Here is a 144179-nt window from a genome sequence, read left to right as displayed (position 1 = left end):
TTTATTATTTAGATGTTACATATATCGTTGTCTGAGTACCCATAACACAAGCCTTCTAGAGCTTACCGTGGGACTTAGTGAGTAGGTTTCGATATCTATTTGCGCCAATAATATTATTTATTGTTGGCGCAACATAAGTACTCCTACTAAGACCGGTTGACGACACATGACGTCACACACATACGTCACGGCTCCCCGCTCCGTGTACCTACACCGTACAGCCGAAGCGGCTACACATATTTTATATATTATCAAAAATACATCAACGATACTGTATACCTATAGTTATTAAGTTAATAAAAAAATACGATAGTACTATCCTGGAGTTCTTCATTCTTCATCAGAAGAGCTTAATTTGAGGAGTATATCGAACATTTATTTATTTAATTTTATAAAGCGTTTTTCAATAATTTTCAATAAAAAGTCACATCAAGATTGTTTACCTTTTTCTAATGGTAAAATAACGAACAATAAAGTGCGGAGGCATAATACTATGACACGGTATAACATTGTCTCAGATAGAACATTGTCTCTTGGGGCAAACTCCGTGGAACTGGGATTGCTTTATGTTATATTCAAACGGTGTGACATTAGATTAGTTTTTAGTAAACAAGTTACTAACACGTGGCTTTATAGTTTAGGAAATGTTTTTTGACCAAAACAGTGATTTTATTCAATTTGTGTAATAATGTCGTATAATATTTATTTATTATTTATTATTCTACTTTACCTAGATTTAAGTCTATTTTAATGTTGTTGTGTATGTGTGTTTAGAATAAATCATCATTCATTCATTCATTCATTCATATGGAAAATTCCTTCTTCACTATCCTCTTAAGGTCTTTTGGGTCTGGTAAGTTATTGATATTTAAATAAATAATTCTTTTTTTTAAATAAAAAAAAATGTTTTTATTTAACCTCACAAAAGATAATTTTACAAAATAAACTTAAGTTTTTATTTTGACCTTTGCGAGGGACTGGAGTCTGAACTAGGTTAGACCTGTATTACAGATCACCAGGCCCTCACCCCGGAAATACAAGTTGCAATTATATAGTTACACTAAAAAAGTGACTGACAATGATAATTTATGAGGTACATAAAAGTAAAAAAGAAAAAATGATGAAAATAGGGTAGTGTGCATGCCTAATTTAGTAATACGTGTGTTATTATTTATTTTATTATTTATATATTATTATCATAAAATGATACATCTCAAACTTATGTGTGTGTGTGTGTGTATGTATGAGCTGAAAGGAGATCCTCAATCTCTTCATATGTCAAAGTGACCAGCCAGTTTGTTACTTTCAATTTGCATTCTCTAAATGTCAATTTATAAATTCCATCATCATTTTATTAAATGAACCACTTAATCATAGGTACGAACGTTAGTGAAACCGAACATAAATTATGCGTGATAATGGTATGGGATTTTTCTTTGTTACACATTTTATAAAGGAAACCCGGGTATGTCCTTAAACTACGTCCACAAGAGAGGTATGGGCATTGTGAATGTCATCTCTCTTTGTGTGGTAGGGCACAGCACAGCGGATGTCATTCCAGATCTAGAGCAGAGCCCAACTGGGGAAGTACCTCCACCTTACAGAAAATTGCAGCCAAATAACACTAGACCCTACTCATAGTGTTGTGTTCCTGCCGGTGAGTAAGGTTGCCAGAGCTCAACGAGGGTGGGAGGGGGTTAGGGTCGGCAACGCGCATGTAACTCCTCTGGAGTTGCAGGCGTACATAGGCTACGGATACTGCTTACCATCAGGCAGGCCGTATGCTTGTTTGCCACCGACGTAGTATAAAAAAAAAACCTTTTTTACCGTCATAAATTAAAATACAGGTTGAGCCATTTGATTAGGGTATTATTAAAAAATATTTAAAACCAAATTTACGTTTTATCCAACACGAAAAAAAAACATGCAGCGAAAATCTATTTCCTATATTCAGGTTATTATCAGATGGTATCAACAAGAGGTTAGTGGGGGTGGGGGACCGCTTGTCCAAAAAAACCTAGTCCCCATTTTCCTCTCTCCATACTGGGATTATGGAAAATATTATATTTATATATATTTTTAGTACAACCCCACACCCAAGACTCAGGAACAAATATCCGTGCTCATCACACAAATATGCCTTTTCCGGGATTCGAACCCAGGACCTTCGGCTTCATAGGCAGGGTCTACTAGGCCAGACTGGTCGTCTAATAAGTAACACATAGTTATTTTCGCATTTATGGTATTAGTAGGTCTCCGGGGCGCTCCATAAATTTTCCACTCTGTTCAACAATATAACAAAGCAGATTTTCTCATCCATTTTTCTTCGTTTTCTTTATTACACCCAATAAAAAGGCTGTATCAAGTAAAAACGCTTTCGCGAACTCGTTTCAGAAAATTGGTAAAGAATTATAACTTTTGGCCCGGAGAGATTTGCCGTATTCGAGGTTTGAAAATCTGATTTTTATTTGATATTCATTACTCTAAGCGCATCTCACTTGCACTGACAAATTGGTACGAGGAAGATACATTCAAAGTAATATCGAATCGAGATCTTGTATTGTATTGTGTTGTATTGAATTGTATTGAATTGTATTGTATTGTATTGCATTGTATTGCGTCAAGGTTTGACTGTCAGTACATGAACCATTGCCATATGATGCATGTACTGACAGGCAAGCCAATATACTGTATGTAGAAATAGTATGTTATGTCATGTGTTTACTAACCTTAGTTGTAGGAAGACTAATTCATGTAAATGTGTAATTTAACATATGTAGTATAATGTAATTACTAACAAACTATATGGGCCTATTTGACCTGAAATAAATGTATTGAATTGAATTGAATTGTATTGTATTGTTCTGTATGATATTGTATTGTAGCGTATACGGGCAGTTTTCCGCAACTCGACAACTGGCGCCTATTTTGCGTGACATATGGGGGTGGGCTAGTACTACCAGCCCAGCTCCTCGAGGAATCCTATCAAACCCTTAATGTTGCGTAGGACCTCGGGGAGGTCTCTCGGGGATCAGAGATGTTTAGCCCTGTATGGGGTCACTCCGCTGCATTCCAGCACCACGTGAGAGGCTGTTTCTTCTGTCTCAATGCATCCTCGGCATAGGGGACTGTCTGTGACACCTGTTATGAAAAGATGTTTGTTAAATAGTCCAAGCGCTGGTGACCTAGCGGTAAGAGCGTGCAACTTGCAATCCGGAGGTCGCGGGTTTAAGCCCCGGCTCGTACCAATGAGTTTTCGGAACTTCTGTATGAAATATCATTTGATATTTACCAGCCGCTTTTCGGTGAAGGAAAACATCGTGAGGAAACCGGAGTAATCCTAACAAGGCCTAGTTTACCCTCTGGGTTGGAAGGTCAGAAGGCAGTCGCTTTTGTAAAAACTAGTGCCTACGCCAAATTTTGGGATTAGTTGTCAAGCGGACCCCAGGCTCCCATGAGCCGTGGCAAAATGCCGGGACAACGCGAGGAAGAAGAAATTAGATTAATCTACGCATATCTCACTTGCACTGACAATTTGCACGATGACGATGCATTCAGAGTAATATCAAAACCAGATCTTATTTTCAAAGCTGGAATACCGCTCTTTCGGTCCGATTCGAACTTTAATATACGTCAAAAATACGATATGGATTGGATATGTAAGTGTAAAAAGTGACGTTTCTTCAAACGAAACGGTCTTTAACACCTTTACCGCTCAGTTACGGTGGTAGCGCTACGTCGTAGCCGATAACATGGATTTTCTGGTATGTAGCCAAAATGCTTTGTAGAGGCAAAACGACAACGTGTCATGATAAGCGCTGAATGGGTAAGTAAAATAAACTTTTTTAAAGCCAATACCGATATAGTGCATTATTTTGTGGTTATTTTATACCAGAACTGTTAAAATAAAAAAATAAATATTATGGGACATTATTACACAAATTGACTAAGTCCCACAGTAAGCTCAATAAGGCTTGTGTTGAGGGTACTTAGACAACGATATATATAATACCTATATAAATATTTATAAATACTTAAATACATAGAAAACACCCATGACTCAGGAACAAAATATCCATGCTCATCACACGAATAAATGCCCTTACCAGGATTTGAACCCGGGACCATCGGCTTCGTAGGCAGGGTCACTACCCTCTAGGCTAAACTGGTCGTGTTAACAATACAGCATTAGCGATGGAAGCGGTCACCGCAGCCTATAGACACATTAAACAAAAAATGTGACAGATTTAACTTTATTTAAAACTATATTGGTGGCAAAAAGCGTACGGTGTGTCATACTGAAAATGATACGTTTCTGCTCTAGTGCATTGTACTTTACAAGTACGTTATTTTGGTTTTTTTACTATATCTATAAGCAAAAGTTAATAAGGGTGTAATAAGTTGATGGAATTCGTTCATAAAGTGGATATGCAGTTTTGCAGCTGTGTACATGGTAAATACCCCATTTTCGATAGTATTTATACAGATTCAATAGGTTTTTCGAGAAATACTTTGGTAAAAGATCGTAGAATAACATCATGTTATTTTGCTGTTCTCTCTAATATAGCCATAGGTAATGCAGTCACGTTTCTTGTTATAACAAAGTTGCATAGCCGTTGGGACAGCTGCTTCACTCAGCGTGAAGGCGAACAAGTCACTTATAAAAAAAATGTAACACACTTTTATTCCTACCAATACTTTTGGGTTTAAAGATTTTTATTACTCATAAAGAACAAAAGTTCACTTACAATGAGCTTAAACTATAAACAATTTCATACGTTCATATGGATATTTATCAAGATTTAAGTCTTTGATTCACAATAACAGTATACATAATGGATATATACAGTGGTGTTTATAACTAGGTTAAATCTAAAATACGCCCTTGAGGCATTGCCCAAGGATGCTGGCGGCATTTACTCGTTGTATCGCAATGCTGATACGTTGTGCGAGGAAGCCGCTAGATCTTCGATCACTAGTTACGTCAACCAGACTTTCGCGATTTCTGCAAAAAACTTGTACACGCCGGGAGTCCATTAGACCTAAAGTTTCAACGGCAAATGGTACAAAATGATTTTACATTAGTCTGTTGGAGGTGGGTCGGTGTCAGTGTGTCTACGCAGGTAGTATCTACTAAATGAGTTAAATTGGTTAGATATCAAATATTGGAAAAGTGCAAGCAGGACCCGCTCACCGAGGGTTCCGTACTTTTTAAATATTTGTTGTTATAGCGGCAACAGAAATACATCATGTGTAAAAATTTCAACTGTCCAGCTATCACGGTTCATGAGATACAGCCTGGTGACTGACGAACAGACAGACAGACGGACGGACAGCGGAGTCTTCGTAATAGGGTCCCGTTTTACCCTCTGAGCACGGAACCCTAAAAAGTGGCACCATCTACTAGAGCATATGCCAAAAGCATGGCGTCATCGCTCGAAAAGATGCCGTAATAACTTTGACCTATGATCTAATAGATGGCGCCACTTTTTGATATTTAACAAATTTAACACAAAGAATGAGAATCAAAGTCAAATAGAGTTTTAAAAGTTTTAATCGTTTGTCGAAATATGGCACTAAATTTACTGTGGCTACAAAATTTACTTTGACAATTCACCTATTTCAAATTCTCTTCGTTAATACAAACCAACATATATATTTCTTATGATTAAACTGTTATTTTTAAACTGTGTTCGTTTCAGCATCGCAGCTTCCTTTAAGCTTCTCTCATTAGAAAGAGCTTTTTAATCTACTTTGGAAAAAGGTTTTCAGCGAACTATGCTGAAAACCAATTTTTCAGCCTCGTGGAGTTAATGGCTGTTTTCAACCTCGCCATTTAAATGGGTGTGATTATTATTATCAAATTGCTGTAGTACAATAGTATTTTTTCTACTCATCGACAGTAATGGTTGATTAAGATTTCGTATACCAAACTATAATTGCATACTTTTCATGTGGCCCAACTCAACTATAAGATTCATTACAATACACTGTAGTCAACAATAACCAAAATTTACCAATCACGTGCCAAGATTAATCGGGCGCGAGGCGCGGGGTGAGAGTTGCGCGTTTATTCTACATTTTTGTCTACTGAGATACCAATTTTCATTATTCATTGTGGTTTCAGTATTCTGTAATGTGGAATTTGTATGTTTGTTGTACAAAATTGTTTTTTGACTTGTACCAGTACGCTACCAATAAAGATTATCTTATCTTATCTTATCTTATCCATTATAAATAATTAATAAAAATTGGTATTCCGTATCAAAGCATATTGATAAGCTGTTAAGTCAATATTGGAAGACGTACGCATAACACGCCGGTTGTCGACAATAGGATGCCAGGATCTAACTCAGAGCAGATCTAGAGCAGAGCCCAACTGGGGAAGTACCTCCACCTTACAGAAAACAGCAGCCAAATAACACTAGACCCTACTCATAGTGTTGTGTTCCTGCCGGTGAGTAAGGTTGCCAGAGCTCAACGAGGGGGGGGGGGCGGGTTTAGGGTCGGCAAGGCGCATGTAACTCCTCTGGGGTTGCAGGCGTACATAGGCTACGGAGACTGCTTACCATCAGGCGGGCCGTATGCTTGTTTGCCACCGACGTAGTATTTAAAAAAAAATTACGAGCACGGATATTTGTTCCTAAGTCTTGGGTGTTTTCTATATATTTAAGTATTTATATATTATATATATCGTTGTCTAAGTACCCTCAACATAAGCCTTATTGAGCTTACTGTGGGACTTAGTCAATTGGTGTAAGACTTACACATATTATAGGATATTATTACTTACACTGTAAGTAATAATATCCTATAATATTTGTTATTTTATTTATTTACTATTATTCCGTGACGGGAATGGCTTATAACTGTAAATGTAAAATCATGATCATATTTTTAAAATTAAAATATTCCTTGGCTTCTACATAATAATATATTTCCTAACTGCCAGCGGCAGGCGCTACGCCGTAGCAGCGTAGCTGTCTACGCCGTAGAGGGGCTACGACTCATTGTCGTAAGCGTTATAAAATGTGGATTTTAAATGTGAAATGTTTTTTAGTTCTACAAATGTTATTCTGAAGATATATTTATGATATTTTTGGGGAATTTTTCTTTTAAATTTTAACCCAGCGAGATTGTAGTAGGTAAATTAACTTAATTATATTTTAACATGTATATTTAATCAAACAAGTATTTTTTATTCGAGTAGGCCTAACTTAAATCCAATTAACAGAGCATTTCATTGATGTAATATAATTATTATTGTTCTTAAAAGTTATTGTATTTTTAGAGGTCAAACATAACAATAAAATCGTCGAACATTAAAAAAAATACTAGTCTAAAAACTTTCTAGAATAAAATATAACGAATTTTTACTATATCTTTTTGTGAATAACTTTGAACAACATGTCCCACCCAGCTCCATTTTAATTTGGTAATGACGTGTCCGAACGGGAATTACCTAAGTGAAACTATGGCAGTCAGCAGAGCGGCATATGGACCCGAACCCATCATACCCCTACCAATATCCTGTATACACAACCAGCTAGACCTACATCTCAGACATCTGCACAATAAATACTGGAATGAAGCAGAGAGACTAAGGATATTTTACCGGAACTGAACTACAAGCTCACCAAGATACTACTAACAACACCTAGACATCAACTACGTAAAATAGTAGGATCAACTACAGGACATAACACACTTAACAAACACCAACACAATATGTTTAAAACGGCCCCATATGCAGAGCGTGCATGGAAGAAGAGGAAACAACAAAACATTTCTCCTAGACTGCAAACAGGTAGAAGTATACAGGAGCAAATACCTAGGGACTCCGTGCACACTAAAGGAGGCATTTCGTAAACTGAAACTTTACTACGCTTCGTGGAGGTGCTGGGGTGGCTAAAGTAGCGCTACCTTGTTTCACGCAAAATGCAATGGTGGTCGATTTGCGGAAAAAGCTCAGAGGCACAAAGTTAATAGCGGCGGCGCGCGCCGGAGCAGAGAGTCCGCTCAGTACAAAGTGCCATTTTCGCCGCACGCACACAGACGTGATATTTACGCACACAGACGTTACATTTACAGGCGTTCTCGGGCACTCTCGGGCAGAGCGTAGTCGGGCTGTGCGCGCGTTGCTCACTTGACGTCCCCGCCGCTACGTAGGTACCTACTGTCATGTACGTCAAAATGCAGTCTCTAAGGAATGTAAGCATGATAAGATGTATGTATAAACGAATCGATGTATGTCTGTAAACTTATATTACCTACTCCTTTTTAAAATTCGAAATTAATACAGAAGCAACCCTAGCGAGTCGGGCAAGTTTAGGTATGTATTTTCAAGAATGGCGGTAACGGACCTTCTGTTTAATTTTTATTTTGTGCCAGAGGCACTAACTATTGGCACTTAAGACCTTTGTGAATACACTATGATACCGATCATCAATGTAAAAAGATTGATCGCGAAGTCCCACAGAACCACTATTTGCGTATCGAGTCTTTTTCGTACCAGGCACTTCACGAATGCAAGTATGGTTATCTGCGTATCAGGTAATTTGTGTTTCTGGCAGTATGCGTCGAATCCGTTTATTTTTATTTAGCATTTGGCGATCTCGCAAATAAATAATCTCTCTCTCTCTCTCTCTCTCTCTCTCTCTCTATCTCTATCTCTCTCTCTCTCTCGATGTTAACGGGCATTGGCTAAGCCCCCTGTTGTCAGATTTGAAGCAATCTTAAGACTACATCTAAGACGTTAATGAAAATTCAGGTGAATAAGTGACTAGTAAACACCTCGCCTCTCTCATAATAAATTTCATTACGTCTGAACTCGCAAACAACATAATTTTGGTGTAATAATTTACACATTTTAGCAGTGAAATAATGCTGAATCCGGTTATTATTAACGGTTATTATGTTGTTAAGTACGCTAAGATTTCAAGTAAAGAGGCTTATAATAAGAATTATTTTGATTTGGGGTGTTTAGTAGGTGATTTTAATAGATTCGGCGCGATATTTTGAATTTAGGAAACAATTTTCAAAGGCTTTCTAGCTTATATTGGTTGCGACCCTGCCTACGAAGTAGGAGGGTTCAAATCCTGGTAAAAATATGTATGTATCTATGTATGTATCTGTGGCCCTAGTGAAAAAGGGTACAAGTCTCTGGCAGCGCAGGTGTAAAGGGGTGTAAGTTCCACGTAACACTTATGCCCTTATACACCCAAACTGCCAGAGACTTGTACCCTTTTTCACTAGGGCCACAGGTATAAACTCTTTATTGTACAAAAGACAAAATATAAATATGGCACAGGATAAGCAGTACAAAGGCGAACTTATCCCTTTAAGGTATTTCATCCAGTTAACCTTTGAATATATTCTATTTGGCTTCATCACAGATTTGTTCCAGAATTATCGATGTTTTATCTATCTTATTATTTATATTTAATGAATTGATTTAATTTATTTATTCATAACGCAAGTTACAAGTCTGTTTAGTTATTTATATTTACATCTTATATCAATGTTATATCTACATCAATTAAGCAAAAATCATTAAATAAATTACAATCATTCAAAATACTTAAAAACTAGGGAATACATTCATTATAAATTAAACTTAACATAAACTAAACCCTAAAAACTATTCGAACAACCCACCCCGCATCGTTCCCGGCGCAAAGGTGCCCATTACGCTTGCCGCGTTTCCGCGTTGAACCGTTGAACTCCCCGAGAAAAGTTTAATTTAATTGATTAAATTAATTACTACTAAAATACATGACAGCAAATAAACTTTACATATACACCGTGTTTTGTTTATTTCCATTAAGTTCAAGGGTGCATTCCTGAGCTTAAATTAAGTAACTTTCTCAAAGACACCGATATTCTAATTAGCTTCATTTCGGAGATAATCATTAATTTATAAGGCCCTTACAAGCGTATACATTTGGCCGGTTTACATATGAAATAATGAATAATGAAATAATTTAAATGCATGTGGAGAATGGGTTACATATTTTAACTAAAATTGCTACTCTAGTAGTCTTAGCAAACTCTACCTTTTCAGGCGTACATACATTTCAGGACTAAACCCACACACACACAATCACATTATATAATATCGATTTGAAATAATTTAATTTAATTCTATAACTAACATAAATAAATAAAATTTAATTAACATGTCATATATTTTGAAATTATTAAACATTTAGTATCATTTAGGAAGTCTTTTATACAAGAGCATAGCATTTTTGTATGAGTAATTGTTTAAATAAATTCTTACATTTAACGGAAGTCAATAAAAACACGGTGTATATAAAACTACTTATAAAAAAATTAAAAATTATTGTCTAGTACCCACAACACAAGTCTTACCGCCCGATTCGAAGAATTATTAAGACACGTTTAAGATCTAAAAGATCGATAACTAAACGACATGTCAAAATTGACGTTTATTCCGATTGCGCTGTGATCCCAATAAGATCTATCTACGATATTTTTAACGTCAAAGTGACATTGGTTGCCCGAATCGAGCTGCTTCTGTCAATTATACGACTTACAAAGTAACGATATCTAAATGAGAACTTATCTAAACCATAACTTATCGTTATAGTATCTCATTCTTCGAATCGGCCCGATTGTTATTTGCAGGCAACCTGTATTCATAATAATAAAAATGATATTAAATATGGTTACATGTTTTTCTGAATATTCAGCGTTTCGGCTGAGAGTCTTGCCGAATTTTCGGTTTACGGCCACAATAAATAAATTCAACTATAAATCTGTATCTTTAGGTATTTAAAAAAAGGTAAACAAAATCTACCCTCAAATGGCTCCTTAAGGCAGCTGAGGGTAGATGAAAACATTACATGATCAAATAGTGTAGGTTTATTTCAGGTCGTTCAGTGACAGATCCAGGCGGTTTTGTATTTGGTTGGTGAACCAATAAATATTAAAACTACCCGAAAATTTACAAATTGTTTGTTTACCTTTTTTTAAATACCTAAAGATACAGACTATAGGGTCGGCAACGCGCATGTAACTCCTCTGGAGTTGCAGGCGTACATAGGCTACGGAGACTGCTTACCATCAGGCGGGCCGTATGCTTTTTTGCCACCGACGTAGTAGAAAAAAAAATCACTAATGGCATCTCTAGTGTAAACATCTGCTATTGATTAATATTAAACTACTTTTCGAACAACCTCGGATATGTTATTAAAACTAACTTTAAGGGTCTCCATCAAGCCCGGTTCTCCATACAAACTTAGTTACGCTCCCATTTTGAAAACGATTACTCTGAAACTTTGTACTTACAAAAGGTTAAGGTATATTTATGCCTGTAATTAGTTTATGTAGACTCCTATAGTTAAAAAAAATCAGCGAAATTAAGATTTTAAGTACCTGGGCGACCGAGCTTTGCTCGGTTATAACTATTTATTGTAATATGGTGGTGTATAGGTGATAATCTTAACTACATTTTTTTACTAAATTAAACTTGTCTAAAACAATAAAAATTAAAAAAATTATATATAATATTGAACATATAAAAAAAAACAAAAGTTATTCTCCGGACGAGATTCGAACCCGTAACACTCGTTTCTAGCCGTCCGCGTCTTAACCCGCTGGACCAGACGGACAGTGGCCGGCAAGACGAAATTAGCGACCATATTCTGCGTCGAAAGAAAAACGCATGAAAACTCGAAAACACGCGTTTTCCGAAACATAAGACTAATCTAGACCGATTGTATACCCCCAAAAACCCCCATATACCAAAATTCAACGAAATCGTTAGAGCCGTTTCCGAGATCACAGAAATATATATATATATATACAAGAATTGCTCGTTTAAAGGTATAAGATACTAGAACTGTTTTTGCTCTATACATATAAACTATTTCAGTCCTAGATATACCTCATGTTATTATTATCATGTTATTTAACGACCCGTCTGGCCTAGTGGGTAGTGACCCTGCCTATGAAGCCAATGGTCCCGGGTTCAAATCCTGGTAAGGGCATTTATTCGTGTTATGAGCATGGATATTTGTTCCTGAGTCATGGGTGTTTTCTATGTATTTAAGTATTTATAAATATTTATATATTATATATATCGTTGTCTAAGTACCCTCAACACAAGCCTTATTGAGCTTACTGTGGGACTTAGTCAATTTGTGTAATAATGTCCTATAATATTTATTTATTTATTTATTATATGTGCAAAGTTTCATTATAATCCAACACGTAGTTTTAAAATGAGAACGAAACTAGGTTTTTATGGGAAAGTGAAAATCGGCCGAGCTTGCTGTGGACTCTTAAAAGAAAATATAGTTTTTTTCTATTCGTCGACCGTAATGGTTGAATTACGATTTCGTATACCAAATTATAACTCAACTATAAAATTCATTTCGATACGCTGTAGTTAACTAAGAGAGGTATGGGCACTGTGAATGTCATCTCGCTTTGTGTCTTAGCGCACAGCTAGTGGATGTCATTCCAGATCTAGAGCAGAGCCCAACTGGGGAAGTACCTCCATCTTACAGAAAACCGCAGCCAAATAACACTATACCCTACTCATAGTGTTGTGTTTCTGCCGGTGAGTCAAGTTGCCAGAGGTCAACGAGGGAGGCGGGTTTAGGGTCGGCAACGCGCATGTAACTCCTCTGGAGTTGCAGGCGTACATAGGTTGCGTAGACTGCTTACCATCAGGCGGGCCGTATGCTTGTTTGCCACCGACGTAGTATAAAAAAAATATTAAAAAAATGACCAATCACGTGTATAGTAAGGTGAAATCCGGCTGAGCTTGCCGGAGACTCTTAAGGCTTGTCTGGGATTATATCTGACGTTCTTTTAAATGACCTGTGGGCGTTAGCTGTACGTTTCAATGGTAGAACTGTTGCAAAAGTGTCCAGCTGTCAGCTATAAATAATAGTTCCAAATCTCTCCAGAGTAGCGCTAGAGTAGCTAAGAACCTAGGCGTTATTGACGGAGTGAAGTGCGCTGTCTATGATTTGATTTTTTTTCAAGTATTCTAGGTATTGTAGCGCCACCTATTTAAGGTTTTTTGATGACACTTTTTGGTACATGGAGATTCTATTCCTTACCTCCACCTTCCATATACCGATTTTTTAAATATCTTAAACGTATCTTAATCACTCTTCGAATCGGGCCGATGGTGTAGGATTCGATTTCGTGTTACGAGTATAAGAATTGTGCATGAAAGGTTACTAGTAAAACTTCATTATAATTAATTAGCTTTATGAAGTTGATCACCCGTCCTACTACTGTACGTGGGCACACATCACAGTACTTATTAAAAGGGATTTGGGTTTAACACCCACACTAATCTTTTTTCGACTGGGGACTATATAAAACACACGTACACAACATACTGCGGTGGCAGCATGGTTTCATTTTTATCACTTGTCACTATGCCCGTCACTTTCACGCTTACATACTTGTTAGAACGTGACAGGCATGGTGACAAATGATAAAGAGCCGACCATCTTAGCCTAACTGTATAGGAGACGGACATTCGAAAGCAAAATGCCCGAGTCAAAGGCTTCGGTCAAATACTAGAGTGGATTATGGAAATAAAATTAGGTGAGTTATCGTCTATCCATTATCAATCAAGGCTGAGTAGCCGATCGATTTGATTAGATAATTATTTCGATGGACGTATAATAGTGAAAGATAATTTGTATTATTCGAAAAGTGGACACTTGGTCATCATTGTGGTGAGCGTTCCGACTGAACGTCTAGCCTTCAATAAGGAGGAGTTTTGGCCGAAGGGCGTCAAGTTCGGGCGGTTCCGCGGTCGGCTCACTGACACTGTGGAATTTCATAATTAAAAAAAAAAATGTATCATTACACCATTACATATTAATGTAAAGACCATCCAGAAATATATGATCATTTTCAAGAGGGCGCTGTTATTATCATGTAGGTTACAGTTCAGTTTAGTGTGAAAAATTTAGTTCCAATGAAATTCCGCAATATGGCGCGTGATCATATATTACTGGTCAGGCTTTATGCTTCTTCTAAGTTATTTATGTATATGCTACTAGTTGCCTGGAATAAAGATATTTAATTTCACTTAAATATCCACTAAGTGCTATCGATATCGATATGAAGCAATCTATAAATCGTAACTTATATAATTCCTCCTCGAACTAAACGTAAAAGCGTCAAATATTTAATTAGCTACTTGCAAACATTTTCCATTTCATTCTTATTGGCCAAAAAAGTCCAACATCTGACATCAATTGATTTAACAAAATTATAAATTACATCAAGTATTCATTCAGATCATATTATAACTGAAGCATTTATTTACATAATAGATATATACAGAGATATAAATAAATAAATATTATAGGACATTATTACACAAATTGACTAAGTCCCACAGTAAGCTCAATAAGGCTTGTGTTGAGGGTACTTAGACAACGATATAATATATATAATATATAAATATTTATAAATACATAGAAAACACCTATGACTCAGGAACAAATATCCATGCTCATCACACGAATAAATGCCACACGTCACGTGTTTTCTTGTGCATAGTAGGTTCTGCCATCTTGTGGGCTACATCGGAACAATAAACACCTCGCGGCAAAAATCTGAGGGCTCCTGTGCTGCCTCCTACAGTTCATGCACGCTCCCTATATTTTTGCTGCATTACTGCTGCTAATGTCAAAATAGAAGTTACTGCCCGAATTATTGACATTTGGGGCAGTAATGTCGCGCTGTAATACTGCGGCAGAGCTGCTGGTGCCGTCTAAAACCGAACGTTACCTTTACGGTATTAAAATATTATCGTCCCCTTACAGACCCATAAATCGGTGGCTGCAATTTATCTCGGTGTGTATTTCAGCATACTAAAATGGTACTCAATATATTAAACTAAAATGAGCCAATAATGTAGCCAGATTACACAAAATAGGAGGCCAATTCGAACACGCATTTTCATATCGAAATGAAATCTATATGATATTACTTTGTTACTATTAGCGCGTGCATTTCACTCGGTCTTGTTCGTACATGTATTGTCGCGAGCGAGACACACGGGTACACACATAACAAAATTACACCGATTAGATACATTCATCATTATGACACAACGTATGAGCATTGCGACACGAGGAAATGCCGCCGGCATCCTTGATACAATGCCTCAAGGGCTTATTTTAGACTTAAGATATTATAAGGTAGAAGTACTAGTGCTCGACGCTGCACTAGTCACCAACATGGGCACTTTATTTCATGGGAATACAGGTTAAATTTGAACAACGAAGATTTTTCTGTGTTCGAACTTAATCCTTGTCACTTTGACATAAAGTGCCCGTGTCGAGTACTAGTGCAGCGTCGAGCACTAGTACTTCTACCTTAGCTATTTATTTAGTTTTAGTATTTGTACAGTTACTGTATTAGCTCTGTATATATATTATATAAATAAATACTCATAAAATGAACTGTCACTATGCCCATCATTTGACGCGAGAGTTATATATACCTTCAAAATATACATTCGAAGTGGCCCTCAGAACGTAGTTTTCACTTTACAAATGTTTTCGTATTTAAAACGAAAGGCTTGTTAACAAACAGATCGAAATTATCTCTCATGCTTATGGGAACCTGGGGTCCGTTTGGCAACTCCCAAGAATTGGCGTAGACACTAGTTTTTACAAAAGCCATATGACCTTCCAACCCAGAGGAAGAAAAAGGAGAAAGAGGAGTATTCCTTATTGGTATTCCGGTTTCCTCAAGATGTTTTCCTTCACCGAAAACCGACTGGTAAATATCAAATGATATTTCGCACATAAGTTTCGCAAAACTCGGAACGTAATTACGTATATTCTTAATTCCGCTTGCACTAAATGGTTTGCAGACCGTACCGGCTTTGTATGCTCGGTACCGTCGGCAAACACAATTACCTTACGTCCAGCTTAGTTGTTCGCTTTGAATGTGGGGCGCTTGCCTGTGGTAAAGCTAGCGTAATGGGCAGATTTAAATTATGCTGTCGATTTCTTTAAAAATGGGACATTATTACACAAATAGGGTTGTTTCCAAATTTTTGAAACGCTTGTATTACGTTCTTTATTAACTAAAAGTTCAACTTTTATACTAAAAACGGTTTTAAATGTGTTAAATTAAAAAATATATTTTGACAGATGCTTTCGCGCCCAAAACGCTCTTTGAAAATTGTGTGACGTCACAGTTTACGGTTTGACACATAACTACATACACACGTAGAAGATACGAGCTGTCAACTGCCATTTGTCATTTGTTGTTTATCGCCTAACTGTCAACAGTGTCAATCCAAGAGTTGTGACGTCATCAGAATCTTCAATGACGTTTCGAGTTTGGTTACGTGACGTGTGCCAAAAGATATTTTAAATTCAATATTTACAAAAATATAGTCATTAGAGGTCCCTTAAAAGTAGTTTAATATGTTCTTATAATCCCAAAAAATTTATTGGGATACAATTCTGCCCTAAGATTTGTAGATGGAAACAACCCTATTGACTAACGGCCCGATTCTAAGTTTAAAGAGACGTCAAATATTAAGCCTAGATCAAAGAGAAGACGGTACAATATGTTCTTTTCTTTTATTCTCCGCTATCTTTCGTCACCCCAGCACTCACTCCTTTCTTTCTCATATCCTCTTTCACACAATCCAACGAGTAAAATTTAAATTTATAATTCTGTCAGAGTTGTTCCGTAGTAAAAATTCATTAGAAAGCTAGCCGTCTGCTTTTTGCGTCGTTTCTTAGTCGTTTTTTGCCGACTTACTTTAATTACAGTTTTTCAACCACTGAAATTAGAGGGGTGTTGGTAAAATTAAAAGGTAGCCTTAAAATCAAAGATAGATTAACTAATTCGCCTTTTAGAAGCCGTAAAAGAATGTATATACTACTATAGTTAGTTTCTTAGGCTTTTACTCCTCGCCAATATTAGCAAGGTGGATTCTGCCAATGTCGAGGTGAGGAATTTTGACTTGTGAGAAGAGAATTCGTATAAATTTTGACTTTTGTGGAAGGATAGGCTGAGAACCCAAAAGAAACAAATAATATGGACGTTACCTTGGAGGATTTAACAACTGGAGACGCCTTGTCTGTAATTTTCTGTAAAAAATAGTCTGTCGATTTTTGCGGGGGAGGGGCACGTCAAATGTACGTAACGTACAAATAGCTAAGCTTTAATATTACACGATGATGTTATAATGTGTCACAGAGGTACTCTTGAATGGAGTAGTAGGCTTTTTTTGATAAAAAGTCGTGCAAAATTTTCTTAAAATGTTTTTGATTATTACAGTTTAATATACATTTTGGGAGTTTATTATATAATTTGGGTGCCATTCCAAATACACTTTTGGAAAGTAAGGCCGTTTTGAATGGTTTTGCGTATATTTCTCCTTGATGTCTAATGCTATTAAGTTTTGTATTCATGATGGCTTGAATGCCTCAGTTATATGTGATGGTGAAAAGTCGGCGCCATTTTGCGTAAACCGTGGAGTCAGACAAGGCTGTGTGCTAGCACCTACCCTGTTTAATATCTTCTTCTCTGCTCTGCTTCTGGCTGCTTTTGAGGGGTGTGACGTCGGAGTACACCTGCATACTAGAAAGGATGCTAAACTTTACAATATTAGTCTTCTCAAGTGGAAAAAGAAGCATCTAGATTAAATTGCAAGATAATTTCTGTATGCGGATGATGCTGCACTAGTTGCAAATTCTGAACTTCAGGACTTGGTGACGCGATTTGGTCGCGCCTGTGGACTGTTCTCAATGAGCATAAACATTAGGAAAACTGTCATCATAGTGCAAGGCGTAAACCAGTCTCCGAAAATCATGCTCGACGGTGCTGTACTCGATTTCGTCGACCATTTCTGCTATCTTGGCTCTACCATCACCCAGTCACTATCTCTCGACAAGGAAACAGATACTCGGATAGGCAGAGCATCAACTATTTTTGGGAGGCTTTTCTCGCGCGTATGGCGAAACCGTATGCTCACTATATATACCAAAGTCCTTGTATATCAAACCTGCGTCCTAAGTATATTGCTGTACGCATTAGAAACATGGACTACATACGCGAAACAAGAACGCAAACTCAACGTTTTCCATATGCGCTGCCTGAGGACTATACTTGGAGTTACTTGGCAAGATAAAGTTAGAAACGAGGAACACATTGCTTCAGCTTAACTGCTATGTTAAAGCAGAGAAGACTTCGCTGGCTGACCCTGAGAGACTACCACGCCAAGTAATGCTGGGTCAGATAGCGGACGTAAAAAGACACATCATAGAAATTTAACATTAAGAGGCTGTCAGTACCTAAAGCGCGCACACTGTCTATTTCTATCGGAGTAAATGAGATAGCTCTGTCGCATGTTACTGGGCCTGGGCAAGGGAATAATAAGAAAAATATTTAAATAAAAAAAGTGGATTATTAGTGTAATATTTTACTCAACCACGGTTTAGATATAAATGTTTTGAAATTGTGATTTTAATTGCAGACCCATAAGTCAAAACAATAAAGACATAAAACCGTTTAATTGTGATTTTAAGACCAATCTTTGCAATTATTTTCTATCGAGCCGATTTCGTTCAATCATGTATCGAGTACAACCACGGTCTTTGAAATATAATTAATATGAACATATATTTTTCTTACTTGACTAAAACAAATAGTCTTTCTTAAAAAATTGGGTGTTGACAGCCTCTTAATGATGACATAGCTACACTTAGCTTGTTCGAACTGTATAATATTAGAGGTTCGAAACGCAAAAGTTTTAAAAGTTTCTGTTATACTAACCCTCTTTCCAGCTTATTTGCCGTCAGTACGCCATCGCCCTAACTATGCTCGTTACGACAATACGAGTCGAGTCAGTCGAGTGCTTTTTGATTCTTTCATGTCTTCGGATAAATGAGAAGGTTCCGGTACTTTCATTGACTTTGACAGTAGCTTTTCAAATGAGGACATAAAAATACAAATAATACAAAATACAGTATTGTTTTGGGCCAATTAGTCTCCTTCCAGGCGCGTCAGGAAAAAGAGGTCGAAAGACGGATTGAAAACGCCTGGGGGAGCTATTGGTCCATGAAACACCTGATGAAAGGTAATCTTCCGATATATCTCAAACGGAAGCTCATGGACATGTGCATACTCCCAGTTCTAACCTACGGGGCACAGATTTGGTCTTTGACTAAAGCTCAGAAGTCCAAACTCGGAGTTTGCCAACGAGCTATGGAGCGTAGCATATTAGGTGTCAAATTGGTGGATCGAGTCCGGAACACCACGCTGCGCTCCAAGACACAAATCATCGATGTAGCTCGGAAAGCGGCCAAGCTAAAATGGGATTGGGCTGGTCACGTCTGCCGAATACCGATTGAGTTGTGGGGCAAAGTCACTACAGAGTGGGAGCCCGAAAACTCGAATCGGGGATCTGGCAGACCTCACCGGCGATGGCGGGATGAACTGGACTCCTTCTTGAAGGAGTGGCCAGACATAGCACTCGACAGAGATCAGTGGAGAGATTGGGGGGAGGCCTTTGCCCAGCAGTGGGACACGACAGGCTCCAAATAATAATAATAATAACAGTATTGTAGGAATAGGTCAGGGGTCACCAATTTGTTTCTTCAGAGGTCTGGTTCTTAAAATAAAATGATCATCGCGGTTTGTTTATATTTGAGTTTAGTAAATAAGCAAAAAAAAACAAGTAATCCAGATCCGAACTGCGGTCCGCCATTTGGTGACCCCTGGCTAGGTTATGCCCGTTGCTTCGGCTGTGTGTCTTTCGATTTTGAATTATGTTTTCCTCATAGGAAACGAAGAACGGCACAACTATAGGCAGGGTCAATTTAAATAAAATAAAGCAAAAGCTCAAGTTCTGATATTTCTAAAACTTTAAGCGTTACCCTCTATGTAGGGGTTTTAATTAATACATCTCGACGTAATTGCTAATTTATTCGCTTCTGGCTTTATGTTTTTTTATACATTTAAGTATAGGTAAAACATACAATTCCTCACATAATATGATCATATTTCCTTATACAAAACACGAATAAAAAAAAAGAATAAAATACAACCTATTTAAAAATTAAATTAAGATTAAATAAAACTATTTAAAAACTAAATAAATTTCAAAGAAGAGAATATATCAGACAAGTCTCTTCTTCTTCTTTTTTTTTTATATACTACGTCGGTGGCAAACAAGCATACGGCCCGCCTGATGGTAAGCAATCTCCGTAGCCTATGTACGCCTGCAACTCCAGAGGAGTTACATGCGCGTTGCCGACCCTAAACCCGCCCCCCCCCCCTCCTTGAGCTCTGGCAACCTTACTTACCGGCAGGAACACAACACTATGAGTAGGGTCTAGTGTTATTTGGCTGCGGTTTTCTGTAAGGTGGAGGTACTTCCCCAGTTGGGCTCTACTCTAGATCTGGAATGACATCCACTGGCTGTGCCCTACCACACAAAGCGAGATGAAATTCACAATGCCCATTCCTCTCTTTTGGACGTAGTTTAAGGACGTACCCGGGTCCAAAGGACGTACCCGGGTCCGGCTTCATCGCGTTGTCCCGGTATTTTGCCACGGCTCATGGGAGCCTGGGGTCCGCTTGACAACTAATCCCAAGATTTGGCGTAGGACTAGTTTTTACGAAATCAACTTCTTGCCGCATCGATCACAGATGTGTCTTGACTCCTGGGGTGGTCCAGCAGCTCTGCGAGTTCGTTTCTGCTTGTATTGGTCCAACCAGAGCTCGCCGTGCTCTGCATTGCAATACCACTCTGTAAATATTGTCAGCGATTAGCGCCATCCCTGTGATCTCCTGAAGCGTCGACCAGCTGTGTCGACGGGGCCCTCAGAAAGGCTATCAAAATTCAATTTTTTAATATAAATTAGCACAAATAATACAACAACGGGAGTTGTGGAGATCACGGGGAAAGGCCTTTGCCCAGCAGTTGGACACTATATCGGATTAACTATATATATATACAGTGTATCCCTAGCCATTGGACAAAGCCGAAATGTACATATGCATTAGGGTATTTAGAGCCAGTGTACAAAGTATCATAACAGCCGGTGTAGCGAAGAAATTAACATATTACCAATTTTTACTTTGGAGCAGCCTGTGTGTGTTAGTAGCTCCTAAGGTAATATCCTCAAAGAATAGTATGGAACCTTCTTTAACCTTTTTGATTATCATTTTTATTTATAACACTAATAAGCTTCTGACTTTTGAAAAATGTCATCATTATCAAATATTTCGAACAAATTGTCAAAAACGTTTTCAGTGTGTTTCTTTTTGTTGTTGATTATTGCAAATAACTTTTGTTCGAAATTTTTTATTTTATCTTTTGTTCTAATTAAAAAAAAGAAAAAAATTACGTCAGAGCATTCCTGAGAAGTAACCCTACGTGGGATTTCAGGGTTTGTCCAATGGCTAAGGTCACCATCTATCAGTGGCGGATCGTTCAAAGAACTCGATTCCCACCGGCTTGTCTCATTTCGGCCCGTTGAGTAGTTTCACGATCGGTTCATGGAGAAAAGGAAAGCAAAATTAGCTCCGGGTTCCCTATGAATATTTGTGACGCGCCGCCACTGCCATGTATATTAATTCAAAGGTCAAGTTCTGATATTTCAAAAACTTTAAGCATTACCCTATAGGTAGGCGTCTTACTTAATATGTCCATTCCACATGATTACTAATTTATTCGTTTCTAGCTGTATGTTATAATGTAGATAATATTAAGTTTTTGACGTGGGTTCATACTGGCTTGTTTGAACAGTAATTATTTCTTAAATATCCACCTACGCGGGTCGTGAAGCCATAAAACTAGCGAATTTACTGAGAAATTTACACTTTGGTGCGTCTGTTTAGGATATCCAAGCCTAGGTAACCCCACCCACAAAACAGGAGGTCCCGGTTTCGATTCCTAGTAACGGTATTTGTTTTCACGTCAGCAGCTCGAACAAGCCTACTTTGTCAGCCTAGGGAGTGAGCCAAAGTAGCTTTTTAATTTAGTGAAGGCCATGATTACAGGAATATTTCTAGAAGATTTCGTCATAATGATGATGCCTTTCATTCATGAATGTAAATAAATGTGGTTAACTTTACTTGATGTTGGATTTTTTTTAACCTTTCTCTCTACTGAGGTGAAAAGTTGTATGTGTCACACGAGAGCAAAGTTATTTTACATCTCATGTTTTTGAGTCCCTCGCTACGCTCAAGATTCTAACTTAGTCTCAAAACCAACTTTCCTTTGCACAAATAACTATTGTTTATGCAATAAATATTATTTGAAGCTATTATGAATAGCTTCATAATTTCAGATTTCATGTGTTTAGGCCATAAAAGCCTCAAACCCAATTTATGAACGTGCTATGGTACAAAAACGCAATATTGAGTACTCACCCTGGTCAGCCGAAATGAAAGCATTTATGAGGGTACTGTCGGCGCGGCTGGTCGACACAACATGGGACCCCAGGACTGGCGCGTGTCTTTCTCAACCTTTCTCTTTTGCGATACAGAGAGGTAACGCCGCCAGTGTCATGGGGTCCATGCCGCAGGCTCGACATGAAAGCATTTATGAGGGTACTGTCGGCGCGGCTGGTCGACACCACAGGGGACCCCAGGACTGGCGCGTGTCTCTCTCAACCTTTCTCTTTTGCGATACAGAGAGGTAACGCTGCCAGTATCATGGGGTCCATGCCGCAGGCTCGACATGAAAGCATTTATGAGGGTACTGTCCGCGCGGCTGGTCGACACCACAGGGGACCCCAGGACTGGCGCGTGTCTCTCTCAACCTTTCTCTTTTGCGATACAGAGAGGTAACGCTGCCAGTATCATGGGGTCCATGCCGCAGGCTCGACATGAAAGCATTTATGAGGGTACTGTCGGCGCGGCTGGTCGACACAACATGGGACCCCAGGACTGGCGCGTGTCTCTCTCAACCTTTCTCTTTTGAGATACAGATTGGTGGGTAGATGGCGCGCGCCATGTAAACATTGAGCTCCGGGCTTATATTTCAAAAAACTGTAATTTTGCCGATATTCTTGGAAACTTCTATTCCTGAGTGTAAAAAACAATGCATGTGACCTGTGGAAGTGTTATATTTAGACAATTTAAACTATAAGTGTTATAAATTAGAATTAAGTTTAGTGCATTAACGAACTTTGACGGTATGACAGTAAAAAAAAAACATATTTGAACAGTGTTATGACTTAGTGCTCTAATGATTGACAAATATTAATTCTTTTGACGACTATAAAATAAATACCAGTGACTGAATAATTTAAATGTGTTGAACTTTGAACTTATAATTTATTACCAATTATCTAGTGATCACTCGTCATCTGGATACGCCATCTATTGTTGACTAACCGAACAACTAAAATAGATCACCTTCTACTTGTGGAAAAGTTTAACCCGCTCTCCAATGCCATCTGTCGTGATATATTAGAACCACAAAGTATACTGTAGCGTACGCCAATTTCGCACTGCAAGTTATCAGTCAGCGTGGTCATGTGGACCTAGAGGGTGACGACTTTAATCGAGTCTAGTGGTCAGGGTTCTAATCCCACGTAAGGTGGACTTTTTGTATTTATATATATAATTATAAATTGAAAACAAATATGTCTTCTACTTCCAAGATAATCTGCGCCAAATGTACTAGGCCAATTAAAACGAAAGATTATTTGAAGTGTCAACTGTGTTCGAGTTATTATGACGTGACCTGTACTACGAACGTCAGTCTCAAGTTCTTTGATCTTATGTCTAAAACGGGTAAAAATACATGGAAATGTCACAAGTGTCGTAATAGCAGCCCAAATTCTGGAAATAGCCAGCTAAAGAATACGGCTAGCTCTAGTGGTATACGCTCGCCAATAAAAACGCGACAAAAAACAAAACTGGTTAAACAAAGCCCCTCTCCAGAAACGTCCCCCGAATCTGAATCAGATTTCGATACACAAGAACACGACGATACTATGCGTAGTCTCCCAAACCTATCATCAACGGAAGATGCGCAAGTACTTGAACTAAAGTCTCAAGTGTCTACGTTATCCATACAGCTAGACAGCGCTCACGTCGAAATTGAACGTCTAAATAGTACCATCTGTGATATGAAGAAAGATCTTGAAGAAAAAAATAAAAAAATTGACGTATACAGGAAGATATTAGGGGAGACAGGCACTCCAAGGAAATCATCAAAGAAAATAAATTCAGCGCAACTCACGACGGATACTCTGTTTAGCAGCATTAATCAAGAGGTTAAAAATGTTACAACCCCTGTTGCCAATACACCAAATGATATGTGCTCTACACCGAAATCTGCGGCGGCGGCGGCGCAAGATCTCTTACACATTTCAGATAAGAATTGCGAGAATAGCTCTATTTCCATAAATGAGAGTTCGAATGATGTATTATCGGGATATGTACATAAGTCAATGCAAACTAGCATACGTGGAGAAGACTTGGTTCCGGCTATCAGTTTCTCTACTAAATCTTCAGGAAGCAGTGAAAAAACTTGTAGTGCTAAACGCACTCCAGTTGAAGAAACGGGTAGCCATCATAACTCACCAAAGAAAATTTATATTCTTGGTAGCAACCAAAGCAAAGGGCTGGCTGCCGCACTGACAAGGTCAAGACTTGGTACATTATTTGAAAATTACAAAATAACATCTACCATTAAGACCAATGCACGCTGTGAGGACATATTAAGTTCATCTGAAACGTTGTATACTTGTGACGGTGATGTAATTATATTAAACATAGGCGAACATGACTGTAATCCAATCACACTGCTTGCGGAGCTTAGTGTCTTTATAAGAATGCGCCCTAAAGCCTTTGTTATTGTTACCGGTGTAAAGAAAAGTGTGCATCTCAACGAAAATATACTCAACGATACTGTAAAAATGTTTTGTAATAGATTTGACAATTGTAAATTTCTAGATTTAGAGGACTTAGATTTCGGTAAAAGAAACTTTATGTACAATCTATGTTCAAAAATAAATTATATTCTCGATTCCCGGCACTACGGCAATAAATACCTTAGTTACAATAAATTAAATCCAAACACATGTAAAAATCCAAGACTTGTGACTAAGCCACATGACTTGAGCAATGTAGAACCGAAGGGCACTATCCCATATTACTTTAAAAAATGCCTACAAAAAATGAGTAACATACATCAAAAAACTTTTAAGCAAAAAACTATCACTGATTTTTTCCAAAGAATCGATGTGGTCAACGCACATAAAGCGGACGATAACTTTTTTCGTCGCTAAAAATAACCTTTTCAAAATATTCCACCAAAACATAGCAGGTTTAGTGAGCAAAAGCGATTTACTCGAAATTACAATTGATGAACTAGCCAAAAACCACAATCGTTTTGACGTTTTATGTTTTACGGAAACATTCATTAAAACAGGTATGGAAGGTAATTTACGTATGACTGGATATCGACTAGCAGCATCGTACTCTAGATCTCATCAAAAGAGAGGCGGTTCATGTATATTCTGTGCAAACCATATTCAAACTCAGAAATTGAGCTTTTTAGATGAAATTTCTGAAGACTATATTTTTGAGTGTTGTGGTATAGAGATAATGTCTATAAAATGTATCATTATTTGTGTTTACAGAACACCGTCAGCTGACGCAACTAATTTCCTGAAAAAACTAGAAAGCTTGATAAGCAAGCTAAAATATAAAACAAAATATAAGATAATAATCGCTGGAGACTTCAACATCGACATACTTAAAATCACAGTAAATTCAAATGAGCTTAGAAGAATTGCTTCAAATAATAATTTTTCATTACATATAAATAACCCCACGCGTAGAGAAGCATGCCTCGACCAAATAATATCAAATATCCCTGAATCTGAAAGTGAAATTCTCAAATTGGGTTTGTCCGACCACGAAACTGCACAAAGTTTAATGTTTCCAATAAGTAAAATAGATAAACCGCTTCTTTGGTATTACCATTTTAAGAGAGACTATAGTGCAGAAAACCTAAAACAATTCTGCGACTGTATCGCTAGGTTATCCTGGTCTGAAGTGTATACTGAAAGTAACGTGTCGGTGGCATTCAAACACTTTCATGATACATTTACCTTTTTTTAGGGTTCCGTAGCCAAATGGCATAAAACGGAACCCTTATAGTTTCGCCATGTCCGTCTGTCTGTCTGTCTGTCTGTCTGTCTGTCTGTCTGTCTGTCTGTCTGTCTGTCTGTCCGAGGCTTTGCTCCGTGGTCATTAGTGCTATAAAGCTGAAATTTGGCATGGATATATAAATCAATAAAGCCGACAAAGTCGTACAATAAAATCTAAAAATTTAATTTTTTTTAGGGTACCTCCCCTACACGTAAAGTGGGGGTGAAATTTTTTTTTCGCTTCAACCCTAGAGTGTGGGGTATCGTTGGAAAGGTCTTTCAAAACTAATAGGGGTTTTCAAGAAACATTTTTTGATAAAGTGAATATATTCGGAGATAATCGCTCCGACAGAAAAAAAAAATGTGTCCCCCCCCCTCTAACTTTTGAACCATAGGTCCAAAAAATATGAAAAAAATCGTGGAAGTAGAGCTTAAGAAAGAAATTAAATGAAAACTATAGCGGACATGATCAGTTTAGCTGTTTTTGAGTTATCGCAAAAAGTTTCCCCTTCATAGTAAAAAGACTTAGGTACTTTAATTAGGTACTGATTATGCAAATTTGCCTATTTGTTTAACTCGGGTGAAAGGTACCGTTTCATCCCTTGGTTAACAATTTACTATACTTTAAGCTCCAATTTAGCTTATTGTGACGGAAGAGTAACTACGGAACCCTACACTGAGCGTGGCCCGACATGCTCTTGGCCGGTTTTATAATTTATGTTTTCCCATCTTAAAAATAAAAAGCACGAATAAGCCTAAATCTTGTGAATGGTTTACAAGGGGAATCAAAAAATCTGTAAAAACAAAGAGACGTTTGCGTTTTAACTATTATCAAAAACCAAAAGGTCACGCTAGCTATCAAAACGCAAAACAGAAGTTTAATAACTATTCAAAAATTCTTAAACGTTGTATACACCAAGCTCAAAAATGTGCAAACGCAAAATATGTTTCTCGATCGAAAAACATATGTAGAGCGACTTGGGATATAATTAAAAACGCTACTAAAACTCAATCACGTGACGCGTACATTGGAAAATTAGTTATTAACAATAATATTATATCTAATCCCACTGATATCGCGAATGCTTTTAATGACTTTTACATAAATTTAACGAATTCAAACCTGGGTAACACGCCTACATCTGCCGACTTACTAGTAAAAGCAAATAACGCAAATATGTTTTTGGTCCCAACTAATAAATACGAAATTAGTAAAATAATTAATATGCTTAAACCTACAAACTCAACTGGTTATGATGAAATCCAGACCAAGGTATTAAAGATATGTAAAGAGAAAATCGCTGAAGTACTTAGTTATCTAGTAAATATGTCTTTTATAAGTGGAGTTTTTCCTATAACCCTAAAGAGAGCTTTAATCAAGCCGCTATTTAAAAAAGGTAGCAAAGAAAGTGTAGAAAACTTTAGACCAATTGCACTTATTCCAGTTTTCTCAAAGATATTTGAGAAAGTGTTTCATGAACGCATCACCTCATTTTTAAACAAATTTAATTTAATCAAAGCTGAACAATTTGGTTTTCAGAAAGGGAAATCGACCTCTTTAGCAGCGTTCACTTTAACAAATGATATATTGAGTTACATGAACCAGAGTTTGCCAGTAACTGCGGTATTTTTTGACATGAGCCGGGCTTTTGATTTTGTCTGCCACGAAACCTTGCTAGCAAAATGTGAACTCTACGGCATACGAGGAGTCGTTAATGATTGGCTTAGAGATTATTTGCATGCCAGGACTCAGTTTGTGGAGGTATTACAAATTGATTCTAACAAAACAGTAACTGCTTATCAATCGTCTACTAAACTTAACAGTGTCGGAGTGCCTCAGGGGAGTATTTTAGGACCCTTACTGTTCCTATTGTACATTAACGATTTACCTAATGTAACGAGGTTCAAATGTACTCTCTTCGCAGATGACCTGTCCATCGTCATCCCTTGTAGTGACCCTAGGACATATAACAATGACATTAATGACACAATCAAAAACATTGTAACCTGGTTAAACCAGAATAATTTGAATGTTAATTTACAAAAGACAACATTCATCCAGTTCGTAAATAGGAATGCTCTCAAACAACCTCTCACAGTTACTTTTTTAAATCAAATTGTAACGGAGTCCCATCAGACTAACTTTTTAGGTATATGCGTGGATGATACTTTATCCTGGAATGAACATATTAATAAAGTATGCAGTAAAGTAAATTCGTTTGCATATGCGTTATGGAGGTTGACAAAAATTAGCAGTAAAGAGACTGCAATACAGGCGTATCACGGCTATGTTTGCTCTGTACTTAGATATGGTATTCTTGTTTGGGGGAATTCAAGTTATGCAAATCAAGCACTGTTAGCACAAAAACAGTGCATTAGAGCTATTTGTAATGTAGACATAATGACCTCATGCAGACCTCTATTTAGAAATATGAAACTTCTGACTGTGCCAAGCATGTATCTATATGAAATTTGTTTGTTTGTTAGAATGCATCCTGAACTTTTTACTACGTTTAAGGACATTTGTCAGTTTAATACAAGATACCCTAATCGTCTCGTCATACCCGCAAAAAAGACAGTATTGTATGGAAAGAGCGCTTACTGTATGGCAATAAAAATTTATAACTGTCTCCAAGATGAACTGAAATCATTACCATTTAGTCTATTTAAGCGTAAACTTAAAAGTTGGTTAATACAACAGTGTTTTTATTCAATTGATGAATTTTTTGACTATTTCCGATATGATTAGACACTGATAATTGCAATTAGATTAAGTATGACATTTGTTTTTTTTTTGTATAATATTAGATTTATTAGCATAGTTAATAGATGTATGCGTGTTTGTGTTTTTGCATGCCAGTTGCTGGTAAAATATGCATGTGCTTCTTTACTAAGTCCATCTTGTATACCATATTTTATGCAAAATAAAGATATTTTGATTTTTGATTTTGATTTTTTTTAGAGAGGTAACGCTGCCAGTGTCATGGGGTCCATGCCGCAGGCTCGACATGAAAGCATTTATGAGGGTACTGTCGGCGCGGCTGGTCGACACCACAGGGGACCCCAGGACTGGCGCGTGTCTCTCTCAACCTTTCTCTTTTGAGATACAGAGAGGTAACGCTGCCAGTGTCATGGGGTCCATGCCGCAGGCTCGACATGAAAGCATTTATGAGGGTACTGTCGGCGCGGCTGGTCGACACCACAGGGGACCCCAGGACTGGCGCGTGTCTCTCTCAACCTTTCTCTTTTGCGATACAGAGAGGTAACGCTGCCAGTGTCATGGGGTCCATGCCGCAGGCTGATTTATTGGACGGGGTGTTCTCTTTGTGATTGGGTTTTTTATTATTTGTAGTTAAGTTATTTTTTTTCTTTGTTATTATCTACTTAGTTTAAAATTTAGCTCTTCAAGTAGCATACGTCATGTTTGAGTTATAGGAATTTTGATTTTATTTCAATTAATTAAATTTGAATTGTAATTGACATAATCGGTCGGGCGTCGACGGCCTACCACTCCAAGGGTTAGTATTATTTATATTTAGGTTTTAAGTTTCACGTAAATAATCTATTGTATTTGTTCCGGTTTAATTTGTTCATATAAATACTCACTCTTCAATTATATATAATGGTCGTTTAGTACTCAAAATACTGAGCATTCTGCGGCACTAGGTCGCTCTATGTCGTATAAATCGTCCCATAGTTTTTTTTTTTTAATCTATTCGTAATTTTTTTATTAGCCCAACAAAAAACAAGTAAATATTAAGTCGAGGTCGATCGGTAGGGTGCCCAGAAGGCTGGCCGCATTGTCCCGCTGGATGGCAATGTTGATCCGCTGGGCAAAATATTGGCCAGCCCTCTGGTCACCAGAAGCCTCTATGGCGCTTTGACAGCTCCGCGTAGGGGCGACGAGCGCTAAATATATTTGTAAATTAACGTATGCAAAATTTCCTTCGCCGGAAAGGAACTGGCAAAATATCATATCAATTAATGTAAGGTGCGTACGAGACTATCTAGAAACGAATTAATACAGTTACTTAATAATACTTTTAAACCTAAAAGTGAACTGTGTAATAAATTTCTTTATTTACAATAACAATATACATAATGCGTATATACAGAGGATCACTATAACTAGCTTATATGTAAAATAGGCCCTTGAGGCATTGTACCAAGGATGCTGGCGGCATTTCCTTGTCCGAGGAAGCCGCCAGCTCTTCGGTCACCAGTTCCGTCAACCAGACGTTTCGCGATTTCTCCAAAAAACTTGTGCGCTCTGGGACCCCATGAACGTAAAGTTTCAATGCCAAATGGTCCAAAATGGAGTTAGTACTCGTATATGTTTTAAATATACATATAAAGTTTCCTTTTTAAGTTTCGAAAGCACAATATATTTTCAAAAATCGCTGATTTAGTGGCTGTATTAACATACACGCAATTTTCGGTATATTGTCGAAAAATCAATATTAATTTATTGTTTAGGAATTTCGCAAAGATATCGAGATATTATATTACTTCGCATCTTATTTTCGTGAGTGGAAGGCCTATTTTGCTTTATTATTATTTACTAAAGCGAGACTAAGGTCATGGCTCTAAGGTCAAGGCTAGAAAACCGGTTAAATTTCCAAACCGGTATCATGTAGTTGGCGCAAAAACCTTTTAATTTCGGTTTGGTTGGTATAACCAGTTATAAACTAGTGTTTAGTAAAACATTTCCATAATGTTCTTGTCGGATAAACCGGTTTCTTCTTCTACTTTTTTTTATACTACGTCGGTGGCAATCAAGCATACGGCCCGCCTCGTAGTAAGCATTCTCCGTAGCCTATGTACGCCTGCAACTCCATAAGCGCGTTGCCGGCCCTAAACCCCCCCCTCGTTAAGCTCTGGCAACCTTACTCACCGGCAGGAACACAACACTATGAGTAGGGTCTAGTGTTATTTGGCTGCGGTTTTCTGTAAGGTGGAGGTACTTCCCCAGTTGGGCTCTGCTCTAGATCTGGAATCACATCCGCTGTGCTGTGCCCTACCACATAAAGTGATGACATTCACTGTGCCAATACCTCTCCTTTGGACGTAGTTTAAGGACGTACCCGGGTCCCGGCTACCTAGCGTTATCCCGGTCTTTGCCGGGGTCCGCTTTCCATCTTGCCTTCCTCCACTTTGCACTATCCTGGGCGTCCTCTCGTGTGAGCCCATTTTCGCTCATATCCGCTTTCACGACATCGAGCCATCGCTTTTTTGGTCTGCCGTGGGCTGGGGTCAGGGGCCGTCAAAGGCTTTTATACTACGTCGGTGGCAAACAAGCATACGGCCTGCCTGATGGTAAGCAGTCTCCGTAGCCTATGTACACCTGCAACTCCAGAGGAGTTACATGCGCGTTGCCGACCCTAACCCCACCCCCCTCGTTGAGCTCTGGCAACCTTACTCACCGGCAGGAACACAACACTATGAGTAGGGTCAAGTGTTATTTGGCTGCGGTTTTCTGTAAGGTGGAGGTACTTCCCCAGTTGGGCTCTGCTCTAGATCTGGAATGACATCTGCTGTGCTGCGCCCTACCACACAAGGCGAGATGACATTCACATTGCCCATACCTCTCTTTTGGAGGCTAGGTGAAGGCATACAATACAATACAATACCAATACTCTTTATTGCACACCTCAATACAGAAACAGTACAAATAATACAACACATAAAGAAGAGGTAAACAACAGGCGGTCTTATCGCTAAAAAGCGATCTCTTCCAGACAAACTTTAGGTAACGGAATTAAAAAAAAAATATGTTATGTCAGTTTATTTATTTAATCGTATGGCATGTTATACAGATACAGAGAAATCATAAGTCGACCTCCAAAGAATTAATCCACTTGATAGCTTCGTCGTTCAGTTTGATCAGGTCTTCCGGGGGGCCTCCAGTATATCGAGTAGATGGACATTCTTGGAAAATATGTCGGATACTCTGCTCCTCGGCACCACAGTGACAGGCGGGAGACTCCACCCACCCGCAACGATATTTATATAGGGCACAGCGACCGTGGCCGGTCCGCAATCTATTAAGGTTACACCATGTCCGCCTCGGCAGCTCGAACCCATCTATTTTCTTACCCGGAATAATCCCCGATCCAAACCTTCCATCCATTGCAGTACTCCAAAGTTGCATCCACTCCCGGTTAGCGTTGTAGTCTCCTTGTGAAAGAGTTGACGCAATACTGTAGGGAGGGTTCCTGGACTTCAGGCGACTATTTACAGGGTGCGTGAATTCACTGTGTATTGGTAGAATTGGGTTACCTCTAATTTTGCAAGTCTCTTTCATAAGCGCATCCTTTCTACGCAAATCAGGTGGCAGGATTCCACAAAGAACTGGGAGCCAGTGGCATGGGGTAGAACGCAGTGTGCCGGATATGAGTCGCATAGTTTTATTTAGCTCCGTATCGACTTTGTTGGTGTGAACGCTGCCCAGCCAGACTGGCGCGCAATACTCAGCTGAGGAATATACCAGCGATAAGGCAGATGTACGCAAAGTGTTAGCATTTGCTCCCCAGGATGTACCAGTTAATTTGTGAATGATGTTGTTGCGTGTTTGTAGTTTACGACCCGTACAAGTGAGATGTTCTTTGAAGGTCAGAGAGCGGTCAAGGGTGACACCGAGGTATTTTGGAGTAGAATTGTGTCTCAGGGTCGAACCGTTGAGAGAAACTTTGAGCTCGCGGTTTGCCAATTTGTTGTGTAGGTGAAAACAGCATGTTTCGGTCTTACTTGTGCTAGGTGTGAGGCGCCATACTTTGAAATACCTTGCTAGTGTAACCATGTCCTGCGTTAATGTCCGCTCTAGGTTGTTAAAGGTCTTATGCTGCGTGACTAGACAAATATCGTCGGCGTATATAAACGTACGAGCCAGGGTAGGAGGTAGGTCGTGGATGTACAGATTGTTATGTCAGTAGTATGAATTGTTTGACATGATGCCAACGGCCACTTTCTATCACCGCACCGCTCGCCGTCGGCAGGGAGTTCACCCTCACACCTTAGAACCTAAATGGTGGTCGAGTACTGTGCGGTTCAAGAGGGATTTCCTCCCGCGGACGCTCCGGCTGTGGAATGAGCTCCCTTCCGAGGTTTTCCCGAGGGTCTACAGTATGAGGTTCTTCAAAAAAGGAGTGTACAGGTTTTTAAAGGGTCGGCAACGTGCATGTAACACCTCTGGAGTTGCAGGCGTCCATAGGCTGCGGTGACTGCTTACCATCAGGCGGGCCGTATGCTTGTTTGCCACCGTCGTGGTATAAAAAAAAAGATGCCATAAAAAAAGTCTAGCACAGAATAAACACAAAACAAAACAATATATCATATACAAATATGAATAAAAAAGATATATAAATACATATACCTACATACATATATTAAAATACATATATATGCATATGTTTCCTACGTAGTCAGTTAGCCTACGACAAACGTGGCCAAACCACCGAAGTCGACATTCTTGGAGCTTCTCCGCTACGTCACAAACTATGAGGCTGCCACGGATGTACTCAATGTAAAAATATTTTCGATAATATCAATATTCAGAGAGGAAAATGGGTACTACTTTGTATGAAGAAGCGGTCATCCCATTTCCTCTTAAGTGACTATGCAAATGGTCGCACGAAAACCATTTGAACTGAAAGGGTTCCGTAGTTGAGGGGGCTGTAAAAAGCTTACAGTCGCCGTGGGACCCTTATGGAACCCCAAATAAGAAAGTCTCATATTTCGCAGCTGGCCTGATGTATAACCTAGTACGTGGCATATAATAATTATTGCTAGTTTGATCCCTGCGATGGTGAGGAATAGTAGATTGTTAACCAAGGAATGAAAGGCACTCATTACTGTCGAGGTATTTATCTCACTGCATTCGAGCGCCAATAGTCCAAGACTGAAACGGTACCTTTCACGTGAGTTGAACACTCTACTTTTCATTTGGAATACGAGGAAAATAAAATACATGCGTATTTAAAAAAACGGTCAAGTGCGAGTCGGGCTTGCCCACCGAGGGTTCCGTACTTTTTAGTATTTGTTGTTATAGCGGCAACAGAAATACATCATCTGTGTAAATTTCAACTGTCTAGCTATCACGGTTCATGAGATACAGCCTGGTGACAGACGGACGGACGGACGGACAGCGGAGTCTTAGTAATAGGATCCCGTTTTACCCCTTGGGTACGGAACCCTAAAAACATGCCTACGTATAAACTTATATATAGTATTTCTTGAGGGTACTTTCAATTAAGAATTTAGGTAACAGTATCGTGATTTATGGAAGGCGGAGTTAAATCTCAAAATGAAAATTGTATAAAAAATCCATTTAAAACCAAATTTCGATTGCTTATAGAAAAAAAAATACAAAACGTACTTAAAAAGTTAAATGCTCTAGTACAAAAACTAGTAGTAAGTAGAAAGTAGTAAGTAGTAGTAGTAAGCAAGTAAGTATGAAAGTTCATTGTTAATTGAATGGAATGAGGAGTTAAATATCAAATTGTAAATTGTATAACAAATCCATTTAAAACCAAAAAATGAAAAAATAAAACCTACACATACCTAAAACAAGTCATACATGGCGACAGAACGGTTACATAAAAACCACAGGATTTTTTTTATATTGCGTCCCATCCCATTCAAAATGTTTTTATTTATTTTTATTGGATAGGTCATTAAAAACGAAAAGTATCTCCAACAATCATTTATTGATAAGATGAATGATTTTCGGAAATAATGTCTCCCAATCTAAATTTGAACCATGGATCCTACAAATATGAAAAAATGTAAAAAAAAAAGTTTAGTAAATACTGTCAATGAAAATTATAACGAACATGATGTCCAGCCGTTTTAGAGTTATTGCAAAAAGTCTTCTCTTCTTAGTAAAAAGACGTAGAAACCGTTACGAAGGTCCCTTATGATTGTAATATACCTTACTTAGCTTACGATAAGTTCTGGTTTAGATAAGTTCTCATTTAGATATTGTTTGTATGACAGAAGCAGCTCGATTCGGGCAACCAATGTCACTTTGACGTTACAAATATCGTAGATAGATCTTATTGGGATCACAGCGGAATCGAAATAAACGTCAATTTTGATATGTCGTTTAGTTATCGATCTTTTAAAGATCTTTTGAAGATCTTAAACGTGTCTTAATCATTCTTTGAATCGGGCCGTTAAGTACAATAAATATTAATAACCCCCGTTTAGCCTATTCTGACAAAATGGTAAGCAATTAAGCATAAATAAAATTCCCTGTACAAAGTTATGAAACAGACGAACCACCCACAGCCCAAGTACTCTAGAGTGCTCAGAGGGACAAGCCGACAGAAATTAAAAAACGGAATACTTGGCCTTTTTTATTTAATAATGAGACTTTTAAGGTTTTCTTCGCTACGGAGATCTGCCTGTTTACTTTGCATAATATTATAATATTTATAAAATTATCTAACTAACTTGGGTACAGTCGCCATCAGATATATCGGAGTGGCCAAGGTGCTCACAAATATCTGAACACGCCTCTATATTGTCAAGGCGTTCGGCCCGGCCACGACATCGCGCGGCGGCGGCAGCGGCGAGCGGCGGCCATAGGTGGGAACGAAAGGTCGGATCGCTGTGTCTCGCTCCAACCTATGGTCGCCGTTCGCCGCTGCAGCCGAGCTTTTTGAGTACCCGGAACGCTACATCTAATTTTTGAAAATATAGGTACGTAAGTTAGAAGTAAGTTTAGTATTTTTTTTCACAATGGGGCATTATTATTAAAACCCTCATAAGTACTATATTTATTTAATCATTTAATGCAAGTATAGACTCATAAATATGTTACTATGCACTTACAGCTATGTTAATATGTACAAATATACCCGAGCAAGCGAAAGTGAAATCCTGAGCGTCGCGAGTGTTTCAAGTCAAACCTTTTTACTAAGTAAAACACAACATTGGACTACTATTATTACTAAGTAAACGCGTGAAAAAGACTTGCTGTAAAGCATTCGAAGAATGAGATACGATAACGATAAGTTCTGGTTTAGATAAGTTCTCATTTAGATACCGTTTGTATGTCGTATAATTGACAGAAGCAGCTCGATTCGGGCAACCAATGTTACTTTGACGTTAGAAATATCGTAGATAGATCTTAATGGGATCACAGCGGAATCGAAATAAACGTCAACTTTGACATGTCTTTTAAGCTATCAAAAGATTTTTCCATGATCTTAAACGTGTCTTAATCATTCTTCGAATCGGGCCGTAAGATTTATTTAATTTTATAATGAGGCACTCATCTCTAGGGAGATTTTCTCCTTTAACTTTGAATATATTTTTGTAGATTTAAATAATCCGATTTACATTTATTTTTGAGCAATCGAGCAGATAAGTCGCCTGATGGTAAACGATTACCGTCGCCCATAGACCCAACACCTAAGGGGTTGCAAGTGCGTTGCCGGCCTTTAAGACGACAATGGAGGACCCGTGCGCAATCGACTTTTCATACAAACGTAGTCCTCGTTTTCCTCTTTGAATATTAACATTATTGAAAATATTTTGACACAATTTGTTGTATATCAATAGCGTTTTATTTTTTTCGAATTTTAGTCCAATTCTTTAAAAAATAAATAAAATAAAAAGCATTTATTTCGGACAAGTTCCATATAAAAAACACAAAACAACAAACAATTAAAATATTTTCATATAAATTAATTAAATTAAATTATATATAAATTGAATCATAAAATACGAATTAAATTAAATTAACATTATTAATTAGATTAAATCAAAATTAACAATTAACACAAATTAAAATTATCAATTAAATTAAATTAAAATTACCAACCATAATCACGGACGGTAATAGACAAAATATAATTCAGCCTATATACATCCCACTGCTGGGCACAGGCCTCCTCTCATGCGCGAAAAGTTTGGGCTATAGTCCCCACGCTAGCCCACTGTGGATTGGGGACTTCACATACACCTTTGAATTTCTTCGCAGATATTATGCAAGTTTCCTCACGATATTTTCCTTCACCGAAAAGCTTATTGTAAATATCAAATGATATTTCTTATACAGGATGATTCAGGAGACGTGAGCAGGATCAAGCCTGCATATTCAGTAAATTATCAGCAACTGTTTCGTACCAGTAATTGTGAGATTATCGTTAATTTAATTGTTACTGTTAAAAAAAAAGAGTTTTATTTTATTTACGATATTTATGGTCACCCTCTTTGTTTTATCCATAATAAGTGACAAATTGAATGTCATCGAAGAGTGTGGTTACTTTTATAAAATCGTATCTCACTCAAGTGTGACATTTTATTTTCTTCATAATCAAGATGCTGTCATAACGGTTAAAGAGGTTTTATCTTTGTTAATTAAGTGTTGTAGGGTGTCCATGATTGTAGATAATCAAATTAGTCCTTAACAAAAAGTTAAATAACAGATAAAAAGCGTGATTGTTTTACTTAAATATGATGGTGAACGATTCATTAACATTTACTGATTGTGTAGCCTGAGACCTGCTCACGTCTCATGAATCACCCTGTATAAGTTCCGAAAGAATAGTCCTAACAAATAACACCCTTGTTAAGAAAACTTATAGGTCACAATTTCGAGTGAATAAGTCAGGTGTACCTCAGGGTAGTAATCTAGGACCATTACTATTCCTGCTGTATATAAACGACCTTCCTAAGGCAACAACGCAAAAATGCGTCTTATTTGCGGACGACACTACATTAATAGTAAAAGATAACAGAAATAGTGACTACGAAACAACGATTAACAATGCATTATCAGACATTTACACATGGACAAATAATAATAATCTTAAAATTAACCTGACTAAGACAAAATGTATGCAATTTCATTCTTATAATTCAAATTTAAGACATATAAATATTAAATACAATGAAATACCTGTGGAAGAGACAAGTTGTACAAAATTTTTAGGATTAAACATAGATTCCCATTTAAACTGGAAAAAACATATAGAATCAATATGTACAAAGTTGGATCGGTTTGTATACGCATTAAGGAGATTGGGAAAAACTGTTTCTACACAAGCTGCTATGACAGCCTACTATGGATATGTGTCGTCAACATTAAACTACGGTCTCTTAATATGGGGAAATTCTGTGCATGTTGATAAGGCCTTTATACTGCAAAAAAAGTGCGTACGTGCAATTACAAATGCGTGGTACACAGATAGTTGCAAACCTATTTTTAAACAACACAATATTCTACCTTTGGCGTGCATGTACATTAAAAAAGTTTGTATCTTTGTAAAGACTCATATGGAGTATTTTAAATTACGCTCAGAGATTTATAAAGGAAACCAAAGAGCTCAATATAGGACCCTTCTGTATCAGCCTCCCTGCCGTGCGGATATATATAAACGGAATGCCTACAATACTTGCATAGAAATTTTTAATAAACTACCTGATAGTATCAAGCTCTTGCACGATATAGAATTCAAGAATGTATTGACTAAGTGGCTTCAAGAAAATTGTTTTTATTCAGTGAAGGAATATATGAATATGTCATATTAGCATATATAGGGATTAGAATAAGTAGATTATAAGTATATTTTAATATTTGCATGCTGTTTCGGCTGAATACTGTGACAATATTTAATGTAACACCTTGTACCTACGTATTCTTGCAAATAAACGCTTCTATTCTATTCTATTCTATAAAAAACTCATTGGTACGAGCCAGGACTTGACTCACAACCTACGAATTGAAAGTCTGACATCATATCCACTCGGCCACCAACTCTTTAGCATTCTCAATAAATATAGATTACGTATTTCGATTCGAAATAATGTATTGATGTATATAAAGATGAAATACTTCGCGTGCTCAATGCGAATCGAGACAGAGCCATACGAAGTGCATTTAGACACGTCATACTGCAATACCACGAACAATTCTACTTGTGACGCTCAAGTACTCGATACTGCGGAAAAATATGTCTAGAATCTAGAATAGGGATGAAGAGTGTAATAATAGTACATTGTGAAACGGGTAAGTGAAATTTTGGATACGAGGGAAGGGAATTAAAGACCCGAGTTTGCAATATTCTTACCCCCGGAGTTACACACAATGTTTTTCATCACACTTGCAAAGAAAGAACTAAATTTTAAGCGAAATAATTCTTAAATACGGTGACATATCAAACATTCGTCCGCCATTTTGTAATTTCTTGAGAGGTTAAGCATCGAAGGCACAGACCTATTCGGCATTCAGCCACAGTTGAAAATTATGTAAAAATATTTTTAACGCCTGTTAAATTAAATAATTTTAAACATAAACAAAAATATTATATTATAAATGTCGGTATTTTAAAAGTAAAACTCATTTATACTACTTGGTTTGTATGAATAAGGTACATAATTTAAAAGAAAAGCGATAACTCCCTAGGGAGTTATAGCTTTTATTTCACCAGTATAAATCTTGAAGTTGAAGTTGAAGTATAAAATAACGCGCCAATCTTTCACTTTTGAATACTTGTCCAAATACAGTTCTCGATTTAAAATATTTAAATATTTGAATAGAAATATTTGGAGGCAATCTTACACAGATCGACTTAGCCCCAAACTAATAAGCAAAGCTTGTACTATCGGTACTAGGCAACGATATACACACGTAATATAGATAAATACATACTAATATAGGTACATACATATATTTTTATTATTTAGAAATAATTATACATCGTTTATGGATGTAAATTGAAATTTATAAAAAGTAATTATATTTTGAAGTAATAAAAAATCGCTCAGGGATAAAAATTGAAATGTATTTTTTTTGTTGTATGTCAATGAAGAATACTGGATGTGAACATAATAAAAGGCTTATTTATTTATTTTATACATAGAAAACACCAATGACTCAGGTAAAAATATCCGTGTTTATCACACAAATAAATGCTCTTACCGGGAAGACCGGGATTCAAACCCGGGACCATTGGCTTCATAGTAATTATATATAAACTATTTTTATAACACTAAAATGCATTTCTTTGTTTGCAGGTAAGCCTCGAAGATTTTCTTCTGTAAGATGGGTATTAGTATTTTTTATTTTATTTATTTATTTTATTTTATTAGTATAGCAATTGACGATAAGCAGGACGAGCTGACGAGCTCAAGACCAGACCACCTGTGGCCATCACATGAAATTACGTGTGATGGGTGCTGACTGGAGACTTTATCTCAGAAACTATTAGGTTCACAGAGACAATTCTAGAAAATTTAGTTTTCTTCTTTCTTGCGTTGTCCCGGCATTTTGCCACGGCTCTTGGGACTCTGGGTTCCACTTGACAATTAATCCCCAGAATTGGCGTAGGCACTAAGATAAAGTAAAGATTTTTTTTATATAACGAGCATACGGCCTGCCTGATGGTAAGCAACCTCCGTAGCCTTTGTACGCCTGCAACCCCAGAGGAGACATGCGCGTTGCTGACCCTAAACCTTCCTCCCCTTTGTTGAGCAACTTGTCTGGCAACCTTACTCACCGGCAGGAACACAACACTATGAGTAGGGTCTAGCAGGGATCGGAAACCGGTATTTTTTGTATGGGAACGAAAACGGTATTTTTTCGTTCTTTGTTAATTATTTCATTTCTAATTGGGCAATCTAATAATACGAAGTCGTTATCTAAAAACACAACCGAGTCCTATATTTGGAGTATAAAATAAACCGAAATATATGTTTATTTCAGAGTTTTTCCAAAAAACCGGTTCCGATCCCTGGGGTCTAGTGTTATTTGGCTGCGGTTTTCTGCAAGAGGTACTTCCCCAGTAATATAATTTATTATTCAAGTAGGCATATTACAATGCGCTTATGAACGTCAAATAAAGCTACACCGGCTCTAACCAACACCTCTGACCCGAGAAGATTTAAATTGAGGGCAATTGAAGGACTAGTTTAAAGCGACTGCCATCTGACCTTCCAACCCAAAGGGTAAACTAGGCCTTATTTGGATTACTCCGTTTCGCGATGTTTTCCTTCACTGAAAAGCGACTGGTAAATGTCAAATGATATTTTGTACATAAGTCCCAAAACTCATTGGTACGAGCCGGGGTTTGAACCCGCGACCTCCGGATTGAAAGTCTTACCGTACTATCAAAAAAGTCTTAGAAGGTACTATCAAAAACTAGTCCTTTAGGGTTATAATCGCCCAAATCTAAAAAAGAAACCAAATTTTTGCGGTTTTCTCGTTTTTTGACAAAATTGCGTTCGGCGCTCGAGGTCTCAAACTTAGATTATTCATTGGGCTTATATCATAAAAAAGTCTGCAAAAAATCGGATTTAGTGGAACTAGCGGATTTGACGCAAACTCTAATGAATCCAGTTACTGGATTAATTCAATTCAATTCAATTCAAAAAAAAAATCAGACTAATGCCCATAAATAATCACAAAAAATAATAACATATTCCAATAAAAATAAAAATCGTGTCGACGACTAAAAATAATAATAAAGAAAAAATACAATACAATAAAATTAAACACTATGCCAAAAGCAAGAAAATTAAACACTATGTCAAAAGCAAGAAAATTAAACACTATGTCAAAAGCAAGAAAATTAAACACTATGTCAAAAGCAAGAAAATTAAACACTATGTCAAAAGCAAGAAAATTAAACACTATGTCAAAAGCAAGAAAATTAAAAAGAAATGCATAACATAATAGATTAAAATTACAATATATAACATTAAAATTACAATTACTATTTATATATTATACGATATTATTACACAAATTGACTAAGTCCCACAGTAAGCTCAATAAGGCTTGTGTTGAGGGTACTTAGACAACGATATATTAATATATAAATATTTATAAATACTTAAATACATAGAAAACACCCATGACTGAGGAACAAATATCCATGCTCATCACACGAATAAATGCCCTTACCAGGATTTGAACCCGGGACCATCAGCTTCGTAGGCAGGGTCACTACCCACTAGGCCAAACCGGTCGTCAAAATTTCTGACTAAACAATTACACATTTTACATAATATTGTACACTGTGGTATACTCGTAGACATTTGATCCTAAAAACAAACCTGATCGATTGATTGATGAAGCTTATTTGACGAACCAAGTCGAGTCTTAAAACAGACGACTTTTTAAAGAATGCTTTTAAAATTCTGCATATACACGGTATAACATAAGAAAACCGAAAGATTTTTGTATTCCTGATCATATTTAGAGACTAAAATGTCATATAAACTTTTCTGGATTTCACCTCGTTTCAGAGTTAATACCAATTAAAAAAACATCTTATTGTAACTTAGTGCAAAAGCCTTTTTGATGGCAATGATGCCATTATGGGGCGTAGTCTAAATATCCTTATTGATAGATGTCAAAAAATTACCTCTGCAAAAACTAGGATTTTCAAAAAAACCTGCCAAGTGCGAGGCGGACTCGCGCACCAAGGGTTCCGTACAAACCTGTAGGTATATAAGTAAAAGTCCCATCACGACAATCGAGATATAACAATTATTAAAAAAAAAATCATTCATTCATTTAATCCATTGTTTTATCATGTTCATCAGTACATAAAGATCTTATTTTTTAGACTTAGTAGGTACATGATACCCTGTTAGGGCATACAATATGGGACATGTTACTGAATCCTAAATTTAATAATTAAATAAAGTAAAAATTACAATAATAAAATTATCATGCAACACTAGGTTTAAACTAAATTTAAACACATTTTTATTTTATGATGTAACTAAAAATTTACGGGTTTCGCAATTTTTCCTTTATCTGTGCCATAAGACGTTGCTTCGTACCAAATTTCAAGATTCTGAGTTTACGGGAAGTACCCTGTAGGTTTTGATTCCCTTGCGAGTGTCGAATATTTGCGAAAATTTGCGGCATAAACGGCTCTATCTTTTGATTGCGTTGGCTTAGAAGTTTGATTTTTTTACAGCTCCAAGGGACATTAGACTTGAGTATTTTATATAAATTTCAGCTTGATACCTTTACGCGTTCCTGAGAAAAAGGGTCTTGACAGTGAGACAGACGGACGGACGGACAAGAAAGTGATCCTATAAGGGTTTCCTTTTGAGGTATGGAACCCCAAAAATCGTTAAAATTCATTTTCAGTGTTTAACCATAACATTAACTTTTTATGTACAAATACATTCAAAACTTTGAAAAAAGAAAACAAAAACCTTTTTTTTTTTTTGGTGGAATTTACTTAAACTCGTAAAACATTTTTTCCTTATTTTGGCTTCAGAAATGGTTGGTTAAAATCTATCGGAATCCTCGTGTATACGATAGGATGGTTAAATTAAAACCAAAATTTAACCCGTTTATAAATTAGAAAGATATATTAAGGATATAATTTAAAACAAAGCGGCTCCGTTGACAGCTGCCACCTTCAGGCGTTTGACTTGAATTATATAACAGGATTGCGTGGGAGTGAAGTACAAAAGCGAACGTATACATATTTTAACATGTGGTTTGTTTAATACGTTATTCAAAACGTGAAGGATGAAGATAAAGTATAAATCAATTAGATTAACATATACACCGTGTTTTTATTCAATTCAAGAAAACTAAATGACGTAGTTAAGGCTTGCCCTAGCAAGCTCTTTCCATACAAACTTTGTGCGCGTTTTTCTTCGTTTGTGTTTGCGCTACAGTTATTATTTTTGGTAACTATGCTTATTTTTCTGTTAGCTAGGGCTTGATGTATTATTTTTTAAATGTATTTTTATTTACTTATCTTAAATAAAGAAAAAAATCTACATCAAGTTCTGCGTATATCCAATATATACAAGCAAACAATGAAATTAAATGCTATAGTGCCAAAACTAACGAATAAAATTTGCGCAAGGTTTGTATGGAGAATGCTTTGCCCTACCCTGCGCCTTAATAAAAATAAATAATAATTTTTATTTTAATAAAAAGTAATTAAATGTTGCATACAGCGGTGCTGTAACACGAGCATTACATTTAACTCAATCAAACAATTGAAAACTGTGACATATCAATGTCATTTCGAACATCGATCGTCCGAGATAGTACTTACGTTTAGTAGCAAATGTATGACTAATCAATCGTAGAGGCCCTCTAAGATAGAAAATTAACTATTGATTATCTCCGAAATGCAATTAATTAGAATCCCGGTGTCTTTGAGAAAGTTAGTTAATTTAAGCTCAGCGGTGCACCCTTGAAATTAACGGAAATAAAAAAAAACACGGTGTATAAGGGATCCTATTTGATAGTAATCATACAATTACGATCATTTGTAAGGTAAAAGTAAAACGAACATAGTTTATTTTGCGCGGAGTAACCTAGAACCTAAATGGTCGCGCACTGTGCGGTTTAAGAAGAACTACGTGACTACGGTGGTTACGGTTACGGTGAGTAAGGTTGCCAGAGCTCAACGAGGTTGGGGGGGGTTTAGGATCGGCAACGCGCATGTAACTCCTCTGGAGTTGCAAGCGTCCATAGGCTTCCGAGACTGCTTACCATTAGGCGGGCCGTATGCTTGTTTGCCACCGTCGTGATATAAAAAAAAAACAGTATGAGGATTCCATACAAGTGTTTTTCTTGTCCAAGTGATGGTCTTTTTTTTCTACGCCTATATTACTATACGCTTACGCATCTCTTACGTTTACGCTACGTGTGCTGAGGGCCTTAATTAATTATAACGTTATATTCAGGTCATGAGTAAGGCTCAGAAACCGGTTATATTTCCAAACCGTTATGATGAACTTGGCGCAAAATCTTTTAATTTCGGTTTCGCTCGAAAAACCGTTATTTTAAACCCGTTTTTTATGCGAATAGTTCCTTTTTTTTTTTTTATAAAAGAGAAATTACATCGGCTATGATCACTTATCTGCCAAACTGCATAGCAGTTTGTTGGCAGAAAACTTATTCTACCCTCCAACATTGTTAAGTAAGTTATTGCTTACTTGATTTATAGCTATATTTATAGTGCGAGTGCGATTTCTTACAAACAATTGTAATAGCTTTAGATAGGCAGACTAGATAAACATTAAGCTAACATAAACATTAGTAGCAATAACAGACTATCTAACTAGGTTTGTTTACCTATTTAGTCAGTCTGTTACTGCATTGTCATGGGAACAGTAGGTATAGGTGCTCGATTTCATTTCAACCAGATACTGGAAAACAACAAACACACGGAGTGAAGCTAAACAAAGTCTGTGGGATAATGAAGCTATCAGGGTGCAGCATCCCACTGCCCCCGAGTGTATTAATATTAGCGCTATACTACCTATACATAATTATACATTTTACGGTAACACGTGCAAGGTATTAACTAACCTGTCAAATTAACCGGTTTCTTCCTATGTGTATCCTTCCGGTGTCTATGTTTACGTGGTACAACACCACTGACCGGCTGTTTCGTCGCAAATAGTGTTGAGTTGCTCACTCGTGAGGCACCTCATTTGTACCACTCATTTAGTTAAATTGTCGCAGAACTTCACACCGCATAAATGTCATACATCACTCCTCAATTAATTTTACTCATTTACTCGCGCGCATCACACACAGCTCTTACCACTCAAACCATTCAAACACTTCAAATTTGAAAAAAAAACTCTCAGCCTTTCAAACTCACTGGCGTTCCTCACAACTCGCAAGAGAGTCGCGAGGCGCTCGGTGCTCGCCGACATTCAAATGAAGAAATGAGTCATTGACGTCATCGCATTCATCGCTCACACTATCAACTGCCCAACTACAAACCTTATTGCAAGGACAAAAGGTCCACCGAGAAATGCGTTGTGTTTATTCACTCGCCTCACTGTGACATCCCTCAAAAATCCTTTCAAAATGAAACAATGAATTAGATTTACCGAAAGAGGGAGTGAGACAGACACGCGCCGTGCTTCAATAACACCTCATCGAAAATACGTTAAAAATGAAACACGAAAGAAAACAAGCGTAAGCGTCCGCAAGCTTACATACATATTACGTCATTTTGATCCTAGCATTGCTAAGTTACTTGTCAAAAGCGAAAAATCTAAGTCATCAAAGAACCTACCGAAGAAAGTTTTTTCTCTCTGTCGCACTTGTAATTTCATACGTAAGTGCGACAGCAAAGCAAAACTTCGTGGTTCGCGGTAGGCCTCCATATTTGTTAGCTATTATTGTACTAACGCGCATACCAGTATAACCTGACCTCAAGACTCATATTGCTGGTGTCATGTATAATCTGAATCAATTAGACTGGACAGTGAAATGGTTACTTGATAAGCGATTGAAATGCCAACCAAGTCTCACTGGGCATTTACGAAGCTAGCTTAGTTAGAAACAGTTATCGTTTAAGAGACCAAAATATTATTTAAATTATTGAAATATAATATAGTGGCGTACACAAAATATGATATTTTACATTAGTTTATTAATAAAAAAGTAAATATAATTTGTATAGGTGAAATAAACATGTACATTTTAACGATTTGAATTTGTAATACTTTTTGTTAACGTGCTTCGTATAGTATTTCGATCATTTATGATTTTGACATATTTATAGTACGAGAAACTCGAAAAAGTTGTTCGTAATCTTTAGTTGTGTTTTATAAATAGTGATCAGTGACCATTCTTATAATTATACCAAAATAACAATATATTAACATTGTTTTCGCGATAAAATATACCTGTGGGTCTTTCTTTGTGTCTTTTGCATACAAAAATCAAGTGTATATTACACGCCGGTGGCATTACCGCGCGAACGTTATTGAGGCTTTCGTTTGTTATCATATTACAATGCTATTATTACTGATAAATTATGAGGTGGTAAGTTAGTAATTTCTATATAATAATGGTACAAAAAATATTGGATTTGTTCTCCTTAGTTTGTTAATTGTTTGTCTGGCAGTTTATGGTTAGTATTTATTTCAATATATGAATGTTAAACTTAAAATGATATCAAGTAGCAAGGATTGATACTGAACAATCTAACAATAAAAATAATAAACTGCTAAATTAGAACAAGTTTCATAAAAGCATCATATTAAGTTGCAATAGGATGTATGTACTTTAACTCCTTAGTTTGATTCTTAAATGTATGTCTTCTGTTGTTAAAAGTTCTGTTTTAAACCTCCAGAATTGCACTCCAAGTAAATATTTAAAAGGAAGTTTAGCAATGCCTAAATATGTATTTACATTAAATATGGTTTGCTGCCGTTGGAGTTGATGGAATAGTCGATGCTGCAAAAGTGCTAGTACCTCTCCTCATTTGAAGTAAGACATTGTAACACCTCATTTTAGAGAATGAGGTACTCATACAAACTCATTTTAAATTGATGTCCTACCCATCACTAGTCGCAAATATAGCCCCTGATATGATTCAAAACAGAGTTTGAGTGTATAATTTGATCTGTTGTAGAACAATGCTATTGTTCTGGAAACCTGAATAGCGGGAAATTTAACCGGTAAACCAATTGGGATTTTACTACGATAATATATTAAAACTTATTAGAAAATACATAGCGAAATGTGGAGCAACTGGGGAAGTACAGTCGCCATCAGATATATCGGAGCGGCCAGGGTGCTCAAAAATATCTGAACATGCACTCTAACACCTTGACAATAGAGGCGTGTTGAGATTTTTGTGAGCATCTTGGCCGCTCAGATATATCTGATGGCGACTGTACCTCCACCCTACAGAAAACCGCAGTCAAAATCAATCGGGACACACACATTTATAAATATAGATTAGGTACCGTAAAACTACCCAACTATAGTCCAATACTGTAACTATGGTCCACAAGTTCAAAAGGAAATTAAGTATCTATACCAATATTCCTTTTGGTTTACTCCTAGTTTTACCTTCCATTTATAAACATACTTTGCCTTAGAACTACAAAAATATAGTAAAATACACACCTGCACGAGAAAAATTGAGTTTATTTGTGGACCATAGTTGGGAGCTTTGGATTATAGTTGGGTGGTTTTACGGTAGGTATATTTCTAATTGGAAAATTGGTACATTTTTGTATTGTGCAATAGAGGTTAAATAAATAAATATCTAAATGAGAACATATCTAAACCAGAAGTTATCGCTACCGTAACTCATTCTTCGAATCGGGCCGTAACGTCGATTGTGTAGCGGCTTTTCAGCGGCGGGTTCATTGACTATTCAATCATTTTGTAATGGTATTTGTTATAACAAAACGTGTAATGATAAACTACGTTTGTTATCTATACGTTATCGTTTGTCGTATCGATCGTATCAAATATTAAAAGGGTCGTAACCCAATTACGGACTAGAAACGACTGTGGCGTGTGTTAGGGTTCCTTACATATAAGTGTTTTATACAATTGTGTTATAATGGAGAGTTTTTGTCGGATACCGTGGTTAGGCCAGAAAACGTACTGAGTGGCCTAACCAAGGTAAGATATTAAACGCCGAATGGAATGCTACATGCAAAGTTTCATGAACTTGTTATCACTAACATAAAAAAAGTAAACCGCTTATTTTGTTCATGCAATCAGCTGACGTTCTTTCCACCACAATACAACCGGCTGACGATCTGAACTATCATCTGACAAAATATCAAAGGGAAGGCCATGACTAAATTTTTTTACGTGTTTCGGTGGCTGCCATTCCTCAACCCACCAACAGAACGGCCGCTGACGTCCACGAGGGCTCATCATACATAGCCGCTTACTAAACGAGTTTTTGCCAGGGAGGCTATTAGTCATGGAAATCTGTTCCCGGCTCGCAGTCTAGATGGCGCGAATATGTCAAGCTATCTTCGATTTAAAAAACTGGTTAGGAGTTTAATAAGAAATAAGAATTGTATATGAAATATTTTACTTTCTACTTACAAACGCAAATACACCCAGAAAATTGCTCTTTTTTATCAGATGATCAAAAACAAACACTGATTAAAATTATCAAACAAAGTTACGTAACATTTATTTCGTCTTTAATTCCATTCCGTCTCCCAAAATATTTCCCTCAATGCTTATTATTTTAACGGCATAATTTTAACCAAAATCGCTGTCGGTTGATTCTTTCTCGTTTCGTATAAATTTAATTGAACAAAAAGGGACTGGAAGTTTCGAACGGTTCATCTCTCTGAGGGTTTTGTTTGTGGTCGCCATTTTGAAATAACATTCATTCGAAATTCCAAGTACTCGTTGCCGGTAAGTCATTTTAAAATGTTTGGGGATGTAAATTGTGGCCGTGAGATGTAAAGAAAAGAAATATTAACAACTTCCTTCATTTAAAAAAAAGACTTGACAAGTAGGTAAATATTTCAATTTAATTTAATTGATAATTGTAATTTAATTGATAGTTCTAATTTTAAGTGAATTGATAACTTTTAATTTAATATAATTGATAATTTTGTTGGTTTAATTTTATTAATCATTTTTATTTTGTTTCTTTAGTTTATATGTGAATATTTTAATTATTTGTTGTTTTTTATATGGATATCTAGTCCGAAATAAAAGCTTTTTCTTTTTATTTATCGTTTATTAAATGTTTTGACAACTGGTTTGGCCTAGTCGGTACTAATCCTGTCTATGAAAGCGATAATCCTGGGGTCGAATCTTGGTAAGGGAATTTATTTGTGTGATGAACACAGGATAGTGACCGTTGTAGGTGAAATAAGGCATTTCGAGCAAAGCGGAACCAGTTTATAAAATACCGGTAAATACCGGTTTATAAAATACCGGTAAATACCGGTTTATAAAATACTGGTAAATACCGGTTTATTTCGGTTGCCCTCCGAACTTTTATAAGAACGCGATCGTTTTAAGAACTTAATTCTACAAAAACCGGCCAAATTCGACGAGTGACGAAACGACCGAACGACGAACGAAAGATGTAGATTATAGGTACCAAATATTATCTAAATCGGTTCAGCGGTTATTGAATGCCCATACAATGTTGCATACCAACTTTTCAAAACTATCCTATCGGCCCGATTCAAAGATTGATTAAGACACGATTAGATCTTTAAAAGATCGATAACCAAACGACATGTCAAAATTGACGTTTATTTCGATTCCGCTGTGATCCCAATAAGATCTATCTACAATATTTCTAACGACAAAGTGAGATTGGTTGCCCGAATCGAGCTGCTTCTGTCAATTATACGACATACAAACGATATCTAAATGATAACTTATCTAAACCAGAACTTATCGTTTTCGTATTTCATTCTTTTAATCGGGGTGTTTGACGGAGTTGAAATCCGAACGTTACCTTTATGGTAAGTGGTAACATTTCTTACATTGTAACTTTTAAAAAAGTTACTAACACTAGGTAGTTACGTAATTAGTGTTGTGAAGATAAAACTCCCTCCGAGTTTCTTGCTTTTATTTAAAGAAGCGCTGGTGGCCTAGCGGTAAGAGCGTGCGACTAGCAATCCGGAGGTCACGGGCTCAAACCCTGGCTCGTACCAATGAGTTTTTCGGAACTTATGTACGAAATATCATTTGATATTTACCAGTCGATTTTCAGTGAAGGAAAAAATCGTGAGGAAACCGGACTAATCTCAACAAGGCCTAGTTTACCCTCTGGGTTGGAAGGTCAGATGGCAGTCGCTTTCGTAAAAATTAGTGCCCACGCCAAACCTTGGGATTAGTTTCCAAGCGGACCCCAGGCTCCCATGAGCCGTGGCAAAATGCCGGGACAACGCGAGGAAGATTTAAAAATGTACACTATACTTCTTAGGGTTTCGTAGTCACCTAAAACCCTTATAAAGCTGCAATTTATCACGAATACATTAATCATGCATGGCGACAGAACGGTAAAAAAAATTTAAAAAAAAATTATGGTACCTCCGATACTCAATTTTTTTTAAAATTGTTTATTTTTGCTTTGTCCCAATAGTGTGGTGCAGTCAACAACCCTATTAGACTTACACCCTATACCATATTTTGCTTGTTTGCTTATGCGTTGCTGTATAGGTATAATTATTTTTTCTATGCGACAAAAAATGACTTTTTTTAGTATATTGTTGGATAGGTCTTTCAAAACGAATTAGGGTCTCCAAATAACTTTTTTTGATAAAGTTAATTTTTCAGAAATAATAGCCTCGAAAAAAAAATGTGTGTCCTCTCTCCTCTAACTTTTGAACAATGGGTCCAAAAATATGAAAAAAAATCGTAAAAAAATAGCTTGTTAAATACTTCCAATAAAAACTATAGCAAATATGATCAGTCCAGCTGTTTTTAGATTATTGTACAAAATCTTCTCTACTTAGAAAAAATACGTACAAAGCGCCGCTTCTGCTTGTAATGTACAGTCAGCGTCAAATACTTTGTAGCAACCAAAGTAGCCAAATAGTTCGGTACACCATATATTTAGTATGGTGTACCGAACTATTTGGCCACTTTGACTGCTACAAAGTATTTGACGCTGACTGTACATACTTAATAATAGCCCCTCTGTTGTTCTGACAGAAATGTAACTACGAAACCCAACACTGAGCATGACCCGACATGCTTTTGGCCGATATTTTTAGATTTTCATATGATATTACTGTTCAGAATCATGAACGCTTTCGATTTTAATAAGAGAAAAAGACTGTATTAAGATTTTTATTTCTACCCCGTTATCATTTTTCATAGACTTTACGATAAAGGTATAAAAGTAATGAAATTTATGGGCATATTGGAACAATTATTCGCCTATTAGGACCAAGAGTTCGTGATAGCCATATGTTGTTTCCCCTGGATAACTAACCATGGCAACAAGTACACATACACAGCAACATATGTTCCTGTGAATAAACTTTCATTCTTTCATTCATCCATTAATTCATTTCATTAATTCATTTCATTCATTCATTTCATTAATTCATTTCATTCATTCATTTCATTAATTCATTTCATTAATTCATTTCATTTCATTCATTCGTTTCATTCATTCGTTTCATTCATTCGTTTCATTCATTCATTCATTCATTTATTTCATTTATTTCATTCATTCATTTCATTTATTCAATTAATTCATTCATTTATTCATTCATTCATTCAATCATTCAAATGACATTAAAGTAGATTGATATTTTTACTGCTCTAAACAATTCCAACCTAAAACCTGAAACTAAATAAATATTATAGGACATTATTACACAAATTGACTAAGTCCCACAGTAAGCTCAATAAGGCTTGTGTTGAGGGTACTTAGACAACGATATATATAATATATAAATATTTATAAATACTTAAATACATAGAAAACACCCATGACTTAGGAACAAATATCCATGCTCATCACACAAATAAATGCCCTTACCAGGATTTGAACCCGGGACCATCAGCTTCGTCGGTCACTACCCACTAGGCCAAACCGGTCGTCAAACTATAACATTAAACTCGAATTCAAACTGTCCTGAGTCATACTCTTTTTCTAATTTAAATAAATCTTAAAACCTGCACATACAACATTTTGATAAAAGGTGGAGACTGAGTGGTTGGATAGGAAACCATTAGTGGTCACTATTAGAACCGGGAACGTTTCAATAGAGACTAGTTCATAATGTAGACTGTGAAGACGTTAATCTGCTATTGATGATACTGATGATGACGGACTCCTGACCGATTTCGGCGACAGCGACTGTGTGTTCTGGAGTGAACATTTTTAATTACTGTTAACAGAGAGTACCTGTTCCACTCTCTGGTGCGCTTTTAGATGGCTCGCGTACCCAACCTTCCTACTAAATTTCCGAGCGCATTTTGAGCACGTCAATACACCACCTACATAATTGTAGGAAATCGAGTTTGGCGGCCGAGCCTTCAGCTTATCTCGCTCGGTCGAGTTCGCTACGACGTTCAGCTTCAAAGTCGCCAACTCGATCATGCACGAGGCGCCGCCATATCGGCCGCTGCGCTGCCTTCCGATGCGATGTTAGAAACAGAATAAAGAAAGAACAGAAATGGACTCGAAAAATAAGAAGGGGTTTGAACAGTATTTTGTCAGTGAGATAAAGTTGCTTGGGTTCCCCTCGTGGAGCGAGCCCACTGTAACTTCTAGGTTCTTCTTGTCTTCTTTCTCGCGAATTAAAGTCAGTCACTGTCCACTCACAACAAAATAAAATGATTAGTATTTTAACTTTAAAGGAAATTTAAGTGCAGGCACGTTGTGTCGGCCATGATTGGTTCTTGTCATGTAGTACTTTTTCAATCTAAAAAATAACTGAATGTAGCTTCCCGGTACAATGAAAGAACGTGAATTTGACGTATTCTTAGATGAAATAATGTATTCCGAAACACCTTATTTTAAAATTATAATATCCGTTGTATGGCAATTTTTAAGCATCAAACAAATTTAAATTTTTGCTCCGTAAATCCCTACTAATATTATAAACGTGCAAGTACCCAAATAAATAATAATTATAATACATGCCCTTACCAAGATTCCAACCCAGGACCTGATTCGTAGGCAAATATGATTCAAGATTAAATGTCTATTTCATAAACATGTCTTTGCAAGTACTAAGACTTTTTGTATGCGAGTTCACCGAACTGTCTTGAAGGATGTTTACGTTTGCGAGCTGGCAACGTTGCATGCTTCTACTAGCTTATTCAGCTTGCAATATTTCGTTTGTAGATTTTGGTCTTGCAATTTATTGAAACATAATAGTCATATTCCTTATCCCACTAGCGATTTGCGAGCGAGTTGGAAGCGAAGCGAGCGGATTAAGCAGACATACGGCCCGATTCGAAGAACGAGATACGATAACGATAAGTTCTGGTTTAGATAAGTTCTTATTTAGACATCGTTTATGTGCAAAACGCCTTTTTGATCGCGATGATGCCATTATGGGGCGTAGTCTAAATATCCTTATTGATAGATGTCAAAAAGCGACAATTAACTTTTGCAAGAACTAGTTTTTACAAAAAAAAAACATTCAAAATTTGAAAAAAAATTTAAAAAAATTCGAAATTTACTGAAAGTCATATAACATTTTTTCCTTCTTTTAGCCTCAGAAGTACGTGTTTAAAATCTTTCGGGTTCCTCGTGAGCATCGTGTATATATATATATATATATATATATATATATATATGCAAATTTTTAGCTAAATAGCATATCATGTTACCAAGACTTGGAAACCGGTTTTTCCAAACCGTTATCTTGTACTTAGCGCCAAACCTTTTAATTTCGGTTTCGATCGAAAAACCGTTATTTTTAAACCGGTTTCTATGAGAACAGTTCTTGTCAAATTAACCGGTTTAGAGCAATAAAAACCGGTTACTTCCTATGTCAGTGTCTATGTTTACGTGGCACATCACTAGGCCGGCCGGCTGTTTTGTCACGCGTCGAATAAACCGGTTTTTTAGGTTACAATAAAGTTCTTAAAACGTTCGCGTTCTTATAAAAGTTCGGAGGAAAACCGAAATAAACCGATATTTACCGGTGTTTTATAAACCAGTTCCAAGCCTTGCATGTTACTCATCTGGAGTTGCAGGTGTCCATAGGCCACGATGACTGCTTACCATCAGGCGGGCTGTATGCTTGTTTACCACCGTCGTGGTATAAAAAATATCAAGAATTGGTTGAAAAATGCTTTGCAAGATTTGAAAAAAAAAAGTAACATATGAATATGTCAAGTTCAATAAAAGCTTGTAAAAAAGGCAAAACGCCACGGAATCGAATGGAAAGATCGATTCACACTTAATTAGTATATTTAAAGGCCAATTTGAACGTACACTGATATCAGAATGATATCTTATTAATTTCATTTAATTATCGTGCATTTCGCTCGTACTTTCCCGTACATGTATTGGTGCGAGCGAGACATACGATAACTAGACATAGAGATTTTTCTAGCACCAACAAGGCAACGCAAGAGACTTCCTTCCGATATTTAATGTATCGATATATTGTATTATCGATATCTTATAACTGCCATAATAATGTCTTAAACAAATGTGGCATGTTTGGAAATAAATGAACAAGAATTACGAAACTATCAATTAATTAAAAAATTACCTCCATATTTATATTTAAAAGAAAATCCATGACACACAAATATACCGAGATTGCCTTCCAAATGGCCATCACACAATAAAACCACCATACAAGTTTTTTTACATGATTCTCGAAGTAATCTATCAATTTTTTACATACTTTCGTACGTCAAACTACTTTGAGTCTTTGAAGAAATCAATTTTATTGACTAAAAAATTTTTCAACTTCCACTGATATAATGGGAGTATACCGGATGCCATACGAATAAATAAATAAGCGGGAAAATGGAAAATGATTAAAGTTGAAGAGTTACTTATCGATAACTGGATTGTCGATGTTTTTATTTTGGCAAGCACTAACAACATGACGTTCGTGCCGGAGAGAGGTCGCTCAGTACAAAGAGCCATTTTCGCCGCACGCATACAGACATGACATTTACGCACACAGACGCTACATTTACAGGCGTTCTCGGGCACTCTCGGGCAGAGCTTAGTCGGGCTGTGCGCGCGTTGCTCACTTGACTTCCCCGCCGCTACGTAGGTACCTACTGTCATGTACGTTAAAATGCAGTCTGTAAGGAATGTAAACATGATAAGATGTATGTATAAACGAATCGATGTATGTATGGTTTAGACGACCAGTTTGGCCTAGTGGGTAGTGACCCCGCCTACGAAGCCGATGGTCCCGGGTTCAAATCCTGGTAAGGGCATTTATTCGTGTGATGAGCATGGATATTTGTTCCTGAGTCATGGGTGTTTTCTATATATTTAAGTATTTATAAATATTTATATATTATATATATCGTTGTCTAAGTACCCTCAATACAAGCCTTATTGAGCTTACTGTGGGAGTTAGTCAATTTGTGTAATAATGTCCTATAATATTTATTTATTTATGTCTGTAAACTTATATTACCTACTCCTTATTAAAATTCGAAATTAATACAGAAGCAACCCTAGTGAGTCGGGCAAGTTTAGGTATGTATTTTCAAGAACGGCGCGAACGGACCTTCTGTTTATTTTTTATTTTGTGGTATAACGATATAATAATATGAATCAAATATCATCCTGATGTCAGTGTCGAATAGGCCTGTTACTCTGTCTCTTGGGAGCGAGGTGTGTTCGTAATACCTACGATGACTAAAACCACTAAACCTATTACGTACATACAATTAAGTAAAGTAATACAATTAAATAAACAAGTTACGCGAATTACTATGTAAAGCCGCCATCTGATATATCGGAGCGGTCGAGGTGCTCACAAATATCTAAACACGCCTCTATTATCAAGTCGCTAGAGTGCGTGTTTAGATATTTTTGAGCACCTTGGCCGCTCCGATATGTCTGATGGCAACTGTTCAATCAGCTGAAGAGATGAGTGACCTGTATAGAAATTTGTTTGCATTTATCTGTGCAGGTGACTACATGAAACATGTCATACATTTTTTTTATAATAATGCGCTACTTAGCTATTTTATCTGAAAGAGATAAAACCTCAATAATAAGCTTTTAATAAAAATCGTCAAATCCTTAGAGAAGCCAATCTTTACTAAAGAATCCTTAGTGAAAGGAAACTAATAAATAAATTTAACATTAAGAACTCTGGGCACGTATTTGATGGAAACTCGTTAGAGCATCACTTAAATCTTATGTTTTTTTTATATTTTGAATGCTAAAACGACAGCCATTTTTAGGGTTCCGTACCCAAAGAGTAAAACGGGACCCTATTACTAAGACTCTGCTCTCCGTCCGTCTGTCTGTCTTTTTAGGGTTCCGTATTCAACTAGGAACCCTTATAGTTTCGTCATGTCCGTCTGTCTGTCCGAGGCTTTGCTCCGTGGTCGTTAGTCCTAGAAAGCTGAAATTTGGCATGGATATATAAATAAATAAATTCGATAAAGTTGCATAATAAAATCTAAAAATTTAATTTTTTTAGGGTACCTCCCCTACACGTAAAGGGGTGGGGGGGTGATTTTTTTTTTTGCTTCAACCCTACAGTGTGGGGTATTGTTCAAAAGTAATAGGGGTCTTCAACAAAAAAATTTTGATAACGTGAATATATTAGGAGATAATCGCTCCGAAAGAAAAAAAAATGTGTCTCCCCCCTCTAACTTTTGAACCGTAGGTCCAAAACATATGAAAAAAATCGTGGAAGTAGAGCTTAAGAAAGACATTAAATGAAAATTATAGCGGACATGATCAGTTACGCTGTTTTTGAGTTATCGCAATATGTTTCCCCTTCATAGTAAAAAGACGTACATCCACAGTTCCTCCCTTGGTTAACAATCTACTATACTTTAAGCTTCAGTTTAGCTTATTGTGACGGAAGAGTAACTACGGAACCCTACTCTGAGCATGGCCCGACATGCTCTTGGTTTATTTTTATGTTAGTATAGTCAGAAAACGTGCAGACGAGCCGCCTGATGGGAAGCGGTCATCGTCGCCCATGTACATAAGCAACACCATAGGAGCCACTTTAGCGTTGCCGGCCCTGGAGAACCCTAAAATACCCGCTTCTTGAAGAATCCCATGTCGTAGCGCAAAGGAAATACCTTAAGTAAATAAATATTCTTTATTGCACCACAAAGAAAACAAATTTAAAAACATATTTACAATGTAAAGAAATGTAACAACAGGCGGTCTTATCGCTGTAAGCGATCTCTTCCAGACAACCTTAGGGTAGCAGGATATAAAGAACAGTAAGTTTTTAGAACAGGTAGTGCACGAATGAATTACACATACATTAAGCAGACAGTACATACAGTACATTTACAATTTAAATAAACATATAAATATAACAATACATACCTAGATTAGATTAGATTAGATTAGATGATTTATTTCATGAAAGACAATTACATAATAAATTTGCATTGATGTCAAAAATATAAGAATTTCTATCATGATCGTCAAAATAAAATAATAAAAATAATAAAAATGAAAATAATAACAATACTAATGAAATAAAATTATAGCTCCAATAAGGATTGTCAATACAATTAGAATAAATAAGAGAAACAGTAAGTAGGTAAATACTTACAAAAATCCAAAATATAAATGTACAATGTCAAAACTTACGAAAATACGAGAACAGTAAAAATAAAAACGATAAATTAATAAAAGAACACAAATAATATCTCCCAATAAGAATCGTCAACACACAACAATATAAAAACAATGAAATAATATCTCCTATATTAAAATAAATAAATATTAGATACATATCAATATATATATATACATACATACATACATAATATAATTAATATAACACAGCGACACATTAAGAAAGAGACAAGTAATGATTTTTCAGTAGGGTTTTAAAGCTTTGAAGAGTTTTCGCACAACTAATATCTAAGGGCAGGCTGTTCCACAACCGAACAGCTCGAAAAGTGAAAGAGTCAGTATAATATTTTGTAGAGGATGGAGGGGGAACAAGTAGATATTTCCGTGAAGGCCTGACGGAGGAGAGATAGGTAAAACGCTCTTTAAGATATGGGGGAGTAGAGGGGTTGAAAAGAACGCTATAAAGAAGATTGAGAATATGAGAATTACGACGAAGACGTATAGGGAGCCGCTTGAGCTGGGCACGGAAGTTGGAAATATGGTCAAATTTGCGAAGTCCAAATATAAATCTAAGAGATTTTGCAAGCGCTCAAGTTTATTGAGCTGGTCCTCATTAAGATCCAGATAACTGATGTTAGCATAGTCTAGTATAGGCATAAGAAGGGATTGTGCAAGCGCAATTTTGGTGGCTAATGGCAAGAAGTTACGTAGTCGGCGAAGTGAACCCATTGAAGCAAACGTCTTTCTGCTTACCTCGACAATCTGGGGTATCCAAGATAAGCTTCTTTCTGTTATTTAACTTTTTGGTAAGGAAAAATTTTAGTATTTACCATCATGGACACCCAACAACACAAAGATACAACACAACACAATTAACAAAGATTTAACCGTTATGACAGCACTTTGATTATGAAGAAAATAAAATGTCACCCTTGAATGAGATACGATTTTTTCAAAAGTAACCAGGCTTCGATGACATTAAATTTTCACGTCACCATGATGTCACGTGTCCGTCTTACGAATTTTCATTCTGACCGTCACGTGACACCTGACGCCCTGACGCGAGTTTAACATTTTTTCCCCATCACAAAAAGTGCACCGTGCCGCTAAAGAAGTTTTCACTTAAAAAAATCTTATACTTAGTCTCTTGTATTACGTTTACTATTAGCCTTTTAAATTGTCCTTTCACCGTTTTTGGGCCCATCTTTACGAAGTAATATATTAGTAAATGACAGCAGCATCCTTTGCATCTACTCCACTAGGTACACTTGACCTAAAAACCCGAGCTGACCTAGTATTCGACAACTTTAGCGTTCTCCCACACGTCTCTCGTACTACACCCGAGAGGCATTGTCCCCTTCCATTAGGAAAACGGAAATGGAAACAGACACGTCGGTAGGAATACGTTTTTTGAGGCACTAGCTAAAACTGACAACTGGGAAAAGGTATTTCTTATATATATCGTTGTCTGAGTACCCTCAACACAAGCCTCATTGAGCTTACTGTGGGACTTAGTCAATTTGTGTAATAATGTCCTATATTATTTATTTATTTATTTATGTATAGTTAGCAATACTATTTAGCTTAGCATTTTAAATGCATGGTATATATTGTATGTATTTATGTAAAAACGTTTCTAGCACATAAGACACATTACAAAATACAATAACACAATTTATACAACGCACAAAGGCGAACTTATCCCTGTAAGGGATCTCTTCCAGTCAACCTTTGAGCAGTTGAGAGTAAAAAAAATACAGATTGACAATAAATATGCGCGAAACAATTCTTCAAAAAGTAATGCTATATCACAGAGGTCTCCAAACTCCGGCCCGCGGATCAAATCTGGCCCGCAAGGCGTTTCAATCCGGCCCGCGGACACCTCACGCGACAGCCTGCACAACTAGAACTCCCCCCTCCCCCGGCCGAAAAACCGATAGTGGCCCGTGCGAAAGTTTTTGAGTTGCTACATGGCCCTCAGATAAAAAAGTTAGGAGACCCCTGCTATATCACATCACTTTTTCAAAAACATAATATTATACTGAGATATCACATCATGATTCGGATAGATATCACATCATGACTCGGATAGATATCACATCATGACTCGGATAGATATCACATCAAGACTCGGATAGACATAATCATAATCATAATCATTCTTTATTGCAACCATGGTACAGTATAGATGTTATACATGATATACAATGTCTCACATGGACCCTGCAAGGGCACAGCATATAATATCTTATTCGTAACTCATAACATATTATCATATTATTAGCAAAATTATCAACTTATTTAAGAAAGTCATGAAGCAATTCTTATATTACACATGAGATCACTAATAAATGTCAAACAAATAAATTAATTAATTTACAATATTCATAATAAATTTAGGTAAGTTTGTAAATAAATGCCATTGTTTTCATTAAGCATAGTTAATTATATATATATATATATATATATATATATATATTTTTTTTTTTATATTATACGACATTATTACACAAATTGACTAAGTCCCACAGTAAGCTCAATAAGGCTTGTGTTGAGGGTACTTAGACAACGATATATATAATATATAAATATTTATAAATACTTAAATACATAGAAAACACCCATGACTCTGGAACAAATATCCATGCTCATCACACGAATAAATGCCCTTACCAGGATTTGAACCCGGGACCATCAGCTTCGTAGGCAGGGTCACTACCCACTAGGCCAAACCGGTCGTCAAATTGCTTTGAAGGTGTCTGTAACATCATCATCAAAAAAGTCCTGTAAGTTGTAGTAACATTTATTTATCAGAAAGTCTTTCAGCATCACATCATGACTCGGATAGATATCACATCATGACTCGGATAGATATCACATCGTGACTCGGATAGATATCACATCATGACTCGGATAGATATCACATCGTGACTCGGTACATCGACGGAATGGTCGGTCGTATTTACCACCAGAGAAACCAGAGAAAAACCAAAGAAAAATCAAAAAACCATGCGATAGTAATGACTCTTTTGTGGACGGTGATGATACTGCATGTATGGTAATGACGATTTGTGAACTAATCTATATGGTTAACGACCGGGCTGTGGGGCTTAGTCAATTTGTGTAATAATGTCCTATAATATTTATTTATTTATTATTTATATAGCTTAATTTCATAACAAATTACAGCAAAATAACCAGAAAAGTTTTTAAGAACCGTCATCACCGTCTCATGAAATCATTACCGCTCGTCATTTTTTCCCGGTAATGACGATGATGATGATGAAGACAATTTGACAGTTTACTGTCTTTATTTCTAGAATACGAATAAAAGTAGTTAATGTCTATGTCACATAATAAACTTCATGTAGTATTCCATTAATTTCAATAATTATTTATAATATATCATTCGTAACTTTTTTAAACCAAAGCATTACGGTGATGACGCTCTGCTGTGACAAACTACGTTTCACAAACTTGTTCGTTATTTTTGTCACGATTTGGGTGCCATTGTAGGTGAATTTGAAGTGAAATTACTTGTTGCATTTTATATTAAAATGGAAAATAGGGCAGGGATTTTTAACGGTATTTTATTATCCATACACGGAGATAAGCTCACATTGACATTACCATGACGGTGTTGACGAATGCCCGTGGTTTGGCAATCCAAGGAAAAAACTTATCTCCTAAGGCTCCCAAATTTTATGCACACCTTCAGCACGGATAGAGCACACTAGTATTACACGCATTTAGGACCAAATGTATCGTTCTCAAAAGGTAGGTAGGTATTGTCGCTTGCCATAAGGACGCTCTGACAGGTTAGTGGTATAAAGGATACGAGAAAATTTCGTCCTTATGGTAAGCGACAATGTCGTACTTTTTGCTTGAGAACTTCACAAATGAAGGTGTTAAAACGATTTCCAGTTTACTGGGAATAAATTCTACGAAAAAATCTAATTTGATTGGCCTATTAGTATTGGAGAGTCGTTAATAAATAGCTTAAACCCTGACCGCCATAAGGTACCTTCACCCGAGGACATATTATCACAAATTGTTTTAGCATATACATGGTGTTCCAGCTTTCATCGCGATTGGATTAACTACAAGACCGTAACAATTGAATTGCGAAGCATGTACAATACATTGATGCTATTAACTGTATTAATTACTACGTTATTGGATATCCGTGGATCAATGCCAGAGATACTGCACAGTCAAATGCAATTACAATGGATCCTCGATATCACGACCGATATGACCAAACCATCATGAAAAGAGCGTATTTATACCTTAGAGCGTCGATTAGCGTAGGCGGATGCCAAGGTTACCAAAATATCAAGGTCATCTAAAACCGAATCAGAGCACCCCACTATCCACGTGGTCTTGTCTGTCCTACCCCTAGAGAGCATTAGAGCAATTGCGAAAACGGAGGCGCGGAGAGAGGGCAGCCCTCGCCCGCTGTGACGGAGCGCGGGAACGAGTGAGGCGAGCGGCTGAGGCTGGAAGCTGCGGAGCCAAGCGTAGTTATAGTGACCGTGACGGGTGCACATAGCGCGCGCACGCACGCGGGTCTCGGGTTCCATTTGTAGGTAAATTCCGCCGCCCGCGTCCTGCGTCAGTTATCTTTGCTTATACAATTTTCCGTGTTTCTTCAAACAGAAACGTCACTTTTGACCATGACGTATCTAGACCTAACTGACGTATAAGACCGTATTTGACGTATCTCAAAGTTCGAATCGGGCCGTAAGAGTCACATAAAGCACGTTCAACGTATTTATATTTTTTTCTTATATTCTTGAACTATCCAAAACAACTTTTAATTGGATGCCTATCATCATAATTGCCCTCAAATTACAGTAAAAGTTTGTCTCCTAATTTGAAAATAAATGACGACTTCCAAATGAACGTAGAATTGTACCTAATATTAAAAATGAAGAATGGGTTCAAATAGCCTCGTGCCGCTTAATGTATATTACGTTACGAATCGTACATTAAAACATTACAAAGTAGCATTTTTTTTCTCTCACAATATTTGGGAACAAATTAATTTTAACCCAATTAAACTATGTGACAGTCCAAACAATGGTGGAGGGTAGAATAAGTTTTCTGCCAACAAACTGCTATGCAGTTTAGCAGATAAGTAACCATGACTGGTCGGACTCGCGCACGAAGAGTTCCGTACCATTATTTATAGAAACGGCAAAAAAAATATGTTTGTTGTATAGGAGCCCCTTAAATATTCATTTTATTCTGTTTTTAGTATTTGTTGTTATAGCGGCAACAGAAATACATCATTTGTGAAAATTTCAACTGTGACACAGATACAGCCTGGTGACAGACGGCCGGACGTACGGACGGACGGACGGACAGCGAAGTCTCAGTAATAGGGTCCCGTTTGACCCTTTGGGTACGGAACCCTAAAAAAGGGACCTTATGGCGGTTGGCGCTTACGTCGCGTAGCACCGCATTTAGTATCCCTTTTGATTTGAACTGTCACATATAACTAGATTCAAACTTCCCTAGCAGTGACCGGGACAGTACAGTCACCATCAGATATATCGAAGCGGCCGAAGTGCTCAAAAATATCGGTACACGCACTCTAACGTCTTGATAATAGAGGCGTGCTCAGATATTTGTGAGTACCTCGGCCACTCCGATAAATCTGATGGCGACTACCTAACCTACGGAATATCTCACAAAACGAAGCATGGAACAACTTATCTGAACTTATCAGATCTAATATTTTGTGCACTATTTGGTTGAACATATCATTTTATTGTTGCTAAAATTATACTAGCTGACTGAAATGATCCTTTCGCATTTTTTTGCCAAACAACTAAAACTTTCACTGTGTAATTTAGGCTTATTACAGTGTACAATATGCGCACTTAACACAAATTATAATTATGAACTGACTGGGTCATTATGTGGAGAAAAATCTTGATAGCGCGATTCAGGATTTTAGACACACGGAACAGCGCAATCTGACGTGAAATTCGTACACTTATAAAAACTGTACCGCCGAGAGTCATTATCAGACGAAAAATTTTAACAGAGCGATTCAGGTTTTTCACTACAAAATACAGCGCCATTTAGTGTTTTATTTCTTAACAGGAATTATTCAGGAATTTTGCTACACGTTTCAGCGCGGCCTAGCATTTCATCTGTATACCTAACAATAATTCTAATTATAAGAGCTAAAGGTGATATCTTTGAGAAAAATCTTAACACCGCGATGCAGGATTTTCGTTACGTAGTACACCTCCATCTAGCATGAAATTCGTGCACTAAACATTTGAGCGGTGCTCCAACTACGTTAAGGCATGTGATATTGTGTGCGTTTGTGTATGTGTGTGTGTGAATTTATAACTACACGGGTGTTGAGACACTATTAGTGTCGAGATATCCGCGGGGACTGCTTGGCAAGTTGTCTAACTAGTTTGTATTAATAACTACAAAGATGACCTCCAGACCGTTCTAGCCTCACAGGCCAATTCGAATATGCACCTGTCCTGGCAGCAAAACGATCACTGAAGGATATCCTGGTGTGTAACCAACAAGCCACAGAATAAATAATAGTACAACTCTACAGAAAGGTAACTTCCTACAAAACCGAAGTTTGACAGCGATTCAGGGCCGAATCATCATCTTTCTAATGTATGGAACTATCCCTTTCGGCTATTTAGGGTTGTCAAAATTCATGTAATTATCTTATCCATAGTTGTGCACGCAAAGGAACGTCAGTTTTTGTGCAATGCTGAGCCGAACGGAGCCGAGAACGCCCGAACGCTCTAGTTTCCTCCCCCTGGAAATATGCTATTCGATAATAGGGCAACCAAAATTAGGGCATGCGAGTGTTAGGCCAAGCACGTTAAGGCCTAAAACTAAATTAGGCATGATAAGAATTATGCTCAATAAAATTAGGTTATATACTCAATATGGAAAGTGCCATTAGGGAAAAACATATCAAGGACAAAAAAAATCGGCCATTCGATAATAGGGAAACCAAAATTAGGGTAAACGAGTGTTAGGACAGCTGATGATTATGACAAACAATATTATGGAATGTAAAGGTAGGAGAAAAAACTTAAGGTATTCAGATATAGAGCCTTCCAGGAGATGTCGCTTTATTAGCATCTCATTTTTGTGAGTTACTGAGCAACCCTTGCCAAGTTCTATCTATAACCATAACTGCTTAAAGGCTAAAAGGCTTAAGTCCAGGAAGCCACCCGCACTGGATATGTCTGGCAAGCAGGACTATTGGAGCCTTGAAGAGGCATGGCAGGAGGAATGGGTATCACTACAAGTTTCTTCCAAACATTTCACATTCACACCTCAGAAACCTCCTGCTGGATTCAAATAACCACGCTGACTCTGGACTGCCCTAAACCGATTTAGAACGGGAGTAGGAAACTGTGCCTACCAATGGCATAAATGGGGCTGGATCATATCTCCTGCTTACGATTGCGGTCACACCAAGCATACGATTGACCACGTGGTATTGGAGTGCCCCCTCCCTAAATACCCAGGACACGCAGAAGACTTCATGACCATCTCCTATGCAGCAGCTGCTCACCTGAAGCGGCCAAAAATTTAAAACACTAACTGATCTGTATTTATAATTTTTATTAATGTTGACTATTTATTGATCTAGTGATGTAGAATATGCCATACGATAAATAATAAAACTGCTGAGCGGAATCTCACTGTGAGCTGTAGAATGCACCGTGTGATACAGATAGAAAATGGCGGGAAAATATACGAAATTATTCGTGCTCAGCCTTTTTATACCTAAATACCTATAGATAAGTCGAAACCCGAACTTCGTAAAATCCCCAAGTTAGTAACTTGTTACTGAAATTGACTTGAGAACAACTTTTCAGACCTGTTTTTGTGTAGTTATACCTGTACAGGAATGTTGGGTAATGAGAAGTTTATTGCTGGCCTCTCTTCTCGCTTCGCTGAAATCTAATTTAGAGTGGATACGAATTTTATTGAAACTATTGGTTTTCCGCGCTTTTGAGACAAACACTATATTTCTGGGGTGACCAATAGGACGGTGGCGTCCAGGTGGGGTCTCTATTGGTTCCCATAAATTTTTAGTTCCGATTTTCTCAGTCCATAACGTTTTCTACCATAATTTTTATTAGTCATATTGTTAATAGTCATAAAATTTAACGACATACATTGTAGATCCGATTTTTGCAGGTCATCATTATTGTTAGTCATAATATTTGTCGGTCATAATATTCAAAGCTCAGATTCTATATCATTACATAATGTAGAAGGTAATAAACTTGTTTATAATAATTGTCGTAAGGTCTATTTTCGCAAGGTATAATGATCGATATTCACTTGATATCCTATATTTCATGTAACTTATTAATCCATTTCGTGCCGCCAACGAGTCGACGGAGCCCCGCTTCGCGGGACTCCTATTTTCGCTCTGAGGGACACAAGGTAACTAACGAACCTACCTGGGAAAACATGATTTTTTGTTTGGCTTACTGACTTTACCTCTGTTTCCTATATTTCATGTAACTTATTAATACATTTCGTGCCGCCAACGAGTCGACGGAGCCCCGCTTCGCGGGACTCCTATTTTCGCTCTGAGGGACACAAGGTAACTAACGAACCTACCTGGGGAAACATGATTTTTTGTTCATGTTTTGTGTAATTCACTTTAGTAATTAAAACTATATGAATAATAACCATTAGTCCGTTAAAATGTATGCCTTAAAATATTTCTGAATAATAATGCATAGGCCTTAGAATGTTATACTAATCAATTTTATAACTTTTGCGATTATAGTATTTAATATTATAGAATGATAATGTTCGAACTATTAAACGTTATGCTTAGCAAAAATTATGACTATTGATCTTTATGTTCTTTAATTATATGGATATCAATTTCTGACTATCGAAATTCGGAACAATAAGAATATGGGAAAGAAAGGGATCCCGTCCAGGTGGTCGACTCAAGTATGCTCTTTTGACTGCTCGATTTTAGCCCATCTTTTTGCATTCTTTCTTTTTCATCACATTAGCTCGAAAAAGATCTTATTTTATGCAGCGGTGGCATCATGGTTCCATTTATATCACTTGTCACTATGCCCGTCACTTTCGCACTTACATACTTGTTAGAACGTGACAGGCATGGTGACAAATGATAAAGACCCGACCATCATAGCCCTACTGGTGTACTGAAGGACATAGGCCTATTTTGAACCCGCGGGAGTTATAGCTTTTTTATGTTATTATGTCACTTATTCAGTTTCACTTATCCCCTTCGTTGCACAATGTACTATTTTCCTAAATATCGCTGGGCGGTGATAGTGGAGGTAGGCCTCCATGAGCTCGGCGTTTGCGAAAGCTGGCGTGAATTCGCTCAGGATCGGGCAAGATGGCGGACTGTTGTGTTGGAGGCCCGGATTCATTTTGGGTCAACGCGCTAGCCAAGTAAGTATATTTCTAGTATTATTTTAAATGGGGTCGTTTTACTTAAATCTTTTACTTGAAGTTTTTGAAATGTGGTGCTGGCGGCGTATGGAGAAAATAAGCTGGACAAAAAAAGTAACCAACGAGGAGGTCTTAAATAGAGTTCGAGAAAAGCGGTGCCTATTGAGAACCATCGAAAGTAGAAGAGGAAACATGTTGGGACACCTGTTACGACACGACGAATTCATCAAGACCATCATAGGGGAAGTAGAAGGAAGGAGAAATAGAGGAAAGCCAAGAAGGGCATACATGGATCAAGTGAAGGAGAAAGTGAACGTCGTGTCGTATCAGGCCGTCAAGGAAGAGGCCAATGAAAGGTATGCCTGGAGATTGCTTCACCGACAAGAGCGCAGCTCTTAAATTTATGATGATGATGATGATTACATCTAGCAATGTGCAAATTGAAGAAATTAACGAACGTTCTCAAAACTTTCATGAGTATTTTCTCACGCAAATTTCCACTTCGAAAGTTCTCGTTCACAAAGCCTCGGTTTTAAAAACAGCAGTAAATACCGGTTTATTTTGGTTTTCCTCCAAACTTTCATAAGAACGCGAACATTTTAAGAACTTCATTGTAACCTAAATAAACCGTTTTTTTCGAGTGACGAGACGGCAGGCCGGCCTGGTGGTGTGCTGCGTAAACAAAGACACCGACATAGAAAGAAACCGGTTTTTATGGTTCTAAACCGGTTAATCTGATAACAACTTTATGGAAATTTTCTCCTAAAAATCGGTTAAAAATAACGGTTTTACGAACGAAACCGAAATCAAAAACTTTTGCGCCAAGTACAGGCTATAATGACAACGCTTGAGAAATTTAACCGGTTTCCGATGTTCACTTACTACTCACTTACTCCGTTGGCTTAGGGACCCAAAATGAGACTTGGCCTCCGACACAATACAGCGCCACTTTTCTCGGTTCTGTGCGACTATTCTCGTCAATTCTTGAATCGAAGTTCGCGCAGATTTGCCTCCACCATGTCGCTCCAACAATACTTGTGACGTCCGATAGGTTCCCGTTCAGATTAAGGATTAGGATGTCCTTAACTGCTGATGACTGTTTCAATTAACTTTTACGTGACTCATTGTGATCACCGATTCAATTTCATCGTGTATACATACAAATCCATAACTCAGGAACAAACCGTGATAAACGCACAAAAAAACTGCCCTTACCTGATTCGAACCCGGGACCTACAGGCAGGGTCACTACCTAGGCTAGGATAGGAGTTAAAATATTTGACAGACAATCTTGACATTCTAGATCTGTGCATGTACAGGACTTTACATTAGACATTTCATACCGCTAGTATTGACTACCAAATTAGCTTGAACCGTAGATGGCTCAGCAATTAAAGTCCGTGACTGTACGAAGGATGACAAAGTAATATAAACTGGAGTCTATCGAAATATCGACGAAATGACAGGTCGGGATAGTTAACGTTGTTTAAGCTAGGGTTGTCACAGAGATAACAGCGTCGGAATATAATTATACTAGCGACCCAGCTTTGCACGGGTTAACAAACACACCTAAATCTCATTCAATAAATAAATACATAAATTAACATGAATTATAAACAACAACTTTATATTTTTAAAGAGCGTACTCCCATCTTAAAGGCCGGCAACGCACTTGCAACGCCTCTGGTGTTGCAGGTGTCCATGGGCGGCGGTAATCGCTTACCATCAGGTGATCCGTCTGCTCGTTTGCTTCCTTTATCATAAAAATTTTTTGCAATTCTTAAATTTTTCAATTCTTGTACAGCACAAGTCACAAGTCTACCCACAGATGATATATATTTTACTTTGAATAAATTCCAGGGAGTTCTATTATTGGCTATGCTTATATTATTTATTGTAAACGTTGTAGAACTCATATAAATATCTAATAAGAAGACTACGATAACTGAGTCGTCCTTATTATTAGCGGGGAACAGATAGTAAAAACTTATATAACACCTCAAACTAATACATATTACCAAATATAACTTACAGACAATCGGCCGCCCGTTCTCCTAGCGAGGACCGGTTGCCATCGCCTAATACCAGTGTGACAAAACAAACCTTCCCCAAGAATAATTCTATTGACATAATATTCTCGAAATGAGTCCATACTTCTTCTTCCTCGCGTTGTCCCGGCATTTTGCCACGGCTCATGGGAGCCTGGAGTCCGCTTGACAACTAATCCCAAGATTTGGCGTAGGCACTAGTTTTTACGAAAGCGACTGCCATCTGACCTTCCAACCCAGAGGGGTAAACTAGGCCTTGTTAGGATTAGTCCGGTTTCCTCACGATGTTTTCCTTCACCGAAAAGCGACTGGTAAATATCAAATGATATTTCGTACGTAAGTTCCGAAAAACTCATTGGTACGAGCCAGGGTTTGAACCCGCGACCTCCGGATTGCAAGTCGCACGCTCTTACCGCTAGGCCACCAGCGCTTTTTTCTCGAAATGAGTCCATACAGCGGCAATAATGGATGCACACGAAGCATTGTTAAGATTACAATTTTTTTCGTTCAAGTTTAGTTGATTATTCAAGATCAAGTGCGGGTAGTTCGCAAAACCCGCGCAGCAAGATGTTGATACAATTCCTCGCCAGTCTGCCTGTGACCATGAGCGTAATGTCACGTTGGAAACGTCAGGCCATATAATAAACGTAAGTTTACGCGATAAAGTCCCGTATTCGTTTTGAAACTAGGAATGAAAATCGTGTTGGTTTAAATCAATATACAATTTTTTTAATAGTCCTATAATATAATAGTAGATTGTCAACCAAGGAATGAAAGGCACTCATTTCAGTCGATGTGCCTTTCACCCGAATTAATAACTCTACTTTGAATTTGGAATACAAGGAAAGGAATAATAAATAAATATTATAGGACATTATTACACAAATAGAGTTGTTTACAATTTTTTGAAACGCTTGTATTACGTTCTATATTAACTAAAAGTTGCCCTAAAATTCAACTTTTATACTAAAAACGGCTTTAAATATGTTAAATTAACAAAATATATTTTAACGGATGCTTTCGCGCCCAAAACGCTCTTTGAAAATTATGTGTAAAAATAATAGAACTGAGCTAGCAGCCCTAAGGTAACCTACATCGAAAGCTTTCACGAAGGTTTACAGGGTAATTCAACTAGCTCCAGGATGCGATAAACTGTTCCGAGAGAGCAGTTTATGATGTTATAAATAACTGCATAGAGCTATTGGGGGCAAAAGATCACCACTGTGAAAATCCTTTTAATATAACATGTGTTTAACCCGTTGCTAAAACTGACTAACTGGTTGACTGGTAGAGAATACCATTTGGCATTATAGAATAGAATAGAATACAAGTGCAGCCCTTCATAAAGTGTTGGTGTCCAGGCTTCTCAGTAAGAATACAAAACTAAGAATCTATAAAACCGTCATTCGGCCTATTCTCATGTACGGCTGTGAGGCCTGGACACTAACTCAAAAAGAGGAAAGTCAGCTCCTGATAGCGGAAAGAAAAGTGCCCAGGAAGATCCTGGGACCTGTCCGAAGTGACGATGGCTCCTGGAGGATCCGGAAAAATGCCGAGATCGAAGAGTTGGTGGCTGAGCCCAATATCATCGGCGTAACTAAATCCCACAGACTTCGCTGGCTCGGTCACCTACTCAGAATGGGGGAGGATCGCGTAGTCAAGGAAGCGTACTTGAGGCGACCAACCGGCCGTCGACCGATCGGGCGCCTCAGGTACCGCTGGTGTGATGTCGTGGAGGCGGACCTGCGTCGGCTGAATGCCAATTTATGGCAGGAAACCGCGCTGGATCGGGACAGGTGGCGTTCTCTCGTTTCGGAGTCCAAGATTCTTTTTGGATCGCTGAGCCAAAGCAGTTAGTTCATAAACACACAAACAGTAATAGACATACATAAAAGAGAACATAGTGAGAGTAAAGTGTCACGAAATGGCCTCATCTCAGCATGTTGCTGGCGACTTCCAGCGCTGAATATATCCTCCATTGGTACATTGTTGTAAGTACATTTTGTGGTGCTTCCTCGCATTGTCCAGGGTCATGGAAGCCTGGGGTCCTCTTGGAAACTAATCCCAAGAATTAATCACTCATATTGGTGATTGATTGGTAATAGGCAGCTATGTTATATTTGCCCGGTTCTTATCGTATTATTCTTATTGATAATTGGCTACTTGACTGTTTTTTGTAAATAATGTCAAACGATCTTGATTTTCCTGAGGTGAAATGTCTATATAGGACTCATGGCATTTAAGCAACACAAAGATTAGAAATGAGAGTTAAAGTCTGACGCTCGCACTCGACGATTGAAACGCCTCTAACTAAATGATAAGGTGATGTGACGTCACATCATATAAGTCTGTCCTAAATGTATGGAAGATCAAGGAAATTGCCATTTTGACCCTGAAATATTTCGTTTATGTGTATAGTTGTCATACAATTTATTTTTCAATAAAATGTAAGGAATCGAATGGTACCATTTTCTTTTCTATTTTGAAAGACAAAAAAAAATAATTAAGATTTCGGAGCCTTGTATTTTTTTATTATCTCAATATATTTTTTTAAATTCCATTTTTTTATAATGGATGGCTCATTTTCTATCCATTTAACTAAATTTTGTTATAATATTCAACATGTGTCAAGTACCCAATTGTTTATATTGTAATTACAATATTTATATTCATACCTACTAATAAAATAATGTAATAAATATCGTTTGTTTCAGATAAAAGGATTATGTTAAGTGGTACGTAAATTAATTACCTACTTTTATATCATTTTTTTAATACAACGTCAGTGACAAACAAGCATACAGCCCGCCTGATAGTAAGCAGTCTCCGTAGCCTATGTACGCCTGCAACGCCAAAGGAGTTAATTGCGCGTTGCCGATCCTAATACTCCGCTCCCTCGTTTAGCTCTGGCAACCTTACTCACCGGCAGGAACACAACACTATGAGTAGGGTCTAGTGTTATTTGGCTGCGGTTTTCTGTAAGGTGGAGGTACTTCCCCAGTTGGGCTCTGCTCTAGATCTGGAATGACATCCACTGGCTGTGCCCTACCACACAAAGCGAGATGACATTCACAATGCCAATACCTCTCTTTTGGACGTAGACGTATATAAACATTGCGAGACAAATAAAAGCTTTCAATAAATACCCATTTATTTTCCGAGTCAGTAGTCGTTTTATAAAGAACAAATTAATTAACCTACTTATTAACCTTTGAATGAAATGAGCTGGTATTAAACAGAAAGCAATCAGTCGCACAATGGGCATTCATCGGCGATTGGATAGTAGGCTTTCGATGGATTGCTGTGAAAAGAACAATCCCAGTGAGCTTTATCAACCACATACGGCGATTTGAAGAATGATTAAGACACGTTTAATCTATATCTTAATTTATATCTTGGGTATCTTGGAAAGATCTTTAAAAGATCGATAACTAAACGACATGTTAAAATTGACGTTTATTTCGATTCCGCTGTGATCCCAGTAAGATCTACGATATTTCTAACGTCTAAGTGACATTGGTTGCCCGAATCGAGCTGCTTCTGTCTATTATGCTACATACAAACAATATCTAAATTAGAACTTATCTAAACCAGTACCCCTAGTGTAAATGTTTTCGACAGCGAAACGTGACGTACGCGTTTGCGTTAACTGTCATTTTGTATGAGATTTTTGACTTTCCAAAACGTCCCGCTTGGCGCGCTGTTCAAAAACCCATACAAAATGAAACTTAACGCAAACGCGTACGTCACGTTTCGCTATCGACTAAATTTACACTAGGGGTACTGATCTTATCGGTATATTTTGTTTTTTAAGTATTTTGACAAATAAAATAATTATGATTCTGATACTGATTCTGATACTGATTCTTCGAATGGCGCCGGAAATAAATGCCAATGAGTGACGTAACTGCTACATGAGTCAGTCGTCAACAGTTACGAACAATGAGTTATAACAAACTTTCTGAGTGGAAACTTACATAAGAATTACAAACGATATCTAAATGAGAACTTGTCTAAACCAGAACTTATCAGTATCTTATCTCATTCTTCGAATCGGGCCGATACAGTATCTTATACCTTTAAACGAGCAATTCTTGTATATATATATATTTCCGGGATCTCGGAAACGGCTCAAACGATTTTGCTGAAATTTGGTATATGGGGGTTTTTGGGGGTAAACAATCGATCTAGATTAGTCTTATGTTTGGGAAAACGCGTGTTTTCGAGTTTTCATGCGTTTTTCTTTCGACGCAGAATATGGTCGCTAATTTCGTATTGCCGGCCACTGTCCGTCTGGTCCAGCGGGATAAGACGCGGAAGGCTAGAAACGAGTGTTACGGGTTCGAATCTCGCCCGGTGATAAACTTTTTTTTTTATATATGTTCTAGTTTATATATTTTTTTTTAAATTTTTATTGTTTTAGACAAGTTTAATTTAGTAAAAAAATGTAGTTAAGATTATCACCTATACACCACCATATTACAATAAATAGTTATAACCGAGCAAAGCTCGGTCGCCCAGGTACTAAACTTTATAATTAACTTATGTCAAGGGACCAAGCATTTTTCATCGTTAAATAGAGTTATCGTTATATGGAGTGAAGAAAAAAAACAAATAAATAAATTCACAAAAAATACGTATTTAATTGTATAGTTTCAAAGTTGGTTTATTATTATATATTTATTCAAATTCAATATAATCAAATTAGCGACGACCGGCTTGGCCTAGTGGCTAGTGACCCTGCCTACGAAGCTGATGGTCCCGGGTTCAAATCCTGGTAAGGGCATTTATTCGTGTGATGAGCATGGATATTTGTTCCTGAGTCATGGGTGTTTGCTATGTATTTAAGTATTTATTAATATTTATATATTATATATATCGTTGTCTAAGTACCCTCAACACAAGCCTTATTGAGCTTACTGTGGGACTTAGTCAATTTGTGTAATAATGTCTTATAATATTTATTTATTATTTATATTTATAAATTGAAATTAACCTCAAACATTCACTATATCTCAATCTGTCATATTCGTCAAAACGGTTCCAAATATCTTAATACAATTGCGCTCTCATAAAAAGCAGATTAATGGCTGCGGCTTACATCCGGTCCCCGGCTTCCGGCGGAAACGACCTAACGACTGCCGAACATTGCACATATGAGCCAAAGCAGTACCTCAACTCTTCGTATTTTGCTAGGTCAGGGGTCGGCAGTCCGCGGCTCACAAGCCGCATGCGGCGGAGGTACGATTGCGTCTCTTCAAGGGACCAAAAAAGGTTTACTGACACTGAAAACAACATTTACGGCTTTTTTAGATACCTAACACTGGTGATTTCAACTGTGATTGGCTCTTCTTAAAAGTTTGCCGACCCCTGCGCTAGGTGAACGAGGGGTTCTTTTGTGGGCTAACTTTTAAATATATGAGTAACGATAACGAGTTAAATGGATATCCTTCGATACCTCCCTGGCAGCCGGAAGGCGGACACGGCCACTCATACCTCCCATGAGTGGCCTTGTCCGCCTTCCGGCTGCGACGGCTGTTGTGGGTTGCTCCCCACCGATGTGGGGAGGTCAATCTTCGTCGTTTTGAGGACAATATTGCTGCTGGTGTTGGCCAGCTATTTACTACCGATCGTTACTCAACCCCACGACCCCTAGCCTGATGATAACCGCCAGGTTTCGGGGCCGCGGTGAACGTGACCAGTCGTTCCCGATCCCTGCGATCGGAAACCGGTATTTTTTGTATGGGAACGAAAACGGTATTTTTTCGTTCTTTGTTAATTACTTCATTTCTAATTAGGCAATCTAATAATACGTAGTTTAGAGTAAAAAATAAACCGAAATATATGGTTATTTCGATGTTTTTGCAAAAAACCGGTTCCGATCCCTGACCAGTAGCTTAGCTGACGTGTGCGGCGTGACGTTAGGCTAATGGCGAGTTAGATTACTGCTCAGCTATTTTATATGCCAGCTAACGACTGGTGGCTAATTGTTATTTTATACTTCTGAGCTTTTAAAATAATCGTCCGAAAAACTTTTCTAATATCGTGCCCGTTTAAAAACCAACGTTTTTGCGGAGTTCGAATCGCGAGAAGTATTTTGTAACTTTTGCAGAGTTTCTGTATAAATTGCTTTTATGAGTGTTCGTATTGTTTTTATGGACGTACGTTTAAGAAAATGTAACATCGTAATTTTTATTTAATATTTTGTTTCGTATAAAAAAGCTGATTCTATTTAACAACATTAGCAATACATTGCGTGTTAGTATATTTTTATAGTATAATAGAAATAAAAACATAATTTATTTTAAAAAGTGCAACGTTACGGCGTTGTATCGCGGGGCCAACACACATACCCACGATACGACGTCGTCTCACGTTGCGGCGTCGTGCAACGTTACGGCGTTATATCGCGGGGCCAATACACATACCCACGATACGACGTCGTCTCACGTTGCGGCGTCGTGCAACGTTACGGCGTTATATCGCGGGGCCAACACACATACTCACGATACGACGTCGTCTCACGTTGCGGCGTCGTGCAACGTTCCAGCGTTGTATCGCGGGGCCAACACACATACCCACGATACGACGTCGTCTCACGTTGCGGCGTCGTGCAACGTTACAGCGTTGTATCGCGGGGCCAACACACATACCCACGATACGACGTCGTCTCACGTTGCGGCGTCGTGCAACGTTACGGCGTTGTATCGTGGGGCCAACACACATACCCACGATACGACGTCGTCTCACGTTGCGGCGTCGTGCAACGATACGGCGTTGTATCGCAGGGCCAACACACATACCCACGATACGATGTCGTCTCACGTTGCGGCGTCGTGCAACGTTAGGATGTCGTATCGTGGGTATGTGTGTTAGCCATACTCGTGAACGGGTGCTGTTTGAGGAGACCGGTCTGTACCCCTAATGTAAATTTATTCGATGGCGAGGACGTACGCGTTTGCGTTGTCTCATTTTGTATGGGCTTTTGAGTTTCCAAAACGTGCGGAACAATTTGGAAATCTGTTTCTAAATCCCATACAAAATGAGACTTAATGCAAAGTACGTCACGTCACGATATCGAATAAATTTACACTAGGGGCTCTGTTTAAGACATCACGGGCTAAATGTTATATTATTATGTAACTTTACTTTTGAGTGGCGCTTACGTGAGATACTTCATTCGGTTCTTGTCTGTTTGTCTGAATTATTATTTTATGTCTTTTAATTATTTATATAATAATACAAGTGTTTGAGACCCTTTACATCTCCTTTACAAGGATAATTTTAATAATCGTTTTTTAATTATATTTTACCTCTGACACTTAGAGACTGTTACATCTCTAAAAAAATTGAGTATTTGTTGGTTGTATTTTTTATCATAGTTTATTTGTGTAATTAGACATTTAGAGACTGTATACATCTCTAATAAAGTATCTAGTATTTCATTGATTCCATGTATGCAATTATATTTTGTAATTTTTGGTAATTTATTATAAATAAATAATAAATATTATAGAACATTATCACACAAATTGACTAAGTCCCATAGTAAGCTCAATAAGGCTTGTGTTGTGGGTACTTAGACAACGATATATATAATATATAAATATTTATAAATACTTAAATACATAGAATACACCCATGACTCAGGAACAAATATCCATGCTTATCACACGAATAAATGCCCTTACCATGATTTGAACCCGGACCCATCGGCTTCATAGGCAGGGTCACTAGGTCCCCACTAGGCCAGACCAGTCGTCATATTGCTTGTAAAAAGACATGTAAAATTGCTCCCGGGGCCTATTTGCTGAATAAATGTTTCATGTTTGACTTCCAGAGTTCAACGACCTCTTCATATAATAAACTCCAATATTAAATTGTACTTAATATAACTTCAGTTATAAACCTAAAAATAAACTCCAATGAAACCTGCGATTTCCGGTCTAATGTTAAAATTTGTAATTTTCTCGGATTCGCTGCAAACAGCACCGACAGCCGGAAGTGCGTGCCGGAAGTTGTTGAACTTTGGTGCCGTTCATTTATTACGTGAGACGATTTTTGCCAGTTTTGACCCCCTCTGTAGTGTGTGTAACTATCTAAGAAAAAATAAGTACAGTACTGATTTTCTATACAAATCATCATCATATTATCACCATATCAGCCTTTTACCCACTGCTGAGCCTCTTCTTCAGGCCGCCACTTATCCCGGTCCTGAGCCAATCTCATCGAGGAGTGACCCGCAATCTTCCGAATGTCGTCCACCCAACAAGCCAACGGACGCCAGGCACTCCTTTCGCCTGAAAGCGGCCACCATTCCGTTAACATTTTGGCCCACCTGCCATCACTCTGCTCTGTCCCGCCCAGCTCCATTCTAATTTGGTAAAATGATCCAGACATTCCTCACTCGGTCTTGAAGTTTGATGCCGAGCATGGCGCGCTCCATGGTTCTCTGTGCCACTCGAATTTTATGCACAGTCTCCTTAGTGAGCGTCCATGTCTCGGCACCGTACGTCATGGCGGGCAGGACACATTGGTTAAAGAGGCGAGTTTTCAGGCATTGTGGAATGTTAACGGGTTTAAGAATGTCCCTCAGTTTATTGAATGCCGTCCAATCCAGCTGGATCTTCCTGGAGATCCCCTTCTATTGGTTTTTTTTTGTATATTATAGAATATGTCCAAGATACACGTATTGCTCGACCACCTCTAGTACTTTGTTCTCAACCATAATAGACTATCATTATTATCATCATCACAGGTCTTTGCGTCTATTGCAGACGATTAAGCATTGCTGTTTAGACAACGGGTTTGGTGACTGTGGGGGCCGATGCGTGAGCGGCACGACCTCCCACATTTTTGGCAGAGAAAGCTCATGCCACCTGAGGTTCCAGTCCCGGTTTGCTTTTGCGACACCTTCAGCTATCTAATGCATTAAACCAGGCTTGCTCGCTGCAGTTACGCGTTTCTGAGAAAAACCAAATTATAACTAACGAAAATGCGGACAAACAATACACTATGACTTAATACTTTATGGCAAACAATGGAGACCCGTTGAATATGCACTGGTCCTTCAAATGTTCGATGAAAATCTTATAGGTACCTGTGTAAGGACCGTTACATTTAGTTGCCATGCGCTTTGAAAAACTCCTTACCCCCGTACCCTGGAGGAGACATGGACCACATAATGGAACGCCCTCAGAGGCCAAATAAACCCCATCTCAGCTCCATCCTTGCGAATACCCCCAGCAGGTTTCAAGGAATCCCGCATCCCATCGGGTGTGGTCCACTCTTAATCGTCTAAGAACAGAAGTTGGCACCTGCGGCTACCACTGGTACAATAGGATTGTTTCCAATTTTTTGAAAAGCTTGTATTACGTTCTATATTAACTAAAAGTTGCCCTAAAATTCAACTTGTATACTAAAAAAGGCTTTAAATATGTTAAATTAACAATATATATTTTGACAGATGCTTTCGCGCCCAAAACGCTCTTTGAAAATTGTGTGACGTCACAGTTTACGGTTTGACACATAACTACATACACACGTAGAAGATACGAACTGTCAACTGACATTTGTCACTTGTTGTGTATCGCCTAACTGTCAACAGTGTCAATCAGAGAGTTGTGACGCCATCAGAATCTTCAAAGACGTTTCAAGTTTGGTCACGTGAGATGTGCCAAAAGATATTTTAAATTCAATATTTACAAAAATATGGTCATTACAGGTCCCCTAAAAGTAGTTTAACATGTTCTTATAATCCAAAAGAATTTATTGGGATACAATTCTGACCTAAGATTTGTAGATGGAAACAACCCTATTGGGACTGAAGCTCCTGCCAGTAACTGCGGGAACCCAGACCAGACCGTCAACCACATCATTATGGAGTGTCCCCTTACTAGATACACAGGCTATGTATCCTATTAGAAGAAGCAGTCTCGTACCTGGGAAGGACAAATTCTAAATATAAGTTTTTCTTTTGTATTGTATTTAATCCAGTGACATGCCATACGATAAATAAAAATAAGTTCTCCCAAATAATACTCGGTAAAAGCCCGAAGTGAACAAATATTATTTAACATTTTGGGGTCACCTATCGGCATCGGAAAAAAACAAGTTTTTACCGGTAAAAAAGCGAAAAAAAGCGATCTAATCAAAATATTGCAACCACTCATAGTCTTATATACGTAAGGGCTATTGTTGTCCAACAACCAGCAGTAGGTATATGTATAATAAATTAATAATATATAATGAAAAGTTCATCACACAAGCACACACACACACACACACACACACACACACGCATACACACACACACACACACACACAAACACACAACACACTTCTAGGTAATTATCCTAATAGTAAATATATATAAACATATATAATAGGGGTAGTTGAAAATGTTGTCACAAACAATAGCTGATATTGTATACGTATATACTTAATTAAGCAAAATGATTACCCAATTTTTAGATTTGTGTACCAAGGGTGGTTCCCTGATCCCTATAAGACAGGTTTACCTAGTTTAGGGCTCAGGACACTATTCCTAGGCTTTCCAACAATAGAATGCTTCTAAAAATGTAATACTTTTCTACTGTGTAATAAGCTGCAATTTTGATACCTAAATAAATCAATACTAGGTTCTACCGTACTTCGGGCTTTTACAGTAACAATGTCTATCATAAAGATGATAATACCCAGTAAGCCTATCTATGAAGCCGATGGTCCTGGGTTCAAATCCCGGTAAAGGCATTTATTTGTGTGAAGAGCACAGATAATTTCTTGAATCATGGATGTTTTCCATGCATTTTCGTATTTATATATTGTATACAGGTTGTTTATTTATTCGCGTGCAATCATTTATGGGCTGAATATATAGGTCATTCGCAAAATAAAATTACTCTCCCATAGAAAATGTATGGGAATAAACAGCCAATATTTTTCGCGATTTCGGGGCTGGTGCATAGAAGTTGCTCATAAACCAATTCTATAGCGTAAATATTTACCTTAAATATAAATCTAGTTTACCCAAACTGCACAACTCTTCTTAAGCTTACTGTGGGCCTGTGGAGATATTAGTCAATTTGTGTATTTCTAATAAGTATTTACTCCGCCGCTTTCCCGAATGAAGGTTGAGGGAGGCGATGGCTGAGATACGCGTCATACTCGTGAACAGGGACCGGACCCGCTTACCCTAACCCGTTCAAAAACCCGGGTTATTGTAAAGCTGTGTTCCAAAAACCGCTTCATTTCGGTAAGCTTTTGATTGGCTTACCGGTTAAGAAACTAATCCTTTTATTTGAATTAATTCAGGTTAGCGCTTACCGATATTAAAAACCCGGGAAAGGGTTACCGCTTCAAGCGCTGATTAAATACGAACAAGCTGTTTTAACTTTTACGTGAACTGCATATGGTCTATTAACGTAGCGCCCGACGCGAAACACGGCGGTTCCATTCCCTACGTGCACGTGCGAGTGCGCGGCGCGGCGCGGCGGCAGTCGGTATTTGTCAAAGGCTTTGTAATTTGCCGACCTAATATTGCTAATTCAAACAAAAGTGTACGTTAAGTCAAGTAACGCACAACGTAGATTTCAAAACACATGCTAAGGTTTAAGGCAAATTACCTAATATGGTAAGGCGTTGCATTGATTTTGGTATATTTTTGTTTAGTACCTATTACTCCTATTATAGTCACTTTCTTTATCGTTAGCTGTCTGTGCACATCTCCTGTGTCAGTGGAACTCATCAATGGCTTCTAATAATTTTATCGAGTTCGGGCTCATTTTAAAGGTCTTGACGAGTTCTTTACGATACACATGGTGGAGAGGGTCTGATGGTGGAATCGGAAGGTGTCGATGGAACTCATCGATAACTACTAATAATGCTATCGAGTTAGGGCTCATTTTAAAGGTCTTGACGAGTTCTTTACGATACACATGGGGGAGAGGGTCTGATGGTGGAATCGGAAGGTGTAGATGGAACTCATCGATAACTACTAGTAATGCTATCGAGTTTGGGCTCATTTTAAATATCTTGACGAGTTCTTTACGATACACATGGTGGCGAGGGTCTGATGGTGGAATCGGAAGGTGTCAGTGGAACTCATCGATAACTACTAGTAATGCTATCGAGTTTGGGCTCATTTTAAAGGTCTTGACGAGTTCTTTACGATACACATGGCGGCGAGGGTCTGATGGTGGAATCGGAAGGTGTTGATGGAACTCATCGATAACTACAAGTAATGCTATCGAGTTTGGGCTCATTTTAAAGGTCTTCACGAGTTCTTTACGATACACATGGTGGCGAGGGTCTGATGGTGGAATCGGAAGGTGTTGATGGAACTCATCGATAACTACTAGTAATGCTATTGAGTTTGGGCTCATTTAAAATGTCTTGAAGAGTTCTTTACGATACACATGGTGACGAAGGTCTGATAGTGAAATCGGAAGTTGTCAATGGAACTTATCGATGACTTCCCATAATGCTATCGAGTTTAAGCTCATTTTAAATGTCATGACGAGTTCTTTACGATACACATGGTTGAGGTTCATCATTTTTGAAAACCACATTCCCTAAAACCTATAAAACGACATCCATGACAACTTTTATGACAAGTTGCATGGCCGCCATCTTGGATTCCAAAATAGTCATGACTTTCGAAATCCGCACTCCCTAAAACCTATAAAACGACATCCATGACGACTTTTATGACAAATTGTATGGTCGCCATCTTGGATTCCAAAATAGTCATGATTTTCGAAATCCGCACTCCGTAAAACCTATACAACGACATCCATGACTATTTTTCTGACATATTTCATGGTCGGCATCATGAATTCCAAAATGATCATCTTTTTCGAAATCCGCACTCTCTAAAACCTATAAAACGACATCCATGATAACTTTTATTAAATAGTACGTGGCCGTCATCTTGGAATTCCAAAATAGTCATCATTTTTAAAACCCGCACTCCCTAAAACCTATAAAATGATATCCATGACGACTATTATGACAAAAAACAACGCCGCCATCTTGGATTCCAAAATAGTCATGATTTTCGAAATCTGCACCCCTGAAACCTAAAAAATGACTTTCATGATGACTTTTATGACAAAATGTGTGGCCGCCACCTTTGATTTCAAAATGGTCATCATTTTCGAAATCCGCACTCCCTAAAACCTATCAAACGATATCTATGACGACTTTTATGACAAATTGCATGGCCTCCACCTTGGATTCGAAAATAGTCATCATTTTCGAAATCTGCACTCCCTAAAACCTATATAATGACACCCATGACGATTTTTATGACATTGTACATGGTCACCATCTTGGACTAAAAGATGGTAATCTTTTTCGAAATCTGCACTTCCTAAAACGTACAAAACGACATCCATGACAACTTTTATGACAAATTGCATGGCCGCCATCATGGATTCCAAAATAGTCATGATTTTCGAAATCCGCATTCCCTAAAACCTATAAAACAACATCAATAAAGACTTTTATGACAAATAGCATGGCCGCCATCTTGGACTTCGAAATGGTCATCATTTTCGAAATCCGCACTCCCTAAAACGTATAAAACGACATCCATGACGACTTTTATGACAAATTGCATGGCTGCCATCTTGGATTCCAAAATAGTCATGATTTTCGAAATCCGCACTCCCTAAAACCTATAAAACGACATCCATGACGATTTTTATGCCGTAGTACATGGTCACCATCTTAGACTCCATCCATGACGACTTTTATGACAAATTGCATGGCCGCCATCTTGGATTCAAAATTAGTCATGATTTTCAAAATTTGCACTCCCTAAAACTTATATAACGACATCCATGACGATTTTTATGACATAGTACATGGTCACCATCTTGGACTCCAAAATGGTCATCATTTTCGAAATCCGCACTCCCTAAACGTATAAAACGACATCCATGACGACTTTTATGAAAAATTGCATGGCTGCCATCTTGGATTCCAAAATAGTCATGATTATCGAAATCCGCACCCCCTAAAACCTATAAAACGACATCCATGACGACTTTTATGAAAAATTGCATGGCTGCCATCTTGGATTCCAAAATAGTCATGATTATCGAAATCCGCACTCCCTAAAACCTATAAAACGACATCCATGACGATTTTTATGACATAGAACATGGTCACCATCTTGGACTCCATCCATGACGACTTTTATGACAAATTGCATGGCCGCCATCTTGGATTCCAAAATAGTCATCATTTTCGAAATCTGCACTCCCTAAAACCTATATAACGACATCCATGACGATTTTTATGACATAGTACATGGTCACCATCTTGGACTCCAAAATGGTCATCTTTTTCGGAATCTCCACTCCCTAAAACGTATGAAACGACATCCATGACGACTTTTATGACAAATTGCATGGCCACCATCTTGGATTCCAAAATAGTCATGATTTTTGAAATCCGCACCCCCTAAAACCTATAAAATGACATCCATGAAGACTTTTATGACAAATTGCATGGCCGCCATCTTGGACTCCAAAATGGTCATCATTTTCGAAATCCGCACTCCCTAAAACGTATAAAACGACATCCATGACGACTTTTATGAAAAATTGCATGGCTGCCATCTTGGATTCCAAAATAGTCATGATTATCGAAATCCGCACTCCCTAAAACCTATAAAACGACATCCATGACGATTTTTATGACATAGTACATGGTCACCATCTTGGACTCCAAAATGGTCATCTTTTTCTAAATCTGCACTCCCATAAACCTAAAAACCGATTTACATGACGACTTTTATGACTTACTGCATGGCCGCCATCTTGGATTCCAAAATCGTCATAATTTTCGAAATCGGAACTCCCTAAAACCTAAAAATGATGATTTTTATGACAAAGTGTGTGGCCGCCATCTTACTAAAACTGGATACAAATAAGCACCTATATAGTAAGCCAACATTAACGAACAGTACTTTTACGTCGGTAGTTACAATATAACTATCGAATCAATTACGTAATGCCCATCTCTGCCGCGGTGCCGCAGCGGTGGGGGAAAGGCGCGGGAGAGGGGTAAGGCTTACCCTAAACCGAAAGGATACCGGTTAGTACACGCAAAACACAAACCGAATCAGCTCCTGTAAGCGGTAACCACTTGTTACGATTGGGTTAATCTGAATAATACGGGTTAATCATTATTGTTGGGTAACCGGTTGAACGGGTTACCCAAACGATTAGCTTATCATATCAAGGGGTTACCCATTCGAACGGGTAAGTCAAATGAACGGGTTTTCCGGTCCCTGCTCGTGAACGGGTGCTGTTTGTGGAGACTGGTCTGTTTAAGCTAACTTTATTGAGTATATAATTACAGTGAGACACCACATTCGGTTCTCGTATGTTTCTTTTATCCTAATGAATGTTTTAATTATACGGAATTTTGACTCTTAGAGACTCTATACATAATTTGATAAAAGTCATTTAGTTCTGACATTTAGAGATATTTACACCTCTAAATACATTAGTTTTTTTTTGTATGTGTTTGTTTTTTTATTTTTCTTACTTCATAGACAAAAAGAAAAAAAAAAAAACAAACACATACAAAAAAAAAATCTATAATTATTTAGAGGTGTAAATATCTCTAAATGTCATTTAGTTCTGACATTTAGAGATATTTACACCTCTAAATAATTTTAGATTCTTTTTTGTATGTGTTCTTTTATTATTATTATTATTTTAGTTATATTTTGTAATTGTATTTTATACTTAATTGTTGATGTGCTTGTTTTTGTTTGTATGTAAATTCCATGTTGACGTGTAAAAGTGCCCTTGTGGCCTATTTGCTGAATAAATGTTGAAGTTGAAGTTGAATTTATTTACCAGCTTTTAGCCTCCCTACACTACAGCTCGCAGCGCCATTAGTAATTTCGACTAATTATACTTAGGAGAAAATTTCCGTGTTGCCTATTTTATCTGAGGAACCCTAAAAGTACTTACAGCCCAATTAAGAAACTTCCCCTTTTTGATCTTCGAACCTCTAATACAAAGTTTCCCTTTATTTAGCCAGTTAGGGGAGAAATAAACAAAACCCCTTCCTTATTGCATAACCATTTGAAATAACTTTTGTAGCTTTCGCAACTCATTATAAAACCAAATATTTTTAACCGACTTTAAATAAGGAAATTCTTAACTCGTTGGAATATTTTCTGTTGAAAGCGAATCGGGTCAAATATTTTTTCAAGATTTCTTAACTCGCCGTTTTATTGGCAACGCTCAGAACCGGTTTTGAAAATAGCGGTTAATACCGGTTTATTTATCGGTTTTACTCTGAACATTCAAAAGACCGCGAACGTTTTAATAACTTCATTGTCACCCAAATAAACCGATTTACGTATATTCGACGACCGACGCGACGGCCGGCCGGCCTGGTGGTATGCCGCTTAAAGACACAAGTTAAGAAGAAACCGGTTTTAATTGTCCTAAACCGGTTAATCTGACAACAACTTTATGGAAATTTCCTCCTAAAAACCGGTTTAAAAATAAAGTTTTTAAGAACGAAACCGAAATTAAAAGGTTTTACGCCAAGTACATGATAACGGGTTGGTAATTTAACCAGTTTCCGAGCCTTGGTTAGTGATCCTTAAGTGTTTGTTTCCCCCCTGCCGCCACTTTGTGTCCAAAAGCTTAGAATAAGATTAAAATGTGGAAAAATTACTGCCTTGGTTGAGAGACTAGAATCGTTTGCAGACGATTCTGCATGTTAAACATTTAGAAACATCTATTTATTTATTTATTTAAACCTATTGCACAAAATATATACAGCAATGTACGAATCTACGAAAGGCGGACTTAATGCCATATGTCATTAAGCAAATTGCATTAATGGCATATATGTTGGTGCAGAAGAAATTAACATCTAACAAGGACAAATTGAACTTTGGAGTCAAACAATATCATAAATATTCCGCGAGTGACGTCTCGTTATCTCAGTTTCTTGATGTCAGATCCATTTTAGATCAATATCGCATTATATTGTTTGAACTGGCCTGTAAATAACAAATAAACTGGTAATTAGAAAACGTGTTAAAACAAGAAAAGATCTATTTAAATTAACCCGGTTCGAGACTAATAAAGAATAACCCAGATCTTTGCTCCAGATTAGAAAAATCGATAATCTCGTCCTCTCGCCTGTTACTTTTTTATGTAAATAACTTTGTTATTAATTGTTTAATGTCTACTATCAGCATTAATAATTCGTAGACGTCTACCATTGTCAAATAGCTTGTCAATAATATATTCTTTATGAAGGATAGGCAGGCGTTTGACCACGATTTCACCTGATGGTAAGTGATGATGCGGTCTACGGTGGAGCACGCTTACCTATGAGATGCCTATTTATTCTAACCTTGAAGAGACCCAGATTGTATTCATGTGGAAACACAGACTCGGGCAGGGCATTCCACTCCTTGGCAGATCGCATAAGGTATGTTAAGCGAAATGCTTCGTATACGTATTTTGTGGAATACCTACCATGAAGCGATGCCGGAGTGCCGATATGCCTATATTATAGTTCTTTTTTTTAGCATCAAAAACTAGTTCCTTTCTTTCTAATCCATAAATTACGTCACACCAATTTCATGATTTTTCACCCCTCCTCCACACACACCTGGTCATATTTGGCAACCCCCTCCCCCTAGTGTTACGGCACATATTTTACAATTTACACATGTCTTTTAATTTTTTTCAACGAAATCAGCAATTCCAACTAGACCAAGTTCCATATTGGGATACCCTCCAACTTATGAGGTATCTAAATCTTCTCGGATCAGAGGTGTACGATTAGATCCGGCGTATTTAGCTTTATTTGACGTTCATAAGCGCATTGTAATATGCCTACTTGAATATTAAACTATCTTTATTTTTATCTTATCTTAGGTATAACTTTAATAAAAATTATTTTTAATAAAAGAAAGGACTATGCGTCAAAATGGCCCCAATACCAACAGAGTTGAGAGTAAGGTCATTAGATAGGTATTTCTATGTACTTCATTTCGTTCTATGGGCACCAAGCGAAATTCCATTGCAGAACTGAGATATTGGTATTTTAGTCAAAATGTCGTCACCCTTATTACCTAGGCAATATAGTCCACCGCCGGGCCAGCGCGGCAAATCATTCAGTGTGCTCGCCCGGCGGTGCGCGAACATCTACCCTGCAGTAATTAATTTACTTACTTGGACTCTATTGCCTAGGTAATAAGGGTGACGACATTTTGGCTAAAATACCAATATCTCAGTTCTGCAATGGAATTCCGCTTGGTGCCCATAGAATAAAATGAAGTGCATAGAAATACCTATCTAATGACAATACTCTCATTTCTGTTGGCGTTGGGTCCAGGCTCCATACAAAGTTGCCCATGGTCCTTTATGAAATTGTATGTTTAATCGTTTGAATTAGGAAAAAAATACACGAAAAAACTGATTTATCATTGTAAAAACCATTGAACTGTACAGCAAATACAAAAAATAAAACAAAGTTTGGTTACAGGTGAATTTAAAGTGACGTCACGAAGTTTGTGACTCCCCCCTCCCCCTTGTCACGACATGTCACATTTTCTTGGCCCCCTTCCTCTCCCTAAACTTGTGACGTACTAAATGGATGACCCCTAAGCGATCTTGATGTGTGTTTTTATTAAAAAGCACTTACTAAAAATAAGTCACAGCTAATATGTAAAAATTATACATCATATTCGATTATTTACATTTTTTTACTTTTATAAGTTATATAAACTAATTTTTAAAAAGTGTTTTCGATAATTTTTTAAGCAAAACGAAGTACAGATATGTAAACTATGGCATTATTCAAAAACGCACTACGAGCAAAGCTCGAAAACCGGTTAAATGTTTAGACATTTACAAGTATTTGGTACAAAACCTTTTCGTTTCCATTTCGCACGAAAAACCGTTATTTTTAAGCCGATGTTTAAGAGAACAGTTCTTATCGATGGTACATACTTGTTTTACAGCATTTGTCTACACCATTTCATTACTGGTGCCTGTTCTATTATAGGAGTGTTTGCTATAATAAGGTGTTGAAATGTGCCGGCGTCGTTGTTGACTTTTTTAATTCCTTTTCCATGTGGTGTTTACCAGTAATTAGTTATACATTCAGAATGCTATTAATGTTTGTATAGATGTAAGTTTCAATAAAATAACTGTTGGTGAACCTTACAAAAAATATACAGTATGTAAATGTTAATGCAAAACATGAACCAACCACATGTGGGCTTGAATAAAACACCCGTTTTGCTAATGGATGAAAAACAGAGAATACCAATAGGTACGTAGTTTTTGTCGGACGGACGGTTGTGCTCCGGTACCCGCAGCTTTAATAATCCCTTTTGATATAAAAGCTGACTGCAAAATTTCGTACCGATTTGATACCACGATGAAATGTACAATGGTTTCCCATAAAAATGATGCTAATTCCGAATTTGATAGTCTGTCACTTGCGGAAAGTTCATTTCATTTTTTTTTATTTCATTTTATTTCAGCATACATAAACATTACAGTAGTGTACCAAAGCGCTTACATAGTCATTAAAAACATTCAATAAACAATTTAATACACAAAATTTTTGGTTGGCGGAACTTGCCGAAAGTACAAAAAAGGGGGGCTGATTTAACCCATTTGATACCGAAATAATAGTTATGGCAGCAGTTAGAAATTTACTATTAGGCAGAGAAAAGCGAAATCTTTCAGTATTTTTACAAGCTTTTATTTACTTTCACCTGACCGTTGCGTTGCCTGCTTGTAATCAAATCTTGCAAGTTAAATTTGATCCAATTCCCGGTTTCCGATTGAGCTGAAAAATTGCATACATATTATGTAAGTCGGGTGACAATGCAATATTATGGTACCATTGAGCTGATCTGATGATGGAGACAAGAGGTGGACATAGGAACTCTGTGATAAAACAACGCAACCTAATTGTGCTAGGGGTTTTTAGAATTGGCTCGATGAGTATTAGTTGCCTGTGGAAAGAAAAGTACAGTCAGCGATAAAAGCTTGTACCAAAAATTAAATTTTTGCCAAAAACTTATTTTTGGCCAAAAGTGCTTGGCAGACGCTCTCAAAAGTGACCATCGGGACCCCTCAATATACCAATCTGATACTACCATGAAATTAAACCAATTCCAATCGGTAGGTAATAGGTATGAACCCTCATTTTAGGAATATATGTCTGGCAAGGCTTTTCCTATTATTGTTAATATTGTTTGTATGTATTTAATATTATTGTTAATATTGTTTGTATGTATTTCATATTATTATTAATATTGTTTGTATGTATTTAATATTATTGTTAATATTTAAAAATATTTAATTGTAATAATATTAAATATTTTTACACAATTTTCAATAGTGGCTGAATGCCGGGTGGGTCTGTGCTTTGGATACCTAACCTGTCAAAAATGACAATATGGCAAACGAATATTTGAAATGTCATCGTATTTAAGAATTATTTTTCTTAAAATTTAGTTTTTCTTCGCAAGTGTGATAAAAAAACGTGCGTAATTCCGAGGGTAAGAATATTGCAAGCTCGGGTCTTTAATTCCGTCCATCCTGCGGCAATCGGGAATTACCACCCTCGTTTGCAATATTTCACTTACCCCAAACGGTCATGTAAAATTTCATGTTATAATAGAACGTCGTTTTAAAATGAGATCCATATTTCCACAGTTTTATTTAGAGTTATTTATTACCTGACAAAAGTGCATAAACCATTTCACATAATTTTGCCTATTTCAACAAACTGCCAACACTTTAAAGCGCACAAATTTCAATGGAACTCTCGCACTATGAAACGTGTATTATGAACAGTTGGCTACAGAATCTGGAACAAATGGAACGCTTCAAATGGAACTGGAAGTAACATTGTTTGGGGAAATCATTTGGAGAGAACTTTTTCTCATTTTCTAATTATGTTTGTGACAAAAAATGCACACGAGCTGTTAATTATTATATTTAGTCCTTAGGGCCATTAAAAATATTTTAAAGTAACCATGTTACAATAAAAAAATATTCACCCATTCGAGCGTAGCGAGTGGTTTTAAAAATGGGATCTTGAGCGTTGCGTGGGTTACAAGGCACGAGGATTAAACATCGTTTGCTACCGAGTGTTTCATACAACGTTGTTCACCACACCAACGCGAAGGAAATACTAGCTGTAAAACATTACAAATCAAATCCAAATGAACGCTACTAAATATTAAAATTATCACATAAAAGTCAATTCCACCAGCCAAAATGAGGAAACAACTGAAAATGTTTATCATCCTCTGGGTTGGAAGGTCAGATGGCTGTCGCTTTTATACAAACTATTGTTACGCCAATTCTAGGGGCTAGTTGCCAAGCGGACCCCAGGGTCCCATGAGCCGTGGCAAAATGCCGGTAAAACGGGAGGAAGGTCCTCAAAATCGGTCACACGGTACTATGCGGAAAGCCGTCTAGCCGTAGAATTAACGCCGTGTAAACCAGGTCAGTTACTACTTATGGGCATTTTCTGCAAATCGACAACCATTGTGCGGATTATGCCTAATTTGCGAGAAACAAGGTAGCGCTACTCTAACCACTCCATGCAGCTCCTCCACGAAGCCTAGCAAGGCTTTCAGGTTGCTAACTGTCTCCTAGTGTGCACGGAGTCCCTAGGTATTTGCTCCTGTATACTTTTACCTGTCTACTGTCTAGAACAACGTTTTGGTTGTTTCCTCTTCTTCCATGCACGTTTTGTACATGGGGCTGGCTGTTTTACCCATATTGTGTAGGTGTTTGTTTAGTGCGTTATATCCTGTAATGAATCCTACTTTATTACGTAGTTGGTCTCTAGGTGTTTTCAGTAGTATTTTGCTGAGCTTGTAGTTCAGACCCAGTAAAATTTCTTTGGTCTGCCTGCATGTGTCCATTTTATTCCAGTACTTATTGTGCAGTTGTCTGTGATGTAGGTCTAGCCGGTTGTGTATGTAAGATATTGGTAGGGGTATGATGGGCTCGGGTCCATATGCCGGTGTTTCTGAACCTTTTCTAGACAGTTCATCCGCTGCATGAACGTAGCCTAAAGAGAGCCCTTATAAACTGGTGTGGTGAAAATTCATACGCACAGCTCAATCTCGCAGGCCGCAGCGCATCAAATGTTAGGATAATATTTGTACAGTAACATTTGCTTAGGACAAATCTTATTACTCGTAGGCTATGTTTGGTCATGAAATTGACATGAATTTCGGTGTTGGATATTGGCTAGAATACTTAGTATTCCTATAACTAGTCTATTTATAGAGTAGGTAAATAAACGTCAGTTTTTTTTGTTAGCCTACTTTAGTGTCCCGCTGCTGCACCATGGCCTCCCCTCGTTTTCTCCACTCGACCCTGTCATTGGCATTTTGCGTCCACGTCGTCCCGACATCTTTTTTTTTTTTTTAGTTACAATTAATTAAATTTGTAAACACATGAACCCGCCGCAAACAGCTTGCTCATATACAATCGAAATAACGCTCTTATTTTAAAATGACATGCTTAAATTAAGTAGCTTTTTTTTATACTACGTCGGTGGCAAACAAGCACACGGCCTGCCTGATGGTAAGCAGTCTCCGTAGCCTATGTACACCTGCAACTCCAGAGGAGTTACATGCGCATTGCCGACCCTAACCCCACCCCCCTCGTTGAGCTCTGGCAACCTTACTCACCGGCAGGAACACAACACTATGAGTAGGGTCAAGTGTTATTTGGCTGCGGTTTTCTGTAAGGTACTTCCCCAGTTGGGCTCTGCTCTAGATCTGGAATGACATCTGCTGTGCTGTGCCCTACCACACAAGGCGAGATGACATTTACATTGCCCATACCTCTCTTTTGGACGTAGTTTAAGGACATACCCTTTTTTTTTAGTTACAATTAATTAAATTTGTAAACACATGAACCCGCCGCAAACAGCTTGCTCATATACTATCGAAATCACTCTCTTATTTTAAAATGACATGCTTAAATTAGCTAAATGAAACTTGGCATGAATATATGTACACTGTATTAGCACCGCTCGCCGTCGGCAGGGTGTTCATCCTCATACCCTAGAGCCTAAATGGTCGCGCACTGTGCGGTTTAAGAGGAATATTTACCCGCGGACGCTCCGGCTGTGGAATGAGCTCCCTGCCGTTTTCCCGAGCATATACAGTATGGGGTTCTTCAAAAAAGGAGTGTACAGGTTTTTAAAGGGTCGGCAACGCGCATGTAACACCTCGGGAGTTGCAGGCGTCCATAGACTACGGTGACTGCTTAGTGCGTAGTAATTCAAAGTGAAATACGGCTAAAGTGTAAGTGATAAAATGACTTAGCAACAGTTTGTAGTTAGTGAAAAATAAGCAGCTTGTATTTAATTTGGACATGCCCACATGTTCATATACAGTACATATACAGCTTTACTTTATTGAGCATGTTCGTGTGCCTATTTTTTTGTTCGCAAATGACATTCTAGTTTTAATTATAGTTATTTTAAGTAATTACCTGCATGCTCACTCATATTTTATGTGTTATCTTGTATTTTCTCTATTTAAGTGAAATGTTAAATTTATTTTGAGAGAATAAATGTCTTTAACCACAACATCCAGAGAGGAAAATGAGGACTACGTTTCTACGGTCCTCCACTTTCGTCTTAAAGCAATACAAAAGTCGCTAATTATAGTCAAAGTCTGACAATCGCACTTTACTGATGTAACTATGGAAAACAAGGAAATTACGATTTTGTTGGTGAATTTTTTTTATAATATGTAGGAATCTATTGATATTATATTTTTTTTCTTTTTTGGATATATAAAAAAAAAACTTAAATTTTGAAACTTTGAGGTCTGGTTTTTTTTTTCATTTCATTTCATTTATACTAATATTTATTTAGTATTAATTCATCCGCGTGTGACGTAACATTGTATACTAATAGGACAACTTATAAGTCGACATCCAGGGCCCCATTTCTCAAACGGTATTTTCACCAATTGTCAAGTCGTATGGGTTGTCATGGCAACACACTAATAATATTAGACTAATACCGTTTGAGAAATGGGCCCCTGTCAATCCGTATGGGTTACCCATGGTAACCCATACGAATATTCGTATGGGGCAGCACACTAATATTAGACTAATACCGTTCGAGAAATGGGCCCCTGTCGATCCGTATGGGTTACCCATGGTAACCCATACGAATATTCGTATGGGGCACCACACTAATATTAGACTAATACCGTTCGAGAAATGGGCCCCTGTCAATCCGTATGGGTTACCCATGGTAACCCATACGAATATTCGTATGGGGCAGCACACTAATATTAGACTAATACCGTTCGAGAAATGGGCCCCAGGCCATGCAGCCAATAACCCTATTGTACAGTCAGCGTCAAATACTATGTAGCAACCAAAGTAGCCAAATAGTTCGGTACACCATACATTTAGTATGGTTTACCGAACTATTCGGCCACTTTGACTGCTACAAAGTATTTGACGCTGACTGTACAAGAAGTATAAAATCTAAAGGTACCATTCAGATTTTGACTATACCAGAATGACTGAAGCAGTATTGCAGTGCGTCATTATTGCCGACTGTCAAATGTATACTACGTCGGTGGCAAACAAGCTTAAGGCCCACCAGGTGGTAAGCGATTACCGTTGCCTATGAACTGCAACTCCAGAGGAGTTACACGGTGCGGACCTTAACACTCCGCACTGAGCTCTGGCAACCTTACTCATTTGCGACAGTAATGCAGTCGGCAGTAATATCACTTAGATTTTTCGTTCGTCGCGACATCTATTGTTAAGTAGCGGTATTGATAATGCCGCTACTCGATACTAGATGTTGCGACTGCAACTTAATATTATATAAAAAACAATGCAGTAGCTAAACGCAGCCGTCGGGCTCGGCTAGTATTCGGAGGCTTTTTAAAAGCACCAATAGGAGCGCTCCACATAATCTGTATCGCGGCCAATTGGAAGCATTTAAATCTAAACCTTTTGTACTGATCAAGTCAAATATTGCAAATAACTCTTTCATCATCCTCCATACTATCAACACCTACTTTCTACATTGAACCGTTTTGGCAAGATCCCTTGTAAACCAGTACCTTTGGGAAGATTATACTTCACTTCATTATAAATCGAAGTTTTATTTAAGTCGTCGAGATCCTGACCTGCACGGCGGCTACACTAGATGTCGACTATGAAAATAATAAGCGATTTGGTAACAAAACTGATCTATGGAGCGAGTAATCTATGTGCTTTTTTCTCCATGGTCGCGTAAACGGAGAACGCTGGTTTGATTCCAGCCCAAAGCACATTTCATTTCATTTTCTCATTGGCCTCTTAACTCTATAAAGTCTACTAGAAGCAAGAAATCTTTCCTGAAAGGGAAATAAGATTGGAGTCAAGGTTAATTTTATTACTTTAATTAGGGACGGAGTGACGTTTATATTTATTCTTGAAGTTTAAGGCGTAATTAAGGGATCAGATTATGAAAGGTTCGTTTAATTCTAGCCGTACTCTAATTTAAAAAATAGTATATGGGTTTAATATCAAATTTATTGAAACATTAAGAAACAAATACATATTGTATCAAAACTTACTTTCTTTGCATCTCGCTCTTACTCGCATTTTTTTTTTAATACTACGTCGGTGGCAAACAAGCATACGGCCCGCCTGATGGTAAGCAGTCTCCGTAGCCTATGTACGCCTGCAACTCCAGAGGAGTTACATGCGCGTTGCTGACCCTAAACCCCCTCCCCACCTAGATGAGCTCTGGCAACCTTACTCACCGGCAGGAACACAACACTATGAATAGGGTCTAGTGTTATTTGGCTTCGGTTTTCTGTAAGGTGGAGGTACTTCCCCAGTTGGGCTCGGCTCTAGATCTGGAATGACATCCGCTGTACTGTGCCCTACCACACAAAGCGAATGACATTCACAATGTCCAACCTCTCTTTTGGCCGTAGTTTGGGGACGTACCCGGGTCCGACGTAATGGTAATGCAGGCGAGATGTATACAGGATGTTTATTTAGTGCAATAATTTACGGGGTGAATATAGATCATACTGAGCATCTTTTATAATGGGACCAGCCCTGAAATGCGAAAAAGAAGCTGTTTCATATATTTTGCCAGTATAACCATGACATTTTTTATGGGAAAGTAACTTTTTTTTCTCGCGATTTCGGGGTTGGTCCCATACTAAAAGTTGCTCAATAAGACCTATATATTCAGCGCGTAAATTATTGCAGGTGACTAAATAAACAGCATGGAGAAAGTAAGTGATACAGACTTTAGCAAATATGTCATTTAGACACTGCTAATCGCTGTTTTATTATTATTATTATTTGTATCTCCTTGGATTTCACGGGCCTATAAATCCCGGTCTTTTTATAGGCTTGCGAGGCTCCCTTGAAGAGATTTAATGTCATGTAGAACGCCTGCTGGAACCCGTTCACAGGTGCAACAATAGATACCCAAGAACTGGTCGCAGCAGGCATTGGGACTATTGTAGAAAAAGTGAACAGTAAAACGGTTTATGGATTGAAATTTGGGTGGACAATGAGACTGGGTTATTGCAAAGACGTCCGGACACCTGCCATAACAATGTTTTCACTAGTTATCGAGGCAGGCAGTGACTTGCCGCCCACTAGATGGGCCCCTGAAACTGCCGTCGTGAAGACGACCAGGAGCAACACCGGTGTGAGCGGCTCAGGGGTGTCGAGAGGTGTACGCCGCTTTCTGCTCAGTGGCTGATAACAGCCACTGTGCCAACTCGCGTCTTATGCAAATTTTCACTTCGACCCTGCGAGCAAATAGCTCTGACACCCCACTCTGGACGGCCGGTAAAGGCAAGCCAGAGGTGAGAGTCCTGTAGCTCCTGCTCAGTGCTCACTCCAGCCGGCCAATCAAGGCAAGCCGGAGAGAGGGGCCTGACCGACTCTCGGGGGTATGGGACCCAAGGGACGTCACTTTTATTCCATTTATTTACAAGAAACATGGCTCATGAAAGCTTTGAAACATAATGATTAAAATTAAAATACAAACATAAAATTAACATATTACTAAGATATTAACTAACTTACAGGAAACTTTTAATCGAAAACCGCTGCCTATATAATCCGTTTGAGCTATAACAACACAATATATGGTGGGATTGTCTCTCTTTCATATTTTTGACACTCCTCCACTGTTATTTAGCCTTCATCTAATCATATTGTAAAGCATAAACGAGGTAATAAAAGGTTGTTTGTCACTAAGCGGACAGGAAGGGAGCTAGATCGATTTAGAGCACCGGATGTGCCGGCATCATGGCCGACTTCCGATAGAGGATTTATTGTATCCTCCAGGGACATGGCTGAGGTAGTGACGGCACTCTGCAGGAGACAAATAACTTCCTGTACAACATCAAATACACAATTAGTTTAAAGTTTTGCAATAGATAATTTGACGACCGATCTGGCCTAGTGGGTAGTGACCCTGCCTATGAAGCCGATGGTCCCGGGTTCAAATCCTGGTAAGGGCATTTATTCGTGTGATGAGCATGGATATTTGTTCCTGAGTCATGGGCGTTTTCTATTTTCGAATCTGGAGCCAACCTTCGATTTTGTACCAGTAGGCGTTGAGACCAATGGCCCTTGGTGCGCGGATGCTAAAAGATTTATAAGAAACCTGTACACTCCGTTTTTGAAGAACCTCATACTGTAGACCCTCGGGAAAACCTCGGCGGGTGGTTAAAGTGTTATACAAATTTGGCATATAAACATTTTGCCAAGTAATTTCGCCGCCCGTTTAATCTCGTCCGGACGTCCGGACGAACCGGACGCTTATTTTAGATACATTGTTAATGAGCGAGCGAGATACGGCGGGGAATGAGATGAACGTACTGTTATCTCGTATTTACGGGGCATATAAAAATATACCCCTGGGGCCATACGTTTCGCTACTTCAGGACCTTAAAATGTCCATTAGATTTATTTTCTCGAATTTGTGGTTAGCTCTATGGGGATTTTTTTATAACAAACTAGCATACGGCCCGCCTGATGGTGAGCAGTCACCGTAGCCTATGGACGCCTGCAACTGCCATGCGCGTTGCCGACCCTTAAAAACCTGTACACTCCTTTTTTGAAGATCCCCATTCTGGCCTTAACACGCTTTTGACATTGAGAACGACCCCAACATCACCCCAGTAATGAACAAATTAAAAAGTAAAAATGTTAAATCTATTCTGCGGCTTAGGGTTGAAAAAACACTTATGTGTAACCACGAAGTCAATTCTAACGTAAATTTTGATGTCAAAATGATTTGCTTTTTTTATCATGCGCTCAGCATCTCTCTCGCCGAGGTTCGCAACCGATTTTAAAGTGAGCGGTAAATAATGGTTTATTTATTTTGGTTCAACTTTCATAAGAACCTATATAAACCGCATTCGACGAATGACGGGACGGCCGGCCTGGTGGTGGGCCGCGTAAACAAAGACACCGACATAGAAACAAACCGGTTTTTATTGTTCCAAACCGGTTAATCTGACAAGAAATTTGTGGAAATTTTCTCCTACAACCGGTTTAAAAATAATGGTTTTACGAATAAAACAGAAATTAAAAGGTTTTGCGCCAAGTACATGAACGGTTTGGAAATTTAACCGGTTTCTGAGCCTTGTCTCTGGCTAATACGTGACGATTACACACGTGAAAAATACATCATTATGATTTCAAAATATAAGTTCGAATTGGCTTCCAGGGCGAATTCGTGGCAAATGATCCCCGATTTATTTATTCACAACCTGCGTAGGGTACTCTCCAGACGACATGTGTACACGGACTGACGGATGTCACAACGTATTTTATTATTAAAGTGGGGTCCGGTCTGAAATGTGTAAGCTACCACTTTTTTATATGACCTCTACCGCAAAAGGTGAAATGTTTCTTGTAATTATCGCGCCTTAATTTCAGTCCAAAAATACGTTCACAGAAAATAAATATGAATATTTTTCTTAATTACAAATAATTAAAAAAATACCATCAAAAATGGAGACTACAATCATTTCACTCAATCGGGTACTTTCCTACTAGTATAAAGTGATCACTCCATACATCAGTTTTCTTACCATAACGCTTAAGTTTATTCGGCTACTTTTCGACCCTTCCTTCCCCATTGGTGATAAGTATTTAGTGAGGTTCTTGGCTACCCCCCGTCCCCCACATAACCTCACATGTATTTTTTTGATTTTTTTTCCTTTGTTCTAATTTTAAGATAAACAGTATTGTATATAGTAAATCTTGTTTATTTTTCTATTTGCTCAATGAACGTGATGTATATTTATGATATGCGCTCGAAAAATTTCATAAAATAGGCTCGCTACTTTGAAGTCCGAAGTGAAGATTTATGTTTAACGAAATCGAAAAAAGTATCGATTCATGTGTAGTTCAATTCAGGTAGTTTTTCTTAGTTTCACTGTAGAAAAATACACGTGAGGTCTCCTTATACCAGAAAACCTTAAAGTTTCGACATATGCACGGAAAGTGCTCATTCCCGCACGGAAAGTAGCACCATATGTACTGTAAATATACATATACTCATATTATATGACATTCTTAGACAGATTGACTAAATCCCACGGTAAGCCAAGAGGGCTTGTGTTGTGGGTACTCAGACAACGATATATCTAATATAGAAATACATAAATACATAGAAAACACTTAGGACTCAGAAACAAATATCCGTGCTCATCACGCAAACATATGCCCTTACCGGGATTCGAACCCAGGACCATCGGCTTCATAGGCAGGGTCACTACCCACTAGGCCAGACCGGTCGTCAAACATAACAACATAGATACATACATAAATTGCACGTTAAATAAAAACTTGTAAAAGTCAATAAATCTTTCTCCTAATATACTCTTTTATCCCCCTCGGGCCCCTAAAATCTTCAAAGAAGCTTACAGGCAGGGGAAATAAAGTTACGGGCCCGCTGTAGCTTTTAAGCGGATGGAATTATCGCTAAATTGGGTTATTGATACGCTTCAAGTGTTTATTATTGCGTTTATTTTCAACGGAAGCGGAGGTATCATGGCTCCTCTACACGATGGGCCATCATACGGGCCCACTAAGATGGGCCAGCGTGTAGAGGGAGTAGTGTCGGATGGCTTATGACGCGGCGGAATGACGATGGGATGGCCACGGTTGGCGGAGCCATGGTCAGGTGGAGCTGAGTGGACTGTAGGTATATAGAGTTAAAAGATATGCTAGGAAAAATAAAGATTTATTCCAGCAGAACATGGGAGCACGTTACATTTTAAAGGTTTTATAAAGAGTGTTTCTATAGTAACAAAAAACAATAATGTCATGGTTTTTATATACAAAACTTTTAGTTTATTTTTAATGTTGCTAACATTATTGCGCCCCGAAAATAGAATGAAATCCTATTAAATTAAAAGCGTATTAACATGAGCAACATTTAACATAAGTTAACAAGATATGCATGGTAGACTAGAAGATAAGATAAAATTAAAGTTACATTTTAAAGGTTTTATGCAGATTGTTTCTATAGTAACACAAAACAATAATGTCATGGTTTTTAAATAATGAACTTTTAGTTTATTCTTAATGTTGCTAACAACGGTATCGGTATCTCGTCCGTAAATTTAGTGGGCCAGCGATGAAGCGTACGTTACAGGTGGCCCATTCCATAGTGCGTGCTCTCAACCATCGCATGGCCATCACGCTTGTCCAGTGTTGGGCCATCGTGTATAAAGGAGCCATAACCATCGCATGGCCATCTCGCTTGCCAGCCCTGGGCCATTGTGTAGAGGAGCCATTAGGAAGGCCCATCTGTACTTGTAAATTGGTTTATACCTTAGAACGCTACGCGTTTAATGCGCGGTGCGTCATCTTGAACCTTATCGGAATGCATGAAGGTGGATATTGGGCTGAAGCTGCGTACGTAAGTTGACGTATTTGGTGGTATTGGTCCAAGGTTTAGAGCCTGGCGTTAGGTACCGCCGAGGTATCTTGATATAATTCTTTTGGTGTTCTGCCTTTTAGCCGATGTTTTATTGATCGAATTTCACTTGCCAACCATCAACTTTTCTCAGATTTACTTTGGCAACTAACATTCGGCAAATTTTCATTATGACAACATTTAACTTGACTAAAAACATTTGAAATACATTTCTTTTTATCGTATCTCATTCTTCGAATCGGGCCGGCGCTCGCGATGGTGGTGGATGGTTTGGTAGTGTGGAGGGTTGTTGGATAATATTCAACATGTGCCAAATACGCAATTCCAACTCCTCTGGTGTTGCGTGTGTCCATGGGCGACGGTAATCACTTACCATCAAGCGATTCGTCTGCTAGTCTTTCTATTATATCATAATATAAATATCAGTAATAATCCGTATTTTTTCATTACAGGTAAGTCCAGTCAGCCATTTTGTAGGAGTTTGTAAGTACCGTCTCAGGCCGGGGTCGTTTTCACCCGCCGCCCGCGGCCGACAGCGGCCCGCCACCCGCGGCGTCCGAATGGTATGTTCGGGAATGCTCGGGAGTGGTCGTTTTCGCCCGCCGCGTGCGGCGTCCCCCACGCGGCGGGCGAAAACGACCACTCCCGAGCATTCCCGAACATACCATTCAGACGCCGCGGGTGGCGGGCCTCATAGACTTTAAACATAGGTATAGGTACTATTTTGCCTTGCGCCACTATTAGATATTTAAGGAATTTAACACATATCTGTAAAAGAATAAGGATAAAAGTCAAATGGCGTTCTAATAGTATTTTATACAATCGTGATACAATAGAGAGCTTTTCAGTCGAGTACCGTGTTTTGGCAACGAAGCTTGCTGAGTCGCCAAAGTGAGGTACGAGATTGAAAAGCTTGATTATATCACTATTGTATACAATACTTTTTCTACGAGTCAATAAAAATAATACTTTAAACTAATAAAATAATACAGGTAAACAAGCCAAAAGTATACAGCTATTTAAGACTTCATACTCGTACGCGCCCCGGCCGCCGGGGCCTGGCGGGTTGGTCAACGACACCTCGTAACTCATGAGGCCCTGGTACTTGGTCCTTGCTAAATTCAATTTTTAGACAGTTTTTTCTTGATTTTGGCCACCGTAGCCTATGGAGACTAACAAGCAATGGTAAGCGGTTTTCGTAGTCTATGGATGTTGCTATATTAACTACAGTACGGCAGTAAATTTACTGTGGCTTCAAAATTTTATTTGACAATCCACCTCAATTTCAAATTTTCTTTCGTTTGTGTGGAGAACTGAGCTTTCTGGGAAACCTTAACACAATTTATGGTATATTCACCTTCGTTGGACTTATTTTTCAAAACAAATTCCATAAAAAATATTTTCATTACAACAGCTGGTAAAGGCTTTCTTGATACTTCATATACTTTATCTACAAAGTTGCATTTTATCCACAAGAGTAGCAAATAAGATGCAGATTTAGTTGTTTGAAACCTTAGCAACGCTCAAAAATTCAATTTTTGAACCAATCGCTACGCCCGTGGTTCAATTATGGTATCTTTCGCTTGCTCGGGTATAAATTAAGGGGGTTTTCTAATGCTTTTTGTAGCTTATCATATTAACAACAATGGCTGTAAGCAGTGTCACATATTTATTTCAAACTTCACTGTCTTCGAGATATTTGGCATCAAAATTGAACAATTTTAGGCCAAAAAACTGGTTTACTGGCCATTTTTGTGTTAATCAGTTTAAAATTAAAATCTCTGACCAGTTTTTAGAGACGTCAAAGACGAACCCAAATGTGTAGATTTCGTATATGTAAAAACCTTAACAGCAATCGAGTAACGAAAAAAGCGTTTTTTTAGACAATGTTTAAAAAATATATAAAAAAATAAGTGTTCATTCCTTTCAAAATCTGGCAGACCAGAATGGAGATAAAAGATTGAAGAACCGATAGCCGTTTGTCTTATAATTCTATCTGTAGTGCAAATCTAGGAGTAACGACTCAAAACTGGTCAAAAATCTTAACAACACTTAATTATCAATATTTATTTAAAAGCTAGTTCTGTTTCCTAGACATTTCTAGTATTTTCATATTACTTATCAATATTTTAACGCGTACAAAATAGCCAAACCCCCCTTCACGCTGAAAGTGTCCTAATTATTTAAGTTAGGAATAAAGAAGGTCAAGAGTTATGTTCTTTCTGACCTACATTGTGAGGGTTAAGGGCTAAGAATGCCCTTGTAAATGAAAAATGATGTTACTGTCGACGTGACAGGTTAGGGTTAGGACAGGGATTCCCATGAATCACATGAATCGTCGGGTGAAATGTTTGTGCTATACGCCACCGACATTTGCAGGAGCGCAGAAAGAAGCAATTTTTTTTTTCGAAACGTTTTAATATTTAGGAAATATTTAACTCATTTATCATTTAGGCACATATGTTTACTTAACCTTTTCAACGCCAAAGACCACTAAAACGGTCATCGTCTGTCGTGCCGGCGACGCCAATGACCATTAGAAAGGCTATGGCGGACGTTGTCAAAGCGACTTTCCTACTGTCAGTTAAGCTTCATATTCGCTCTTCACCAGTTAACTTTTTGGCGTCCATGGCATTTCTTGACACGTGTGGAAAAGCGTTCAAAAGGTTAAAGTACCGTAGAAATATTTTTAATATAGTGGTAATCATGAAATAAAAGCATTTTTAGGGTTCCGTAGCCAAATGGCAAAAAACGGAACCCTTATGGATTCGTCATGTCTGTCTGTCCGTCCCTATGTCACAGCCGCTTTTTTCCGAAACTATAAGAACTATACTGTTGAAACTTGGTAAGTACTGTATTCTGTGAACTGCATTAAAATTTTCACACAAAAATAGGAAAAAACTTCTATTTCGCCACATTTTACCACTTCCAAAGTTGTAAAATGTGTTCCCCCCCCCCATGTAACTTCTAAAATAAGAAAATGATGAAACTAAAAAAAATTTATGATGTACATTACCATGCAAACTTCCACCAAAAATTGGTTTGAACAAGATCTAGTAAGTAGTTTTTTTAATATGTCATAAATTGTACGGAACCCTTCATGCGCGAGTACGACTCGCACTTGGCCGCTTTTTTGAAAAAGTTTTATATTTAGGAAATATTCAACGTTTTTATCATTTAGGCACATATGTAGAGATTGCTCTGTAGTGATAAGGCCGCCTGTTGTTTACCTATAATATTTATGTGTTTCCACATACTCGCACATTTATTCTATGAAGAGGATTTGTATTGTATTGTATTGTAGGTACATACAAATATTTTGAATATAGTGGTAATTATGAAATAAAAGCATTTTTATTATTGCCTTTTATTATTACTTATTTGTTACCGATTAATTGACGCCAGTTTGGCCTAGTGGGTATAGTGACCCTGCCTATGAAGCCGATGGTCCCGGGTTCAAATTCTGGTAAGGGCATTTATTCGTGTGATGAGCACGGATATTTGTTCCTGAGTCATGGGTATTTTATATGTAGGTATTTAAGTATTTATATATTATAAATATCTTAGTCTAAGTACCCTCAACACAGAGCCTTATTGAGCTTACTGTGGGACTCAGTCAATTTGTGTAATAATGTCCTGTTGTATAATAAGCTATCGATATTCAACTTTAAGCAATATTAATGAGCAAAAAACAAAGGAATTAATCACGAGGCGTGACTATCAAGATAGCGCTCGAACCGAAAGTCGTCTTAAATGTTAAAGTGAAAACCTAATCAGTCGTTATAACAGAGAATCCTCCTGAGCCTAACTAGTATGAATTATGATTCACCACAAACATTAAGGCCCCAAACGCATGAAACTTTTGACCAACATCCAGGATTTGTCCTATTATATCAGGCATTAACTAGAGAAACCGCTTTGAACTGGTTTTAGACATTCCTATCACTTGAATAGCACGGGCGACGCACATTCATGCCTTGGTCACAAAATAATTATTATAAATTAAATAATTTTCATTAGGTATTACTTAATAAAGATTTGTCTCTCTTTCAACAATAAAATATTCATGCTATAAAATTATTTTCACCACACCATCTCGTAAAGGCTCTCTTTATTATTCAAAAACTGGCGAAAATGGTATTATTATATCCTCAACACTCATTGTGCATCTCACGCGCACCAATAAGCGCGAACAAGACGTCTAATGATTTCCAGTGACGGTCCCTCCTTACTGGGGATGTGACCACTTGGTTTAGCAGCTTCTGTGAATTGTCTCCATGGGTCACGATCTCCCGTAGTCCTCACCACTTGATGCTTGATTGAGGTGGCCTTCTTAACTTGGTCGGACCATCTAGTTGATAGGCGGTCTTTCGCCTTCCACTTTTCCGAGCACGACACTTTCTTCAAACTTTCATCACCTCTACGCATAATATGGCCAAAGTAGGATAGCAACCAATGTTGGCATATGATGGACAGGCGTGTTTTGATGCCCTGTTTGTGCATCCAGGGTATCCTAAGCATTCGCCTCCAGCACCACATTTCGAATGCGTCTATCCTCTGTCTCTCTACTGTCCACGTTTCTGCTTCGTACATGAAAATTGGGAAAATCAAGGCTCTTACTAGGCGTCCTTTAGTATGGAAGCTGATGCCACGATTCTTCCAGACGGTTTGGAGGCGGGTCAATGCATCTTCCATCTTTCTTCCTTCCATCACTGCTAATTTGTGAACCCAGATATATAAAGCTGGTCACTATCTATACCTTGAATATCATGAGCATCTTTTAGCTTGCCTGCGCGATCTATCACCATTAGCTAGGTCCTCTGGCTGTTCACTACCAGATCTAGCTTGTTGCTTTCTACCTCTAGTCTACTTAGAATTAGCTTCATGTCATCGATATTTGTGGTGAGTAACACTGTATCATCAGCGTAGTGCAAGTTCGAGAAACATTGGCCGCCGACTTTGAAGCCTTTCCTCCACCCTTCTAAATTCCCAACCAGCATAAGCTATCGTCAAATCAGAATCGGACCTGTGCCTTGGGAGACGTGCCTCGCCCGAGGCATTGCGGGCAGGAGTGCGTTTGCTTAGCCTGAGGCATGCCTACACACACCGAGCTGCTTTGGCTTTGCGCGGCAATTTCCTCGCGAGGCGCTTAGTTCTATGTGGACACGCCTATTAATTGCTTGGAGCTAGTCGTCTGCAGAGCGCTCCCAAACAATGGGGATGGTAACTGACAAAAGTTTATGTATATGTACATAATTATATGTATTAGTCTATCTTTTATACATTATATAAGTAGTAGTATTTAACTATTTATATATTTTTAATATTATTTGACTTCACATTTAATTTTTTCCTTATTATTTGTTATTATTTTTAACTGCACCAACATACACAAATGTCTCTGTTTGACCCAATGGTTGACTGGTAGAGAATGCCTTTTGGCATTAAGTTCGCCATTTGTACATTTTTCTTTATGTGTGCAATAAAGTTTAAATAAATAAAAAATAAATAATGGTTTGTATAGATACAAACATAGGTTACCTGTCTCTAGTTTCGTTTATGTATTTGTTCTACGAGATTTGGCATAACCGTTTGAACGCAACGCCTATCTTGCGAGGCTAGGGATTGCAAACCGGATTGATTTTCAATCCGGCCGGATCCGGCTGGATTTTGGCCATAATCCGGCCGGATCCGGCCGGACCGGATCCGGTTTGGTATAGGGATATCGAAATTAATTAAATGACATATATTTCTAGTTTTTTGCGTAATACGTATTCCTAAATCTATAATTTGAAGTTAATAAATAACTTCTTAACAATAAAATAACCCTTAGTAGTAAAAAGTGTGACCTTGTCAATATCACTTAATAACCCAAATATGAAATCGGTCATTTATTATATATTATATATTCACAAGTGCTCAAATTTTCGTTTACAATTATAAATTTGATTAGTTTCCAAAGCCCGGTAATGGGATGTGGGGTGGGAATTGGAACTCCTTGAAATGACAAGTTTTCGTAACTATTCCTTGATTGAATTCTTTGTAACGTTGACATCCATTCTAGTAAGAAAATAAGATATTTTACTATTAACCAAAATGATATTAAATTTTCCCTCATTTTTTGCCCAAGAAAGTAGTACTTTAGTACTTTTTTTTATTTACAGAAAAGTATATTGGTCTAATTATAGGGAATGGAACACGACTTACACGACACGACGATCTCATGTGAAAAATAATAGAGTGTAGAATTGAAATCCATCGCGGAAAGGGACTCCTTAAGAAAAGTTACATGGATCAAATAAAGAATTGGCTAGACGTAGAGTAGCATGTACCATTAAGGAAATTGCATAAGATTGGATGAAATTGTAAATACAAAAGATTCTCTCTCAAATTTGAATAGAAAATAAACAATATTTTATCATATATATATATATATATATATGTATGAAATGAAATGATAACATTGATAATCTTTAGTTTACTTCGAGTTTATATATATATATATATATATATATATATATATATATATATAAACTCGAAGTAAACTAAAGATTATCAATGTTATCATTTCATTTCATACATTCATTTTCAATACAAACTTACAATCTTACATTCATTCACACATGTAACATATATTGATTAGCCCAGCTCTAGTCGGTTGAGTACCGCCGACTTAATCCTGCTCATTTGTTTACTTTTAATCTCCTATCACAACATTATGTCACTCTTTTCTTCTTTTTAGCATAAATTACAAATGCCTTCCATGGCATCTCCATCGTTTAATTTTTCCTTCTATTACAGTATTTATGTAATCGTCGTATCGTGCCACCAACATGAAAGGCAACTTCTGTTCCTAGTCATCGTCATAATAAATATATTTTTATTTAACTAAATTTAAACGTTTTCATTCGTTTCATGCTCTGTTCAAGTTCATACCTCCCATCCGTCGCCTTTTCCTCATCTAAACCGCACAGTGCGTGCTGTATTTAGGCGTTTTTTTTTATTTGACCGGATCCGGTCCGGATCCGGTGATTTTTACCGGATCCGGTAGCTCCTGAAAAGTGCCGGATCCGGCCGGATTACCGGATCCGCCGGACCGGATTGCAATCCCTATGCGAGGCGCATCATCTTGAATCTTGAAGATTTATTTTGAGCTGTATCCGCACGTATTAGTTTATTTAGCAACCAAAGGGTTAAAGGCTAGCATAAAGGTCATCAAATTCCAAAAAAAAAAAAAACAATTGTATACTATTCGTAGGATTTTTTTATACTATTCGTAGGATTTTTTTATACTATTCGTAGGATTTACAAGTAATACCTATGCTGGCGCCATCTGTAAACGTGTGCCTGAGCCCTTCACTCACTAGCCATTGCAATAACACATTTCAAAAGTTTCGGGTCACCGCAGCCCCGACTATGAATATTTAATAAATTAAACCGTTACACATGTGGACATTGTGGACAAACGATTGTTCGTAGTTTTGGACAAATAGGAAGATTAGGATTTTATATTTGGAGCTATTTGTCCGACGGCCTTCTAGCCTGTCCCTATGACGGGTCATTTTTAGGGTTCCGTAGTCAACTAGGAACCCTTATAGTTTCGCCATGTCCGTCTGTCTGTCCGAGGCTTTGCTCCGTGGTCGTTAGTGCTAGAAAGCTGAAATTCGGCATGGATATATAAATCAATAAAGCCGACAAAGTCGTACAATAAAATCTAAAATTTTAATTCTTTTGAGGGTACCTCCCCTACACGTAAAGTGGGGGTGTTTTTTTTTGCTTCAACCCTACAGTGTGGGGTATCGTTGGAAAGGTCTTTCAAAACTAATAGGAGTCTTCAACAAACATTTTTTGATAAAGTGAATATATTCGGAAATAATCGCTCCGAAAGAAAAAAAAATGTGTCCCCCCCCCTCTAACTTATGAACCATAGGTCCAAAAAATATGAAAAAATCGTGGAAGTAGAGCTTAAGAAATACATTAAATGAAAACTATAGCGGACATGATCAGTTTAGCTGTTTTTGAGTTATCGCAAAAAGTTTCCCCTTCATAGTAAAAAGACTTACTTTAATTAGGTACTGATTATGCAAATTTGCCTATTGTGACGGAAGAGTAACTACGGAACCCTACACTGAGCGTGGTCCGACATGCTCTTGGCCGGTTTTATTATTACTATATAATATTTGTAGAATAGTGGCTCTGTGAGTTATAGACCTCGCGAGCATACCTTAAACTGACAATTAAATGCATAATTTATGACTAGATATCAAGAGGTCCCAGCGCACACAAGTTTCTTGCAGAAATCGCAAAGCATCTGGTTGACGTAACTAGTGACCGAAGAGCTGGCGGCTTCCTCGCACAACGTATCAGTATTGCGATACAAAGAGGAAATGCCGCCAGCATCCTTGGTACAATGCCTCAAGGGCCTATATTAGATTTTAGCAAGTTATTAAAAGTAATACCTCTGTATTAATAAAAACTATATACCACTTATATACGTTATTCTAGGTAAAATGTAATAATGGATAACTATTATTAGCCATCTGTTATGTAAACATTCATACCTACGTAAAACCTTTTTTAAGTCTGTTGTTGTCCCAAATATCTATGAATAAAAGCATAAAATAAATACAGCTGTTTTTATCGAAGATATACCTAAAGGAATATTAATTCTCATCCGACCCAGTGCGAAAAAGAAGCTTAAAACCAGGAAAATTCGAGAAAAACTCACAACATTTAGTAATCCGATACGGGGAAAATGAAACTTCCCTGCGTGCCTTTAAAAGGTGCTTTCCGAAGCATAAAAGCTTTGGCTATGCCTCTTTTATACCTTTTTTATATCACGTCGGTGGCAAACAATCCTGCTCCAGTTCTCAGGATTAGGTTACTAAGCGAGACCAGGACTCCTTTAGAATGCAACCGGGAAAATGCTAAAATAATAAGAAGTAAGTACATATTATTATATAAGTATATTATAATGCTCAGTGGTTCTTCTCTTCAAACAATTACTAGCTTCAAATACTTGGGTCACTGGGTGACTGACACGCTAAAAGACGATGTTGATATAGAAAGGGAGCGCAGAGCACTGTCGGTAAGGTGTAATGCTTTCTGGCAGGTTTGCGCGTTGTTATACGGAGGTGAAAATAACCCTGTTCAAAACGTATTGTCAAACCCTATATACGCGTGCAACCTGTGGAGTAACTACACCAAAAAGCGGCCAAGTGCGAGTCGGACTCGCGCATGAAGGGTTCCGTACCATTTAAGACGTATTAAAAAAAAATCTACTTGCTAGATCTTGTTCAACATTTTACCACTTTGGACACACATTTTACCACTTTGGGACTGTCTCTCGCGCAAACTATTCAGTTTAGAAAAAAATTATGTTAGAAACCTAAATATCATTTTTGAAGACCTATCCATAGATACCCCACACGTATGGGTTTGATGAAAAAATTTTTTTTTTAATTTATTGACGTATTAAAAAAAAACTATTCACTAGATCTCGTTCAAACCAATTTTCGGTGGAAGTTTGCATGGTAATGTATATCATATATTTTTTTTAGATTTTTCATTCTGTTATTTTAGAAGTTACAGGGGGGGGGACACACATTTTTTCACTTTGGAAGTGTCTCTCGCGCAAACTATTCAGTTTAGAAAAAAATGATATTAGAAACCTAAATATCATTTTTGAAGACCTATCCATAGATACCCCACACGTATGGGTTTGATGAAAAATTTTTTTTTTTTTTTAATTTTTATGACGTATTAAAAAAAAACTACTTACTAGATCTCGTTCGAACCAATTTTCGGTGGAAGTTTGCATGGCAATGTATATCATATATTTTTTTTAGATTTTTCATTCTGTTATTTTAGAAGTTACAGGGGGGGGGACACACATTTTTTCACTTTGGAAGTGTCTCTCGCGCAAACTATTCAGTTTAGAAAAAAATGATATTAGAAACCTAAATATCATTTTTGAAGACCTATCCATAGATACCCCACACGTATGGGTTTGATGAAAAATTTTTTTTTTTTTAATTTTTATGACGTATTAAAAAAAAACTACTTACTAGATCTCGTTCGAACCAATTTTCGGTGGAAGTTTGCATGGCAATGTATATCATATATTTTTTTTAGATTTTTCATTCTGTTATTTTAGAAGTTACGGGGGGGGGGACACACTTTTTACCACTTTGGAAGTGTCTCTCGCGCAAACTTTTCAGTTTAGAAAAAAATGATATTAGAAACCTCAATATCATTTTTAAAGACCTATCCATAGATACCCCACACGTATGAGTTTGATGAAAAAAGATTTTTTGAGTTTCAGTTCTAAGTATGGGGAACCCCCAAAATTTATTGTTTTTTTTTCTATTTTTGTGTGAACATCATAATGCGGTTCATAGAATACATCTACTTACCAAGTTTGAACAGTATAGCTTTTATAGTTTCGGAAAAAAGTGGCTGTGACAGAATCGGACAGACAGACGGACATGACGAATCTATAAGGGTTCCGTTTTTTGCCATTTGGCTACGGAACCCTAAAAAGCCTACAGTGCTCTGCGCGTCCAATACAATAACGCCTTTATCGTATTTTACGAAAGATAAGGTGTTAATTGATTAACTTATGTATGAAACTTTATCCTGCCTCTTTTTTTCTTGCGATAGGTATAATTTTTGCAACATTCGACCACCAATTCTTCGAACAATTAATGCACAAATGCACTGGCGTTTCAATTCGACTGACGGCAGATTGGTGGATGAGGTGGATACTGTCAATGTGAGTGTGTCACGCGTAAATACTAGAAAATTGGTAGATGATGGAATCCTATTTGTGTTTTAGCGAAACTACGTCCTTAGTATTCTAGGTCCACGGTCCAGCTATGTCTATACTAAAAGCAACTACCGAACAACGTCTGGTCTACGAGCACACTTAAAACTTACAACGTAACTTGACATAGACAAAATCATAGATTTGATGGAAGCCATATTTTAAAAGAAGGGTACTTTTTGTCGGTTGTCAATAAGACGCTATTAAATAAATAAATAATAAATAAAAATATTTATTTATCAGCTCACAAAGGATTTGTAGCAATTTCACAATAGGGTTATGAAGCAAGAGATGACGTTATGATCCTTTGTGAGAGACTGGAGTCTGATCTAAGTAGGTACCTGTATTACAGATCACTAGGCTCTCACCCCGGAGAAAACATTATTTTTTTATTTATATCATTTATTTTCAGGCAACTATGGCCCATATATACATACCTTACAGACTAACATACATACAATAATAAAAATCTTAAAATATAAATATCATTTTGACGACGCAGTTTTCGGTTGTGCCACCTGTTCTGGTGCGGGATTCGGCAGATTTCCACGAAACCGCCGAAATATCACACCTTTCGGCCAGAAGTCTGCGCTCGCGATGGTTTCCAGCAGCGGCCGCGGGACGCGCACCACAAACGGGCTGAAGTGCACGTAATGCCGCGATCGCAGCTGGAATACTTTCAGCTCGTAACAAATCTTCTTGCGGACATATTCCACCACATCTTCTGCCGTGGCGGAAACATGCAGGCGCGAAACATATAGCGCCGTGTTCGGTGTGGCAACCCTCAGGCCAGAAGCAATATCCGGCTCTGCCGTGCCACACTGGCTCTTGCGAGGCGCCTTGCGCGGCCTCCTCTCCTTCGACGCCTGTGTGAATCCTTTCTCAGCGCGGGGTGGCTTCTCATCACGAGAAACATGTTCAGGCACCCTTGAAGGTGCTTTTCTAAGTTTTGCAGCAGCAGCGTAATCGCAATGTGGAGTCGCTGATTATACCTATTTTATCATAGGATCTGGTACAAAATCATATACATTTATATATCCATAAAGTTACAAAATTAAATCTACCTAATTTACCGAATTGATTTATTTTTCAATGCGGCGTTCGTGTAGTACAGTCAACCAATTTGAATCCTAGGCCACTATAGAACCTTGTCGCTTTAACTACTCTATACATGACATGCATCATTCAATAAGCACTGTCGTAGAAGTCGTTATGACATGGTTCTATAGTGGCCTAGGAATGAAATATATTACGTTGTAAGATTAAGGTACTAACGTTGAAAATGAGTGCCTCATTTCGCCGTTAAACGTAAGTTTGGCGAACCTAACACAAGTTTAAAATGTACTATTTGTGATAAAAAAAAAAAAGAATTGGCTGACCGTACGTCTGTAGTCACAACTCTTTCACTGAGTAACCATGATGTGCCGTGGGCGTGACGTATGCCCTTGGTTAAATTACGGTCAAAAGGTTACCTTCTGAGTTATTTAAGGAGGTTGCCTAGACTGTGTGTAGGAGGTCCAATACCTTTTATCGTCAAATATCTGGATACGTCTTTACGTCTTTCATGCTAACTAAGTATAGACGACTGGTTTGGCCTAGTGGGTAGTGACGCTGCCTACGAAGCTGATGGTCCCGGGTTCAAACCTGGAAAGGGCATTTATTTCGTGCGATGAACAAATATTTCTTTTTTTCTATGTATTTTCTATTCTATGTTTTCTATGTATTTAAGTATTTATTAATATTTATATATTATATATATCGTTGTCTAAGTACCTTCAACACAAGCCTTATTGAGCTTACTGTGGGACTTAGTCAATTTGTGTAATAATGTCCTATAATAAAATAAAAAAAGTATACTTTACCGTGTCTTTACTTTAGAGAAATACGTAATTTTGTCAGATCCCATCACTCGTACCTTAAAATACGTGGCGAAGTTTTTGAATGGCGAACCAGGGTAAACATTATGAATGTGATCACTGATATATACAGAGTGATTTCGGGGTCGTGAAGCAAGAGAACTACATCGTACAGAATTCAAAGACAAAGCCTAATGATGTTGCTAATTATTTATTATCACCAATAATGATGATTATTTTTCAGATGACCAGTAGAAAAAAACATTTTTGCATACAATTTGGTCACCCTACTCAATGTGACGTCTTGTCGCTTTCCATACAGCGTATGTCAAAAGTCATAGGGTGACCATGATTACTTAGTATAAGATTAGTTTTACTTAAAAATAAGAAAAAAATCACTAATTATATTTTAATCATATGATAATGTGGATCATTTACAGAGTCCGAAAAAGTGGTTCTTCACGACCCAGAAATCACCCTGGATACTGATATACATACATATCTTATACCTTTAAACGAGCAATTCTTGTATATATATATGTATATATATTTCCGGGATCTCGGAAACGGCTCTAACGATTTTGCTGAAATTTGGTATATGGGGGTTTTTGGGGGTAAACAATCGATCTAGATTAGTCTTATGTTTGGGAAAACGCGTGTTTTCGAGTTTTCATGCGTTTTTCTTTCGACGCAGAATATGGTCGCTAATTTCGTATTGCCGGCCACTGCCCGTCTGGTCCAGCGGGTTAAGACGCGGACTGCTAAACGAGTGTTACGGGTTCGAATCTCACACGGTGACTAACTTTTTTTTTAATATGTTCAAGTTTATATATATGTATTTAATTTTTATTGTTTTAGACGACGGTTGTATTTCTATATTTTTGTTATGTTTGATCAAAAAAAAAGCGCTGGTGGCCTAGCGGTAAGAGCGTGCGACTTGCAATCCGGAGGTCGCGGATTCAAACCCCGGCTCGTACCAATGTGTTTTTCGGAACTTATGTACGAAATGTTATTTGATATTTACCAGTCGCTTTACGGTGAAGGAAAACATCGTGAGGAAACCGGACTAATCCCAACAAGGCCTAGTTTTACCCTCTGGGTTGGAAGGTTAGATGGCAGTCGCTTTCGTAAAAACTAGCGCCTACGCCAAATCTTGGGATTCGTTGTCAGAGCGAACCTCAGGCTCCCTAGAGTCGTGGCAATATGCCGGGACAACGCTAGGAAGAAAGAAAGATGGTAAATAACCAGGCCTTCCTGGTGGTAAGCGGTCACCGTAGCCTACGGACGCCTGCAATTCCAGGGGCGTTACATATACCGACCCTATAAAAACCTGTATACTAATTTTTTTGAAGAATCACATACTGTAACCCCTCGGGAAAATCTCGGAGGCTCTATTCCACAGCCAGAGCGTCCGCGGGAGGAAATTCCTCTTAAACCGTACCGCAGACGGAACCCTAAAAATCAAGGATTCATCGCCCCCGCCCTACTCCTGACAGGTATTCTGTCAATCGTAATTGGGTTTGTTCTCGTATACATTTCATACGCAGAGCACCACCAATAGATTCCACAAGTAGCCACCTTTGCCAAGAGTTTATCATTTATTTATTTAAACAAACAATCTTCGTCGCGTTGGTTCGGCATTCTGCCACGGCTCATCGAAATTGATTGCCAGCTGATCTTCCAACCTAGAGGGTAAACTAAGCGCTATTGGATTTAATACGGTTTTGTCACGATGTTTTCCTTCACCGACGCCACTGGTAAATAGCAAATGATATTTCATACATGAGTTCTGGAAAACTCATTGGCACCAGCCGAGGTTTGAACCCACGACCTCCGATTTGCAAGTCGCACGCTATCAACGCTAGGTCCGGTCCCCAGCGCTGCCGATAAATAGGAAAATAAACGAAAGTAACAATCACACAACTAAATAAGTATCAATGATTACCATTTATCTCACTCTTTCTTGTTGGTGATCAAAGCAAGATGAGCTATTATTTCACAAATTTGGATAAGCGCCACAGTCAATAACTTAAGCGCTCTTTTACTTGTAAAATACTACGCTAAATGTAAATATGAGCTAAAGTCAGGTCGTTGTCTAAGATAAGTTGGCAGCGATTTTGACCACCCAGACAGTGCAAGTGTTATCTTAAACGTCAAACGTCTATGAAATTGTGACGTTTACTTATCACTTGCATAAGCTGGGCTATAAAAATCGTTGCCAACTTAGTTTCGTCTGACTCGAGCTTCCTCTAACTCGATTTTTTGTTGATATTTGTAATTTACGTGCGATAAAGTCGTAAACGTGCACGCAATGCGGCGACACGTATTTTCCTACTAACCTATACCTATCGAATTTAATGATGGTTAATAAGACAGTTCATTTTAGGGTTCCGAACCTAAAAAGGAATAAGTTTTTGGCCAAAATTTCATTTTTGCTACAATCTTTTATCGCTGACTGTACTTTTTTTAGACAGGCGACTAATACTCATCGAATTCTAAAAACCCCAAACACAATTAGGTTGAGTTGTTTTATCACAGAGTTCCTATGGCCTCCTCCTGTCTCCATCATCAGATCAGCTCGATGGTACCATAATATTGCATTGTCACCCGACGTACATATGCATGCAACATTCCAGCTCAATCGGAAACCGGGAAGTGGATCAAATTTAACTTGCAAGATTTGATTACAGGCCGACAGACAGACAACGGGATATGTGAAACTAAATAAACGCTTGTAAATAAGTTTTTGGCAAAAAATCCATTTTTGGTACAAGCTTTTATCGCTGACTGTACTTTTCTTTCCACAGGCAACAAATTTTAAAAACCCCAAACACAATTAGGTTGCGTTGTTTTATTCACAGAGTTCCTATGTCCACCATCAGACCAGCTCGATGGTACCATAATATTGCATTGTCACCCGACTTACATACCTATGTATGCAAATCTTCAGCTCAATCGGAATCCGGGAAGTGGATCAAATTTAACTTGCAAGATTTGATTACAAACAGACAACGGTCAGGTGAAAGTAAATAAAAGCTTGTAATAAAAACGGAACTCTTATAGGATCACTTTGTTGTTCGTTCGTCCGTCTGTCTGTCTTTATCTTGGCAATGCGTGAAAATATCGTGTTTAAATTATACTCAGGTGTAGAGCCCCTTGAAGCTGTGAAAAAAACAAATTTCTTAGTTAAATAATAAAAGATACGGCCGTTTGTGCCGCAGTAAACGTATATTTCGACACTCTCAAGGGGATCAAAATGTATAGCGTACTACTTATATTCCGTATCGTGTTCTGATGAGGAATAAGTAGAAGCAAAACTTTTTGATACGAAAAAGAATATTTTTTTGAGGCAGCCAATCAAATACAAAGGACAAAATCCACTCCGTTTTTGCTACACCTTGTATGAAAAAAAAAAAAGAAATAGCTGTCACGTAAACGAGTAAATGTTTGTAATCGTTTTTTTTTAAAGGTTAGCAGATTAGATTATTTAGAAATCTGTTATTAGTGTAAAAAAAAAACAGAAAAACGTTTTCGTATTAAGCCCCACGAAAAGAGACATGAAGGAGCTGTCATAGAGACCACCCAACTAGCATTTAAGTGTCGGTAAAATCAATATACCAGCCAATTTAGAACTTAGGGTGGTTTAAGGGACTTATAAGAGTGTCAGAGAAAACTAACCTGAGCTCAAGCTGTATAAAATCATTATAAAGGAATCTGCGTACGCATGGGGTGTTATATCAGAAAATAAAAAATCTACTATAAAACTTTAAGTGTTGTGTGACACTTCGACCTAATTCTATCGTTAAAGCTGTATACAGGCTGTATTGTAGTATCAATTGGCACTTGTTGCTGTAAAAAAGTATCTGTAAACTCCGTTATAAAACTTTAAGTGTTGTGTGACGCTACAAGCTTATTCTATCATTTAAGCTGTATAGAGGCTGTAGTGTAGGATCACCTGGCACTTGTTGCTGTATAAAAGTATTTGTCAACTCCGATTTAAAACTAATTCTTATGGCGTAATTTTACACTATTATAAGTATAATGGTGTTATAACTTCTGTCTGTAAGGTTATTATAGAACTAAAAGAATAAATGACATCTGTAGTACAGTTTTTGTCTGTATTTCTGACCAAAGTCGCTTAAAGTAATTTTTTGGCCTAATTTTGCACTCATATAAGTATAGTAGTTTTATGATTTCTGACAAGGAGTGTATTATAAAACTAAATGAATAAATGGCAGTCATATTACAGCATAGAAGGCACTTTCTATATACAATTGGTACAACGTATTTACAATACAGACCATTAAGCTCTAAGGTTTTTTTATTTATAATACGGATCTCTAACGGGAATTATAACTTATGTACAGAAAGCCGAAATACAGTCAAATGTATAAAAATATTCTATTACAAAGCTGATTTAAATCCAAAAGCTGTAGAAGTGACTCCATTAATTACATAGTACAGCTACTAAGATTATGATGCTCTCCAACTATCCTATACGCTGTTTAAATACTGTCGCCATTTTACTATGAATAAAAACATATTTGAAAATATAATTAAAGATAAACTTGCAAATATTTAACAAAAACTTGTCATATTATGATAACCAGCTAAAATAAATTGACTTTAACCTTAGAATTAACATTAAAAGAAAAAAAAACCTTAACCTTAAAAACAAAAACTAAACTTATGTACCACTTTTAGATATTTTTGTTATGTTTTTCTTGATTATTAAGCAGGGGCGTGAATATTTTGCCAGAAAAGATACACATGTTCACAATAAATAATAATCGGCACTTACCAATAGTAATATAACTGCTCTCAAGATCCTGTATCTTAACTGCACTTTATTACTTTCCACTTATATTTGTCATTTGTCGCCATTACAAATATAACGAATGAACAGAAGACATTTTTAGACTTGAATATTTTTTGTTCTATTGTAATTCTTCTTAAAAACCTATTTAAAACTGATATTCTTAAATCATATTTATAAGAGATAATCTGTAGTGCTAAGGTTTCCATTTACACCGAATTACAGCTATTATACAGCTTATCTATTGCTTGTACAGCTACTGTACAGCTACTGTACAGCTCTAATAACGCGAAAAGCTGTATAATTGGGGCCCTTTTTTAACTTATAAGGGCTGTATAAGCGCTTATACAGCTGTAGTACAGCCTAAATGTACAGCTTATAGTATTCAAATAAACTGATATACAGCTCTTATACAGCTAGCAATGCTACTTGGGCATTATACGACACGAGAGGTCCAGCCCGCGTAGCCAACATGCTAATCGTTAACGCTTCGTAGCGTAGCCATCTCTCTCTAACAGCCCGATTCGAAGATTGATTAAGAAACGTTTAAGATCTTGGAAAGATCGATAACTAAACGACATGTCAAAATTGACGTTTATTTCGATTCCGCTGTGATCACAATAAGATCTATCTACGATATTTCAAGCGTCAAAGTGATATTGGTTGCCCGAATCGAGCTGCTTCTGTCAATTATACAACATACAAACGATATTTAAATGAGAACTTATCTAAACCAGAATTATCGTTATCGTATCTCATTCTTCGAATCGCGCTGTATGACTCCTCCATATTAGTGCGTTTTGTTCGCTACGGAGCGTTAAGAGGGAAGAATATCTTTGCGATCCTAGCGAAATAACGGTACTTTTTCTATAAAAGTCCGTTTCGGGAAAAAACGTTTTCCACCAACTAAATCTTAACAAATCACTTTGATTTTGATGTCGATCGGATCAGCATAATATGTTTTCACTGTTAATGTGTGTGTGAATGTAGGCTTCATAACGGTTTAGCAACACCTACTTTTTCGATTATCTTCTCTATTTCCGCTACCCACAGGTTGTTTGAAAGAGATCGCTTTTTAGCGATAAGACCGCCTGTTGTCTGCCTCTACATTTAATCAATTGTTTATTTTTCTTGTATCTTTTTACTGAGGTGTGCCAATAAAGAGTATTCTATCTATCTATATTCTAACCCCCTTATTCATAAACGTGTACTAAATTTACGATGCCGCTGATCATCGTTTGTCCCTTTCCGACGTATTGGTATGATGAAAAGGGGCAAACGATGATCAGCGGCATCGTAACTTTGGTACACGTTTATGAATAAGAGGGTTAGTTTATAGGTAGGTAGGTAGGACTTTATAAAAATCACGTGGTATACTTCCCTCTTAACGGTTAGTACGTTGGCTTCGCGGGCAGTTTTCGAACGCCAATATGATGTAGTCGCGAGTTTTATATGCTTAATCTAGTAAGTAAGTGATCTATAATTACGTAAGAATGATCGATCTCATTTCCCTGAAATATTGAATTCAATGCCGTCATTTTGATTCAAGGGTTTGATTTCATTACTCATTATATTTGACGACCGGTGTGGCCTAGGTGGGTAGTGGGTTCGAATCCCAGTAAAGGCAATTAGCACAGATTTTTTAGTGCTGAGCACAGATATTTGTTCCTGTGTCATGGATGTTTTCTTTGTAAGTATTTGTATATAATATATATCGTTGTCTGAGTACCCACAACACAAGCCTTCTTGGCTTACCGTGGGACTTAGTCAATTTGTGTAAGAATGTCCCTACTTATAATATTTATTTATTAATTTATAAAGGATCTGGAAAGCGTAAAAATAAGCTTTTCATCACACTTGCTCGTAAACGGTGTTATTATAAGCTAGCATACTGAGATGGAAAAGCTATATTATTCTCACAGGGGTAATTTTTTTTTTCATTACCCCCCCATTGGCCTATTAGGCATAATATTGTTTTAAGTAGGTATATCTAAATCCTGGGTGGGTTCAAATTCTGGCTCGTACCCATGGGTTTTTCGGAACTAATGTACGAAATATCATTTGATCTTTACCACTTCGGCGAAGGAAAACATCGTGAGGAAACCTGCATACATCTGCGAAGAAATTCAAAGGTGTATGTGAAGTCCCCAATCCGCATTGGGCTAGCGTGGGAACTATAGCCCGAGCTCTCTCGCGCATGAGAGGAGGCCTGTGCCCAGCAGTGCGATGTATATAGGCTGAATTATTATTTTTTAGGTATAAATGAGTTTTAATTTTAAAATGCTGACGTTTATAATTTTTTTTTTGTGCACGTGTATTACGTACGTACGTATATTAAATTTGATTAATTTAATAGCCGTTGTTACCCAACGTTGCTACGTTTAAGCGGTGGTGGCCGAGTGGATATGACGTTCGACTTTCAATCCGGAGGTCGCGGGTTCAAATCCTGGCTCGTACCAATGAGTTTTTCGGAACTTATGTACGAAATATTTGATATTTACCACCAGCTTTTCGGTGAAGGAAAACATCGTGAGGAAACCTGCATACATCTGCGAAAGAAATTCAAAGGTGTATGTGAAGTCCCCAATCCGCATTGGGCTAGCGTGGGGACTATAGCCCGAGCCCTCTCGCGCATGAGAGGAGGCCTGTGCCCAGCAGTGGGACGTATATAGGCTGAATTATTATTATTTCTATTACCCAATTTTCAATCGTGGCTAAATGCCGGATGTCTGTCCCTTTGATTAAGCATCTGTCAAAAAATACAATATGGCGGACGAACAAAATTCCCTGAAAGTCGCGGCAAAATTTATATATCGTTCCCGCTCGCCCCAACCGTAACCTTCATATGTTCGTTTCGTACCACCCATCCGTCGAAAGAACTACACTAGAAACAGTTTTATTTCCCGTACTATGTATCTTTACTACAGATAATTCAACGAAATAGACCTTTTTAATACCACTCTCATAAAAATAAAATTAATAATAAATTCACAAGTCACGAATGATAAAATAATGAGTGAGTAATAATAATGTATAATTGTACCGATAATACGCTTAGATATTAAGTAGGTAGTAAACAATTACGAGGGTGAACGTCCTAGTGCTTGGCATGTCACTGTCACATATACTGTTAATGACTTATGTTTAATGGCGCCATTTACTGGGACAGTGGTCAGCGCTTGAACGTTTTCCTTCTTTCAATTTCATCTTCTTCTTATAGTTAAGTTAATTCAGGTCCATTGCAACAAAATTAATAACTATAATCTATAACGTTTTCGGCACTGTACTGTCAATATTATATGTAATATAAGACAAATGTACCTCTTTTGTAATAACTGTTTGTGCCAAAATAAAGAGAAAAAAAAAATGGAGGCCGGCAGACGTGGCCATTTTATTTTCCTCCCGCTGCGGGAGTTCGGCACACGGAGGGATAATCTATCTTCTATACATCTATACATATAATAAAGCTGAAGGGGGTCGAAAGTCTGTACATGGAAGATATTCGAAAAAAAGTAGGCTGGGGATACTAAGAATCGTTAACAGAACACGTTCCAACAGTTTTTAGAATTTTTGTCTGTTTGTCTGTTTTTCTGTTTGTCTGTTTATTTGACCTCGCATCACGAGAAAACGGCTTGAACGGATTTTGATGCAAACTTTACTAATCTGTCGAGAAAATGCCCGGCCAAGTTATAGGCTATAAAAATTCAACCCCTAGAATGGGGGGTAGCCACTACACTCGATTGAGTTAAGTTTGCACCTGAATCTTATGGCGCTACTTAGGAAGGAGGTGCAAACTTTTGTGCTACGAGTATCGAGTACCCTGCTAAACTAACAGATATGGTGCTGAAATTAAGCCACCGAGGAAGGATTTTGCCAAAATAACTCTAAACGGTACGGATATCAATTCAATTTCAATTGTGTTGATGTAATAATACAACGAAATTAAACGACAGTAAATTAATTGCCATACATTGCAGAGTGCCATCTTTTGGGAAACTGAGTAAAAATTTAGTAATCAAGTAAACTAATAATTTTTAAGAAAAAAAAACCGACTTCAATGAGGTAGACCGGTGAAAGAACGATTATTGTTGATTTTTGATTTCATACAATTAAATTAAAAAAACAGCGTCCTACGCCTAATTATGTATAAAAGGAGGTAACATGTTTTTTTTTGTCACTGCACCCACCTTGACACATTTCAGATTTTCCCTATGGTTGACTGGTAAGATACCCGCAATAGGGTATTTGACTGTGGTCGATGTCGAGTTTAAGATAAATTATTTCACACCATGCATGAAATAAAGCACCAGATAATTATTAAAAAAACTAAATAGGATAGAAATATAAAAATGTGTCTTGAAAACCTAACTACTTGACAAACATGCACAGAGAACAAATTGCCAAACGTGAACGAATTGCCAAATGCATCGTTGAAGAATTCCATTCTGTTCATCATGAACAGTTCCACTTCATCAAATGTCACTTCTACAAATGTAAATACTTGATTTGTTGATAAAAATACAAAAATCACTATATGTATGCCTTTCACATTTGAAGAGTTCCCTCGATTCCTCATGGACCCCATCGTCAGAACTCGAACCTGACAAAAATTTGTCTTGAAAATCTAATTTACTTAACAAACACAGCGAAGAGGACAAATCGCCAAACGTGTACTGTGTATCGTTGAAGAGTTCCATTCTGATCATCATCAGCAGTTCCACTTCATCAAATGTCACTTTTTTAAATGTAAATGCTAGATTTGTTAAAGAAAATACAAAAATCATTATATGTTTGACTTTCATATTTGAAGAGTTCCCTCGATTCTCCTCCTTTTGAAATCTTGAAGTCGGTTAAAAATGAGTTTACTTACATAGTTAAGTAGTGGCAAAATCAACACACATATCAATGCACGCGTATAACTGCATAATTATTTAAAAAAATATTTTCTCCGTCATGAATTATACCTAATCGTCATTTTATCGTATCCATATTCATACGTATCGCCTCTTTTAGCACTTAATAATGGCTACGAAGGTGGGTACTATGAAAAAAAAATCTCTGATGTTTGCGGTGTAAATGTCAAACGATTTGGGACTCGCATTTCATACGCGTTAAAATGCCATAAGAACTAAAAACTGAAAATGCCTTCCCGAAAAAAAGCGAACCTTTCACGAAAGTCTCACAACGCATTGACGTTACGAAACTATAGCGACGATCGTGATCTTAGGCGTAGCCCCAACTACCAGAGACGTTATGCAGGATCGTTCCATCCATTGAAAACTTCATTCGTAGCGTGTACTGTACGGAGACCTGAGCCATTCTTGGGTTTGTGAGAGATCCATCCTCACGCCCATAGAGGAACGGTCCATGCTCACGCAGAAAAATGAGCAGGCGGAAATCGAAGGTGAACATGCAGTATATAATTCCATTAACACTGTCTTGGATGAAGGCAATGTCACAACATAACTGAGGAACTCTACCGGGTGGTAGAGTTTCTTAGTTCCTTAGCTCATTGAGTGCTTCAGGACTCCCAGCACACACATTAACCCTGAAAGTTGGAGTTCCAATCATGCTTCTTCGGAATTTGTCGCCACCGAAGTTATGCAACGGAACCTACTATTACATACCTATTATTAGTATGTAACTGTAGATATAATTATATGTATACATTTAGTTGTGCATACATAAACATAACTGTAAACAAAATGTAAATACTCGGCCTCAAGTTTTTGATATCTACGAGTATTCTCCTTTCCTCTAATCCTACTTCTAACTTATAGGTATTACACCTAAATTCGATAGTGTTCGGAAGTATGGATTTCTATGGGTATATTTCTTACCTTTTCATGCTTAGACTGATTGGTCTGGAGCACCGATTTGGATGATATTTTCCATGGACATGATTTGGATAGGTACAGTCAAGGACGTAAAAAAAATACAAAAGTGGAACTGTATTGTCCGATATACATCTACTACTCTATGTCGTTTAAATCACGTCAAAAATTTGAATAAGGACGAATTTGAAAAAAAATAACAATTGATTTTGGAGTGTAGTTTTATTAAGTGGTACCTAATTGTAAAATATTTTATCTAGACTACAGTCCTCTAGCGTATCCATCTGTCAACTTTACTTCAAGTTCCACCTCCAGGGGAGAGGCAGAGAAATTAGCGGTGAATGAGCCGGTTACTGACACAGACCGAATACCACGCGGGCGGAGCCGCGGGCACAGCTAGTAATATATATGGAAATCATAAAAAATACAGGGCCTGAAATTTACAAAAATTAGGGTTTTTCAACTTCCAAAAAAGGATATTTAAGGGTACCATTCGATTCCTTACATTTTATCCAAATAAGTATTGTATAGCAACTATATACATAAACGCATTAGTTCACAGACAAAATCACAATTCTCTTGATTCCATACTTCAAGATGGGCTCTCAGTGACCGTGACGTCACATTCACTTATCGGTTTATTAGGAGCGTTTCGCGAGTGAAAAAAACTGTTCTGAATTTTGTATTGCTTTAATGCAACGGGTCCTATATAGACATTTTATTCTAAAAACCGGGCAAGTGCGAATCGGACGCGCCCACCGAGGTTTCCGTACTGTTTAGTATTTGTTGTTATAGCGGCAACAGAAATACATAATATGTGAAAATATCAACTGTCTAACTATCACGGTTCATGAGATACAGCCTGGTGACAGACGGACAGACGGATAGACAGACAGACGGAACGTTTTACCCTTTGTCGTATGTTTACCCGTTTACGTTTTAGTCTTTACGAGCATCCCTAATACAACTGCTTTTAAACGCAAGTAAATTTTCTCACCCTTGTTACTGAATTTTACACCCTAAACATTAACATATAAAGTTCTTTTTACACCGACGAATCGTCAAACTAGCGACACTTAAAATTGTAAAGTTGTATTCTGAACTTTAATAGTATGTGTTAAGGTTGATTTTAGACTGGAGAATGATGAGTATACTTTTCGTTCAAGGTTGCTTTGACCCTCAGGAACTGGGGCACAGTTTGCACTTTGGAACGTGTGGGATTTAGTGTTGGGCTATTACAGTTTTTGGGGTAAGTAGATTTTGCAGTACATTTTGTAATAAAATTGGAATCTGTTAAGGGGCAGCTCGGTTCTCCATACAAACGTGTTTACGCTCTCATTTTAAAATGACGTAATACGTTTTACAGTACATATGGTGCTACTTTACCGCACTAGTGCGAAAATTAGCATATTACGTTACTATGTCGAACATTCAAAGGGCCATATGTACTGTAAAACGTTGTACGATACATGTGCGAATAGGTAATTCGCAACTCGTGTCGATTTAAAACACTCCCTTCGGTCGTGTTTTAATTTATCACCACTCGTTTCGAATTTCCTATTTTTCGCACTTGTATCGTAATGTACTATTACAGTACATATGGTGCTACTTTATCGCACTAGTGCGAAAATTAGCATATTACATTACTGTGCCGAACATTTAAAGGGCCATATGTAATGTAAAACGTTGTACGATACATGTGCGAATTCCTATTTTTCGCACTTGTATAGTAATGTACTATTTTAATACAGTTGCTCAAAAAGTGCTACTTTACGTAGCTGTTCAGCGTGCGGAAAGTTTGATTTCGCAAACTAGTGCTTTTCATTTTTCCAAGTATTTAAAATTTATATTTATTCCATTTCATGACCACTTATTGATGAGTGTTAATGTTAGTTTCTTTTAAAAGTCTCAATAAACATAAAAACCTACGGTTAATGTGAGAATAATAAAAATATACATATTTCATATTTTATTACTTACCTCTTCATCATTATAACTAACTGCTTTGGCTCAGCGATCCAAAAAGAATCTTGGCCTCCGAAACGAGAGAACGCCACCTGTCCCGATCCAGCGCGGTTTCCTGCCATGAATTGGCATTCAGCCGACGCAGGTCCGCCTCCACGACATCACACCAGCGGTACCTGGGGCGCCCGATCGGCCGGCCGGTTCATCATTATAACACGTTTATTTTTTAATATTGAAAAACCGTTCTTAATAAGCTGTCTGAATGGAACGGAGTAGCTGCCGAAACGCCTGTCAAAGAGGCGTTTTTTCTTACTGCAAGAATGTTTTAAGTTTCCAAAGGAAACATTTGATATTGTTTTTATACAGTTTAAATATATGATACGCAAATAATCGAAAATAACGATACTTAGGTAATAATAGTACAAATTTTATATTTACAATTGTTTCTGTCTTATAGAATATCCAAAAAAAAAACTAGTTGTTTTTCTTATTTTTTCGCAACGGAAATGTCATTCTTCACTCGACCCGAGTCTTGCCACCCGCCTACGGCTCGTGGTAAGATATCTCGGTACTCGTGGAGTAATGACATACTTTCCGCACCAGCATCGAAATGTACTATTGTTATTTCCAAAAACTTTTTTTTTTCCTGTTTTTTGGCCTCTTGAGCACTTTGTATATATATTTTGCTGTTAATTGCTGCTGTAATCTTGGAGAAACTGGAGACGCCTTGTCTGTAATTTTCTGTACAAAACAGTCTGCCGATTTTTACGGGGGAGGGGCACGTCAAATGTATACATTTTTACGTAACGTACAAATAGCCATGTCAAATAAACGTCAGTCCATACATATGACCATTGGCCAAGGTTTTCGACAGAGGGGTAAGCTCTGAAAGGCGACTCCAGTTGTTAAATCCTCAAAGGCTGTAATGGTCATTGAATTGAATTCAATTCAATTCAATAAGCCTTTATTTAACGATCTTATTATAACTTATTATAAGTTTTTTTTAAATATGATAAAACATCTTATTTCCTATTTAGCTTAAACTTAAAAAAAAAGCGGCCAAGTGCGAGTCGGACTCGCTCATGAAGGGTTCCGTACCATTTATGACGTTTTAAAAAAAACTACTTACTAGATCTCGTTCAAACCAATTTTCGGTGGAAGTTTGCATGGTAATGTACATCATATATTTTTTTAGGTATATCATTCTCTTATTTTAGAAGTTACAGGGGGGGGACACACATTTTACCACTTTGGAAGTGTCTCTCGCGCAAACTATTCAGTTTAGAAAAAAATGATATTAGAAACTTAAATATAATTTTTGAAGACCTATCCATAGATACCCCACACGTATGGGTTTGATGAAAAAAGATTTTTTGAGTATCACTTCTAAGCATGGGGAACCCCCAAAATTTATTGCTTTGTTTCTATTTTTGTGTGAAAATCTTAATGCGGTTCATAGAATACATCTACTTACCAAGTTTGAACAGTATAGCTCTTATAGTTTCGGAAAAAAGTGGCTGTGACATAATCGGACAGACAGACGGACATGACGAATCTATAAGGGTTCCGGTTTATGCAATTTAGCTATGGAACCCTAAAAAGTATTATTTGTAAGTCCCACGGTTAATTTGTGTGACGAACAAATATCTATGCTCATTACACAAATAAATGCCCTTACTGGGAGTCGAATCCAGGACCATCGGCTTCATAGGCAGAGTCTCCCCACTGGGCCAGGTCGATCGTAATGGTCATAATATATTTAATTGTAATTTTAAAATGCACTTAAATTTAATATGACTTACAAATCTTTTTTTTTATTTCAGGTAAGTCTCCATTAGACTCGCTACAAATTTAAAAGAAAAGCTGACTGTCAAAGAAGGGTTTTGTAGAAAAAAAAAAGGTTTGTATATAAAGTATTATGTTATTTTATAAGTCTGCCTGTGACTAGCAATGTACGGTCAACCAATTTGATTCCTAGGCCACTATAGAACCATGTCATAATGACTTCTACAACTGTGCTTATTGAATGATGCATGTCATGTAAGTATAGAGTAGTTAAAGCGACAAGGTTCTATGGTGGCCTAGGCTTCAAATTGGTTGACTGTACAAAATGCAGAACATTTACAAAATTCTCGAAAGTTTCTGGAAACTTTTATGAGAACATTTCCACAAATTTCCCGTTCAGATTAGGGATTATTACTCAATGTTCTTAATTTTTGACGACTGTTTCAATTAACATTTTTTTAATACTACGTCGGTGGCAAACAAGCATACAGCCCGCCTGATGGTAAGCAGTTTCCATAGCCTACGTAACGTCACGGTGAAACGTTACGCCAAACATATGGACATTTTTTACAAGCTTTTATTTACTTTCACCTGACCGTTGTCTGTTTGTAATCAAATCTTGCAAGTTAAATTTGATCCACTTCCCGGTTTCCGATTGAGCTGAAAATTTGCATACATATGTAAGTCGGGTGACAATGCAATATTATGGTACCATCGAGCTGATCTGATGATGGAGACAAGAGGTGGACATAGGAACTCTGTGATAAAACAACGCAACCTAATTGTGTTTGGGGTTTTTAGAATTGGCTCGATGAGTATTAGTTGCCTGTGGAAAGAAAAGTACAGTCAGCGATTAAAGCTTCTACCAAAAATGAAATTTTTGCCAAAAACTTATTTTGTAGTCAAAAATGGATCTACTGGAAGCTTCGTACAGCTGTAACAAAAATAGTGACGTTCCGTTTAAAAATATTTATTTCACCACAGCAGCTCGAACAAGCCTACTTTCGGCACTCCAGGCCATCAAAACAGGAATATTTCTCGAAGCTTTCTTCATAATAATGATGCCTTTCATTCATGAATGTAAATAAATGTGATTAACTTTACTTGATACTGAATTTTGTTTTCACTACTGAAGTGAAAAGTTGTATGTGTCGCACGAGAGCAAAGCTATTTACATCTCGTGTTTTGAGTCCCTCGCTACGCTCAAGATTCTAACTTAGAATCACTCGCTCGTGATCAATTGTAGTAAGTAGGTATCTTTCGCTTACTCGGGACTCAAAATCAACACTTACAAGAAAAACCAACTTTACTCTCTTGTTGTACAAATAACTATTCTTCTATGATCCAACTCGACCAATTACAATGAAACAAACATTTATCGCGTCAAAAAATCTTCTTTTTATTTATCCGAATAAGATATCGAATATTCCATAAAAGGAGCCCCAATATTTTTGTTACATTCTGTATATTCCGTAGCTGGTCAATTTAATTTTTTAATATCACATTGTTTTTCAAACTTACTAAATATTTAAATTATACTTTAACATCGCTTAATTCAGGGTGAACTTGAAATTGATATTTTAATGTAATTACCCCAACAACAGGGTAATTAAGGTGATCCATGCTATCCCGCAAATTGGCAATTTCTGGGTTACGACCTTTTGACTTAGAGCGGCCGAACAGTAAGGTTAATGTGGAGAATATCGTCTATCAGGTAAGACCGTCTGCAAGCTATTTTGTCGCTTTTAAAGGTTGCGTTTGTACAAGATTCGGCATATAGGTAGAACGTAGGTAGAGAGGGCTAAGCAAAATGAAATTGAATTGTATGCAAAAAGCAAAACTTTGCCTAGTGATACTAGGGACCAATCTAAGTTATTTCATCTGAGGAAACACAAATTTTATCCACTGCAATTCAAAAAGGCGGTCTTTTCCAAAATGGCGGCAGCAAAATTAAAAAAAATATATAGACACAAAACTTCTGCACCGATTTTAGTGATTGGGGTATGAAACAATTTTTATTGACATTTGTAATGTTATTTATCTATGGGCCCGTAGTTGCCTGATTTTAAGGTTTTTCATTTAATTTCATTTTCATTTCAAAATAACACCGTTAACGAACATGTGTGTACATTGTGCAACGAGGGATGTAAGTGAAATTTTGGTAACGAGTTTGCAATATTCTTACCCCTAGAGTTACGCACAATGCTTTTCATCACACAATTTGTAATTGAAAAAATATTAAATAAAATAAAGAAATTAATTATGGCGGCGGAACATTAAGAAAAATGTGAATATTATATAATAAGGCCACATAGTTTTTAATTTAAATGAAACCTTATAATATTATCTACAAAATAAATAAATATCGATCGAGTATCTTTTGAACTATACGCATTACAAAAAGCGCGTACTCGTAACTGCCGTCCGAAACGACTCGCTCGCGCCAAAATTGACAACTTAGATAACATTTCTTTATTTTCTTTTCAAAGCTAAAGCGTTTGTACGGAGAAGCGGCCGTCCATTATCCTCCTAATTCCTGGCTGTATCCTGTAGTGTAGCAATCAAGTGTCAAATGTCAGATCCCTGTCAGTAAATTTGACCGCCTGTCAGAACATGACTGAGTGTCTTTAGTAATGATCTTTGGTGTGTTTACACTGCCTTACAACTAATTGTACACGGTGGCGTTGACAAAAAATATTATCTGATCTCACCTGAATAGGAATTAGCAGGGTTGGCTATCTCTGCAGCTGACTGTATACGGTGACCCAAAGAGAAAGATTATTTTCCAACTAGGCATATTACAATGCGCTTATGAACGTCAAATAAAGTGCAAAAAAATATGCTGACAAAAATTTTTTTATGAATATTTTTCTTACTTATTGGATTGGTCTATTAGGTACAAAATGTCATTAAAACTTAACCTACAAATTAATTTAATCGTATGGCTACAATACTGGTCGCTTACTCACAAAATATTTGTGGAAATATAGATAGTAATTAAGGGCTATAATTTAAGATCTAGCTTCTTCAACCAACGGGCTGCGTTCACATCAGGGAAGAGCAAGTCTAGGGAATCTCCAGTGTATTTCCTCTTTGGACAGTCATAGATAATATGTTTTATGGACTGGACAGGAGCTCCACAATCACACGCCGATGAATTTACACTTAAACATGTAGTCCCCGCAGATTCCATGTTCTGTTCTAAGCCTGTTCAACTGGCACTAATCCTGTCTGAGGGCTGAGAAGCGAGATGGCTTCTGCGTGGGGTCATGAGTTGTAACGTCTGGCCTAGGTGGAATTGCCTTCCATTCGTCCTTCCATTTTGCTTTTATATCGAACGGCTGTTTCATGAGAAATTGTGCTGTCTGGTAGGGCGGATGTCGGGATTTCAGACGATAGTGAGGCGGACACAAAAACTCCTTGTAAATTGGTAGGTTTGGGTTTCTAGCTATTTTCCTTGTATCATTAAGTAACGCCTGTTGTCTTCTAAGATGTGGGAGAGATATGTGGCTTAGAGTTGGCAGCCATTGCACGAGAGTCGACTGTATCGTGCCAGATATGCAGCGCATGGTTTTATGCAACTGGACGTCTATCTTATCTGTCTTTTGGACCCGGGTATGTCCTTAAACTACGTTCAAAAGAGAGGTATCGGCAATGTGAATGTCATCTCGCCTTGTGTGGTAGGGCACAGCACAGCAGATGTCATTCCAGATCTAGAGCAGCAGCCCAACTGGGGAAGTACCTTACAGAAAACCGCAGCCAAATAACACTTGACCCTACTCATAGTGTTGTGTTCCTGCCGGTGAGTAAGGTTGCCAGAGCTCAACGAGGGGGGTGGGGTTAGGGTCGGCAACGCGGATGTAACTCCTCTGGAGTTGCAGGTGTACATAGGCTACGGAGACTGCTTACCATCAGGCAGGCCGTATGCTTGTTTGCCACCGACGTAGTATAAAAAAAAATCTGTGTGGGCACTGTTAACCTACAATTATTCAAGACGACGCATTGTAAATTTTGACGTCAGGTATCTTGATTTATCTCAGCAATTACCTACAAAACTCACGAAATAAATTAATTAATGTGAATTTGTCGATGTACAATTTTCACCTTAGCGACAGAATTGGTAGGCTACGTAATAATACCAATAATAATATTGTTCGCCATTTCGTTTCACTAGTTCTGACATTGACACTGGTCAAGGTTTCAAAGAAAGACATATTTTATTACCAGATATAAATAAATATTTGTATAAGGATTTTCTTTTATAGTGACTATTAATCTGATCAACTTGGTCATATTTTTAACCTCGAAAGATCCAGGCCCGTTTTTGTATTTTTGGATCTAAGTGAACGATCTACACACCTGGGCTCGAAAACAGTTTCATTTTTCAAACTGGTAACGTTAATTCATCCGGGAACGGAAACGATTTCGTTTCCGTTACCTAATAAATAACTGTTTTATAAGTACCAGTTTTTACCAATTCATTCGCTTTTCGTTTTTGTGGAACGAAATTAACCGGTTAAATTGAGAATATCGAAGCCAGATAGAATGAGTAAAATACTGTTATTTCTTTTACGTACGAAGTCGACCTTAACCGACTCAGGGTAATTCCACACGACTGTAACGTCAGTTACCAATTCTTTCGTGTGTTTTTACATTAACTAAGCAAATTTAAGTATCCAGATTTCTACCTGTAGGGCTACGCCAGACATACAGACACTTAAATTTACTTAATTGGTAACTGACTTCCAGAACCCGAACCCGTCTCCGAAAGCTAGGAGTAATCGGTATTATATCGTTCCCCGCGTACCATAAAATACCGTTCCCTCTTGTCACCGGTTAGAAAAGAGGACGGACGTGATTCATTAGTTCGCGTTCCATCAATTAACCGGTTTTTAATGAACGAAATAATATAACGGTTTTGGAACGATATTAACAGGTATTTCAATACCGGTTCCGAGCCCTGCTACATACGTTCTCATTTATCTTAGCTAATGGCTATGGTCTTGTGGTGGTAGTTGATTTTATTTCAAGCTTGGACAAAAAAAGCAAATTCTTGAACGCCATTAGTGTCTGTGTGTGAGCTGCCTTAGTTTCTAATTGCCATGTCGCCACGACCTTGTCAAATTACCAACAGCCGACGTATACAAATCAATGGCCGACCGTAGCACAGAATAAATAATAGTTCTACATACAGAAGGTTAACTGTCTAACAAAACCGCTGTTTAGGTATACCGAACGTGCCTAAACGTTGCCGATTGGACCGAGCTCTTTCAAAAGGCTACCGCTAGGGTTGGCACTGTCCGAACCGAGTACTTTCACCGATTATTATGTTCTGTTGAACGTAGTTTAACGCAAGCAGCAATCATAACGTTGTCTGGATTCAGACTGCACAAGCCACCAGCATTCCTGCGGCCGAATTGCAGCGCGACATTACTGCCGACTGCGTTGCTGCCGCAAATCTGGGAACAACATAGATTTTGGCATATTCAGTCGGCAGTAATGTCGCGCTGCAATACGGTTGCAGTAATGCTGCCGACAAAGCAAAACTGCTAAGGAGCTTCTAGGGCTCAAAAGACAAAACCTGCGCGGTTACTACAATATTGACTCGACACCGTAAGTTGTACAAACACATGTTTCAAATTGGAAAGAAATGAGATGCGACATTCAGCTTCTGCTAGGAGTCAGAGGAGACTGCGATGCACATTCTCTGTTCCTGCGGACCACTAATGTCAAAAAGAAGCACCTACTTAGGGCGGCATGTAATACAACCCTAAGAGTAATGTTCTGTACATTACGGCCCAAAGAATCTGGAACTTTCTGGATTCCACGGGCATTAGTAATGAACTTTAAAAGGCCGTCACAATAGATCACTGTTTAGTCGACGTGGCACTCAAAATCCAAAGACAAAGTTGCTGCGTTCGGCGCTCGAGGTCACCAACTTGGATTATTTAGTGGGCCATCATAAACAAGTCTGCAAAAAATCGCAACTACCGGATTTTACGCAAACGCTAATGTATAAAGTTACTGTATTACAATGTGTGTGTGTGTGTGTTAGTTTATAAGATATTCGTAATATGGCATATATGTGCTCATCAGCTAAACTGTGGAATGAACTGTCGCCTGCGGTATTTCCGGCCCGATACGACCTTCAAGAAAAGAGCGTACTCCTATCTTAAAGAAACGCACTTACAAGTCTTACAACCCCTCTGGTGTTGCAGGTGCCCATAGGCGGCGGTAATCGCTTGCCATCAGGTGATCCGTATCGCAAAAAAAAACTGAGGAAATTGTTGGGGTCACCGTTGCTGGACACGATATGGGGGACTATATACACCGTGTTTTTATTGAATTCCGTTAACTCCGGGATATGGGTAAGTGCGTTGAAGGAAACTGAATGGCATAGATAATAAAAAAAAAAATATATATATATAATGTAATTAAATGTTGCATATAGCGTTGTTGTAACACGGGCATTACATTTCATTCAACCATACAATAGAAAACTACGACATATCGCTCTCATTTCGAACATCAATCGTCCGAAATAGTATTTACGTTTAGTAGCAAATGTTCACACTCGTACTAAACACTAATCAATATGTAAACAGCCCCTAAGGTAAGTTAATTAGTTTAAGTTATTTTGTATGTTTTAGCTATTTTCACAGAAATTGTAAATTTTGTTGTGTGGCAATAAAGATTGTTTTTTTTTTAAGTGTATACGCTCGTGAGGGCCTTATAAGATAAAAATAAATTATTGTATATCTCTGAAAGAGTTAATTAGAATAGGTACCGGTGTCTTTGAGAAAGTTACTTAATTTAAGCTCAAGAATGCACCCTTGAAATTAACGGAAATCAAAAAAACACGGTGTCTATGGGCCTTGTAGACCGAATACATTTTTTTTATAAATAAATAAAAGCAGTAGGCGTTATTGTCGCGATGTCATATTCAGCAGTAATGCTGCTGCAGTGTAAATCGGAACGGTACCTTTACACTGGTCACCTCGAACACAGACCTGTCTTGGTTAAGCAACGATAATAGCAGCAGTTTGGGCTGTTTAACCCGAACCAGATATATTACTCTTACAATACCATACAGTTGTTTATGATATAAGATGAAAACGAGTTGACGAATCGCCTGATGGTAAGCGATTACCCGTCGCCCATGGATACTTGCAACACCAGAGGGGTGGAAGTGCGTTGCCGGCCTTTAAGATGGGAGTGCGCTCTTTTCTTGGAGGATTCTTTATTGCTCACCAATAACAATTTAAACAGTACTGTCAAAAGTGACGTTTCTTCAAACAGAAACGTCACTTTTGACACTGACATATCTAATCCATATCGTATCTATCAGTAATGCACATCAGCACTAAAGTATATACCTACTATATCTAATGCACAAAAGCACACGCCATTAAAAAAAATTAAAAAGTATATAATATTATAGGACATTATTACACAAATTGACTAAGTCCCACAGTAAGCTCAATAAGGCTTGTGTTGAGGGTACTTAGACAACGATATATATAATATATAAATATTTATAAATACTTAAATACATAGAAACACCCATGACTCAGGAACAAATATCCATGCTCATCACACGAATAAGTGCCCTTACCAGGATTTGAACCCGGGACCATCGGCTTCGTAGGCAGGGTCACTACCCACTAGGCCAGACCGGTCGTCAAACATTACACACACAACATGAGCATCATTAAGTTAGATTAATAAGAATTAAGCTTTGTACAGTCTTTTTGTTTTTGTAAGGTCCTGGGTCCTGGCAGGATATTAGTGATGTGGCTTGCCGCGTCATCATGCTGAGCCAGCGCCTTTTGTCTGCCACGACACATGGTTTTGTATTTATATTATTTCAAGAATTGTAAACTAGTTTTTAATAATAATTCTCGACCTAATCGACGACCGGTTTGGCCTAGTGGGTAGTGACCCTGCCTACGAAGCTGATGGTCCCGGGTTCAAATCCTGGTAAGGGCATTTATTCGTGTGATGAGCATGGATATTTGTTCCTGAATCATAGGTGTTTTCTATGTATTTAAGTATTTATAAATATTAATCTACCAGTATTATAGATATCGTTGTTCAAGTACCCTCAACACAAGCCTTATTGAGCTTACTGTGGGACTTAGTCAATTTGTGTAATAATGTCCTATAATATTTATTTAATATAATATTTATTTAATTCTATGCTGCATGTCTTCTTTTTGTCTATACCTACCTACCATGTATGTTATGGAAACGAATAAAGTTTTTATCTATCTATCTTTAGGAAATTTTTTACGTAGCTTAAAGTTCGAATCGGTCCGTAGGCGTCTTTGGCGTTTTAGGTGGTCTGAATTCGGCCTTCACCACTGGAGGTCTTCATCACTTTTCTCTAATATAATAGGTATATATTATGACATATTATGACATCTATTTCATATAGTAGTGTGACTACTTTAAAATATTTGATAAAAAAAATCTAATTTGTTACCAAAAAAGTTGTGCACTGTTGCTTGAAAACATGATATTTTATAGTAGTTAGCATATCTGTTATATTATGTAATCTACGATTAAGGTACTTTATAGGCAAATCGCAAAAGGTCTGACGTTTTAGATAGCTGCTAGAACTAAAAGAGGTTATATATTTTGAAAACGTGCACGCCATTGGCACGCCAGTACAAATATATTTGAAATTAAGTAATTCTTTGTCCAAATGTTTATGTTTTTATAAAACCATTTTATTGCTGACTGTTTTTCTTTCATCAGTCAAGTAAAACTATCGAAACAATAGGGTTGTTTCCATCTACAAATCTTAGGGCAGAATTGTATCCCAATAAATTCTTTTGGATTATAAGAACATGTTAAACTACTTTTAGGGGACCTGTAATGACCATATTTTTGTAAATATTGAATTTAAAATATCTTTTGGCACACGTCACATGACCAAACTCGAAACGTTACTGAAGATTCTGATGACGTCACAACTCTCGGATTGACACTGTTGACAGTTAGGCGATAAACAACAAATGACAAATGTCAGTTGACAGTTCGTATCTTCTACGTGTGTATGTAGTTATGTGTCAAACCGTAAACTGTGACGTCACACAATTTTCAAAGAGCGTTTTGGGCGCGAAAGCATCTGTCAAAATATATTTTGTTAATTTAACATATTTAAAGCCGTTTTTAGGGTTCCGTAGCCAAATGGCAAAAAACGGAACCCTTATAGATTCGTCATGTCCGTCTGTCTGTCCGATTCTGTCACAGCCACTTTTTTCCGAAACTATAAAAGCTATACTGTTCAAACTTGGTAAGTAGATGTATTCTATGAACCGCATTATGATGTTTACACAAAAATAGAAAAAAAACAATAAATTTTGGGGGTTCCCCATACTTAGAACTGAAACTCAAAAAATCTTTTTTCATCAAACCCATACGTGTGGGGTATCTATGGATAGGTCTTTAAAAATGATATTGAGGTTTCTAATATCATTTTTTTTCTAAACTGAATAGTTTGCGCGAGAGACATTTCAAAAGTGGTAAAAAGTGTGTCCCCCCCCCCCCCCCCCGTAACTTCTAAAATAACCGAATGAAAAATCTAAAAAAAATATATGATATACATTGCCATGCAAACTTCCACCGAAAATTGGTTGGAACGAGATCTAGTAAGTAGTTTTTTTTAATACGTCATAAAAATTTAAAAAAAAATTTTTTTTCATCAAACCCATACGTGTGGGGTATCTAAGGATAGGTCTTCAAAAATGATAATTAGGTTTCTAATATCATTTTTTTCTAAACTGAATAGTTTGCGCGAGAGACACTTCCAAAGTGAAAAAAAGTGTGTCCCCCCCCCTGTAACTTCTAAAATAACGGAATGAAAAATCTAAAAAAAATATATGATATACATTACCATGCAAACTTCCAACGAAAATTGGTTTGAACCAGATCTAGTACGTAGTTTTTTTAATACGTCATAAATGGTACGGAACCCTTCATGGGCGAGTCCGACTCGCACTTGGCCGCTTTTTAGTATAAAAGTTGAATTTTAGGGCAACTTTTTGTTAATATAGAACGTAATACAAGCGTTTCAAAAAATTGGAAACAACCCTATTCTAAGGCGAAGAACACACGTAGCGCCGCGCCGTGGACAAGTGGCTGGGTCCGTACGGCGGAGGCGTGAAATTGTGTATCACGCTGTTATGGAGTGTGGAATTAAAAGGAGGAAAATCTCTTATGGCAGAACTATTGCAAAAGTGACCAGCAATGGCAGCATGAATCCATTTTTATCACTTGTCACTATGCCCGTCACTTTCGCACTTACATACATGTTAGAACGTGACAGGCGTGGTGACAAATGAGAAAGAGCCGACCATCTTAGCCCTACAGCTTTCAGCTTTAAATAATAGTTCCTAATATCTTCGGTAGCGCTAGATAGGCTCATGGATTACATGAACCATATAGGTATAATAATAGAGAGATGGAATGGGGGAATGGCAACGAACAACCCGACCAAATTACATAGGTTGCTTGTGGTATGTTGTCAGGAATGTTAAAACGTGTTTTTAATTTTTTCGCATTGCGTATGTTCTGTCCCTCACGGGCGCACGCGTATAGCACATCTATGTAAATACTAGGTCTATGACATTTTATTTCGGTGTACTGTGGCGCCGCCTAATTAATGTTTGTTGGTGGATTCTTTTCATACATAGAGATTTACCTCCTTTTATTCCATACTCCATACACGCTGTAATGTAGGAATGTAGGTAATTCGCCTACACCGTGATACGAAATTTCACTCCGCGCCTCCGCCGTACCGCGCGGTAGAGCGGTGCCGTACCGCGCGGTGGAGCGGTGCCGTACCGCGCGGTGGAGCGGTGCCACACCGCTACGGCGCGTATAATAAATAATAATAAGCTTGTAATAGTACATCGTGTATTTAGAGCACTAAAAAATAATCAACGAATAAGTATCAAATAATTTGTGTTAAAAAATATTTGTTAAATTTGAACTTTAATAGTTATCAATAGAGTTGAATATCATATCCGCCATATATAGCCTTCTGATTTAATATCTATAAGTAATCTTATACCTTTAAACGAGCAAATCTTGTATATATATATATTTCTGTGATCTCGGAAACGGCTCTAACGATTTCGCTGAAATTTGGTATATGGGGGTTTTTGGGGGTATATAATCGATCTAGATTAGTCTTATGTTTGGGAAAACGCGTGTTTTCGAGTTTTCATGCGTTTTTCTTTCGACGCAGAATATGGTCGCTAATTTCGTATTGCCGGCCACTGTCCGTCTGGTCCAGCGAGTTAAGACGCGGACGGCTAGAAACGAGTGTTACGGGTTCGAATCTCGCCCGGTGACTGAATTTTGTTTTTTTTTATATGTTCAAGTTTATAGATATTTTTTTTTATTTTTAATGTTTTAGACAAGTTTAATTTAGTGAAAAAATGTAGTTAAGATTATCACCTATACACCACCATATTACAATAAATAGTTATAACCGAGCGAAACTGTGCCTATCTATGGCACAAATGGAACTGGTGCGAATCACCAGTATGCCGGTGTGGAGCACCCGAGCAGACCGTACACCACACGGTATTTGACTGTCCTCTAACCAAATACCATGGGCAAGTAGAGGATTTTACCACCCTAACTAAAGAAGCGGTACAGTACTTGAAAACTGTAAATCTCTGAAGTAGAGTAACAAAAAGCCATACGAAAAAAAAAAAAAAAAAAAAAAAAAACCGAGCAAAGCTCGGTCGCCCAGGTATATAATATTAAACGTGGCTAGAAACCAAAGCAAAACATTATGAATAAATAAAATATTAATTTACTCGCAAGACGGGACGAAGGAAAACATTTACTGTAATTATTTACATAAATCCTCATTAGCTGGGACATGACTGTAGTTAATATATTTAAAAACAAGATTCTTAAATCAGAATTAATCATGAGATATTCTTTGGAAACAGCAGTGGACGTCTTCTCAATTCCCCCTCAGGGGATTGGGGATGCTGTTCGGGGCGTTGGCCCCCTGCAGCGGTGTCAAACCGCCAGCCATGAATATGGCTGGGTCGTCGGGGTGGGGCCTCGGGTGAGGCCCCAGTGGTCGTGTCCGGGTCTTCTCACACCGGCGAGATCAAGTTGGAAACACAAATTTTGAACCTTGAGTCCTTATTCCTAGAAAAATCTTAATAACGGGATTCAGGATTTTGTCTTCGTGGAACAACGCCACCTAACGAACAATTTGCACACTAAACAAATACTGTATGAGTGTAGAGCAAGGGGTCGTTATTGCGAGAAAAATCTTAACAGCGCGATGCAGGATTTTGTCTCCACGATACAGCGCCATCTAAAGTGCAATTTGCACACTAAACAAAAATACCAAAAAGGGTCATTTTCCGAGAAAAATCCTAATAGAATGATTCATGTTTTTTGATACACAAAACAGATTTGCTATACCAGAATAGAGTTTTTGATCCTGTGGGTCCGCTATGTCGCGGCCGATCGTATAATCAGGACGATAGTTAAGTTCCTGTGTAATGTTTTGGCGGTAGTCACATAAAACCAATAGATAGATAGGATAAGTTCGTTAGATTGTTATAGATACGCGAAGGGCAAACCGTCCAAACCATATGCCCAGGAATATCATAATCTGGTGCATATTACGATCGGCCGCAGATAGTTATTCCGAGAAAAAGTTTAATACTGCTATTCAGGATTGTTAGAATATATCTGATGTGCTGTTCGTACACAAAGGGATTGCATAAAATGGGTCATTCTTTCAAGAAAAAATTCCATAGCGCGTTTCAGGATTTTGATCACACGGAATAGCGCCATCTAACAAACAATTCGTACACTAAACAAAAACTGTATGAGCAAGGGGTCGTTATTGCGAGAAAAATCTTAACAGCGCGATGCAGGATTTTGTCTCCACGGTACAACGCCATCTGACGCGCTATTCGCACACTACAATTTTGCTTACCGTCTTTCATTTCAGACTTACTTATAAGCCGATCATTGTCAGTGAAGGCGATAACAGCAAAAATATTGAGACATCCTTTATGGCGCCCTGAGTCTCCGAACGCCTCGCTGAACACAGCGAACGGCCGTACGTGCTCGGGATCGCGGCTTTCATTGTTTTTGATTTGTTATTTTTAGCCAGTTTTAATAATAAAAAAATGTATGTAATGAAACGAAAAAATAATTTACGGATTTTAGAAGCAATTTTCGTGTTAATTGCTTTTGTGCAAATTTTTAATGGTACATTTTAGACATATGTTCCAGATTTCTTTTTCGTTGAGTATGAGTGAAGTTTTTTTTTGTGATAGTCAGCAAGCTAGCAGACGAGCTGCCTAATGGGAAGCACTCATCGTCATCCATGGACATAATAAGCAACATCACACGAGTCACTTAAACGTGGCCGACCCTTGATAACCCTAAATACTCGCTTCTAGAAGAATCCCATGTCGTAGCGCAAAGGAAATACCAATGTTTAATCCATTGTCATATACTTATCTAAGGACGGGCCTTACAGACAATAAGAATGGGGCCAGTATAGCGGTGTCACGCACACAACTTCTAGCCAATCGTGTAGTCTAACGCCACAACGCGATTGGTTGATGAGTTCGCATCACGCGCGCGACTGGTCGCTTCTAGTTGCGTTAGACTGCACGATTGGATTCGAGAGTGACACCACTGAACTAGCACCATTCTTAGTGCCCGTAAGGCAAGTACTTAGATATATGGCAATGTTTCGGGTTTCGAATCGTAGTTACTAGAGAACTGATACTAGAGATTGTTGTTTATATTTATTGGCAATTGTAATATGAATATTATTACATATCTAAATAATTTTTTGGCAAAAAATTCATTTTTGATACAAGCTTTTATCGCTGACAGTACTTTTCATTCCACTGTTAACTAATTCTCATCGAGACAGTTCTAAAAACCCCAAACACAATTAGGTTGCCTTGTTTTATCACAGAGTTCCTATGGCTACCTCCTGTCTCCATCATCAGATCTGCTCTATGTCGGAATAATATTGATGTGCATTGTCATCCGATTTATACATGCACGCAAAATTTCAGCTCAATCGAAAACCAGGAAATGGATCAAATTTAACTTGCAAAATTTGATTACCTACAGACAGACAACGGGACAGGTGAAACTAAATAAAAGCTTGTAAAAAGCGGTACGATTTTTCAAAAACTGTGCCGGCAAAACTCAAATTTCGTATAATATAATACCTACCTACGTTGCTGAGTGTTCAACGCAAAAAGAATCGGATTACTCCAATATCGAGATTTCTTTTTGCCAAAAAGGCTCGACTGGAATTAAATCAATTGGATTCGTTCATGCCAAATTGGCTTACGGAGTTAGATTTGACGTATTTATTGAGCGGAAATTATTTACAATTGTGTTTAAATTATTGTTTATTGGTTTTCTTTTGGTGTGAGTGATGCATCAGCTGACACTAACATTTTACGAAAAAAAGAAAATGTCAATATAAATGCTCCAAGTCACACAGATCTTTCGATTGGCCGCCGACATAAATTTAACGTTTTTATAGTAACACTTTGATTGCAAAGTATGTTCATAGTTAGCTTGGTATTCTTCCTCCTCGCGTTGTTCCGGCATTCTACCACGGCTCATGTGAGCTGGGGCCGCTTGACAACTAATCCCAAGATTTGGCGTAGACAGCGACTGCCATCTGACCTTCAAAGGGTAAACTAGGCCTTATTGGGATTAGTTCGGTTTCCTCACGATGTTTTCCTTCACCGAAAAGCGACTGGTAAATATCAAATGATATTTTGTACATAAGTTCCGAAAAACTCATTGGTACGAGCCAGGGTTTGAACCCGCGACCTCCGGATTGCAAATCGCACGCTCATACCGCTAGGCCAGCGCTTCAGAGTTAGCTTCGTATAACTCTGTTACGTACGTATATTAAGTGTATACTTATATCCATTTTTATTGATCCCGAGTTTACATAAATAAGGTACTTTCAGTAATTCATCTAACCACATTACATCTACGATGTGTACGTACGGGTTTAAGGTTAACGTGCACATACCAAGTGCCTTACACTGATTTGACATTTAAAGTTATCCTAAAATTCTATTATTTAAATAAATGATAATATATGATAAACATGTTACATACACCTCCTGCCTTCCTGCCTCGCACAGCTAAACTGTGGAATAAACTGTCGCCTGCGGTATCTCCGGACCGATACGACCTTCAAACCTTTAAGAAAAGAGCGTACTCGTAACTTAAACGCCGGCAACGCACATAAAACCCCTCTGGTGTTGCAGGTGTCCATGGGCGGCGGTAATCGTTTACAATCAGGTTATCCGTCTGCTCGTTTGCCTTCTGTATCATAAAAAAATACACACATATCATCACGTAAAAACCAAAAAAAGCTTGCTTTCTGAAAAAGTATTTCAAAATGAGTTAATTCCAAGCAAAATGGCAAGATAATTTAATTATTGACAAAATGGGGCCTGTGATCTGAACACCTCTGTTAGGAGTGTTAGTAATTTTATTTTGGTTCGCCGACACATTTAGACAAGTGTTCGCCAACCTTTACACATAACATACATATTTCAAAAGTCCGGCCGTCAGCGCTCTTCTATTATTCAAATCAGAGGGACTCTGGCTTATAAAAGATTGTTTATTTTTGAGGGCTCACCAGCAAATAACTTACAGTTAGATTATTCCATTTGTGTGAGTTATAATAGTACATTATGATACAATTGTGCTACGTTGGTTGGTTGGTTGTTGGTTGGTTGGTTGATCGATCTGTCGGTTGGCTGGTTGGTTCGTTGGTTGGTTGGTTGGTTGTTTTACACTTGAGGCGATATTGTGTGCGCGAGCTGGAAGTGCGCAATAAGAAAGCCGATGTATGTCATGTCAGCGAAGGAATAAACTCACGCAAACCCATGATTTTCCCGTGGGTCTATAGTAAGGGGTTCTTCAAAAAAAGGAGTGTACAGGTTTTTAAAGGATCGGCAACGCACATAACACCTCTGGAGTTGCAGGCCTCCATAGGCTACGGTGACTGCTTACCATCAGGCGGGCCGTATGTTTGTTTGCCAGCGACGTGGTATAATAAAAAGGCACGTGCAAAAGCGAGTATACATTATTTTATTTTATTTTAGTATATGGAAAGCCAACAGCGCTATATATATCTGGAACTTCCAATAGAATCACAGAGCCAATTACAGCTCAATCAATTGCATTTATTATTATTAATTAATTATAATTATATTCCTAAAGTCCAACGTCAGCTCTGATCTATAATTCAAGTCAAAGGTACTTAGGGTTAAGACAGATTACAGGGACATTCTTACACAAATTGACTATGACTAAGTCTCACGGTAAGCTCAAGAAGGCTTGTGTTGTGGGTAATCAGACAACGA

The sequence above is a fragment of the Cydia pomonella genome, chromosome 25, assembly GCF_033807575.1.
Source record: "Cydia pomonella isolate Wapato2018A chromosome 25, ilCydPomo1, whole genome shotgun sequence".
NCBI lineage: Eukaryota > Metazoa > Arthropoda > Insecta > Lepidoptera > Tortricidae > Cydia > Cydia pomonella.
Note: the sequence above shows the minus strand (reverse complement) of the source record.